Source organism: Nelumbo lutea, chromosome 3, assembly GCF_056320005.1.
Source record: "Nelumbo lutea isolate HS-2025 chromosome 3, American lotus-T2T, whole genome shotgun sequence".
Classification (NCBI taxonomy): Eukaryota; Viridiplantae; Streptophyta; class Magnoliopsida; order Proteales; family Nelumbonaceae; genus Nelumbo; species Nelumbo lutea.
In genome coordinates, this window is record NC_142686.1 from 15,569,282 (window position 1) to 15,688,919 (window position 119,638).

At 37.5% G+C, this 119,638-nt stretch overlaps 6 protein-coding genes, 3 long non-coding RNA genes and 1 pseudogene across 16 annotated transcripts; 5 read left to right on the plus strand and 5 right to left on the minus strand.

Annotated features, from left to right (window-relative positions):
• Positions 1–207: 207 nt before the first annotated feature.
• On the minus strand, positions 208–2,586 carry LOC148863154 (geranylgeranyl diphosphate reductase, chloroplastic). Its single transcript, XM_088977155.1, has one exon. The coding sequence runs from the start codon at positions 1,880–1,882 to the stop codon at positions 413–415; it is 1,470 nt and encodes a 489-aa protein (XP_088833281.1). The 5' UTR covers positions 1,883–2,586; the 3' UTR covers positions 208–412.
• Positions 2,587–6,528: 3,942 nt separating this feature from the next.
• On the plus strand, positions 6,529–9,263 carry LOC148863155 (GDSL esterase/lipase At1g74460-like). Its single transcript, XM_088978088.1, has 5 exons — positions 6,529–6,924; positions 7,046–7,176; positions 7,376–7,615; positions 7,785–8,034; positions 8,860–9,263. The coding sequence occupies exons 1-5, from the start codon at positions 6,687–6,689 to the stop codon at positions 9,090–9,092; spliced, it is 1,092 nt and encodes a 363-aa protein (XP_088834214.1). The 5' UTR covers positions 6,529–6,686; the 3' UTR covers positions 9,093–9,263.
• Positions 9,264–10,135: 872 nt separating this feature from the next.
• LOC148863156 (uncharacterized) lies at positions 10,136–11,280 on the plus strand. Its single transcript, XR_016109908.1, has 3 exons — positions 10,136–10,258; positions 10,394–10,818; positions 11,142–11,280. It is a non-coding gene; the product is annotated as an uncharacterized LOC148863156 (long non-coding RNA).
• A 6,280-nt stretch (positions 11,281–17,560) lies between these two features.
• LOC148863157 (granule-bound starch synthase 2, chloroplastic/amyloplastic-like) lies at positions 17,561–31,962 on the plus strand. The gene is made up of 7 exons (XM_088976255.1): positions 17,561–18,402; positions 20,571–21,208; positions 22,087–22,189; positions 22,811–22,921; positions 23,553–23,597; positions 27,491–27,664; positions 30,496–31,962. Exons 1-7 carry the CDS (start codon positions 18,040–18,042, stop codon positions 31,450–31,452), a joined length of 2,391 nt encoding a protein of 796 aa, XP_088832381.1. The 5' UTR covers positions 17,561–18,039; the 3' UTR covers positions 31,453–31,962.
• Positions 31,963–37,567: 5,605 nt separating this feature from the next.
• On the plus strand, positions 37,568–42,770 carry LOC148863158 (uncharacterized). Its single transcript, XM_088976257.1, has 3 exons — positions 37,568–37,690; positions 42,040–42,224; positions 42,326–42,770. The coding sequence occupies exons 1-3, from the start codon at positions 37,568–37,570 to the stop codon at positions 42,561–42,563; spliced, it is 546 nt and encodes a 181-aa protein (XP_088832383.1). The 3' UTR covers positions 42,564–42,770.
• A 2,468-nt stretch (positions 42,771–45,238) lies between these two features.
• AAR3 (defective in cullin neddylation protein (DUF298)) lies at positions 45,239–60,401 on the minus strand. 2 transcript variants are annotated; one of them, XM_088977484.1, is made up of 9 exons: positions 60,071–60,401; positions 55,786–55,873; positions 54,896–54,950; positions 54,637–54,712; positions 54,371–54,453; positions 49,500–49,596; positions 48,961–49,006; positions 45,900–45,994; positions 45,239–45,795 (listed from the first exon to the last, which is right to left on the minus strand). In XM_088977484.1, exons 1-9 carry the CDS (start codon positions 60,126–60,128, stop codon positions 45,449–45,451), a joined length of 945 nt encoding a protein of 314 aa, XP_088833610.1. In that variant the 5' UTR covers positions 60,129–60,401; the 3' UTR covers positions 45,239–45,448. The 2 variants fall into 2 exon arrangements, with proteins under 2 accessions (XP_088833610.1, XP_088833609.1); XM_088977483.1 differs by having other exon boundaries at positions 54,896–54,962; positions 60,071–60,392.
• A 3,265-nt stretch (positions 60,402–63,666) lies between these two features.
• On the minus strand, positions 63,667–72,073 carry LOC148863160 (uncharacterized). Its single transcript, XR_016109250.1, has 2 exons — positions 71,448–72,073; positions 63,667–64,277 (listed from the first exon to the last, which is right to left on the minus strand). It is a non-coding gene; the product is annotated as an uncharacterized LOC148863160 (long non-coding RNA).
• Positions 72,074–72,579: 506 nt separating this feature from the next.
• Positions 72,580–73,686, plus strand: LOC148863161 (E3 ubiquitin-protein ligase MPSR1 pseudogene; annotated as a pseudogene). The gene has a single exon (XR_016110330.1). The product of XR_016110330.1 is annotated as an E3 ubiquitin-protein ligase MPSR1 pseudogene (transcript).
• Positions 73,687–85,398: 11,712 nt separating this feature from the next.
• LOC148863162 (myb family transcription factor PHL8-like) lies at positions 85,399–87,625 on the minus strand. Of its 5 annotated transcripts, none has more exons than XM_088981222.1 (6): positions 87,114–87,625; positions 86,942–87,018; positions 86,797–86,854; positions 86,632–86,722; positions 86,469–86,538; positions 85,399–86,380 (listed from the first exon to the last, which is right to left on the minus strand). In XM_088981222.1, exons 1-6 carry the CDS (start codon positions 87,244–87,246, stop codon positions 85,715–85,717), a joined length of 1,095 nt encoding a protein of 364 aa, XP_088837348.1. In that variant the 5' UTR covers positions 87,247–87,625; the 3' UTR covers positions 85,399–85,714. The 5 variants fall into 5 exon arrangements, with proteins under 5 accessions (XP_088837348.1, XP_088837349.1, XP_088837350.1 ...); XM_088981223.1 differs by having other exon boundaries at positions 85,399–86,374; positions 87,114–87,568; XM_088981224.1 differs by having other exon boundaries at positions 86,632–86,707; positions 87,114–87,477.
• An 11,682-nt stretch (positions 87,626–99,307) lies between these two features.
• Positions 99,308–101,129, minus strand: LOC148863163 (uncharacterized). 2 transcript variants are annotated; one of them, XR_016109120.1, is made up of 4 exons: positions 100,763–101,129; positions 100,598–100,665; positions 100,208–100,357; positions 99,308–99,617 (listed from the first exon to the last, which is right to left on the minus strand). It is a non-coding gene; the product is annotated as an uncharacterized LOC148863163 (long non-coding RNA). The 2 variants fall into 2 exon arrangements; XR_016109119.1 differs by lacking the exon at positions 99,308–99,617 and having other exon boundaries at positions 99,906–100,357.
• Positions 101,130–119,638: the final 18,509 nt, after the last annotated feature.

The window sequence follows — 119,638 nt, forward strand, 5'->3', positions numbered from 1 at the left end:
CAAGCAAGACAAGAGGTGGCCTTGGACAAGTTTACATCAAATTCCACCAGAAAAAAACCAAGGAACAAATATTCTAGTTTACATCTCATATTCTCATTTTCAGAGGGATTACAAGGAAAACTAGTGTGTGTAGGTTCTTGAATCTGCTTTTGCATTGTGAAATAATTGAAAGGTAATGTTTGTTAGATTATCCAACAACAACAGATATCAGAAAATTTTCTACTGTTGTTAATTTAAAGATAAAATGTAAATTAATTCTACATACATGAACTCATAAGTAATAAGTACCACTATGCTTTAGACAATTCATGAAGTAGGCCATTTCTCTCCTCTTGATTGATTCCACAAGAAAATAAGATCGAAAGAACAGGAGAATTTATGCTCAGAAGTTGTTCAACCCAGAAAATGAGCTTCATAAGGTGATCTTCTCCATCTCTCTCCTCATTGCATTGGCCCTCACCAAACTCCCAATTGTATTAATGGCGAGCTTGATGTCTTCCAGGGGGTTCCCTGGCGCCACCGTCTTATACAGATAGCTGTCGAACGTCATCTTCTGGACATATTCATCGGCGCACATCTCCACAAACGCCTCCCTGGCCGGATTCGACCTGTAAAATACCTTCTGCAAAACATCCAACACCTTGTAAGTCGGCCAGTACGTCTTGTCCCACTTCTCGAGATAATTCCTCAAATCCGACTCGTCGATCATCCTCTTCCCATGCTCCGAACCCTCCACAATCGCCTCTGCGCACATCCGCCCACTCTTTGCCGCGAAGTAGATTCCCTCGCCCGAGCACTTCGTCACGTACCCAGCCGCGTCCCCTACGAGTGTCACCCTCCCCGCTACCCTGCGCGGCCGCGGGTGCTCCGGAATGGGATGCGCCTCCACCCGAATAATCTTACCGCCTAGTATCTTCTCCTTGGCTCTGTTCCTGGTTGCTGTCTGAAACTTCTTGATATCCCCTTTGTGTGTCACCGTCCCTGTTCCCACTGCGACGTGGTCGCATTTAGGGAAGACCCAACCGTAGAAATCGGGCGACACGTCATCTCCGACGTACATCTCGGCGAGGTTCTCATAGTATACCATTTTATCGTCCGGGATCTTGATCCTCTCCTGAAAAGCAATGGCATATTCGTACTCACCCGCGCCAATGGATTTGGCGACGCGAGAATTGGCGCCGTCTGCTCCGATAACAGCGTCGACCTCCAAGGTGCGACGCTCGCCGACTCCTCCTGTCTTCCCGTCGAAGGCAGTGTAGTAGAGGACATAAGGGGAGTTAGCGTCCTGAGGCATGTCCATCTTGAGGAAGAGGCCATTGATGATCGTTGCGCCCGACTTGGCAGCACGGTCGCGGAGGTATGCGTCGAGCACCTCCCGGCGTACCATACCAATGTACTCGTGGGGTTTTAGGGTTTGACCGATGTCGACGGCCACATTGGACGGGGAGATCATCTTCATCTTAGTGACCCGACGGTCGATAATGTCAAGCGGGAGGTCGAACTCTCCGATCATGCAGAGCGGAATAGCGCCGCCGCATGGCTTGCAGTTGTCCAGCTTCCGTTCGATTAGGAAAGTTTCAATGCCACCCTTCGCTAGCGTCTCAGCAGCCGAGCCGCCTGCCGGGCCTCCGCCGATAACGGCTACTCGGAGGTTTCGACCGGAGAGTTTGGGGCTGGATTTGCTAGCTAAGATACGGAATCTGCGGGGATTTGGTTGGGATGAGAGAGATTTAGTTAGGGAGAGGGAATGGTGATTCTCTAATGTGGTTTTCCGGAGGCCAACGAAGCTATTAAGGGTGGCGCGTCGGAAATGGGTGGTTTTCCGGTCACAATGGGCGGTGGTGGTGGAAAATGGGGAGTTGATGGCAGTAGAGGACGCCATCCTTGCTGGCCTCTGGTCTGGTATCTGAAGTCTGAACAGAGTAAGTTCAGTTCCACTGCATATTTCTAATTTCTTTCTTATGAATGATGATATTTTGGAAGTATGGATATGGTGTTCTGATATTTTGAGTTTTTTGCCGTTGGATTAAAGGAAATCGACGGGTTCTGTTGTTTGTGGATAATGCGATGGATTTCTTTTGTTCTACCCATTGTGCAGTTTACGTGCACGACCCATGAGCCACGAGGTAAGTGGTGACAGAATCACTGCTCGAAAAAACTTTGGCTGTTGGGGCCACATCTAAAATCCGGATCACCTGCGAACAAAAATATGTTTCAATCTTCTGCGAATATGATCTTACACCGCACATCTTATACATGGCGGATCCCAGTCTCTGTATAGTATTAGATCAAGTTGATAGAGAATTGACACTTGTTTTATTGGTAGAATATCTCAACTCGAACAACCAAAGTTTAACTCATTGATTTCCAACTTTCCATTATCAGCTTTTAGGTACCATACTTCCCGGTTATTGTTATCCTGTTTTGACTTTTAATAGAGTAAGTAATTTGGGTGGCTACTATGGAGCCACGTGGGATCTCCTTTTTGTGGTAGCAACTGCTTTGGCTCTGTTAGAGCTATGTCTATGGTCCCTGGGAGATGGGACAGAATGAAGGACTCTGATCAGATACTCATCAGCAGAAGCCAGTGATTTTAAGCTATGTGTCTTTGTCTAATCTTGAATGAAATCGATCTCTTACCATTCGTCCAATTGTCGTACAAAACTGATGGCCGGTGGGACGGACCTTATTCAATGGTGTTCACGGAACTCTTACGTTCATGTATTGTCAGTTTTTCTTGCCCGGTACGCAAGGCAAAACCGCTATAGCGCAGAGGTGTCAATTGGACTGCATTTAGTCCAATCCGATCCAATTCGATGTGAATTTATTATATAGGTTAGGTTCAATCTAATCTAATGAATATTTTGGATGGGTTTAATTCAATATCTGAATCATTTAATTTGTTCAAATTTGTTTTAATTTAGATTGGTTTCAATCCAAATCCAATCTATTGATATTTATATTGTATCTTATATCAATAGACCACGTATTAGTTTAATCTAACCCAATTCAATAGAAATTTATTACAAACAGGTCAGATTCAATTCAATTTAATAAATATTTCGAAGCGAACCGATCCAATCCAATATGTCTTGTTAGTCCGTCCATTTCATCTAAATTAATTTTGATTGGTTATAAACACCCTTAACCGCAGCCCAGATCTAGGTGTTCGATTTGGACAGTTTAGGATTTGAATTCAGAGGATCTTTTTTTCAAATTTGCGTTCTGTGCACCGGATGAGTGAATCACTTTCGTCCACAAAAACCAGGAAAAGGAAAGCGTAATGTTAACAGTCAAAGTCTCGTTAGGATGGGCTCAGCAGTTGAACCGAACACTAACAATTAAACTATTGTTCGAGCAATGTCAGAGCCATTCCTATTTGATTGTTATAAAAGAATGCGCCTTCACGATGAAAAACTATTTTTTTAATACTGATCCCTTTTACATCGAATTGTAAAAGCCAATTACGTGCCCCATAGCTGAATTAAAGTTGCAGGAAAAAGAAGGAAATGAAAAAAAGACTGGAAACTTTGAATTGTTTCCGCCGAAGTCTTGCTTGCGCCCTTAGCTTTTGCATTAGGAACGAAGGTCATGTGCCGGAGAAGGCGCTTCTCCGGCACCGAGTAAACAATCCAGGGCATACATGTTAATAAGATAACGCATTTGGCGAAGATATTGGTTCTAGTTTCGCATGATTTCATTTTCGTATCAATCGGTGACGGCGAGGACTTAGCTTCCAGAGCGAGGTCATAAAAGAAATAAAGGAATCTCCAATACAGTGTTCAATATGAGAGTTTAATATGAGAATAAATCAATGCGTACAAAGAAGTCGGATGTAAGATTGAATCCAATTTGGTAAGATTAAATCTATACTATTAAGATAATCGGTTATTGATATTAAATAAGTTGAAAAGAGGTAATTTTAAGATATTAAATGTATTTAATTCCTTCTCATTAAATCCAACATTTAAGTTATTAATTTGCATTTATGTTCATTAAATCATATATTTAAATCATTTTTGTTTCTTCTTAAATTCTCATCATTAAGTTCTATTAATTAAATCCATACTTAATAAATTAATAATTCCAATAACGTAAAAAATTTTTATTTTTAAAATCTACTTAGAAAAAATAGTATTTTCATCTAGGTGGTGGTAAGAAATTAAACCATTTTAGGCCAAATGGGTCAATCAATGTTGCACGATTAAATAATGAAATAAAAAAAATAGAAATTAAAAAAATTGGGAACATTTTTAACATACATATTAAACAATAATAAGTATGATTAATATGAATTTTTTTTATTAATGATGAAAATGAAATGTAAAATTTAATTGAAAATAAAAATGTTTTTCTATTCTCTCTCATTAAATCTTATATTTAAGATATATTTTTCTCACCATTAAATTCTTGTAATGAAATCCATAATATTAATTTTAATAATATAAAAATAAATATTTTGAAAACAAAACCATTTTCTTCCCTCTTGGTGGTGGACAAGCAATTCGACCATTTGAGGTCAAATGGATCAATAAACAATAGCATAATTAAATAATAAAATAAATAAAATAAATAAGTATAAAATGTAAGAAGTATTTTTATTAATGAAGAAAATGGAATACCAAATTTAAAATATACCTAAAAATGAAATGATGTCATTAGGGGTGAGCAAGAAAGCCCAAAAAACTGAACCGAATAAAAAACCTAGTTAGTTGAACCAATTGGTTCGGTTTTAGTTCGCTATTCTTAAAAAACCACAAATTTCAGTTTCAATTAACCTTTTAAAAAGGACGATGGTTAACCGAACTGACTGGTATATATATACAGTAATATATATTATATATTATATTATCTTATCTTATATTATATTATATATATATATATATATTTTTTTTAATCAAAATAAACCCACTGCCATTTGAATTTTTGAGTTTTCCCCCTTTCCCCTTCTTCGATACCTAAAGGCTAATACCAAAACTGAAAACCCTTGCTTTCCACTTGTTCGTCTTCCTCCCTAGTTCTCCTTGTTTTCCTCCAGCGCCAATCATCATCTTCCATCATTTGACACCGGTATCGATCGACGGTCATCCTCCTATGGCCTCCCCCCCTCCTTTCATTGTTACAGCCACACCATAAGGCCAAAAACTAAGAATTCTCTCTCTCTCTCTCTCCTATCATCTCCTCCGCTGCTCCGTGCCAACTACCAAGCGTCCGCCGGTCGCTAGTTAAGACAAAAGTATGGAATTTGCCAACAATTATGACATTACTCCTCTAACATTTGGAATAAGAAAACAGCCTCTGCTTTAAGATAATGCACACGCAATGGGAAAAAAAAAAAAGAAAAAGAAAGAAAGATTTCCTTTACTCTTATCGCAAATCGGTTATTTCTTTCTTGAGGGGCTAGAATGTAAGAATCGGTTAAATGGGCATCGAAAAATCATTCAGAAAATTTATTCCTTGCTAGAAAAATTCAGTTGTGTATCAAAAAAGATGTAGAAAAGCAAAAGTATATTACAATTTACTAGCGATTTTGAAGGTTGTAATTTGAACAAAGAACATGAAAAATACTCTTGCTTCAAAGAAAATTGAGCCAGATGCACGAGTATTAAGGCTCATTTGTAAGAAGACATGTACAGAACACCCCCCCCCCCAGGAAAAAAAAATAAAAACTGAAATTTTATTTCCGTGAGTTGTAAAATAAGAAAACTAGGTATAAATGACCAAAATGCCCATTCAGTTATTATAAAAATTGGTTTCTACGGTATAAATTATACAAGTTTTACAAAAAAAAGAGTTTAAAGTTGCAGTTTTGCCTTTGGGATTGAGATTGATATAAAGAGAAATTTTAAAAAATAAACAATTTGGTCAAAGTAATTACATGGATGTTTTGAACATTTTCATGCTTCCTATGAAGGATTATTACAAAAAGGGCCTATTTGAAAATGTGTCAAAATGTTCAGAGGAGGTGATTGAAATTACTAACCTTCAGGAGAAGTTTCAAAATGGTCCAAAACTTTAAGGGAGGGTTTAGAAATTTACCTTTTTTTTTATTTATTTTTCATGGGGTGACTAATCGGGATCTACCAACCACAACATATTATTGGTCATGCTCATCCAATTGTACATCTGAAACACTTAACATCACCAATATTCTCAACATGTGGCTGAATGAGCGTGGCCAGCAATGTATTGTGACATTTGATCCCAGGTCTTAGCTATAATATGTCAGAGATTCTACCAATTGAGTCATGATCAATTGATGTTTGAGTTGGAACTTGGGATCCATTGAGAAATCTGCATTGAGACTGTTCATACTTTTTCGTAAAATTAATCAGGTGTAGTACCACTGTTGTAGTAGAAACTCCAAACCTGAAATGCACCAATAATTTAGAATAGCGAAGCAGGAGGACATTTACTGTTGGATTTTAGTGAAAGGTCGTTGTGGGTAGGTTGAATTTGTAAGGGTTAGTTCATCCAACTCCCTCTACTTGATCCACTCCCTCCTATGACCTATCTCTGATTAACATGTAAATTCATAGTCCACCATGCCAACAGCCTATCTATCACTTTGAAGAATTCTTCTCTTTGCACGACTACAACCCTATGAACTTGCCAAGTTTTATAAGTTGCACTCGGTTTCTTCTGAAGCAACCATAAAATTGAGGAGCCTGCAGTAGCTTCTCTACATGATGAGGATGATGGTAGTGATCATGACCATTATAGTAGCCTTGGGGTTGGTTAGCAGGCAAGCTTCTTGCACAGTTGTCCAATTCATCTTTGGGGATTCCCTCTCTGATGTTGGAAATAATAACTACCTCTCCAAGAGTCTGGCTCGAGCAAGTCTGCCGTGGTATGGTATCGATTTTGGAAATGGAATGCCCAATGGAAGGTTTTGTAATGGTCGAACTGTTGCTGATATCATAGGTATTTTTCTTCTTTTAATTTTGTTTATAACATTTCCTATTTATGTGTTAATTTAAGTACTCTTTCCTCTTCAACTGATAATTAATTAAGCTTGTGAATTGTGATATGTGTCTTAAATTAGGTGACAGGATGGGTCTCCCAAGGCCACCAGCATTCTTGGATCCATCTTTGAATGAGGACATCATACTAAAGAATGGAGCCAATTATGCCTCTGGTGGTGGTGGGATATTGAATGAAACTGGTGGCCTTTTTGTAAGTTGTACTACTAGCTTGGAGCCTTGGACCATTTCTCTTTCTATTGATCCATCTACATGGAGTTCTTATAGCTTTTTCTTCTTTTTCGTTTAATTTGATCTAGATGCAACAAATTATATTAAGCAACAAAAGGCTTCTAATTAATTAGCTTAGGTAGCAATTAATTAAGTTAAAAAGTTTTCTCAATCGAACGCAGGTGCAAAAGTTTTCACTGTATAAGCAAATCGAGTTGTTTCAAGGAACACAAGAGCTAATAAGAAACAAAATCGGTGCTGAAGCGTCAGATAACTTCTTCAAAGAAGCAAGCTATGTGGTTGCTTTAGGCAGCAACGACTTCATTAACAACTTCTTGCTCCCAGTTTACAGAGATTCATGGACGTATTCCAATGATGGCTTCATTCAGTATCTAATCACAACTTTGGGAAATCAATTGACGGTAATAAAAGCAATGAGACCCACTGCAAATCCGCAATATTTATTTATTTTTGTTTTAAGCCAAGACACATATTCATGGGCATGATGATGAGCACAAATTAATTTGTTGAGATTTTTTTTTTTTTTATTGACTAAAAGAAACGGTGTGTTTGGATTTGATTAATGTACAGATATTGCACGGGTTAGGGGCTCGGCAGTTGATGGTGTTTGGGCTAGGGCCCATGGGTTGTATTCCTCTGCAACGTGTGCTAAGCTCATCAGGGAACTGCCAAGAAAAAACCAACAATCTGGCCATCAGCTTTAACAAAGCAACGGCCAAGCTCTTACAGGAACTGTCCAGCAATCTCCCCAACGCAAGCTTCAGATTCGGGGATGCTTATAATGTAGTTGATGATGTAATTAAAAATCCAGATAAATACGGTAGGTGTAAGTGTAACGAATTTGCTCTTCTCGACGTTGTCGTTGCGTGCCTACTGCCTAGACTAACACCTAACATTACATCCTTTACCAAAAACAGTTTAGTCAGGAATCTGGATGGAGTGAAAAGTGCCACATTGGGTTAGGTGGTCTACCATGTTCTTCAATATTATACGATATGGACCTTCTAACTTGAACTTAGAAGGTCTAAGGAAACACAACACAATTATTAGGGGGTGATCATGGGCAGGGCCTGGCCGGGCTTACCACCTGTCGTAAGGGTTATAGCCTGGGCCGCATCTTCCTGGGCCTGAACATAAAATCTGGGCACTAAGCCCACAATTTTCAGGTTGGGCTGGGTTGAAAATGATCACCCCTAAGCCCTAAACACAACTTCAGGGATTCAGTGGGATCCATACAATCATATGGGTTTTCATCAAAATTTACGGGGATTGTGATTAGTCAAAGCCTGTTTAGATTTCTGGCATCATAGATTTTTTCCTTCTACATATATTTGAAGGAAAAGTCCTATTGTTTTGTTGCTTCAATATGTACTGGCAATGCACAAGCACGAGCAAAGTAAAAAATCAAAGAAGAGTAGGAATAGAGATAGGAGAGAGAATTTTATGAAGGAAAACCAAATTGAAATGAAAGAAAGTGGGAGGAGCTTTGAGAATTGGAAGAAAGGTGGATGCCTGGATGGGAATATATTTATATTAGGTGGTGGCGAAAGTTGTAAATATTATCATGTCTTGCCTATGAATTAAACCTTTTTTCAGCATCTTTTCAATGATGGATGATCACATTCAATTCCATGTTAATTTTCAGGATTTGAAAATTCAGACTCTCCATGCTGCTCATTTGGACGGATCCGACCTGCTCTCACTTGTGTCCCTGCATCAAGGTTGTGCAAAGATAGAAGCAAATATGTGTTCTGGGATGAGTATCACCCCACTGATAAAGCAAATGAGATCATCGCCAACGAGATCATTAGAAAGCTCGGATTTGTGCACGTCAACACCACATCATCACAAGGGCCAGCTCTTGCTCCTTCCTCATAGGGATTGGTCATTGGTGATCGATATTTATATAGGATATGCATTTTCTTAAAAAAAATTATACAGGATATGTCTAGTTTTATTAATTATTAGCCGTCAACTTTATGACACAGCTTATGCAAAAACTTGCCTATGAAATCAACATATCCTTAGTGCCTAACATTTTAGAAGAAATGGATACGTACCCACAGGCCACACCCTGCACGAAAATTAGTGTTTAATTTGGTTCCAATCTATACTATGTATTTATTTATGGCTTCTGAAGCCTTGTTTTCTCGTTAATTATTGTTGTAATATATGTATATATATATATATATATATATATATATATGACATTATATCGAGGAGGAACAAATGAGGGTAGAACGTACGTAGGAGGAGAGCAGAGCAATTTAAAATGGGTGACCACGACGTCTAATACCCAGAATTTAGTTTGAAGGGCTGAGGTGGAGTGACAAATGCCAGTTTGCCACGTCGGATTAGGTGGTCTGTCATGTCCTTTTGTTCCATTAATTACTAATACATGTATTAAGTTTACGATAATAAATATAATATATATTATTATTAGATTTTTTAAAAGAGGGGGGTGATTCAATCGGTTCTATGGTTAGATGACACAGAGCTATCTAAGCCCCTCCTCTAAAGTCTTAACCAACTTGTCATCTGTTGTTTGTTCATGGGACATATTGAGACCCACTAACATGACAACATATGATCAAATGATCAGTTTAACCATTTACTGGGTATTTGCCAAAATTTATGATTGTGTAAATCAATATGATTTTTTTTTTTTTGGTGAAAACCCCTTTATCTTTCATTAAAATCCGAACTAACAACTAGATAGAACTTTTTCTTTGTTGAAATAATATAAGATAACAAGTTTTTAAGCTGGTCATTGGTCGATTAACCTCTTAAACGAGGCCGCCTCTTCTATAAAAATGAGAAGAATATATAATCAATTTGCATTTTGAACATTTTAAGCAATTAAATACATAAACTTGAATAATAATTTATCTAAGAAAAATTTGCAGAAATAGGATCGATTTTACCATTCTTATAATATTCAACACGACAACACGTACAGTTGAATATTATTGAGCAATTGTTGCAGTTTGCACAAGAAAAAAAGGGTGAAATTAATGTTGCAAAGTAGATGGATTCGCGAAATGGTACTCCTTGAGTTTCTTCATACTCCTCCTTTGTCAGATCTTCCTAGCTAGCTATGGGTCAAACTACTAGAAAGCTGGATATTAGCTCTGCTAGATCTCTAATCCTCTTAGAATCATTTGGTTTGTGGTTTTCAGGTTGTACGAATTACTAAGGAATTAGGCACTTCTTTTGTTTTCAGTTGCAAGATCAATGGATGATAAAGTGGAAGCTGAAGAGGAGGTCACAAGGAATGAAAATCTTGAAGCTTCTTATTCAGTTCAAAATTTTCCCTTATATGGTTATTTGGTAGTTCAACCTGTAGCTTAGTGTGTGGTTGAGAAGATGGAAAAGTTAGATGCTAGCTAGAGAGGGTGATGAACCAGATGTTAGTGTGTGGTTGAAGATATGGAAGACCCAGATTTTGGTGTAGGTGGAGATTGAAAGAGTCATCAGATGTCATTGTATCTGATGAAACAGACATCAATGAATCTTTGCCTTTTGTTTGTAGCTCCATTTCATCTCTTGTGGAAGGAACAGAGACTGGAAGAGAAGAGAAAGAACCTGACCGGATCTACAGAAGGTACAATGACAGTATGAAATGGTTCGATCTACGCAACTATATATGAGAGAGCATGTGGAATAAGTGGGGTATTCATTCATCTAATTGTGAACCTATTTTTTATAATTGGTTCACAGATCCTGCCAACTCCTACTTGAGCATTCATTGATTAAACACAGGAAACTGGACTTCCATTTAGTAAACAAATCCATTTCTGTTCATGTTAATTAATATATAAACCCTTAACTAGAATAATCTTATTTATTAGCCATGTTGGATTTCTTACGTACTAACAAAATATTGGACTTGCTCACTGGAAACTCCTACTTCATTTGAGAGTGCAGAGCAGAGCCGACGGATTTTTCTGTTCATTTGCGTCATGGAGCAAAGTTCCAGAGGTTTTATGCATGTGAGAGTCTTCTCCAAGTTCCAGAGGTTTCAGGTAGCCTTAGTCTTGACTTATCTTTTATTTTGATCTGTAACGCAGTCCGGATTTCATAGTAAGTCAATTCTACAATCCTCTCTACTAACCCAGCTAAACAATGGCACCCGTACCTTAACCTCTTTTGAGTCTAACTTTGCGAATAACACGAACGGTGTTATTACCCCTCCGTTAGACATGTATTCCTTAAAAAAATTATATGCATGATTCTGCCTCTCTCACTTCTCTGCAATGTTATCTTCGGCCCATGGTATGACTAAGGATAAAACTGAAGTAAAGATGGGTGTTCTTGACCTAATTATGAGCAATGGGATTTTCATACATCTTGAATAAGAGATTAATTTATATTTGAAAGGTTTTGAGGGGTTCAGAGGGCATCTGAGATGGGATCGTCCTTATCAATCTATATATATAATGAAATGATTGCAGTGAGAATTAAATTAATTATAAGGTTAGGTGAAAAAAATTTGTTGTCCGGTGAATATAGCAAATTCCCGCAACACCAAAAAGAAGAGGGTGAGACTAAATCACAAAGAAACCGTGTACAATTCAAAAAAAAGAATTTTTTAGGAAAAGATGTTCAACTGAAGGGCAACAACAGCAGTTAACTATTTGCACAAGTTAAGATTCTAAAACATGTTTAGAGACAGGTGGCATTGTTTTATTGGGTTAGTAGAGCGGATTGTAGAATTGAATTAGTAGGAAATCCCAACTGTCTTTAACGGGGGAAATTTCTGCAAAAGAAGAGGTGTTCTACAGCATCAATGTTTTAGTTTTCAAAATTGCCACATCAGCAAATATAAAAAATAAATAAATAAATACACGTTATTGAACCATGCCTTTGTTTGGAAATTAAAAAACAAATAGTTTTTTTTTGTTTAAAAAAAGGATACATGTTTTTGAAATTATCAAAATAAAGGTTCTTATAACAAAAGCAAAATTTACAGTAGAGAAATTATGTGATTTATGAAATATGATGCTAATAACTAACAAGATGAAAAGATGTTCTTTAAACCAAAAATTCAAGAACAATTTTTTTTTTTTTGTGCCGGTTTTGGAAAAAAAATACACATCTGAAACAAGAATATGTTCGTTGTGTTTTTGTTCTAAGGACCAATTTGTTTTAAACCGGTTAATTTTGTTTTACTTTAAAACAATTCACATTGGAGAGTACGTCCCGAAATTGTTGGGTGCCAAATGATTGTAAGCCATAGGATTGGAATAAACATATTGCCCTCTATTCCCAAGATTAGGGATTCGAACGGATCAGATCAGACTAAATTTGGGGTATATATCTGAATCCGATCTGATCCGATCTCACAAAGGTCAATTTGAATTCAAATCCATTAAGGATGTCAGATAAAAAATTACTATATTATAAAAAATTACAAAAACACAATATAAACATATCTATACTATATTATATAGCAATAGAGGTCACGTCAGCAGCCCTATCCTTGATCCATTACCCAATCCTGGCTTCTCCTTAACTCTCTCTCCTTCTTCCCTTACCAGTTACCCCTTCCCAACCCGTCCATGTAGACATGTGACAGCCCTCTCCTCTTTACTAGAGTTCCCACTCCTCTCTCTCATGTTCCTAATCACTTAATCAATCCCCTCCTAAAATTTCTCCCACCTAAAATTACTCCTAAAACACCTCTTAACCTATCTTACATGCCCAATCTAGCCACATGGCACCACTATCCCCTACTTTCTCCTTAATTATCTCTTATTATCTTTAATTCCTATTTATCCTCTTCCCCACTTTTCATCTATATCTATTTAAAGAAAGTTTGAATTAAAAATTTTAATAATTGTTTAAATATTGTAACAAAATAATGTATTAACTTTAAAATATTTATTAAAAACAAAAAATCTAATAGATTTAATAGTGTTCGGATTATTAATAGTTTTATACTTTTATGAAATTCATAATGAAATAAATTATAATTTTATGAATTATTAATAGTTTTCAGTAACAAAATTATTTAAATTTTATTTAAATAATAAAAATTAAAATATTTAAAATTCATAATGAAATAAATTATAATTTTATGAATTAAAATTTTCAGTAACAAAATTATTTAAATTTTATTTAAATAATAAAAATTAAAATATTTAAAATATTATTTAAATATTTCAATAACTAAATATTTTAAATAAAAATATTAAAAAATAGCTAATTAATTATATAAAAAAATTTAATATTATGTAATAACTTTAAAATAAATAAAATTTAAATAATGAAAATTTTTTAAATATTTTATTATATTTATTTTGTAATTATTGTATTTTTATTATTTATTTATTTATTAATTAATTTTTGTTATAAATTTATTTTCAATAATTGTGTATTTTTCTATAAATTATCAATAATTGTTCGAGATTAAAATATTATTATTTTTCTATAAATTTATTTTCAATAGTTGGGTTAGTTTGGTTGCAAATTAGCGAAAACCAACCAATTCTGGTTGTATCAATTTGGGTCAGTTTTTAGTTGGGTCAGTTTGTTCAAAAGATTTAAACATAAAAAATTAAATTTAAATTAAAAAAATTACCGTGGAATTATTGAAAAAATAAATTTTTTAGAATTATTGAAAAAATAAATTAAAAAAATAAAAAATAAATAAATTTACTAAGAAATATGGGATATTTTTCTACTTACCGTATTAAACAAATTATATTTAAAATATAAAATATTAATATATATCTATGGTCGGGTCAATTTGATTTTGGTCGGTTTACAAATGGCCAAACCAAAGTTGACCCAACTTGGTCGGTTTGGGAAATTGGTGAACCAAAGCTGATTGAAAATACTATAAAAACCGACCAACTCGGGTTGAATTGGGTTGGGTTGGTCGGTTCAATTGGTTTGATAAATAGTCCTAGCTGAAATTAATTATTATTTTTGTATTTTTAAAATTATTAAAAGTTGTATATAAAATATAAATAATTATTAATTATTTAAAAATTAAAATATAAAATAATTGTCTAATTTTATGTGCTTTTATTGTTTAACTTTTGCTTAACAAAGATTGTGCATCGCACGGGTTCCTACTAATTTATAAATAAAAATATAACTATAGGATAGGATTGTATCAAAATTTTTGGACTGGATAGGGGTTATCTGAATTCACTTCAATTTTTAATTAGGTCATATTATTCAATCCAAAAATCCAACATGGAGGGTATCATGATCTGGTTCATTTGCACCCCTATTCATAAGACAGAATTTTGGTAATAACTCTCTTCAGATTCCAATTTAATGGCCTAAAGCATTTTTGCACTTAAAAAAGGTGTTTTATGGAAGATTCCCTTCCCTTATGGCCCAACTACCACATTCACAAAAAAAGATGCAAAACTGTATCAATTCTTGATTAATTTGCATGTGAACCAGTCAAGCTCATCTCACAAAGTGGTTAATTTGACTTAGTCTAAATTGAGCTTAAAATTGTACTCGAGCCTAATATAAGTGAGATCATATAGTATGAAGCAGGATATGTATATCATTTCAGAAGTTTATTTATTTTGTTAAGACACAAGTATATGGTTCCTTGATTATGTGCAAGCCAACTTATAATTTTGGGAACCATATTGTTTTATTATTTTATGGAGCCTCCGCTCTGGATGCCTCTAGAAATGTATCAATTCTTTTGGCCTTTTTTTCTTGGATAGAGTATGACGGGTCCCCCCATATATGGGCACATTTGATTTTTACAAACAAAGTGAAAGATTCCTCTAATCTTGTCGTTTTAGAATATTTTTATTTTTATTTTTTATTTGCATTTGCAACTTGTATCTAGCCCAACACGTCAACATTTAGAGTTACTAGCGAGTTCTGATTTTTTTTGTCCCTTCTTTGTTTATTTCTTTTTGTACTTAAAAATTTGTATGGCTGTTGAAGTGTATTTGGAAGAAGAACAAATGGTTGGAAGGAGAGGCTGTGAGAGCAACAGAAGTATTAAGGGTCATAATAAGGAAGTCCATAGTGATATGTCATGGTGGAAATATAGAAAGTTCCTCTGGACTCAGCCCCTAGTAGAAGACCCTAAAGACCTCAAGTTGTTTGTCAAACTTACCAAGGAACTCCGAAAGATAAGTGATGTAATCGTTTTCGGCCACGTACCAATGTTTTGTGATGTAAATTTTTTTGGCAAAGTACCTCGTTATTCGACCCGATAGTGGCGTGCCTTAGTGACGAGCTACTTGGTGGCGAACTGTCTTGGTGGCGAACTGCCTTGGTGGCGAACTGCCTGGTGGCGAACTCCCTGGTGGCGAACTGCCTGGGGGCAAACTGTCTTGGTGGCGAACTGCCTGGGGGCGAACTGCCTTGGTGGCGAACTGCCTGGGGGCGAACTGCCTTGGTGGCGAACTGCCTGGGGGCGAACTGCCTTGGGGCGAATTGCCTGGGGGCGAACTGCCTTGGTGGTGAACTGCCTGGGGGCGAACTGCCTTAGTGGCAAACTGCCTGGAGGTGAACTGCCTTGGGGGCGAACTGCCTTGGGGGTGAACTGCCTGGGGGCGAACTGCCTTGGGGGCAAACTGCCTAGGGGTGAACTACCTGGGGGCGAACTGCCTGGCGAACTCCCTACTAGGCGGTCGATGCCTTAGAGAATGTTGGAGCTCCCTGGTGCGGTGCAATCCGACTGCCCTCAGCATGAGGTGGTCTTCTTTCCTTTGTAGGCTGCGGGAGATGAGGGACTTGCGAGAACTTTATCTTTTCCTCCTCTTTGTAGGTGGCAGGAGCTGAGAGACATGCGAGAACTCCATCTTTTCCTCCTCTTTGTAGGTGGCGGGAGCTAAGGGACCTCCGAGAACTCCATCTTTTCCTCCTCCTTGTAGGTGGCAGGAGTTGAGGGACCTCCGAGAACTCCATCTCTTCCTCCTCCTTGGAGGTGGGGGGAGCTGAGGGACTTCCGAAAACTGCATCTTTTCCTCCTCTTCGTAGGCGGCGGGAGCTGAAGGACCTGCGAGAACTGAATCAGAGGTCCCGGGGGTACTTTCCCGGTGGAGGCTCTCCGATGCTTAAGTTAGCACTCTTATTGTAGAGAGCTTTGAAGATAATATGAGAGAGCTAGAGAGTAGGGTTACTTCCCTTTCTTTTCCATCCCCTTCCCCTTTGGGGGGTGAGGTCGTTATATATCGGAGTCTTCGCAGGTTAGGTGGGTGAAAAGCCTCCAAACGGTAAGACTCGTTGCATCCTGTTAGAACCGGGGTACGGTGGTGAACTCCTCGAGGTCGTCAAGCTGGTGCTTGTGTCAGGCGGCCAGGTCGGCGCCTGGGCCGGGTTGTCAGAGGGGTGCTTTCGTTTGTCGACGGGTCAGTGTTTAGGCCAGGTCGTTAGGTCGGCGCCTGTGTCAGTCGGCGGGACAGTGTCTAGATCAGGTCGTCAAGCTGGCGCCTATGTCAATCGGCGGGTCAGTGTCTAGATCAGGTTGTCAAGCTGGCGCCTTGACCGGATCATGCACTAGGCTGGTCCAGGTTGGCCAGGTCGCGCAGGCCGTGCGCAGTTCGTGCAGGCCGCACGAAGTTCACGCAGGCCGCGCGTGTGCCGCGCAGTCCTGCTTATGGATTTTCATCCATACTGAAGTTGGATTAATTGACTAAAAAAATATATAGTCATTCATGTCATTGTGTCTAATTTGTTCATTTCTCACATTTTATTTTTTTTCTGATTGAGAAGAGTGACGGCTCTGTCTTCTTGATGGGCAAACCAACGGTGCAGGTAATAAAACGACAAAAGGTCAGTTCTTTAGTTTTCCGTGTGTGAATCTGATTGATGGAATTGCCAATCGAACTGGACCAAAATTTCTAATGGGCTTTTCCTGATGGGCTGTGCAATTCAATAATTCACATGAGCATTCGCCATCACTACACACTACTACTGCAACTTCACCAAATATGTTATCACTTCACTACTTACTAGTGACGATAACTATTCTTTCGAACGATCGGGATTTTAGGGTGCATTTGATATTTCTTATTTTAAGGATTTATCTTCTTTTTACAGTTAAAAATTCAATGTTCATATTTTAAAAGGAATATTTTAATAGTAAATAGGAGATAAGGCTGAGTTTGGCATTCCTTATTTAAGGACTTATCTACTTTTTACAGTTAAAAAAATCAATGAGATAAATCCTAAAAATAAGGAATGCCAAATTCAACCTAATAGCAATTCTTATATTCCCCTAATATTATTCATGGGCTTCCAAATTTATGGGCCAGGCCCAGTAATGACCACGGTGCCATGTAAGAGAAGACGGTGCTCTGGTCTCTGCTTCCTCTGTTTTTCCACGTGTTTCTTCTGGAGTTTTTACTATTGTTGGGGTTTGATGTCGGCCGCTCGTTCCGTATTCCGAAAATCTGGCATTAAGTTATTGTGCAATTCTCAATCAATCTCAACCTCAAAATCTCCATGATTTTCCAATCAGTGGGGTCCATTGTAACAGAATTCAACAGTGAATAATTCCTTTAACACCAACAACTGTTTTCGCCCGTCCTCCATGGTTTCTTGCTCCTCCATTGCCAGTTCCAACTCATACCTCCATTGCCAGTTCCAACTCACACCTCCATTGCCTCTGCTTATGTACTCTGCAATCGCCACATTTTCACTCAACTGTGTATCCTTCAAACTTGTTATCCCCAATTAGCTTCGTCGTAATTCTCAAAGCCCTCTACTGCTTTCTGTTTAACCTTCATTTCATCATCTGGGTTTCTTTCAGTCTCCATTTGGCTTCTTAGGTTTTCATCAAGTCCTCAAATCTTGTTAGGTTATCACAAACACTAAGGCAAACACAAGAATGACTTCTTTTCTCTCTCTTTCTTTACCGGTGGAGACTACGATGGAAAACTCTATTCTACCTCGGCTTCGCTTTGTTTCTTCCTCCCCTCGAGGAAGATATTCTCTTGATTCTGGTTTAAACAACTCAAAATTTGGGTTTCCCAATGCTGTCGAAGGAGAAGCTTTTCCCGGGTTAGCTTGCAATTGGAAGAAAATGCTAAATGTGTATGGTAGAGCGAAACCTCGGAGGAGTAACTGCACGAGAGCGGTGGGAAAGGACTCTGTAGAAGGAAAAGATAGTGATGATTCGGTGGATACTCTTCAGGCTACAATAGAGAAGAGCAAGAAAGTTCTTGCTATGCAAAAGGATCTACTTCAGCAGGTATTTCTTTATTTTTCTTTTATTTGATACAAAACAGGTATTTCTTTTCTTCTTTCTCTTATTTGTGGAAAGCACCTCTTTGAAGTGGAAATTTTCTTTTGTTTACATTCATTGCATATTCTTGTTGATGCTTTCGAGTATAATCAGCCTGTACTGTTTTCAGTTGAAATCTTTATTTAAAAGGGCAGCCCAGTGTACGAGGCTCCCGCCAATGCGGAGTCTTGGTAGGGATAGATGTACGCAGCTTTACCTCTGCACATACAGTACAGCGAGGCTGTTTCCAAGATTTGAACCTTGCTCACCCACTTGAAATCCTCATTTACTAAAACTTAAACCTCTCTTCTAGCCTCCTAGGTTCTTTTGTTCTTTTTTTCTTTCTTTTTGTCATTTCTTTACTTTTTCTCATGAACTGAGATCTCCTGCAAAGTCTTCAGGATAGAATAAATCAATGAGTTGAATGGTAGTCTGCCTTTTGCCTTGCCCATATAATTAGAACCACTTTAAAGATAACTAGCAAGGGGCGCCTGTGCTCAGCATGGGCGAATAATGCTGAGTAATTGGGAGAATAAAAAATAAAGAAAAAAATAATAAAAGTTCTGGGGATTCAAATCCCGGTCTCTGCTGGAATGAACAAACTAATATATAGAAGATATATATTACATAAAAAGAGAAGAAAATAAAATGAACAATTCCTCCCACACAGAAATGCAGTATTCATTACCGAAAGCATGGAACAAATTGAAGACAACAGGCTTCTAAACCTAGACATCTAATGTTATTGATCTAACCTACAGTTGATAGGAAAAGCAATAGCTAAAATCAGTGGTTCTCAATCTAGTGTATGCAGGGTTCACAATTGGCAAGATTTTATAAACTCCTGTTTCAGAAATTGGGCCTAATATAAAGTATGATTGAATTACAGTTACTGCATTGGATAGACCAAGTGAGTCATCATCAGTTACAGATTGTAGTGCATTTACAATAAATGAAAATGAATTCCTTTCATTAAATTGCACTTAACAAATAAATAATGAGAAAACAAAGTCAACCTCATCCATTCATGAGAAGGCATCAGCACAAAAGGAGAACATGCGACGCAACAGGTAGCTGAAGATTTATGGGTATAAAGATCAACAGGGATGAGTAGAGTACAAAATTCATAGGCCCATTCCAACAGCTTCCACCTCTTATTTATAAACAGCTCTTGAGTATGAGTATGAGTCAGCTACTTGAATCCAACAGCTATTGCAGATTCAAAATAGAACGAGAAGATGAGTATGGATCCACTACATGAATCCAACAACAATAAACCTTTTTCCTCAAATCACAAACTAAGAAACCTGAAATATTTAGTGTTAGGGTGCATTTGGTAAATATGTGGCCAAAGAACTTTGGTCTCTTGCAAGATCAAAAGACAAAAAGATGACATTTCACATTTGATAAGAAAATTTCAGCAGATTTTTGTGCTTCTAAAGCTAACAATATAGAAATCCTTTAAACATGAATTTCAAAGAGTTCAACAAATCCAAAATAACAATATAGAAAGAGTTAGCAATGATTCCTATAGAAATTACAAAGGTTGCATAACAAGAGTTTGACCAAGTTTTTGAATACTCAAAGAAAGAAGCACTATATTATATCTGCAATCCTCAGTATGCCTCCTAACAAAGTGGAAGACAACAGAAAAATTATTCTGAGTCCAAGAATAAGTGCATGCTATAAATAATTAAATCTCAAAAGGCAACAAAATAACAAAATATCTCAAAACAAAGAAATAAAGTACATGAAAATATTAACTGATGACGAACAAGAAATTAGCACATGGTTTGGGAAAACTAAGAAATTGCCTAAAAAAATAACATCAATTATTTATCACATACTACTTGCAGTGTAGACTACGAAATTAGCACATGTGTGTGTAAGGTGCGGGCATTTATTTCTGCATAGCCTGCTCTGTGTTTCTTTGTATCATATCATACGAAATCCTACTTTATTATGTAAATGGGTCGGGGCCAAGTAGATTCACTGCTCCAATCTATGGAAATGATGATAGAGATACTTCTATATTCTTTTTATAAGGTCAACTGATTATCCAGTTATGAAGGCCAAATGATACTTGTTTCTACTTCTATTGAATACCTGGTTTTAACTTCCTTATATGTATCCAGATTGCAGAAAGGAGGAAACTTGTTTCATCTATTAAAAATATCAAACTCAACATTGAAGAAGATTTAGACTCTTATAATGGGACTGATAATTCGTTTCCAGTACAAGATCTTGCTTCAACTGTTGCTGGCAGTACTAATGGAAAATATGCTAATGATATTCATTCCAAGAGCTACACCCAAGCAACTGCAGTTGGGATGTCAGAAACCCCAGATGTTGATGTCAATGGAAGTTTTAGTGAAGAAGAGCAAGGAAATGGAAGAAATTTATCTCCTGAAAAGGTTTCTTTAGATATAGATTCCTCCAAAGAGTTCAAAGAAACTAGTTTAACAACAGTTCAGTCTGATACAGTGCCATCGTTTCTATTGAAAACCTCTAAGTATGATCTAAAAGATGAAAGCACTGAGGAGTTGGTAGAATCAAGTTTAAAAGATGATGTAAGCAGTGAAGCTAATCTAGTTTCTGAGGATGAAACTGTAAATACACCTCCTTTGGCTGGGGCTAATGTCATGAATATCATATTGGTAGCTGCAGAATGCGCTCCTTGGTCAAAGACGGGTATGTTTCTAATAAGAACTCTGAAACAAATTCCACATATGAAAGCAACTTATTTTAAGGATAGTTTTGCTTCTCAGATCACGTTCTGTTGAGTCTGAATCTGGTCCCAACACAGGATCCCAACTCCCAACAGCCATTACAGCTGTAAATCAGGAGCATCTCACCATGAAGGACAAAGGAGATGTTCCCAATGCATGGCTGCATGGCTGTTGGGACAAGATCCAAACTCCATTCTGTCACCCTTGTACCAGAAAATAATAGTTTGACTTTTTTTGTTTTCAGATTTTATTTTGTTATACATAAAAGGAAAATTGTCTATACTTTCTGAGTGATTCTTTTATTCTGTACTTTCAAGTGCAATTCATTTCCCCAAGAGTGGGGAAATTGAATGTAGTCACTGGGTGAACAGTCAAATGTCTTTTGATTGTATGATTCAGGCACCTCAAATGCTCCCCCACCCTTCACTAGGGCTGTCAATGGACCAGATTTTGGTCCAACCCAAGCCGGTTCAATATAAGTCCATTAGGGATGGGCCAGGTCCAATCCAATCTGATGAATGCTTTGGACAGTTCTGGACTGGTCAAATTCAATGTCTGGACCGTCCAATCTGTTCAAGTTGGCTTTAATTTAGACCGGGTCCAACCCAAACCTGGTTCATTGACATCCGTACTCTTATCTTGTGTCAATGGACCAGATATTGGTTCATTACCAGGTCCAATCCAATCTGTTTGGGCCATTAAGTCTGGACTGGTCCGAATCTGACAGTTTCTTGTTTGTTCTCTCAACATACTGAAATTGTCAAGACTTGTAGCCTTTCTAATGGTTAATTTTTAGGATCTAACAACTAGTTCATAACTGTTGAGTTTCCTGTCTGATCACCTCAGTTCTTAGAAGCTCAAACAATTGAGAGCTAATTAGTTCCTTGTTAAGTTAAACCAAAAGAAAGTGCATTGATTAATTATTGTTCTTATTTTTCTTGCCTCAGGTTGTGGCACCACGGTATGGTAACTATGCTGAAGCCCAAGATATAGGAGTTCGCAAGAGGTATAAGGTGGATGGACAGGTGCGCTTCAGCATCACTCAGCTACAACTTGACTTTTATATGGTGTTGTAACTATTGTTTTCAAGGAACCAACGTGAATAGATATGGATTCATCAAATGTAATGAAAAAATGGTTGAATCCCTTGTTTTTCTCAATGTTGTAGAGATGCATAGAAGGGGAAAAAAAAGCAGCCTTGGCCTAGAGAGATATACATAGGGTTAAGCACCTGATCTGTTAATATGTGGGGTGGGGGGGCTCGTTTTTGAGTGGACAATCAAAGGCTATTTGCCACCCTAGACTGATTTTAGGGGTGGATTCGAGGCAAGTAAACCTGAATATCTAGCTATTTGAGCTCATCTTGCTAAAACAGATGAGCTCGATTTGAGCTAGAGACTTGAGCTCGAATTCGGCTTGGCTCGAGCTCGACTATGAGCCAAATTTCCTATAAAAATAAAAAAACTATACATATAAAAATTAAATGTTATATATATGTATGTATGTTTAATTATGTCAATCATGGAAAAGCACCTTATTTCCTCGTCATCACCTAGGACCCACCATAGCAACACCTTGACAACTACTTGTAGCTTTGTAATGACTTCAATTTTATTACAAGTGTGTTAAACCTTTCAACCATGCAGGATGTGGAGGTAAATTTCTTCCAAGCCTACATTGATGGTGTGGACTTTGTTTTCATGGACATCCCTATGTTTCGCAATATTGAGAACAATATATATGGGGGAAGCCGAGAGGTAACAAATGTGCATCCTATTGATTGCCTGATTCTAAGATAAAGTTCATTACCATTTTATTTTAACTTTAGTTAAATGTGTACTTTTAATTTCTTATGACTTCTAGTCATCAAGATGGAAAATGTTAGTTTAAATTCTTAGTGCAACAAAGTGCACAGATGTCAGTCATACATGTGGAATGGGTAGAGAGGGGAAGATCCAGAATTTGATACCTCTTTGTAAAGAATATCTGGACTAAAATATATCTAAATCCATGCCTCGATATATGACATCTAATCTCTCTCCCTGAACTATGCATGTAAGACATTCATGCCCTTCCAGGATTGTAATTGATTGCACAGTTATTGTCAACTGTCCATCTGATAGCAGTAAGAGATTTTATAGGTTGAACATGTCAACTGGTGGGTTTCTATTATCAACCACTTCATACAAATATGTACAGTGCAAAACCTTGAATGTGGTATTTCTAGACCTTGTATTTGCACTGTACATATTTGTATTTGCATTCCTCCTGAACTGAGGGTAAATATCAAAATGTATACTTGTCTATTATTATATTAATTGTGAATATTCTCATTGTTTGTTTTTAAGCTTTTTCATTTAACATATTTTAATTTCTTATAAAGCGCAGGATATTTTAAAACGCATGGTTTTGTTCTGCAAGGCTGCTGTGGAGGTATAATTTATGGACACATCACTTAAATCTTTACTGATAGATCCCTGTTGGCAGATGTCAGTCTTAATATCGTGTCACACTTGTAGAACAAATAATATATTACCAGAAGCCATAGCATATCCTAGGTATTAGGTCTCATTAAGCATGTGCTAGCAGACCATCTATATTATCTGGAATATAGGTTTTATGATTCCTTGCATATTAATTTTTGTTTCATTAGACAGTTGTTGCAAGAAGAGTTTTATTAATAAGATCAAATAGCAACTTATACAATGAGAGGCTTCCCATAGAGGGGCACGAGATGCAGCCTCAATTACATTACAAATGAGATTACAATTGAGCCCAAAACAAATGCTCCCTATGTACCCAAACGTAGCTAAGTAATCAGCTATCTCATTGGCCAATCTCCTTTGCCAAAGAACCCTTACAGTCATGTTTGCAATTAACCATTTAAACCTTTTCACAGATTCCCTGTAAGTCCAAAAATAGTTTCTGGATCTGTCAGTCATCCAACGCTTTGAGCCCCCTCCAATTATCAATCTGTCCATGTTCAGCTCTCTAGCAAACTGTGCTCCTTGCAATACGGTTTGCAACTCAGCATGTATGGAGTCTCCCACTCCTACAGAACCTGAATACAAAGAAATTATTTGCCTTTCTGCATTCTTAAACATGCCCCAATTCCTGAAGGCCCAGGATTTTCAAGGCTGCTTCCATCAAAATTTAGCTTTATGAACCATGCTTCAGGAGGGTACCCAAGTAGAACAAGGCCTAACCTTAATCTCTAAACTTTTTGCTACAGATTCCCAATTCTTCTAGATATCACCAAATAAGAACTGAGGAAATAAATCCACAGTTTTGGCCCAATGTATAGTCCTACTTAAGATGCATTCCCAAATAACCTCATCACTCCCTTCCTTGTCGTTAAAGATTCTGGTACTTCCCTCATTCCATACTATCCAAACCACTACTACAACCCTAGCACATCTCCTGATCTCCATAAAATCCTGCCCTTCCTTTTCAACCATCTGAATGTTGTAGGGTCAAAAAGGCTACTGACCTGCAAGTGCAAAGATCATCTGCAACCAAAAAGTACAAATAACCTTTTCCAAGGGCCTGCAACAAGTGGGTAGGAGATTAGAAAGTGGTAACGATTCTCACCGTTAGCTTTACATAGGATACACCCATTACAGGAGAGGCCTTGTTCAAAGAGGTTTTCTAAAAAAAAATTCCTTTTTCAAGGCATTTTCAGTAACTTATCTGCAGCACGGGTGTGAAAGTCACACCAGATCCATTTTAAGGAGACAGGAATACTAAAACCCAGATGCTAGCAAAGAACTCTTAATAATACCATAAAAGTAATTAAAACTTCAATAGAAAGATGCCTCCTCTTCAAACCAATGAGATTAGAGTCCATTCTTTCAATGGCCAGCTCCTGAGCTTGCTCTAAATCTTGCTTTATGCTTAGAGGAAAAGCCACTGTGCACCCCATGATTATCACATATAACTCAAGGAGATGGAGTTCATAATAACCAAATCTTAACGTTGTACCTTATCAGATGATGATAGTAAGGTCAGATACTGCATCAAGGCAGTGAAAAATGACCTAAGATTTCTGACTTTGGGAAGTAGAGTGACCAAGGAAAACCAAGGTGTCATAAGAATTTTGAAGGTGAGAAATTAGAAATAATGGGGGAACCCTCCTTAATGAAGAGATTAAACAAAACTCACTTTTCTTTCCATTATCATGCTAAAAGTTTCCACAAAAAGAAAAAAAAAATGAGGGAGAAGGGTCCCATTGCCAAAGGCCCTTTTAACTTGTAAAAAAATCCCTAGAGGAACCATTGATGAGAAAAGAAGATAACTATACTAACGCAAACCTCAACCCTTTTTTTTTTTTCATTTGGCTCCAAGGTCCATGAGGACCAAGACTGACAAGGAAACTCCAACCAATACAATCATAAACTTATTCTAAATCCACTTTGCACATGAGACCCACTGATCAAAAAAAAAAAAAGAAAAGCACATGAGACCTCAGAATTCTGCTTCAGATAATGAGAATTCGAAAACTAACCTAAGATGTGCTCATCATCTAGGATTTGCTCCCTTCTGCAAAATCTCCCTGGAAAGTTCTGACAAATTGTTAACTACACCTTTCACGTGACCTCTTCTTCTACCCATACTTTCTTAGGGATTAAAGAAATGAATGCAGCATTATGTACACTGTCCAAATGCCACTATCAGACTTAATTGTATCAGTTTTCAGAAATGTCCAACTGGCTATAAAGGATCATACGAAAGCTATTTGAACCTGGTGTTGTATCCCTTTCCATGTCATTAAGAGCCCTAGAACTTCCTTTTTTTTTTCTTTTTTTGAAATAAGGTAACTTTCATTCAAAACAAAAGGATGCATGAGGAGATGTCCAAATAGGGGTTTCCAAAAAAAAGCCCACTCAATATAGAGGATAAGAATTTGCACTATACAACATATCCCTTCCCAACCTATTTTTATCTAAAGCATCTGTCAGAAGATTTAAACACCTAGGGATCCATTTGAAGCTGCATTGGATTGAATCTGAAATGTCATAATTCATAAAATATAATGTGCTTAAGACTTAAGAGTTAAGACATTAATCCATCCACCTTCATACTTGTAGTTTGAAAAATATCAATCACTGAATTTGCTCCCAAATCATCTGGCACATCACGAAGGAGAGAAGATCCCATAGAATTCTTTCTTTCCCAGTGAAGCTATAAGCTGTCCCAGTAGGAATCAGTTCCATTGTGTTTTCTGGACTAACCCTTTAATGCCAAACTTCTATGACACCACACCTGAAGCACGAAAGGACAATGAAGAAGATGGGACACAAATCCTCCTCTCTTCGGTACATAGAGCACAACATTTTGGATTTCAGATTGCAGGAGATGAGATGATAAGTATGAGGGTTTTATCTAAGAAAGCTTCAGAACATGAAGAATGCAACTTCAGTTGGAATTTGGAAACTCCAAATGTATCTTGCAGGAAAGGCCCTTATGCCCAGTGAAAACATCACTGGGAATATACCACCAGTATCAAGACAACATTCCAAATTCCAAGTCATCCCGTTGGGAATAGAGAGGAAACTGCTTAGAATTTAATTTCCCAATTAACATTCCCTAACAATCATGAAATCACAGACTATCTCCACAGCAACCAATTCAATGAAACTTCATTGATTGAAAAAACAAAAACATTGATGGCATCCTTATCAGCCACCAACTTGACTCAAGTTTAGCTTAAGAAAATCTTAATGTAATTGTCTCCATGCTTATGCATCCTGCCCATCTTAATTCTTTGATCATTACTGTCATTGAAAAGAATAAGCTTCTTAAAGTCTTCAGCTACCTTTTGAATGTTATTTGCACCTGACCATAATTTCCACCTGATTTGAATCCCAATCAAGATGGGTAGCCTCATATTATCAATCAGTGACTCTTCTGTAAGCTACAAATTTCTTAACAAAGCATCAAAGCCATCTCCAAGAAATATCCTTCTTCATGATGCTAATAGGACATAGCCCAAGGCTCCCCTTCTTTCAGTTTGCAGACCAAATTCTACTATGCTAAAGGGAATTTCTTCTCATCTGCTTCTCCATTGGAATTCTCTCTTCACTTAATCTTGTCTTCCGAGCACATTTTCCAATACATTAATGTTATATGTAGAAAGTGATTTACAATAATAGGTAAAACTTGAAGTGTATTTCATGATGTTTAATAAAGATATTGCTGTATGTAATACACGCAATTTGGTTGGAATTCTATTTGTTGACAAGGGGATGATGCCACTTGACCACATTCAAGGTCACAACCCATGCCTGTGGGTATTTCATGAAATTGACATCTTAAGTTGTTTTCAGGTTCCTTGGCATGTCCCATGTGGTGGGGTTTGCTATGGAGATGGAAATTTGGTTTTCATTGCAAATGATTGGCACACTGCATTATTACCAGTCTATCTGAAGGCATACTACCGTGATCATGGTGTGATGAAATATACCCGCTCCATTCTTGTGATCCACAATATAGCACACCAGGTTTGTTCTTGTTTGCTTAGGATTTGGCTATATAAGCTATACCTGATCAATACTAACTGTTCATATTTTGTTAAATTGAAAAGGTTGATCAACCTGATTCTTTCACATAACTTATTCTCTTGTATTTTCTTGGTCCAACACCCAAAATGTGAAATCAGAGTCAAAGTCCTTTTAAACACGGATGAGCTTTGGGTTCATCCTGGGAATATATAACCTAAAAGCACTCCATTTTATAATCAGGTTCATTGACCTGGGAAAACGTTTAAACTTCAGACCATCCTTCTTGTTAGTTTTACTGGGTTAAGAGAATGTAAACCCAGAAGAAAGGGAGGTTAATATGAAAAGAAAGGTCAGTTTGGTCTTTGGGGCTGGTTGGTTGGTTCAAGAATGATTTCTCCTAGTTTTAACTTTGAAGAACTTCAAAAGGTAATTATATTTTACATAAAGTTAAGAAAAACATAATTTATTTACTCAAGAATTTCTTGGGAAAAGGGAGTTTTTTTGAGAGAAAGGTAATGTATGAAAAGAAAACAAAACAAAATATACAAGGCCCTGATCAAAAAGAATTTGAAACAGGGGAAAAACTGAGAAGCCGATTGCACTGCAGATATAGATAAAAAAAATCCTTGAATAAAAAAAAAGAGTTGAAAGGTAAATCCTTTAGCTGTCTGTGAACTGCAGCCCATGAGTATATTCTGCCCGATAAGCCTTTTAATATTGTAACTACTGTATTATGTTTATTTTAAAAAATTCTCCTATTTTTCTCCGTCCATAAAGACCGAATCACTGCTGTCGGAATTACTTTCCACAAGACTTTCCCTTTCTTGGACCCTTTAACTTCCAGCACCACAATAGAGATTTCAGGTCGTTTGGGAAACAAAAATTAACAATAGAGATTTCCCTTTCTTGGACCCTTTAATTTCCAGCACCCCAAAGCTTTCCCCCCAACCCATTCTTGCAAGCTTGCAGAGGATGCATAAATGCCTCTGCATCCTCTGAGGCTGTCCCACACGTGCAACATCTGCTTGGCTCCATACCTCCACTATCATTTCCCCATTTCCCCTTTTAGCAAGCAAAGGTTCAGTTTGGTCTTTAGGGTTGGTTGGTTAGTTGGTTCAAGAATTATTTCTCCTATTTTTATTTATTTATTTATTGAAGAGGCCCCAAAAAACACAGATGGACCACAGTACCACACAAAGCAAGGACCAAAGTCACTTGGCTTAACCACCCTACAACACCCACAGTATACTGTAAACAGAGCACAAACTAAAGCATAACACAGAAACAAAATAAACAAAACCATTTCTCCTGTTTTTTTTAATTTTTAAGAACTTAATAAGTAATTATATTTTCACATAAAGTTAAGAAAAGTATAATTTATTTATTCTGTGTTACTTTATTTTGATAAGTAAGATTATTAATTCATTCAACTACTTTAAAACAGAAAAATTTACAATCAACTCCTCCCCAAAAAAATAGTGCTATCTAATTTCTTGTAAGAAAAAATTGAGATCAAAATTGCTTGATTAATGCCTCAATGTGAGTAGGGTTATCAGTTTCAGATGTCAGTAACCAAATTCCTGATTAAAAGATCCTGGAGTGAGCTGAGTGATGCCCAGGACAATGAAGAGGTATTTGCTTGGTCCCTTCGCTCCTGTTGCAATTATTTGGACTCTGGCTTGGGAGGATTAGAAGGGTATTCTGTAATAAAAGAAAGAATGTGGATGAGCTGATTAAGCAATCTGAATCTCTAGGAAGAGTAGGGTCGTGGGTCTCTTTGTCTAAGGGGTTTCAGGGTCTATCTGTGAGGGGGTTGTTGCAAGATGTAGTCTTCTGGGGGTCTTGATCCTTTCCAGCAAGGATTTTCCTCTGCTGGCTTGTTGTACTTTATGTTTTTCTTTTTCTGGAATAAATTTCCTTGCCTTTTCTCAAAAAAAAAAAAAAAGAGATTGCCAGTTTATAAACTAAAAGCTTGATATAGATTTAATGAGGACCTCTGAAAATTTTGAATCTTGAATTTGGTTGAGGTTGAACACCAATCAAATAAAGTACGCCTGTGAAGATTTTCTGAGTATTTTATTGTAGTTTTTATGGCCTGATAAATGTGTATACATACATACATACACACACACATTTATTCGGTCATTTTGTCATTCAATTTCTTTCAACTGACAAAACAACCAAGTCACTTCACATTGACTAGGGGCTGTGAATGGTTATTAGCCTGATTCTATAGATGATCAAATTTGAGTAAAGGTTGTTGGGTGGAACTTAGGCTGCCTTTGGTTTGATAGAAAATAAGAGAAACAGAAAGTTGAGGTCATGTTCTTTGGAATTTTTGTGAAATTACTTGAGAAATTTCCCCCAACTTTCTATTCCTCTCTTATTTTTCTATCAAAACAAACACAGAATTGATGAATTCTGATGATTGGTACTTGAAGTGTTTGAATGGAAAAGGGAAGGTTCAATCTAGCATATTATACTCAAAGCTAGAGGTACATACAACTCTTGGGCTGTGTTTGGTTTGAAGGAAAAAGTAAGGAAAGGAAGGGAAAGGTAGGGAAACCTTTACAAAACATGTATCGGTTTCCCTTCCTTTCCCTGCTTTTTCCCTCAAACCAGACATAGCCTTAGTGTCAGACTCAATCCATTGCATTAGTGCTATGTTGCCCATATATAGCAAGGGCATGGCTGGACAAGGTGATGGATACGGAACCGTTGTATAGGTATCTAAGTATCATAGCATCACTATATCACGAGTAAGGTCAATAATTCCCTTGCATAAACAAAAGCCTCTCCCGGTCAAGTACTGATCTATATTTTTCATCCAGGGTCGTGGTCCAGTAGATGATTTTCATTATGTGGATCTTCCAGAAGACTACCTAAACCATTTCAAATTGGATGACCCTATTGGCGGTGAACACTTCAATATCTTTGCAGCTGGTTTGAAAGCAGCAGATCGTGTAGTTACTGTGAGCCATGGTTATTCCTGGGAGCTGAAAACTTCAGAAGGTGGTTGGGGTCTCCATCAAATCATAAATGAGAATGATTGGAAACTAAGGGGCATCGTGAATGGGATTGATATGAAAGAGTGGAGCCCACTGTTTGATGTTCACCTTACATCTGATGGCTACACTAATTACTCCTTGGAGACTCTACAGACTGGAAAGCCCCAGTGCAAGGCAGCTCTACAAAAGGAGTTTGGCCTTCCCGTTCATGAGAATGTCCCTCTGATTGGATTCATTGGAAGGCTGGACCATCAGAAAGGTGTTGATCTCATTGCCGAGGCTATTCCTTGGATGGTGGGCCAGGATGTGCAGCTAGTCATGTTGGGTACTGGGAGACCTGACCTGGAACAGATGCTCAGACAATTTGAGAGCCAACACCATGACAAAGTCCGGGGTTGGGTTGGTTTCTCTGTGAAAACAGCTCACCGGATAACTGCAGGTGCAGACATCCTGCTCATGCCTTCTAGATTTGAACCTTGTGGATTGAACCAGCTTTATGCAATGAACTATGGGACAGTTCCTGTAGTACATGCTGTTGGAGGACTGAGAGATACTGTGCAGCAGTTTGATCCATTCAATGAGACAGGGTTTGGCTGGACGTTTGACAGGGCAGAAGCACATAAACTGATAGACGCACTAGGAAACTGCTTGCTTACTTATCGGGAGTACAAGAAGAGCTGGGAAGGGATCCAAAGACGTGGAATGATGCAAGACCTAAGCTGGGACAATGCTGCTCAGAAGTACGAGGAAGTTCTTGTTGCTGCAAAGTATCAGTGGTGATTCTTTGAACATAAGAGCTGCAGTTTCAAGTTTATGGGGCTTCTATTTTTCTTTTAGGTCAATATATCTGGAGACAATATATGCTTGAAGCCTCATGCTTCTTCCAAGAGAGATGCAGATGATGGTTTCTTGGTGAATGCTGCACACTATTTCTTTCTCATGCTGTTCTAAAATAACACGAAGGCAAAGGCACCTCTATTGCAAGGACCACTCACTGAGTTAAAAATACCTGCAGAAAATCCAGTTGCTTTCCTAGTTCATTTGTGATGAGCAACAGCATGACAAGCCTCTATGCCCGGCTGTTAAACTCCTACAACTGTAATTTTTTGTTATTTTGTGAATGTATTATCTTTGGTCCATAGTTTGATACACGTTGCACAATTATTGTTTGTTGATTGTCAATGATACATATTTCAGTATTTTCTGTGGGTTAAGATGTTGATTTGCGTTGTGATCCAGTGTTTCTTATCACTTATAAACCAAGGAGAAGATAAGATGGCTTCTGTCTTACACTGATTGCTTGTTCCTTTATTGGTGATAAAGATATTTAATGAAAATAAAATTAAATGAATGCATTGCAAGTTCAGCCATATCAATAATGCATGGTTTATCCAGGGCGATCAATGAACAGCAAGATGGTATAAGTTGAATGCAAATAGTGAATGTAGCTAGCATGCACCTAGACGATGCCTAAACTGGTTTCTGTATCAGTAAGCCATGTAGCTCAAGTAATATGATTTAGGTTTTGACCATTTATTTATTGGACTCGCTAGAGTAAGAAGAATATCGGCTTAAGATTTGGGACTTTGAGTGTGTCAACACTCAACACCTGCTTCCAGCTGGCAAGATGGTGGGCATTTGCATTGCGAAGGGATCCTCAATGCTTATAATGTTCTCGGTTGCGATCTCATCAGGGTAGAGTTGTCGTGGGTCAGTCCGTCGGAGATCCTCTTAATTTTAGATATCTAGTTTATATGAAGTAGATCATAATAAACATGTATGGAATGTTGCCAAGTTTCTTATCATTGTTAGCTACTTGGGTCATAGTCAAGTTAGAATAGGCAAAACCAATGACAACCCTATTGTAATGGGTACTCAAAATGCAGACCCAGAACTGAGAACCGACCATATCAATAATTTAAACTTCGTCTGAGATAACAACAACACATATAGATAGGAAAGAGAGAGAGAGAGAGAGAGAGAGAGACGTTGTCTCTGGTGGTGGTGGATATCTCTTCCGTCCTTGGATCCATACAGAGAGAGATGCCATTTATACAAACACGGACCACACCACACCATATCACAAATATAAGCCAAAAACTATTTTGAGTGTTTGGAATTTGTGCTTTTGAGCTTTAAAAGCACGAGTCTTGGAACTAAAGACCAATAGCACTACAACTTTACTGGTCTACTACCATATATTGTGCATTGTTTAGAGTTATAAATTACCTTCTACCAAACAGAGTAATACCCGATTCACCCATGTTCAAGGGTATTCATGATGCAGTTACATATGGGGTTTGCTTTTCAAAGTTTTTCATATGATAAAAGTGATAAGGGAGAAATCTTAGCCTCTCACTCACTTGGGGTTGAATGGGATGCATGCCAATTCAAAAGGGGGGGGGTCACAGTTCATATCATATAATAGGTTTAATTAATAAATTTTAAGGTCCTTATTGGTAAAAAGACTAAGATTCCGATCTAAAGGATGGTAATTTAAGATTCAAATCTAATGACAAGTATCATTTTATTGCTGTCATGGTTTGAACTTTGAATTCTTTAACATAGATCTTTCAATTATCTAACGGTCTGTTCAATTAGAGATGTAAATTGGGCCATGCTAGGTCAGCATGACATGGCCCACGTGCAGCCTGTGCAAAGTATGGATTGTGCCATACCAGCCCATGGGTCAAGTCAGGCCATGCTTTTTTTTCCTGAGATACTTCGAGGGTTGGTCCAACATGATCCATGCCCCATTACCTGTGCAAAGTATCCCTCCCCTGAGATACTTTTAGCATCACAACGTCACTCAGTTCAAAATATCTGTTGCAGAACTGATACATGTGATGATGAATTTATTTTTCCACTAGGTTTTATTTCTCTCATTTTCTATATTTTTATGTGATTTGATATTATTATGGAATTTATAATATATTTTTATAATTTTTTAGATTTTTCATGTAATTTTAATGTTTCATTCAGTTTGGATCGAATTGAACCCAATCCAATTGGTTAATGGGTTAGTCGTGTTGATGGAGACTTTGAGGTGGGGACAGTATGTGAGGTTAAATAGGCAATGGCCCATTTGGCATAGTACATATTCAAACCTGTTTTATTATGCTACTGAGGTCGAGATTTTACATTGCATTAAAGTAATGGAGTTCATATCTTTTGCCGGCTATGACAATTGCAGCATTTGTTTGCTTGTGACGCTAAAGGGTGTCAATGGATCGATTTTGGATTGGACCCGTCCAGTCCAACGAAAACTTTTAATTGGGACAAAACCACTGGTAGCCCTACTATATATTAGAAGCAATGTGCTATCCGCTTTGAGGTGAGAGGACAGTACAGGGTTTATGTGAAGTTAAATAGGCAATGGCCCATTTTCCATACCACTGCTTGAAACCTGTTTTAATTATTATGCAAATGAGCTCGAGATTCTATATTGCACTAAAATAATGGAATTCATATCTCTGGCCTGGTACAGCTGCAGCATTTGCCCGTAACCCCTCCATGTGCACATGACATGATGCCCTTCTGTTTTAAATTCAAAATGCCATATCCATCTCTGATGGGCACTTTCTATACGTATTTCATTGGAAAAAGCATGATATCCTTTTGTGACCTCTAATGGACACTTTCTTGTGAACCCAATGGACACAGGATACCCTTTTGGCTTTTGTGACCCCTAATGGGCACTTTCTTGTGACCCCAATGGACGCAGGATACTCTTTAATTTGGCTTTTGTGACCCCAATGGATTCAGTTTTCACAAGACCACGGCCACTCCTATTTGTATGTTTTAATTCATAGAGTAGGTAAATCCAATTTCAAGAGTCATTTATCATGTGTGGGTCCCATCTATTTGAGATTTTGGAAAGAGTAAATTATTTTTGACAAGGCACAATCTACCATTAAAGACCCAGTTGGTGGTAATAAAAACTTTAAGGTGGGGGAGATTGATAAGAGAACTGTTAAATCTATTTTGGAAAAAAAAATAAAAGAAAAATTTGCAACCATGCCCTTTCACATTTTTCATTTGTTTTAAGAGGTCATTTGGCCATTCTCAAACAGAAATACAAAGTGTACCTGGTTGCTATAAATTATAGGAAGTGCTTTAGTAATAAGGCTCAGTTTAGAAAGAATATAAATATAAATACAAAATCATACAAAATACAAAATTTTGTATTCTATATATTTGTATTTGTACTCCTTCCATATTCTGAGCCTAAAAGAACGTAGGTTTGAGTAATTCTGTAAAATTAGAGGGTAGTCTAGGTAAATAGCCCAATAAAATTATTTAAAAAAAAAAAAAAACACCTGTCATTAGCGGGATAGTTTTGGTGTTAATAAACTTGCGTGGGAATAGTGGTGGAGACTGGAGAGTGAAGGGTGTGATGAGCGGTCCCAGGGGTCCTGTATTTGCCGGGTTGAACGGTCCACCTAGTGGTCCGTCATGAGCGGGCCTTTCGGTTCGCTCGGTAGGTTGCCGCGGGCGATCCTCGCGGTCCACCCAGCGTCGTTTAGCCTTCTGAGGGCATGCGCTAAGAGGTGCAGTGAAACTGGTTCGCAGGAGCGGGGGGCTCCCGCATTCGTTGGATCTGCGTCGATCTGACCTGTTGCTTTGGGCGTCATTTCGTCTCCCGAGGGCATGCGCTAGGAGATGGCGGTGGGACAGGTTCATAGGAGCGGGGGGCTCTCACATCCATTGGATTTGTGTCGATCTAAACTGTTGCTTTGGGTGTCGTTTTGTCTTCCGATGGCCGGCGCTAGGTGGCGCGTCATAGTTGGATGGTGGGAGTGGATTGGTTTCAGCCGTCGGATTTGGAGAAATCTAGGCCATTCATTTTCTTTTAAATAGGGGCCCTAACAATGATTTTCTTCTCCACTTGAACTTAAACGCCCTTGCTCTCGAGTGAATGCAGCTCCCCAACTCTCAATTATCCAGAACTTTTCTATTTCTTCCCTTCTTCGGGACATTTCGCCCTCTCTTAGGTAATCAAAACATGTCATTTTCAGATTCTGGTCCCAAGTGCCATGAACTCCCGAACATCTCAGGAGGGAGCTCTCCTACAACCCCTCTCCCATGTCTTCTCTCGGTTCTTTAATTGTAGCCCCGCTTCGACGGGAGGTGGCCGTTTTGAGGGAGAGGTTAACCTCGGCGGTGTTGAGGGAAGTCACCGGGGAAAGGACTCTCCCCATGAAAGCGCCGCCTCGGCATCGCCGAGGGAGCCTGAGGGATCTCCTCTCTCCGAGGATGATGCCATGGAACTCGTTGCTGGACCAGTGGGAGGGAGTGCTGCCCGAAGGGTGGCTGACGTTGGTGTCCCGCGTTCGGAGTTTGACAGCTCCTTAGACGTGTGCCAGGTCAAATCCTTGGCGAAGAGGTTCCACATATCCCGGTCTTATAACCTGAGGGTCCTCGATGAGGGCGATAGGCTGTAGACCTCCGAGGAGGGGGGAAATCTGTATCTACCAGCATTTTTTGGAGTCTGGCCTTAGGTTTTTCCTCCCAAACTTAATCTCCGAATTGCTAGAGTGGTACGGCATCACTATCAACCAGCTCATACCCAACGCCCTCAAGACCATCGTGGCAATAATGGTGTGGGCTCGGCTCAGGGACGTAGAGCTGACATTGAGACTATTCTGCGCCATGTTCATGCCGAGGAAGCATGCTTTCGAGGCCAACATGTATTACTTCCACCCGAGGAGGGGGAAGCCAATGCATAACCCCTCGTCCATTCACGAGTGGAAGGATAAGTTCTTCTAAATCTCCTGCCCCAAGGGCTGGCATTTCAGGTCCGATTGGGGGGAGGTCTGTGTCATCGTCGAGAGATGTCCCCCACCGCTCCAAGACAAAGAGGCTGCAGTTGTAGCTCATTTGCTTGTGATGAGAACATTCCAGGCGAAGCCATTAGTGGAGAAGGAGGTCCCCCTAGCCTTCGCTAGGATTAACCCAGCCCCCCTCGGTAGAAGTAGTTGATGGTGGCATCGAAGAGGACGGTTGAGGTGCCAAAGAAGCCCACCACCGGGGGAGGGGCACCAAAGAGGCCCACGGAGGGTCCCGAGGCGGGTAGAAAGATGCCTGTTGTAGACATGCCAAGAGAGGAGCCCCTACGGAAGCTTGCCAACACGGACAGGCAGGCCGAGGAGGTGGTGCTGAGGTCCATGCCTGGGGAGCGCCCATCCGAGCATTTGTCAGCCCCTCCATAAGTACAGGGTGTCTCCGAGAGGACCGAAGGGGCTGGTAAAACCTTTCGCTCACAATGGCAGCTCCGAGGATACTCTATTCATGACGAAGGGTTCAGCCAAGAGCTGGTTAGCGGATCCATCCTACCGAGGGATCGCTACCATCTTCTACATAGTGACCCCAAGTCCATTTACGACGAGGGCATGTACCATTTTGCCGAGTTAAGACGTTCTTCAACATTTCGTCATGCATATATTTTTATTTTTTATTTTTTGTTGATCGGTTTTGTGGTAGGCTAGTCTGCACTTCGTCGGTTTGGGGAACCGAACAAGACTGGCCATTGGGTCGTGTCGACAAGGCAGAGAAGGAGAAGAAGGCCACGAAGGAGAAGCTCCAGAAGCCAGCTATCGCAGCCGAGAACAAGCACTAGAAATTCCAAAAGGCGCTTCTGGACGAACAATCACTTCGGGAGCGCCTTGAGGCTCAGCTGAAGGAGGGGCGACAAAGGCTCTCCAAAGAGAAAATGGAGCGGGTGCAGCTGGAAAGCATCATCACGGAAGTGGAGAGACAAGCTGCCGAGGCCAAAAAGAAGACTCTCGAGGCGGAGGCAAAAGCTGCCGAAGCCCTAGCTTCGGTAGTAGAGTCAAAGAAGGCAGCGGCCGAGGCAATATAGGTGTATAAGAAGTCTTCTGACTACCTGGATGCAATGACAGAGTATGCTTCATCGTCCTACCTCGATGGCATTGAAGATACCAAGAATGCACTTCTACTGGTGTTGCCAGATTTTGATGTCGAGGGACTGCAAGTGATCCCTGACACTCCTATCGAGGTTCAACCAACCGAAGACACCGTTACCCCTCCTGCCAATGACGAGGCACAGGCGTAGACTTTTTTCCATTTTTTTATCGTTGTAATACTTTCCATTTATTTGTTTGTTTGTTTTTTTTATTTTTTATTTTTTTGTGAAGGCAATACAAAATTTTTGTAAAGGCTATACAAGACCAACACTGAATAGTGAATGAAGCCATTTTTTGTATATATTGTGTTTTGTGCATGTTGTCTCTTCCCCTTTCTCTTTCTCTCTCTTTCTTTTTTTTTTATGAGAGGTCTTTGCCCCTCCGAAAGGTTGAAACCACGATACACAAGGCACACACGATTCAGTCATAGTATTTGTTTATTTGCACACTTGTATCGACTTGTCAAGATATTGGGAGCTAAGGCGGAGTCATACGCCCGAGGCAGGGCTCACCTGGCTTCCAAATTCTGTGCTATCCCAGGCGAGGCCAAAGAGACCTGGCATCCTGGCCGAGGTCTAGGGCCGAAGTATTACCGCCAAGGTACTTGGGTGGATGAAGTGCCATGGTGGAGTAGCAACATCGGGGTGCAGCTCCCCTGACTCGTTCTTACCAAGTGTTTTCTTGGGGGAGGCCGAGGCATTCCACCAGTGAAGCCGAGGGCTCTGTCTTGTTATTTTCTTTGCGCTAAGTGCAGATTGCCAAGGGGGTCACCACGCTCTGAGGTGACGAGGTGACGGGGTGAGGTGAAGAGGAACTTTGCTTCATTCGTTCATTCATTACTTTCATAAAAAAATTACATTCATCTGTAATGCATCCGGGGGTTCTCCGAGTTCCATGTCTGAGGGACGAGTGTTCCATCTAAGTTTTCCAGCCGAAATGTGTCGGGGCCGAGAGCTTGCTTAATCCGGTAAGAGCCTTCCTAGTTGGGGCCCAGCTTTCCTACTCCAGGTTTGGAAACCATGACCTTCCTAAGGACAAGGTCTCTCTCCCTGTAGTGCCTTTCTTTCACTCTGGAGTTGTAGTAGCGAGACACTCGCTGCTGATAGACGGTCATCCTAATTTGTGTTTGTTCTTGGGTTTCTTCCATCTGGTCTAAGTTTGCTCTAAGCGCCTCGTCATTCTCGACCCCGCTATACCCTTGAATCCGAAGCGTTTGTTAGCTAATCTCCATTGGGATCACTGCTTTTGTACCGTAGCTAATCCCGTTGTTGCCCGAGGTGTGGTTCGATATGCTTAGAAGACGCTGTGTAGTTCATCGGCCCACAAGCCTTTAGCTCCATCCAACCTGGTCTTTAGTCTGTCCAAAATGATTCTGTTCGTGACCTCGGTCAGTCCGTTCTAAGAGTATCCCACCAAGGTGTACTATTGATAAAATTAATTTTATCAATAGCATGATGTTAAATTTTGAGAATGGTGCACCTGTCCATCAAACACAAAAGCATTGAATGGATATAAACAGTAACAAGTCGGTCACCATTCACGACAAACCATGGTATTAAAATTTTGTTTGGTCTCCATTTCTTGATATCTTTTTTCTTGATAAGGATCCCTATTTTTTTTATGGCAATCTCTGTTTTATTAACTATCCTCATGAAATTTTTTGAATTGTTTATGTGCGAAGGCCAATCACAAAAAAAATGACCTTTAATTTAGCAGCAACAGATATAGAGAGGAGTTGGGTTTATAAAAGCCTAATAAATCTTGCTAGGAAGAATTGGCACATGCAAATATAAAAGAGAGAGTATGATATGGTTCAATTTGTGTAATTAATTTGAACCATATGATCTAGAGTACTAAATACCCTCTAAACCTGTCACCAAACAGTAATATGGTGGTTTGGTATCTACATTTGTGGCATCATAGATATTGCCATATAAATAATTAATAGATATATAGGATTTTACTATGACATGGAAAAGATATAATATCTGAAAATTTTGTGATGAATCAATTGGAATTATAAAGGTAATAGCCAATCAGTTGTTATTTATCAAAATTTATGAGTGAATTTTGATTGATCAAAATTCTTTCCATACCATATCTTTTCCGTACCATAGATTTTTCCATATACCCAAGATCTAATATCATAATCTCCTATGCAATTAAAATGCCAAAGCGCCGGTGACTATTGTTGAAATTACGTCATTCGGTTAGGTGTTTGCAATATAAATGACTAAATGACTTGATAATATTATCAATCTCGTAAGTCGTAATTGATTGATTTCTAGGAATTATATTAATCAGATGATAATATTATCAATACTGTAATTGAGTTCTATGAATTCCACCCATGCATGTAACGTAAAAAATACATAGTAAGTTCTAGAGGCGTTTTACAAGATGAAAGCTTTCGTTTTCATTTGTTTTTTAAATCATCACATCAGCAAAAAAAAATCAAAATATGTTCTTCAACTCAGTTTTTGTTCTTAAAAAAATAATAAGTTGATTTTGTTTCAAAAATACAATACATGTTTTAATTTTGGAGCCATCAAAATAATAGTTTTTAAAATAAAAAACAAATTTGTTAATATATAAGTTAGGGAAAATCTATGATGCGGAAAAGATATGGTATGGGAAGAGTTTTGACCAATCAAAATCCACCCATGAATTTTGATAAATAACACCTGATTGGCTATCACATTTATGATTTCAGTCAGAAAATTTTCAGATATTATATATTTTCCATATCATAGTCGAACCCCATAAATTATATAGCATGATATCAAATAATCAGATTTTTTAGTATTTTTTTTAAACAATTTGTTTTCAAAGCAGATAGTTTTGATTTGTTTCTAAAAGCAGCAACAACAAAAGAAGTCATGTTGTATATATAAGACAACCCCCCCCCCCCCCTCAATGGTGGTGGAAAAGTTTTCATCCAATAAGGAACTTGTCATTTTATCCAGAATAAGAGAAGGGGTGCCCAAGCATTCTCTGATTTCATTCATATGTAGCATTGGCATTAAAAATGTCGGTAGAGTAGATAAGTCGTCCAATTCCAAGGGTCAGTATCATATGTTATTGGCCCCTAGTTCGGATTTCCTACCCACAAACTCTTCCCTAGTTCGGATTTCCTACCCACAACCCCTTTTATTAGAGGTGTAATTTTTTTTTTTCAAAAGAAAATATATTAAACATTCAGATCAGAAATACATGGAGTTTCCTGGCTGAGTGGCTGCCCTCGGTGGAGACATTATATGCTAGGTTGAGGAACAGAGATTGACATTCTATTAATATGATTAATACCTATATTATCAAAAGAACTCAAAAGAGACATAACATGATCTTTCAAGTAACTTGTCTCCCAGTGTTCTTCCATATTACCGTTGATAGCTTCCACGATGCCTAAATAGTCCTAAAAAACTTGAATAGATTTGATATTTAGACTGACTGCTTTCTTCAATCCCTCGATCAAAACTCATCACTCAGATTGGGCTGCAAAAACAGTTGTTAGATTACTTGATAAAATAACATATCCAATAGCAGATTTCCCTGTTTATGCAGTAAACATGATGTGAGTAACTTAAAAGGAATGGGCCATGCTGCCCGTGATCCATGTGCCAGCATGCCACATAGTTCATATATATAATTTTATTTTATTATTGAATATAAACAAGTATATACATCAAAATTCATATAATATAAAATTTTAATATATTTTTTGTCTATTTTATTAATTTATTGCAAAAAAATTATTATTTTTAATTTAAACAAAAAAAAAAACTCTCATGGATCAGCCTAATCCGGCCTCGAATAAGCCTGATTCGTGGCATGGCACGGCACAGCCCGGGCCTATTTGGCCTGTGCCATAGGTCGTTCCTCTTAAGTATCTGAATAGCAAATACGGCCCAGCTTAACCCGATTTACACCTAATTGAAAACATGAGTGACCGATTGCATCAAATTGGAACTCAAAATAATAGCATTTGATAAATTGAAATTCTCTCAGGGCACGCTGCACTTTGTTTCAGTGTGTAGTGTGTGGAACTACTTGACAAGTAGTCGAGTACAACACGACACAAGGATGAGACAAGATCATCATCGTCGGACAGGACCGACACTTATTTTTTTTATTTGCCAACGTACAGGGATAAGACAAGATTAATTGGTAAAGAAAAGAGCACGTGCTTTTCGTTCTTTATTTTTTTTTATTTGCCAAGGTGTTTTTCATCCACTGAACGTAGAGATTCCTCCCTTTATTGTGGATAAGATTTCTCCATTTCCTTTCTCCGCTTCGCCAGCCAAATAATCAAAATCTCTCTCAATCTGTGTATAGATGGGGACATGAGACAAATGGAAGGATGAACTTGCGTTGCTCCCTAGTCGATCTCCCACACACTTACTATTAGCTCCGTCGTCTATAAAAGCCCAACTAATGTAAGAAAGGTAGACATATATACTCACTTATTAGATACGAAGAGAGAGAGAGAGAGAGAGAGAGAGAGAGAGAGAGAGTGGGTGTGAAAGTTGTGGCAGTGGTTGTAATAGCAGCTGTTGTGGCAATATGTGCTGGTGGAGCAGATGGTAGGGTGGATATGTCATCCTTCCTCAGCTCGGTGGGCATTCAAGATGAGAAAATTAATTTATTGCGATAATGAATGGGCTTTAAAATTCGAGTGTTTGTTTTGCAATTAATCTCTAAAATGAAGTGGTTGTTTTGTGGAGGTTAGCAGTGGGAGATAAGACGTCGTCGGAGGCATGCTGTGATACATGCTACTGTACAAAATCCAATCCTCCAATTTGCAGGTGTGCAGACATTAAGGAGTACTGCCATTCAGCTTGCAAGCAGTGTATTTGTGCCCTTTCCTATCCTCCTCAATGCCGCTGTGTCGACACCAACAACTTCTGCTACGACCCTTGCACCACCACTAATAAGAACCAACACCTCCTCAATGTTCTATTCTAATTATTCACTAATAGCAGCTATCATGCACGCTGCATATGCCTACCTACCTACCTATAATAATGCATTAGCAATTACTCTTGTTGCTAATCCTCGCCCAACTATTAAATAAATTAAAACTCTCCTGTTGTACTCCTCCTACCTATGTAGCTACTTTAATTTCTAGTTTCTACTACTAATAATAATACCCTCCATCGCTCTTATTCTATATATGACTTCTGTGTTGTCACACTTAATTTGTTTAATTAGTTATTCCATTCTACTTCTACCTAATATGCATCATATCAGTAAATAAATAATCAAACTTCAACAACTACTACTAATAACCAACCTAATTAAATTTATGGAGAACAGAAAATTAAAGACCATGGGCAAGGTCTGAGGACTGAGAGGCGCTCTATGATATGATGCATGAGATTTAACAGCAAATCCAGATTCTCTAGCTACACGCTCTGAGCAAATCTCGATTCTCTAATCCGCTGGATTATCCTGTGACATCCAATTATTTTTGAGCACGGCACTCATGATAAACATTTCGTAGTCAACGATAACTACGACCATAATGGATGGAACTTGTTAAAAGGTATAATTTGGGTTACAAAAAGCAAAAAAAACCTAACCCTCTTCAATCTCCATAGTCTCTGTTCTGTCTTCGACAGACATCATAAGCTAGCTCAGAGCTAAAATCAGTAAAAGTTGCCCTTCCCGTTTTCGAACCTGCTTACTAGTCCCTCAAGACCTCGTCCACCATGATGATAATGCCTCAGAATGTTGTCGAGTGCAGACTGCAGACCTGCTTTGATCTCATTCGTTGCATTTGGTACATTATTGTACATTTCATTTCTACTGTCAATTTGCTGCTTCAACTATAAATGTCAATGACCAATCCAAGACATGCTTTTTTTTGTTTTTTTGTTTTGGTTGCAGTGACTCTCATATGTATCGGGACAACGCATATTTGTCATCAATTTGCATTGATCAACCTAAAAACGTTATAGGTAGAAACAGCAATGGTATCAAACACAGCCATTGATGTCAACTTTGTTTCAAAGATTACCATCACCAACCATGATGGAAATACTTAAGTGGTGGTTGAGTGTGGAGCGAATCTGTTCTTATTGTCATTCTCGTTGGCATCATCTTCATTTGGAAATCATAAGTATAACCAATTTGATGCATTCCATAACTGAAACCAGATAAAGGTTGAACCTACCAAATACCATATGGCAAGATTTAATGCACTTACAGATGCATGGCCCATTTTCAGTAACATTGTTATGTCATCTCACGTGAATGACTTTCAACTTCGTGGTCTTTTCTTGTTTTTCTCTTATTTATCAAAAAAAAAAAGCCCCAATTTGAAAGGAGCATGAGTGAAAACCCTTATATTTTATATCATTATATATATATATATATATATATATATATATATATATATATATATATATATATATATATATAGGCCCGGACTAGGCCCAATACCACATCAGAAACGGAAATTTTGCGGGCCAGATATTTCCCACGGGCTTGGACCTGAACCTGGTGGCAGGAGAGATGTTGAAACTAAAGACCAATAGCACTACAACTTTACTGGTCTACTACCATATATTGTGCATTGTTTAGAGTTATAAATTACCTTCTACCAAACAGAGTAATACCCGATTCACCCATGTTCAAGGGTATTCATGATGCAGTTACATATGGGGTTTGTTTTCCGAAGTGTTTCATATGATAAAAGTGATAAGGGAGAAATCTTAGTCTCTCACTTCACTCACTTGGGTTTGAAAGGGATGCATGCCATTCAAAAGGGGAGGGGGGGTCACAGTTCATATCATATAATAGTTTTAATTAATAAATTTTAAGGTCCTTGTTGGTAAAAAGACTAAGATTCCAATCTAAAGGATGGTAATTTAAGATTCAAATCTAATGACAAGTATCATTTTATTGCTGTCATGGTTTGAACTTTGAACTCTTCAACATAGATCTTTCAATTGTCCAATGGTCCGTTCAATTAGAGATGTAAACTGGGCCATGTTGGGTCAGCATGACATGGCCCATGTGCAGCCTGTGAAAAGCACGGGCTGTGCCGTACCAGCCCATGGGTCAAGTCAGGCCGTGCTTCCCTTTCCTGGGATACTTTGAGGGGTTGGCCCAACATGATCCACGCCCCACTGCCTGTGCAAAGTATCCCTCCCTTGGGATACTTTGAGCAGAGCATCACAACGTCACTCGGTTCAAAATATCTGTTGCAGAACTGATACATGTGATGATGAATTTATTTTTCCAATAGGTTTTATTTCTCTCCATTTTCTATATTTTTATGTGATTTGATATTATTATGGAATTTATAATATATTTTTATAATTTTTTAGATTTTTCATGTAATTTTAATGTTTCATTCAGTTTGGATCGAATTGAACCCAATCCAATTGGTTAATGGGTTAGTCGTGTTGATGGAGACTTTGAGGTGGGGACAGTATGTGAGGTAAAATAGGCAACGGCCCATTTGGCATAGCACATATTCAAACCTGTTCTATTATGCTACTGAGGTCAAGATTTTACATTGCATTAAAGTAATGGAGTTCATATCTTTTGCCGGCTATGACAATTGCAGCATTTGTTTGCTTGTGACGCCGAAGGGTGTCAATGGATCGGTTTTGGATTAGGCCTGTCCGTACTTTTACGCAAACAAATTAAACGATGTCATTGATTTATGATTTATAACAGTAGAGTACAAAAACAAGCATCGATGAATCAAAAATCAAAGAGCTTCCAATGACCAAAATAACACAAAATCAGGTAGTAAACTGGAGACTTTTCAATTAATTCCACTCGCAACAAGATATTCTTTTCTTCGGTTTTGAGTAGTCGTATTATGGTGGCCATTATTATGTAAGAGAGACCCTCCTTTTTTTATCAAACTGCAAGCAAGAACTGGTTGATAGGAGTCCTGCAAATCCCTTTGACAGACTACCTTCAACTGCACATGGCGAGTTGTTTGAAGATGCCAACGGGCTATTATTCTTAGCTATTTCCATGTAGTCATCTGTAGCATTACCAGGTGGATTATCCTCCCAGTACTCTGGTTTATCAGCTGGAGAAATTCTACTTCTCTTAGAATTCAATGAAAGCTCTGCATGTGAGGATTTCCAACAGGGAGATTTTGATGATTCAAATTCAGGCTGATCAAAGTCCATACGCAACTTCCTCTTCGAACCAGAGAAAACATTCAGTCCTGAAAAATATAGCAGCATTAAATCCTAGGACTAAGTTTACTTCTTACGCTCCATTGTAAAAGAATAAAGATAATTTGATAATTTTTAAGATTGTCAGGCATACCAGGAAGAGAGTCATCAGATATGCATGGTTCAGCTTCCGGGTCACCACAGTTACAGCCACAACTCAGAGTGCTGCAAGCATTGGAACGGGTGACACTGCAACATATGAACAACAAAGAAGAAAAAGGAAATAAATGCTGGGCATATGTTGAAGGAAAAGCAAAAGTGATCTGATGGAAATCTTCAGCATGCCAAGCGAGGCAAACCAGGATATTTTATTTGGAACGACCTCGGAGAAATTATGCACCCAGGTGACCTACTAGGACAAAGGGCCCACATCCCAGCACTTCCCCACACATTGGGGTTTTTCAAAATTGGAGTCATGCACCCTCCTCCCGCAACCCAAAAATAAAAAATAAAAAGAAAGAAAAAGTGCCTCCAGCACTATAATCAAGTTTCAGCATCTAACAGATCATCTTCAAGCAAGTACATGACATACCCAATTCATGTTGCTTGTATGATATTAAATCTCTTAGGAAAAACAAAGCAGATTCTAACATGGATGCTTATATCCTCCTAAAGTAAACCTTGGATTTGTAACCAGTATTCCTGTTTTCTAAGCCAGGTCAGGATCTACTAATCATTCCAATTTGAAAATAATGTGAACCTATAGCACCTAACAGAACAGTTATTTAATAAAATAATTACATAAAAATAAATAGCTTGTTTCATTTGATTTGTGTAACAGCCATGGCATGGAACTTGGGTCATATTCTTCTTCCTCTTCCCTGCTACCTCTCAAAGTCAAAACAAGAATACAATATCCAGACTGCAAACCATTCTCTCCAGTCAAATGGATCAAAGATCTTTCTTATAGTGATTGGCAAGGCAAGAAGGATTCAGTTCCATTGTACTTCCCATAAGCTACAGATTCCTTGGGAAAATCCCAATGCTGAAGGAATGGGAAACTGAGAAAAATACAACCCTCTAATTTGATTGTTAAAATGCTCTTATGACAGCGTAGATAAAGCATAGACAGTGCAACCAATCCACTCTTTTTTTTGTTATGCAATTCACCTGTATTAATCATTACTACATAATTATATCTGATTACGATAAAAATTTGCTAAATATTATTAATAATTATTTAAACTAAAAAAAAGGCATTCAAAATATAAAATCCAATTGGGAAAATGGGGATAGAGAGAGAAAAAAAACTAGAAAAGAATTGACCAAGGATCAAAATATCAATACGTCCAATACACCCAAAGTTGGGTATTGGTGTGTATCAATGACTGATGCTCTCCTTTTTTTACTTTTTTGATTCTATAACCATTAGGGGGTAGGGAAAGAGACCTTCAAACTTTTTAAACATAGTTGTCAAGGTGACGCCTAGGAAACAAGGCACCCTTGGAGGCTCACCTCGCCCAGTCGCCTAGCAGTTTTGTATACTGTCTTACAAACATTGCTAACTGCTGTATTGAACCCTCAAAGACTTCAGAATTTGAACCGATAAGGGAAAAACTTAATGTTTTGTCTAATCAACACATTTCTTCCTCCACATCTTCTTCTTCTCCTTCTCCTCCTTCCACCTTTTCTTTTCTTCTTTTCCTGTAACAAAAATAGGGGTTCAGTCCCCATATTTTTTGAATTTTCTTTTCTTTCTTCTTTTTCTTCTCATAAATATGTTGATTTTCTAGACATAAACATGAAGTTTATAATTTTCTCATGAAAATTATGGATAGTTATTAAGAAAATATGGTTATGGAACCTAGGGAACTACCTAGGATATGTATTTTTCACTTAAAAAAGTCCATCGCCTAGGCGACTAGGCGACAAGGCACCCCCTGTCACCTAGCCTTGCCTTGGCGCCTTGAAAACTATGTTTTTAAATATTTTAAAACATTTATCTATCAGTGGTATCCATGCTTATCTGGATGTGATGATATGGATATGATACACCCCATATCTGGAATATCGTATCGATATTTTATCCTTGATTATGACATGTGTTTGAAGCATTTATATGGGATAATATGGTAGCCTAACGTCTCTATTTATTTAAGTTTAAGAAATTTTAATTTTTGGTCCACTTGGAAGACTTCTTGACACATGCCAAAATGCCTATTCATGACCTGGAGCTCTTGATACCAGTATACCACTGTTGATTAACAGTGCTGATCACCTATGCTACCTAGATACTTATAAGGTGGTGCCATATCATTTCAGATACTTCAATTTTTAATGTAAACTTCATATACAACACCTTATCCAGTTGTGTTCTTGTCATATCTGGGCAACATGGTTTATCATTACAGAACAAAAGCTCATTTTAGAGGAACAAATTTTGTTTACTTTCAATGAATTTAACTATTGGAATTTTTCCAAATCATTCACATAATGACCTTGTCCAGCCAAGTATATTATAGATTTGAAATTTAACTATTGGAATGATCACAGTTTTTTTTTCTTCAACTTGTTCCAATACATTCCAAGTCCATAATAGACAATTTGATTTTTAGTGGGAAGAAAAAAGAACGCTCAACACTTTGTCCATGCCAAGATAATGTACACAGGGTTTTGGTAAGATGGTACTGTGTCAAGATCTTGACAGAAATGTTTCCTCAAAGGAAACTTCCCTTGGAGAGACATGCAAAAGTCATAGCAGCAATTCAAACTCAACGATGCAGGAATTGCAAATTTCCCTGTAAGATTTCCATAGTGCTTCCCTGGAACCATGTTAATGTTGTGTCAAAAAAAATGGATGACATCTCATGGTTTAAGCACGAATCATCAAGAACTGACTGGGCTGTAGTTTTTTTCTTTTTTTGTTTTTTTTAATCAGTTCTGACAGGCAGTAGTTATGATAATTGACAACCTGAAATGTAAGGCCAGCCAGCCAGGGAAATTCAAGGTAGATTCTCGTGGCCCAAATGTACAAACATCCACAATGGGGTATAACAAACCATTCCATTATTACTATTTTTTTTTTTTTTTTGAAAAGTGAATTTTCTGAATTGACATTCAAAGGGGTCAGATAGCTTGGGGCAGAACAAGCTTCAAATAATATTTGTTACTAAAAAGCATCAAGTACAAAGTTTATTATGGAAAAGAAATCAAACCTGTACATATGTTCAACAAAATCATCTATAAGTACAGGCCAGGCACCTGCAAAACAGTCAAGTACCAAAAAAAAAACCATATATAAACACACCCAAAACAAATGAACAAAAAACTTGTAATTATGCATAGACAAGTGAGGGTAATAACTGAAATGATATTCTAAGATTATGATTCATATTTATACAGGTCAAAATTTACTGGTCCAGATTGAAACCAACTTATGTCCACATGCAATTTAGACAAGAACAGAAGGGCCAGGCAAGGCATGCCCACCCAGTTCAAGTTAAAGTAGCTTAGCCAGGATTGCAGCAAACTGTGCTGCTGCATGTAAACATTAAATTGAATTCTGGAGGGTGCTTAATTCAGTTTCAGAGGTAAAGCCAATATAGTATATGCTAAAAGTTGTATTCATGAATTCTAACTTGCAATACAACTGACTCCCAAAGAAAGGGGGCAAAAATCAAAATATAAAGCAAAGGTGTAAAAACATCATTCAAGATTGTAGGTGCATACGATGGCTAAACTTTGAAAATAATACCTTTAGGATCATACCCTTCAAGATCTTCATGTACACACCGACTAAATGCTAGAACTTGTTGCCAGGTATCCTCTGAGATATTATGCCTTTGATTTTTCTAAATGCAATTCAATATATTAGTTACCTTGACAGGAATAGAATGAAAGAATAAATTCATCATATCATTCAGAACCTTTATTCATATGTCCAAACCAAAGTATTTCACAGACAAGCAGGAAGACCCCATTCAGAGTGGAAAATAAAGAAATTTTGCCATCACTAACCCAAACTACATACTCCAATTGCGATATGTAGAATGAAAATTTGACCAAGGTCGTTGCAGAAGATAGTACCCCTAGATGAAAGATTCCCATGAAGGTGAAAAATTAACTATGGGAATGGTGAAACACAACTTTGATAAGACTTTTAGGCTCCATTTGTTTTTCAGAAAGCTATTTACCTGGGTGAGTTCACTTACTTGGGTAAGTGTTACTTGTGAAACACTTACTCAAGTGAACTTACCTGTGTTCATTTGCTTCTCAGGTAAATTATGCAATGACTCTTTTATCCATAAAAATTCGTTATAATGGGCAAAATTATCCCAACACATCTTGTCAACTTATCCCCTAGGCATAGTTGTCAAGGCGACACCTAGGTGACTAGGCAATTTTTAGAAGTCGCCTCGCCCAACGCCCAGGTGTTTTAGTATTAGGCGCTCACCCATATATATGTTATACTATTTTTTTGAATGTGCATATGTATTATATCATTTTATTGGTTTGTTTTATCTTATTAGAATACACCCTGTTATATATTATCATTTTTTTATTAAAGTAATTCTCTTTTACATTAAAACTACGAAAGTTTCTTTGGGTTTGAGAATTTGAGTTTTGAACCGAGAGCTGAGAAGAGAAAACGATGACTGAGAAGTTTCCATTGCTCAGTCCAAGTAGTCCAACACCTCCAGGTACGTTTTTTCCTTCTTCTTCTTCTTGAAATATTTTTGGGATGAAATAGAGGCTCTGCTTCCTCCTCCTCCTCCTCCTCCTTCCTAAAATCACACTGGTACTCCTTCTTTCTTACTTTTAACAATCCTCCTCCATTTTTTTTAGCCTGAAACAGGGTCTCCACCCCCTTAAACACAGTCCACATCGTCCTCTTGGACAACTTATGTTGGGAACGAAACAGGGGCACTTCCCCCTTATTTTTCGCTCTTTTCTTGTCTGCAATCCCCCATTTTTGTTGGCCAGAATGCTAGCTATGGCATTTTATGTTTTATTCGAATGATTTTATTGCTAATAGCTAGCATACAGGTATGTTGGTTAGTATAAAAAACAAATAAAGTAGTTTAGGATATATATTTTATACTTTCAAATTCCATCGCCTAGGCGACTGAGCGCCCTGTGGTCGCCTAGGCGCCTTGACAACTATGCCCCTAGGTGGGTAAGTGATACCCATTTTTCCATGGGTCCTACATGAACGTGAAAACTAACATGGGAAAAACAGTCTAATGTAGCATGAATTTGTCATAACTTCGCAGCATAGAAGGATTTGACAAAGTTCACTGTGATATCCAATGAAACATTGTATTTCAGGCCCTTGCGATATTCACTGAACTAAGGGGGTTGACAAAGTTCTAAATGAAAATTTGAAAATAACTTCACAGTATATAATTCTACTTTGCATATTGGGAGATAAAAATGCAAAAGATTTAGAACTCCCATCAACTTGCAGGGACCTAAATCAAGAAAATTCATCTTTAAGATCAACACAAGGATAGCATGAAGTCGAACTTTAACAACCAAAAAGAAAAGTCAATTTTCAGTTTCCAAATAAATAACAACATAAACATAGGTTAGCTCCAATCTTTGTGGAATTGCTAAGAGTTAAAGTCCTTAAAGAATTGCCAACCCCCACTGGACCAGAATAACTCATTAAAACATTACCTTCATGATTTATGATCTCTAAGCATCCCCCCAACATCCAACTAGCATGGGTTCCCTACAGAACTACTATCACAGTTTAATTACCCCAGAGATGGCATGATTTGACAATACAGAAACTACATGTCTCAGAGGAGAGAAACTAGCCACCACAGTCACAACACTTTCAATACGAATTCAATTGGTACTCCTTGTCTTCACCCAGTGAACAACCCAGATCATGCATAGTTTAACAAAGTACTTGTGTCAGAACGTTTGTTCTAAAAAATGTATGCACTATTTTCACAATAAACACCCCATAATACTGCTGCCCTAGCACACTGCCAAAGTAATTTCACTCTTTTTGGTGGAAATGGAGCAGCAATGATGAGAGTTATTCTACTAGATCTGCAGAGGGCACCCAAGTAACTCCAAACAAATCAAGGAAAAAGTTCCACACTATTTTGGCAAAGGAGTACTCAAGAAATAGAGTTGCACTCTTGCCACTCCTGAAGCAGAGGATGCACATAAGAGGAGAAAGGCACCACTTAGACCTCCATTGAAGCATATCACACATGTTGATAATATTCAAGAAGGCTTCCCACCCAAAAGCTTCACTTTGGGGGGGGGGGGGACAGGTTCTGCCCAGATTTCTCTTGCTGAAAAGAAGGTGTTGAAAAATGGGACTCAGGATAAGAGATGAACATGGAAATCTGTTAGCTATGTTTTCAGGACCAATTGGGGAAGGGGATTCCTTGAGGGCTGAGATTCTTGCATCCATTGAAGGGGTTCAAAGAGCCAAGGAGATGCAAATTAGAAAACTGATTAGTGAAGGAGATTCTGAAGTGGTGGTGAACTGGTTAAAAGAAGATAACTCAAGGATATGGAAGTACAGCAATGAAAAACGAAAATTTAAGTGGCTGGCTAACGATGTAGAAATTCAGTACAAATGAGTTAAGAGAAGTGCAAACTCTCTGGCAGATGGTTTAGCCAGGCAAGGAGTTAATAGAAACTCTTTGTTTTGGGCTTTATTGTAATTGTATTTGCTGCTCATAGACTGTTTCAGGGAGCTAAGATTGTTTAGCCCCCCCCCTACTTTGTAATTCTTCTTATCTTTAATGAATACATTTCACAGTTATTGATCAAAAAAAAAAAATGGGACTCAGGATCAATTATCAAAAAAAAAAAAAATGGGACACAGGATGAAAAAGGAAAAAAATCAAATGACAAACCCAAGGTCACAGAGCATATGGAGAAGGGCTTGAACAGGTATATAGGCCCGTGGGCTTAACCTCGGGCCAAAAAGCCCGGCCCGCAATAAATTCGAGCCGGGCTCGGAATTTGCCAAAATAGCCCAGCCCGACCTATAAATAAACCTAGAAAACCTAGTTGAATACCCCTCTTTTTTTCACCTCTTTCCCTTCTTTTTCCAACCAAATTCTTCTTCTCCACATCCTCTTTCCCTTCTTTATATATTTTTTTAATATAAATAAATTTTGAATTTATATATTTTTTTAATGTAAATAATTTCTGATTTATATTGATTATTGAATAGGGAAAATTTCTAATTTTTTTATTAGGTCGGGCTTGGGGCTTTTTATTAGGGCCGGGCTCGAGCTCGGGCTCGGGCTCAGGCCTAACATATTTCTATTAATGAATAGTAAAAGCCCGGCCCGAGCCTGGCCCGGCCCGGCCCATGAATAGGTCTACAGGGCAGTGCTACAATGCACAGAGGGGATAATTTCATGGAAAAGGACTTATTTGAGAATAGAAAGGATAGCAAGTTGCAAGCAGACAATAAGGAGAAAAAAATGCAGTGATCTCTAAGTAAAGGGAAGCCTTCAGGAACTCTTAAGTGGGAGTAGGAGTTTTTATGCCTGTGCAGTTATCAACAAGTAGGGGTGCAAATCAGAACGGTTAGGTTGTTTTGAGGTCAACCCAAGATTCTGAACCCCCAACCCGCCCTAGTCAACATTTTTTTGAAAGGTAAGAATTTGTTGATTAAGAAAGAAAAGGGTACAACCAACCTAGTCAACATTAACCCTAACCAAACATAAAATGCCTCACCCTAAACTTTAGGTTGGGTTTTCAAACCAACCTTTCTCCATCTAAAAATCTCATCAGTGCTTCAAATTCTCTTAATCTTTGACTAAGAGACCTATACAGAACCTTTATGAACTTAGACTAACCATATTTTTTATTGGCATTCGCTTGTTTGGTGTTTTTATTGGTTTTTCAGTACAAAAATGAAAAAAAGGAATTTCAAATTATTAGTCTATTATGAATTTTTTTATCAATATTAGAGTCTATCATGAATTATAATAGATCTTCTATTGAAGATCTAAAATCATGAAATTAGTAATAATAGAGCGAAAATCACTAATAACAACTTGTCTTTAGGGTTAGGGCTTAAAAGTTGGGACAAACTGGTAAATGGACTAACAAAATAGAGTCAGGTTCAGGTTCAATCGGATTGCCCAAGAAATCAACCCTAACCCAACCAGAAGAGAAGTCAGGTTGGCAAAATTCAACCCTAACCCCAACCCAACCTTATTCAGGTTGAGTTCACGCTAACCCAGCGCATGTTGCAGCCCTATCAACAAGTTGTTGCATGAAAGATTTATTAGAAAAATAAATAAATAGGGCCACTATCCAATGTTGCTCCCAGCTATACAGGGCCTTGGTAAGGTGGACTGGATAAGGACCAAACTTTCTAGCATTATCTCGTGCAAAGTGGCCACTCTCAACTCAAACCCACATTCTCATGCTTGACAGCCCAGGATTTTACCATTGCACCAAGAAATGCCCCCTATGTTTAGAAAAACAAATAAATAGATAAAACAGCAACCTCTCACAAAAGGAAGACGAAGGAGTTGTAAGTGGTTTGGTTAATAGCCAATTTTGGGACCAAATAGGAAAAATAAAGAATAGCATGCAAGCATTGCAAATAATAGAACTTAGAATTTTTACCTCAACAAAGCCACACCATTGATTAAGCAAGCGAAATCTTCCTGCCAGAACTAATCGCCAAGCTGCTATAGCCCTGCTTACAGCTAAATTTTTCAAATTGAAAATTTTTTCAGTAATTTTCAAATTGAAATAGGTAAACAAGCACAAAAAGAGAGTGAAGAATGCATAATAAATTGAATTAGGAGAAATGTTCTGCACAGATATTTTCAGAGAGGCATCTTCTCAAAAAAAGGTTAGATTGAATTAGAGTTATGAAGATGACTTACTTATGTTTTTTTGACCATTTTCACGGCACATGAAAAACACAAAGTCATAGAAGCGTGCAAATTGACAAGAATCTACCTATAAAAGAAAAGGTAAGCCATAAAGTTCATCAATACCCACATATTCTCAATCCTAGTGAACAAAAACAACATGAAAAGAACAGAGAGGAAATGGCTAAAGCCCTTAAAGATTAAAAAGATAGCACTGCTTAATGAAATTCTACACATTTGTAAACTTCACATAACTTGAAACAAAACTCACCATCAAGTCTAAACGTGACATGAGCTTTGAAAGGTCCTCAAAAATTAGCCTGTCACTGGAAGAAAACCTAAACATTAACAGTGATATTATAGATTAATCCTCTAGGTTAATCTCATAAAGGGTTTTCAAATTACTTGCACAAAAAGATGAAAATGGTGGTGGAAGAGGCATAAAGATCAATTCTTTCCAGACAAATCCTTCTATTTATTTTCTTATATATAGATGGAAAGTAGAACTAAACAAAATGTACTGAATGTAATACTCCCATTTATTTGTATATGAGCTTTCAAACTCAAGGTTCAGTCCAAGCCGCTTAGTGCAGATGTGCCTTAAAGTTTTTCTTATTTTAAGAAACAGTAGACAAGCAAAGCATGGTGATCTATTCAACCATTCCCCAAAGCCCAAGGGCAAGGAAAATGATAAAGAAACCCAAGTGGCCACCTACTCAAGTGATTTTTCATTTAGTCATTTACACTTCTTGAATGGACAATAAAATAAAGAAGATGTTTAAAAAAGCCATTTTTTTTAATCTTGGAAACCATCCAACCCCAATTGTTTTCCCCCTCTATGATGACATCTATAGAGGAACAATCTCCATTAATGGCTATAGAAAATAGAGAAAAGAACCATAGAGAGAAAAATATATAAACTATATAGAAACATGGGGGATAGGAAATAAATTGGGAAAATACATACAACCATGAATAGAATGTTAAATAATTGGTTTGTTTTATTTAATTTTTAAATTTTGACTGAAGTAGTTAAGTTTCAATTAATTTCCAACTTGAACTAGAGTGCCAAGTTGAGTTTATTATCTTGGTATTCATAACAAAAGAACATACATTTTTATAAAGCATGTGCAGACTGCATATTTATTAATAGGCCCATACCTCTTTTGCACCCTTGACTCCTCCACTTGTTTCAAGAGTTTTGCTAATGCATCCCTCAAGCTGGCATATTTGTTTCCTGATCTATTGTCTGCATCAAAGTCAGGTAATCTACATTTATTACAATTGATAATAGAACCAAGAAACAGCATTTAAAGAGAAAACCAAGTAGCCTATCAAAAACACGACAAAAGCAGGTAGGATAGTAGCAGCACAAAATGAGTAATTTCCACATACACAACATTCGGATGGAAATGCTCACTTAAGATGCATATTATTTTTGTATACATATTTTATAAGTAATTGTAAAGATTGCATTGCTAAATGTGGGATAGCTTCCCTTAACAGTACAAAGTTACAATGTCACAAAAGAAGAAAATATAACTATTCTCGAAAAGCTTGTAACTAAAACCTTCGAATTGCCTTAACACCACCGCCCACCAGATCATTAAAAATGCTCCACTTTCCCAATGACGGCCACCTGATCCTTTTTCCTTTTTCCTTTTTCCCTTTCTTTGGTGGGTAAGGAAGCCCATCATCACAATACAATTGCATCAACCAATTTAGTTATAAGGCTCAAACACTATAAGTATAATCCATAAGAAGACAGTTCAGGCTACACCAATATAAACATGATGAAAAGGCACTTTTTGGAGAAGTGGCTTTGATAGATTATTTTTTTCTTTCTTTTGAAAAGGCTCTTCCCTGTTTTTTTAGGCCAAGCAAAGGTAGAAGAATCACATAGCATGCTAACCTCTAATCACAAAGTCCACCTGGACCGAAACAAGGAAAAAAGCCAATCCCATAATTCCGCAATAACTAAACAAGAAACAAGTAAATGATAGCAATCCTCACTGTTAGACTTACAAAGAACACACCAATTAGGTGAGATGCACAGGAAAGGTCTTCTCTTTTATAAGTTATCGTAGGTGTTTACTTTTCCAAAGAAAACTTCCCAGCAAAAAGCACTAGCTTTAGAGGGAACAGGCCAACACCAACATCCTTAACAAGGAAATGTTGTGGACAAGGGGATTGGCAGAAAAATTTAAAGAAAGAGACACAAGAAAAAGACCCTTTGGAAGTTAGAGATCAAACCCTTTTGTTTGGTTTTGAGGGATCCACACAAACCTTACTGAGGGTACTAAACAAACTGGACAAGAAACCAACCTCCTCATCCCTTAAACCTCTAGAAAACCCAAAGTCCTAGGATGGAACCAGTAACTTGAGTGGGGATGAATCTGGATGTTTTAAAAGCACAAGGCGCAAGGCGAGGCACGCCTCTTTAAGAAAAGCGCAAAATTACAAAAAAAACTAAAAAATAAAAAAAAAAGTCAGAAAATTCCAAAAAAAATTAAAAGAATGCAATAAAAAAATTAAAAATATTAAACATAATGTTAATAAAAATATAAACTTAAACTTTAAAGTAAATGATTTAAAAAACCTATTATCTAAAATTAAAATACATAAACATAACATGTAAAGTGTATTATGAAAATTTAAAAATAAAAGCAAACATATAAAGCATTTTCAAGCATGTAAAACCCACAATCTCTTTTTTTCCTTAATTGCATTGTTTCAAGTAGTTGATGTGATGTAAAACATATTGCATTCTTGATTCTGAGTCGTCTTTTGTAGCATTCCCCTTGAGGCAAGCCCCAACAAGTCCATGTTATGTTCTGAAATTCTTATTTCTCACATAAAAAAATAATGATTTTACAACTTTCATTGCCTTTTAAGAAGATGTTTTATTGCAATTAATGAATGAACAACATAAGCAAATAGGGGGTTCTCAGACCAGCCGTTTAGACTCAAAAAAAAGCAAAAAGCGCAAAATTTTAAAAAGGTGCACGCCTGGGCTGAGGCGCATCAAGCGCACGCCTAGAACCTGGGCGAGGCGCATACCCCAAAATGTGCCTCGCTTGTGCGCCTAGGAGGCATGCCATTTAAATCACTGACACAACCTCCCTTTTATACAAAGAGATAGAATATAGGGAAGGAAAAAAGACTTTTAAAGCACAGTTCCCAACCCAAACATCCTCACAAAAAACGAATAGAATTTCCAAAGCACACATCATACTTGACATACCTAAGAAATTTAGGAAAAATACTATGAATTTCCTTCCACGGTGTTGCCAACATAGCCCAACAAGATACACCAACATCCCAACCATTCTCTAGTCAATCATGAATACTACCCACCACTTCATGCCACAAACTCCATCTTTCCAAAAGCCACCTCCACAACCATTTTCCTAAAAGTGCTGCATTCTTTTGTGCCATATTTCCTATTCCTAGACCCCCTTCCTCTTTATTTTTTGCACACGATCTCCCACTTAATTAGATGGTCCTTCTTGCTTTCCCCCAACTCCCACAAAAAGTCTCATAAATTTCTATAACTTCTTGGCTTCTCTAGGTGGGACCCTAAAGGTAAAGCCAAAATAAGTTGGCAAATTGGCAAGAGTAGCCTTGACAACAGTAAAATGCCCTACCAATGAGATCCAGTTCTTCTTCCACAAGGCTAATCTCTTCTCAAACTTTTCTACCACTGGGTTCCAAAACCTACTCTCCCTAGGGTTTGCTCCTAAGTCCTAACAGAAGGCCTAGGAAATTCAAAGGCCAATTAGAGATAGAACACTCTAAGCAAGCCGCAGCAGCATTGATTTCCCTATCCTCCATATTAACCCCTACTATACAACTTTTGCCCAGGTTAATTTACAGATAAGAAAGCCTTTCAAACCTTCCCCTCATTTCAACCTCATTAAAACCACAAATGAACAATAGCTCCACCACAACAAAATGCATGTTCAAATAATGTCTGATTTTATTCATAAAAAAAATGTCTGATTTTGGGAAGGTGGCAAAGAAATTGTGAGTAGTTCAATTATGCTTGTAGAGAGCACCATTTGATTGATTCAACTTTGCATGCTTAAGGTGTCTTTTTTGTCACTTGGAAATTTCTGTTATTGTGAGGCAGCTTTTGTTGAAAGAATTGTAGGAGTTGAGGGTTTGGGGCATTTTCTTTTCTCTTCTTTTTTATTGAATTTTCTTCTCTCTTCTTCACTGTGGATCAATTCCTTAACACCCTTCCTTGCACTCCTTTATTTTTCTTTTAATAACTTTTAGTTAGTATAAATAAAATGCATCAATTATAGGTGGCACCCAATGAAAGATATGGATGCTAGCTTTGTTACAATGGACAATTGAATTAATAAAAGCTAACAACGATGCAACATTTAATCCTTAGTAGCTTTACCAAAGGACTAACTCCCATGCAGCACTCAGAAAAATTTTTAGTTCAGAACTCGAGATTCATGTAGATTACTAGAAGTTCTTTTTCACTTACATTTTTTTCATTTTCCCCTTCTGTACAGCTAAACTGAAAAACAAACCTCATCATTGCAATACAATTGCATCAACAAATTCAAGGTTTAGGCTATAGCGTTCCAAGTAGAAATTAATAAGAGACTTTAATGACAATAAAAAGGAGTGAAAATCGCCAATGTCCAAAGAAAGAAGTCAAAGGAGAAAAGCAGATCCAAGATCATCCTTTTTCTCTTGGGTAGCAAATTTATGACAGTCTTTGATATCGCCGGTATCCCACCAAAAAGAGTGTCACCACAAGAGAAATACAGCCGTCCCAGGTGGCACTCGGCCAGAGGAAAACATTACTTACAATGGTAGTGAATTAAAAGCAAACCAAGTTTCCAATCAAACCTTTGAGATGCGTTCCCGAATTTCTCCTTTTTAGGAAGACCATGGTTAGATAGCTTAATAACATCTTTCACGAACTCAAGCTAAGTCAACAAATTTTCGAGCATTACACAAACAAGAAAAGTTTGCAGTATTTGCTTGTGCATTTGCCTTAAATGTCTACCACAAAGATTCTAAGACAAACCAAAAAAAAAAAACCCTAATTATAAAACAAGCTATGCATGTCAACTTAAAATAACAGAGACAAGAATGGAAGCTCTTGACGGCAGAATTCTGTGACAATAACGTAAGACACTCGTCAAAAAATTGACAGCACAATTATCACCAGCGTGTTATCCACAAAATATCACCAAGCATCAAAGACATAATTCAAATTACTAGCTTGCTCACCATAAAGAAATTGAAAAGCTTGAAACCTTTCAAGGAAATACTTTTCTCGTCCAGTAGCGATTATAAATTAATCAAGAAAAAAGAAAAAAAAAAAAAAACAACAACAACAAGATAGCTACCAGAGTGCATAAGCAAATAAAGGAAACCCTAAATTCATGGATGAAAGAATCGACAAAATTTTGATTACCGCAATATCTCCTGTAAATCTCGAAGATATCGATACGATTGGGACCAGGAGATCCCATCGGCTAATGACAATTGCGGCTCGTGCGAGCTAGGGCTTCAAGAATTGAAGAAATTCTTCTTAGCTTTCATGCATGAAGGCCCTGAGCCAGGCCGAGGCAAGCTGAGCTTGATAACACTATCTCCCTCTCCCGCTATACCAGATTTTTGAGTTCCATCCGAGGGTCGATAAACAGAGATAAAAGGGAGACTGATCCCCCTGTCTATGACGGTGGTGAAATGAAACGAATCAACGATTCCGTATCTTTCTGACAACCCGTTTACGTATCCGGTCCGACCTGGACGTGTATTTCGCCGTGCAACACAGCAAATCTGCAACTGGAGTCTGGACCAGGACCAATGATCAACGGATCGGGCCAGGCCAGGCGCACCCGTGACCCGACCATCAAATCAATTATTATTTTTCCTTTTAGAATCCTAAACTTTTGTTAACAACTTTGTCTTAATTTCTATCAAAACCTTCCTTCACTTTTCTAACAATATCAAAACCTTCCCCTGACATATAAGATATTTTTGAATTAATCCAACCTCCACATAGGGGAAAAGGACCCATTTGAACCAACAAGATTGTAGGAAAGTTAGGGCAACTTGGTGCATTTGAATAGATGGCCCTGATCAACTCAATTAGACCGTAACCCAATTCAATATTTATATTTTGGCATAGAAATAGACCCGCCAAATCAATGTGCTTCCTTTCTTCCTTATTGCTATATAATGTTCAATCATCCATGACCATAAGAATTTAGCAAAGGCTTCAATGCCAATCAACAAACCTATCACAACCCTCATCCATTATCTTGGCTTAGAACCATCCATGCAAGAAAAAGCTCACATTGGAGGAATTATTGTATTATAATGTGGAATTTTGAATAATTTGATTGAACAATGCTACTTCCTTGACGTAGAGATAGAGGATCTTCCCACTTAGGGCCACAAATACATCATATGAAATCGTATATACGATGATCCAAATTAATTTGATTGTTAATACAATATTAGAATTTAATCTTTAAATTGATTTGGAAATTGAAAAGGATTTAGGGGTAGAAGTAGTAAGAAATGATTTAGAGTGCCTACAATTTGACGATAAATATGGCACTAAATAGAATGGAATGGCAAAACTAAATTCATATAGTCGATCCCATATAATTGAGACAAAGTTTAGATGATGATGATGATGATAATAATAATATATACACGTTTGCTAAAAGAGGAAAAAGTCCCAACGAACCATAAAAAAGAGCAAGAAAGGCTTTGAAGAGATTAGGAGGTTTCTAAGATGCTATATCATTTTGGTTTGCTTGTGCCTAGTTTGTTTGCAATGCAATTTCATTTGCATTGATGTAAAAATGGGAGTGCAAATGAGTTAAATGAAAGTTTTGGTTTGTATTCACTTTAAACTTTACTTTGTTCAGTTTGACTAAAATAAAACTCAAAGCAAAGTAAAACCTGAAGCAAAAGTGAAGAATTCACACTTTTCTAATCTTATTCCCATGTATTTGCACCCGCGTAAATGAAATTACAATGAAAACAAATGGAGCTACCAACAAATTTCATGCTAAATCTTATTTGTTTATTTCCAAAACTGGTTGTCAGAGAATTTGTAAATGATAGGTTTTTTATGCTTGCCAAACAAAAAAGAAAATCTCATGCATTTACAGTTTACTTAAGCAGCAGCATCTTTTCAAAATAAGGGTAAATTGCTAAAACCTCTCCTAAAGTGTTTGACCATTGTTGAAAACCCCCCTGAAGTTTGGTAATTGCAATCACCTCCCCTGAACTTTCTAACACAGTTGTAAGTAGGCCTTATCTGTTAGAATCCTCTAATAAGAGGCATGAAATGTCCAAAATACCCATATAGTTACTTGTAGCCAAAATGCAATTTTTCTCTTCATATCAATTCCTCAAAGGTAAAGCTGCAATTTTAAACTCTCTTTTTCTTGTGTTCCTTAAGTTTGTATTATTTTTTCTGTAAAAGCCAGCCTCAGTAGTAACCGCATGGGTATTTTAGACATTTTCATGACTCTTGTTAGAGGATTTTAATTGAGGGGATCTACTTGCAACCATGTAGAAAGTTTAAGGGAGGATTGTAATTACCAAACTTAAGGGGAGGTTTCAGAAATTTACCCTTTAAATAATTGATGTAAGCATTGTAAGGCCATTCTTTAAAACCGCTAAGCATTGGGCACGCCCTATTTTTATAAATGCATATCTATTGAAAACATAAGAGGGTAGAAATGACAAGTATTAAGGGTCCATTCGGTTTGCAGTCATAGTCGTAATTGGAATAGAAAATCTAATGGAATTGGAATCAAGATGATCTATTTTCCACAGTCTATTTAGTTTAGATAAGAATCAGAATTAGAATTGAAATCAAATGGAATGAGATTTCATTCACAAGGGAGGGGTAGGGAATCACCATTCCCTTAAAATGAGGGAATGCCATTCCACAAGGAATGGGAATGGGATTCCAAATCTGCCCAATCAAACAGTTAAAATCGGAATGGTCCATTCCAATTCCGATTCCAGATCTCTATTCCTGAATCAACCGGGCTGCTAATACTTTTTGACTAATTATCAGGAGTGTGTTCTTTATCAAAATGGGATGTTAGAACATAATCAGCAACATTACAATTGAATTTTCAGTCATTAATATAGGGATTGACATTCCAAAATATCCTTAATCACTCCAACTGTGCCTCCAAAACAAAATTCCCAAAAATATTTCTAAATATAAACTTAAAATTCAAACAAGGAGCATAAGAATTGAACTTTAGGCTGTTTTTGGTTGCATTGCAATTTTATTTTGTACTAGAACAAGTGTAAAAAAAATGCAAATTCTTGTTTAATTTTATTTTGGATTTTAATTTATTCCGTTTCATGCGTTAATTTACTTTATTTATACTGCAATCAAACAAAATAAACTAAAATTTGAAACAAAAATAAGTCAGAATTTGCATTCAAATCATTTTGCAGTGCCATGATTTTACACCAATGCAAATTTATTTGCATTGCAACCAAACACAGCCTTAGCTTTTAAGTCTTTATATTGATCTACTCTAAACACGGGGCCATGACAATTTTCTCTAAGAATGATATCCAAGCAATGATTAAAAATTTCACCCCCATATAAAATAGTTGTTTTTGCTTGTCCTTCATTTTGGAGTAAAGCAGAATAAGCTAAAAAATAGAAGGATGCAAATACAAATATGTTCAGTGCAATTTGTATTTGTAGTCCTCCCAAACTAAGACAATATAGCAGAAATGTGGAGGGTCTCATTTTCTCCAGAGCAAAGAAACTCGAAGGCTGATAATTCTTATTTATTACATTTATCTAGATTCTTCCAATAGAAGCAATCTATATAATTTTTTATATTTTTTTTCTGGGGGTGGGATTGGGGATGGAGACTCCAAAATTCTCCATATGAACCAGATGATACTTGTTAATTGGCCAACCATGAGACACCATGTAAGCCTGATACTGGGTCCAATGTGTAGGAAACTAACATGATATATATCATGATTGATTCAATCCCAATATAATGAATATAATCAAGGATCAAAATATTGATATTAGGCATATCATATTTATATCGGTAAACCCCAAAATGCATGAATACACCAATACAGAAAAGGTTTGGGGGTTTTAAAACTTTGGAGGGTTTAATAGCACCCCTCTAATACCTATAAAATAAAGAAAATGAACTGATACCCAATTGAGGGTATCGGTATAACAAAGAGAGGGGAAGCAAGAGACCCTCACCCAAATACCAAAAAAGTGTGCCTCTATAAATATGTACAGAGTATTATATACAACCAGCTCCTATACAAACTCAAAAGATGATAGACAACCAACTACAAGAAAATGCACTAGCCGGCAGTGGCACTCCTTCAAAAATATTAGAGCAACCAACCCACTGGTGTAACAGCCATTCCACTACTCTGCCAAGAATTGATTCAACTACCTCGATCTGATTTGGACTCAAATCAAAGATCCTATGGTTCATTTCCTTCTAAACTGTCCAACAAGGGGTAAATAAGCAATTTCATCGGATTGAAAACACACCACACATCCAAGAAGATAACAACTCAGCCACAGAGAGGGGAAGGACCCACTGGATATTAAAGAGCCCAGAAAAATGGCACCACACCTGAAAGGTAAACGAACAATGAATCAACAAAAATGATTTACAGATTCAGGAGTTTGTCCACATAAGCTGCAGGTGCCTTCCAAGTTCGGAAGTTTAAGCTTCGCTTGAGTAAATTAAAGCATCCACTACTATTTGGACCTTTCCTTTTGATGCAAGAAATAAAGAAGAAAACAGTCTTTAAAGGAACCTGCAGCTGGGTCTTCCAAATCCAAGACCAGGCCACTTTAACACCACTACCAGACATGATCGATCATGGCTGCATAACAAGATTTCATAGTGAACATCCCATTGTTTTTACAATTCCACACTCAAAAGTGGCAGTGGCACTCCTTCCAAACTGAGTCCAAATTTTACTCAAGGACCATACATTTCGGATTCCAATATTTTGGAACAACCATACTACCACAATACAAAATACCACCAAGGACATAATAAATTAAAAAATGCACAATTTTAAATACACCACCGTGAGGCCTGATAGTTTGGAACACATCACTCTTGGAAATGGAAGCCAATTTTTCCTTCAGATTGTTGTTCAATCAATTGTCCATGCCAACCCATGACAACATTAATAGGTAATAAATAATTAAATATATAAAACTAGGTAAAAACGATAAAGTAAAAAAAAAAATTATAGAAAATGTGAAAAACAAAAAGGTTGAATGTGCCTCTAATATTATACATTTATCATGGTGAATAAAATAAAGTATAAAAATGTTATAATTAATGATAAAAATGACTAAAAACAAAAAAAAAAAGAAAGGAAAATTAATTTCTAACTCATGACCCATTGATCTGGTTGAACGAATCAATGATTCAACCAGTTGAATCACCGTATCATTGACCAATTCACTTTTTTCTGTATGCCTCTAATATTATAGATTCATCCTATTGAACAAAATCAAGTGAGCATTGTACATAACTACAAACTACTATTAATGATTAAAATGACTAAAACTACCACCAAAAAGGAACAATTGTTTAACCCAGGACCCATTAACTGGGTCACACGAATCAACAATTCAATGGTCGGCCGGGTCATTCGACCATGTCCGTGCTTCTTTTTATTATTTTCTTCAAAAATATGGCTTGGTGGTGAGTCAACCAATTTAACTAGAAGTTTAAAAACATTGGAAATTTCATTGAACCACTTGAATGGTGATCGTGGCACTGGCATTACATAGATAGCATGACAAGTAGGGAAAGGGATAATCATTTCTGCCCCCGATCTGCATTACTTAGACAAGCCTGGACGCAAAATTTCTCATCATAAATCCCAAGTTTGCATCAAGCTTGCATATAATGCGGGCCGGGCCCAATATTAGGCCTGAAAAGCCTACTCCTTAATATGTATAATATACAATAAGGTAATATAATATAATACAGTATTAGAATTTATATGTATGTTTATTATAATATATTATGATTTTGGATATAAATTTAGATTTACATTTTTAAGTTTTTTATAGAAGTTGGTTTCGTTAGCTTATGCGGGCAAACCTAGATACTAGCATACCTGGCCTAGCCTGCATAGAACCAGGATCGGACTTGTATTATCAAGCTTGGGCCTGGGGTGCGGGCTGAGAGCTGGGCTCAGGCAGCTCTAATTCTCGAAAGCTCCTGCCGTCCTGTAAAAAACTCGGCCTAGCCCGATCATCCCCAGTGCCCCAGTGCGGACTGTGGAGTAGAAGAGGACACTCTGATTCAGGAATTCACTTCTGCGTCCCACAGTACATCACAACCGTGTATTGGGAAATGTACATGTGGGGCGCTCATGGGGTGTGTGATCTGTGACACACACAGAGATTCCTTGTTCTGGAGCTGGTCCCACCAATAGAAATCTGCCACGCCATCTTTCATATTTGAAACTAAATTTAAGGAGTGTTCAGACTTGACGAATGGACTTCAAAAATCACTTTAAGCTTTAAGGTTTAGCTAATTTACTAATTCTTCCCCTACTATTCCAAAAGTATTGGGGTGTGGTTGGGGAGGATATCACAAGGGCAGTTAATAATTTCTTTACCACAGGTAAAATCTTAAGAAGGTTTAATGAAACTCATATTGCTCTAATTCTAAAAGTTAAGAACCCTGAAACCCCTACTCGCTTCAGACCTATTAGCTTGTGTAATATAGTTTATAAGATTATAGCTATGGTTTTAGTGAACCGAGTCAAGCCTCTCTTGGGGAGTTTGATTAGTGAAAATCAAATTGCATTCACTCCTGGTAGATGCATTCAAGACAACATCCTTGTAGCCCATCAAAATAATTGATTTCATGACGAAAACTAAGGGCAAAACACCCTAGATGGCCCTCAAGTTGGACATGAATAAGGCTTATGATAGAATTGAGTGGCCTTTCTTAGAGAAAGTGCTTCTCAAATTTGGCTTTGGAGCTAAATGGATAAACTGGGTAATGCAGTGTGCGACCACAATCTCCTATAGAGTGATTGTCAATGGAAGGCCGGGGTCCAAGTTTTCCCCTGAAAGAGGGCTGAGGCAAGGGTACCCCTTATCACCTTACCTATTTTGGTTATGTTCAGAAGTTCTGTCTGCAAAGTTAACAGAGCTTGTACACCAAAAGAAAATTTCAGGTATTTCCATCACCAAGAATTGCCCAATTGTCTCTCATTTATTTTTTGCAAATGACAGTTACATTTTCACTAAGGCAGATCTAAGAGAAAGGGAGGCTTTATTGGACACTATCAAGATGTATGAGAAAAATTCTGGTTAGCAGGTAAATTTCTCAAAGTCTAAAATCTTCTTCAATAGAAATTTGCACCTCAAATTTCAAAAATCCTGGCTAGGTTTATGAAAATGAGGAGAGTGCAAACTCCCTCTATTTACTTGGGACTGTCTACCCAAGTGGGGAAGTCCAAAAAGGCTTTATTTAACTTCTTAATTGAAAGGGTAAGGAAATTATTGTCTAATTGACTTGAAACCATGCTCTCACAAGCAAGAAAAGAAGTGCTGCTCAAAGCCATAGCCATTACAATCCCAAATTATACCATGTCTTGTTTTTTACTCCCTAAGAGTGTCTGTAATGAGTTGAAAAGTATCCAAACTAAATTCTAGTGGAGAGGTTCTAAGGGAAATAGGAAAATTCATTGGGTGTGCTAGGAAAGACTGAGCAAGAACAAACTAAATGGTGGGTTGGGATTTAGGGATCCCTATTTTTTTAACTTGGCCCTATTAGCCAAGCTAGTGTGGAGAGTGTGCAAGGAAGAAGATAACTTATGGGTTAAACTGATCAGAGGCAGATACATAAAAAACAAAAATTTTCCAACTAATCACTTTTCCAAATAGGGGTCTTGGGGTTGGCAAAGTGTGTTAAAACATAGAGAGGTCATTCAAAAAGGTGTTTGCTGGACAATAAGTTCAGGCACCAAGGTTAGGGTGTGGGAAGATCCGTGGCTCCAAAATATTGAATCATTTAGAATCATAGGGCCTAGACCAAAGAACCCTGAAATAATTTGGGTGAAGGATCTAATAGAAAGTAAAGGAAGAAATTAGAAGGAAGGTCTAATATGGGCCATGTTTAGTGACCTAACTGCAAGAAGCATCCTTAATATAAATTTGTCAGAAGGACAGTGGAATGATAAACTTAAATGGACTCTCAACCCCAATGGGCACTACACAATCAAATCTGGATATTTTCTCTTAAAAGCTTTGAGAAGTGGAAATTTTCCCATGGGGGGAAAACGGGTAATGACGAGGAGTTAAGCAAAAGCCAATGGCTAGAGTTATGGAAGTCAAAAATTGATCAAAAAATTAAAAACTTTGTACGAAAATGATGTGCAAATGCAATTGCAATTAAAGAGAATCTAGTTAAAAGGAATCTTGTTGTTGATGCCACATGCCCTATTTGTTCAAATGGCCCTGAATCAATCATGCACTGTTTATTTGAATGTAATCATGCTAAAGCCTTGTGGTTTGCATGTCATTTGGGGTATATTTTGTTGAGGGGAAGCCGTCTAGACTCTTTCAAAAAATGGCTTTTGGCTTGGTTTAAAAAACGCTCTTTGGATAAAAATGATAAAAAGGATGTAATTGCTTTTTCTTTTCTAACTCTGTGGATAATATGGAAAAGCAGGAACTTGAAGGTTTTTGAAGATACTGATGTAGACCCGATTTCTAATTTATCTATGCTCTATAGGATGTGGAGAGAGAGGCTGAAGATTTCCTAAGCCGGATCACCAGGTTCTTCTCAGCACCATGGAAGTGAAGCAAGAGTGGATGTTTTTTTGGAAAACGCTAGAGCCAGAATTTCTTAAATTGAATGCGGATGGAAATTTTTTGGAGCCGTTCTCAGGGATAGTTCTAGAACAGTGCTAGCAGCTGTTTTTGGTAAATCTCGAGCTGCCACGCCCAAGCAGAAGCGATAGCAACGTTGAAAAGCCTGGAAATTCTGAATTGTTTTAAGGACAAGTTTATTTTGATGGAACTAGACAACTTATCTCTAGTCCAAGCTCTGAATGCAAGGAAAGCTAACCTAGCGTTGGATGCAAACTTTTTGTGTATATTCTCATTTGTACAGCTGATCGTTCTCTTCGTTTTGTGCATATTGGTAGATGTGGGAACTCGGTAGCCCATGAGTTGGCTAGAAGGGGACTAAAAGACTCTGGGTTGTTTCTTAAGGATCCGCCCAATTGGATCCAACTACTAACTAACCAAGACTTGGTTAGTTCTTAACTTTGTTATTTAGTTATGTCTACTAAACTACTTTGCTTGTTAATAAAAAAAAATGCCCCTACTGTTTTTGGCCATTGACTAGCTATACCCCATCGTTAACATCTGTTAATGTTCTGTCAAAATCTGTACGCATGTGACACCATGTGACATATAAATATTTTTAAAATCCAATACTACCCTCCATTCTTTTTCTCCTCACTTCCCCTATTCCTTCTCTTCAACCTTCTCTTCATTGGTGGCAATACCACCAGTAGAAACAACAACAATGACACCATGATTCGACAAATGGCACATTTGGTGGTGCTCTCGTAGGGAAGTAGACTGATCTAAAGAAGATAATGATACTCGGCGCTGGACCCATTGTCATTGAACAAGCTTGCGAGTTCGACTACTCGGGCACACAAATTGCAAGGCTCTCAAGGAGGAAGGTTATGAGGTGGTTCTCATAAACTCCAACCCAGCTACAATCATGACCAATCCTACTCACCATGGGAGGACAAACAGCTCTAAGGGTTCGCTTGGTTTGTGGTCGGAATTGGAATCGAAATCCTCCGGAATTGGAATTGGAATGGTCCATTCCCATAATCTCTTTGGTTCAAGCATGAATGAGAATATGAATTAAAATCGGTAAGAATGAGATTTCATTCACAAAGGAGGGGCAGGGAATGGCCATTTCCTCAAATGGGGGAATGAGAATGGGATTTCAATTCCGCCCAATCAAACAGTTGAAATTGGAATAGCCCATTTTGATTCCGATTCCAGACCCCTATTCCTGCAAACCAAACGAACCTTAAATCTTGTTGTAGCAATGGCAGAAAGCAAGGCGCTGGAGAAGTACGACATTGAGTTTATCAGAGCAAAGCTGGATGCGATCAAGAAAGAAAAAGATAGAGATTTGTTTAAACAGGCAATGATGAACATTGGGATGAAGACAGCTTAGAGGAGTGTTTCGAGATTGTCAATTCTATTGTGGAATTCCCTCTGATTATGCTGCCTGCATTCACATCGGGTGGCACCGGAAGTGGTATTGCTTACAATAGAGAGGAATTCGAATCAATGTGCAAGCCTGGAGTTGCAGCCAGTTTGACATCTCAAGTGCTGGTTGAGAAGTCCCTGTTGGGATGGAATCATAGAAGGAGGGAGTACAAGCTTGAGGTTATGAGAGACTTGGCAGACAATGTTGTCATTATATGCTTAAGAGAATCGTCTGCAGCAGTTTCTCGAAATCCAACATTCTCAAATCTCTGCTCTCTCTCCTTTGAGGTTGCGATGAGAATGTTGCTCTTGAGTTCTCTTCTCCCTGTTCATAGCGTGATTGCATCAGCATGCCTTGTTTCGAAGCTTCCGAGCGAAGCTAGTAAAGGGCTTCTTATTTGAGTGGAGAAAACAAAGGAAAAACCTAAAGGGCTTTCCACCAAAGGAACCAGACCTTGTCTATAACAAATATATACAGTAAAACAAAATGAAGCATGTAGTTTTAATGAGAAGATGATTGATCTTACCTGTAAATATGGCCTTCGAATAGGAAATTTCTATACTGTTGTAATAATTGAACAGAAAATGATGCCGATGGTGCTGTGTTATGCTCCTTTCTCGTTTTTTATTTTTTGCAACTAATGTATCAGATTTATAACATCAAATTGGAACTTAGCTAACATGGGAACAAACAATTATAAACAAATGTAATGATTCAATTCTTCCAACTTCAATAAATAATGTACTTTTGGGTATCAGATCCAACCATTGGGATCATGTCATTAATCTCGTCTCCTAGAAAACAACATTGATCAACTAGAAAATCGTCTCCTAGTCAACAACATTGATCAAACTAGAAATGCCATGTAAAGAACAAAGATGGCAACGACAGTGACAGTGAAAATTTTTCAGTAGTTGAGTTTTATTTTTTAAATTTGAAAAACAATTAAAGATTATGATTTTACGATGGTGATAATTATTAGGAACAGTAGAAATACTTTAAGACAATACTGAAATAGTAAAGATAATTAATTCCCTAAATGTTAGGATAGTTTAAAAATTTGGCCTTAATTTTATTTATTAACCCGCCCAACCCAGTTCCCTCTCTCGTTCATTCCTCTCTCTCCCTCTTACCCTTCAGCCCTTTCCGTCTTCCTCCATGCCTCCTCCTCCCCTCTCTTTCGTTAGATCGCCGCCACTGCAACCGTAGACCTAGTGTTGAGGGAATTCAAAAATGACTAAAACAAAACATGCTCTCTTCTCTTCTCCACCGCCCATACAACACCACGGTAGGAACCGTCTCTACAACCCTCGCCGTTGCAACCACCGCTGCCTTAGCCAACCGAACTACAGTTGTCGTGATGAGTGAAGGCCCCAGTTTTCACACAGGATACAGAGTAAACATGTATAGCAGCAGCATTAAGGACAAAAACAAGCAGAACAAGACCAAGTCCCGGTTCTTTCTCTTCTAGCGAGTTAATTTTAACCAGAGAAACTGAAAGCAAACCTTGAGGGCTTGTCGTTTGGAGCTTTAACTTGTTCCTTCATTCAGCTCTACAGTCACCTCACTACAGGATAGTGCAACAAACGAAAAACTTTGACAAGAGGATTCTAGATAACCAATCACTGAATATATAAAAATTAGAACAAACAAAGGTAGAAAAAACATCAATAGCTACCCACGAGTACCACGAGCATCACGAACAAAGGTAGAAATTGAGATTAACAAGACTAAGGAAAAAATGAAGCGTCAAATAAGAATCCTGCCATCACTTATTAACTCGTACAACAATAAACTTCCCTAGGCACATGAAAGCACACAAATCATCCTACCACGGACGGACTGCCCCGATTCCAAGCAGGTTCTCGCCTTCACCACCCTGTCTCCTCTCGAAACTCTTAGGCACCGATCTCCCTATTGTGCTTATTTTCACAGGTTATATTCCACTAGACGGCTTTTTTCTGAAGTTCGGGATCTCCACCCGGTAATCTCTCCAAGTTGTTTTCTTTCGGAATATTTTGTGTGGATCCTTTTTTTTTTGTTTTGTTTTTCTTTTTTCCTGTTCCGATGATTCTTAGATCATCAAATCACAGGGTTCGGGGCGGGTGGCTGAGACAGACGATCCTAGTAAACATAGCGTAACGGACATAGGCACACGTTTGGTATTTTAGGTTAGTGTCATTTTAGTGTTGGAATTTTAAAATACAATAATTTAGTATTCAAACTTTCAATACCTGTCAATTTATTATTTATTATTAATTAACTAATTGTTAAATAACATTTGAGATACAAATACTTCATTCAAACATTGATAAAAAATAAATAGTCCTAAATTTTTATATCTACACATTCTAGTGATTCTAACTTTTTTTAATAAAAAAAAGAATTTAATTGTCGGTGTTTGAAAAGTATTAGATGACATTAAAAAAGCATTTATGACTTTTCAAATTTCACTTAACCATAAATCGTAGGTAGTATTACAGCATTTTAAAATTTAAGGACCAAAATGACACTAGGGGATACTACAAGTAATAATCGGAAATTTTCTCTAATAAAAATAAAAGATATTGACAGTTGGATATCCCCATTGCCACAATTGAAGTTCTAGAGGACCCCAGCAGCTTCTACAGCCCCTCCCTCGGGAGTCGGCCTCGACTCAAAAATATCTGCTCTGCGTCACTGCGTGTGGCGTGTAGATAGGTAGATACACAATTAAACACGACATAACAATGCATTCTAGATCCTTCTACCACCTTCCTATGGGCGCTTCTCTTTCCCTCTTTCTCTTATGTTTGCCCGCCATTTCCCAATTAGCATCACCTATTCCTGGTTACTCTGATTCTCTCTCAACGCCTCACTTCCTCTTCCGCTTTCTGGTTTCTCTTTTCTTTCTACCACATGTCGTCAATGGTGTCCGAACCAGAGAGGTCAGAGGCATCGTTTCTGGAGCATCTCATTACTAGCAGGAACAGAGATTTGTCCATCTTTCTTCCTCTTATACTGGGCTTCACGACCTCGTCAAGAACAGAATCCGATGAACCTGATCGTGAAAGTGGGGGGCGGACCCACGAGCGGGTCATCCTCGTCAACCCCTTCACACAGGGGATGATCGTCATTGACGGGACTGGAAGCTTGGAGGCGCTGTTTCGTGAGGCAGCCAACAAAAATGGACCGCTGCCGGCGTCCAAGGCGTCGATCAAAGCCATGCCCAAAGTAGAAATAACTGAGGAGGAGGGAGACGGGGAGTGTGCCATTTGTTTGGAGGGGTGGGAGATTGGTGGGGAAGCCAGGGAGATGCCATGTAAACATAAATATCACTCAAGTTGCATAGAGAAGTGGCTGGGGCTTCATGGGTCTTGTCCTATTTGCAGGTTCAAGATGCCTGTTGACGAAGAAGAGTGTAGGAAGAGAAGTAGTGATGAAGAAGGCAGAGAAAGGAGGGTTGAGAGGGGAATTTGGGTCAGTTTCTCCTTCATTAATAACAGCAACAGTACCAGCGATAACAACAACAACATAACTGATTCAGCAATTTCAGCAAATGATTCTTCTGATTCCTCTTCTAGTCCAGGGTCTGATGATGCCCAGGGGAGCTAACAGATTTTTTATATGTTTTTTTTCTTTTTAATTCGACAAATTTGTACAAAGTTTACAGAGGCAAAGTTATTTTATGTTCAATAAATTGAATTTTTTCTCCCCGGAAATTTGCCTGGTGCTATAAGAATAATATTTTGTTCTTCAATCTTCACCGTCGTGCTTTCAAATTTCTTCCTCTTGCTTTTTTTTTTCTTCTTTTTTTTAAATTATTTGTAATATATGTCTGGGATGAAGGAGCAGAGAACGGTTAAAAGACGGAATATTCTGGCAGAGAACAGTGAAGTGTAGGGAATGGATTCAATTGATGAGGAATCGAGGAACGCAATTGTTTTCTTGCTCTTTGGATGAGACGCTGGGATACGTTCTGGCAGTCTGAATGCATCTAAAACCTTGCATTTAGATACTGACGTTGGGTTGGGATGATCATTCGGTTTCTCTGTTTCGACCTAGCGTATTTTCTCTGTCTAGACTAGTGTAAATCGAACCGTACCGCCCGCGGCCCGGCATGGCCCGGCCTCGGCATGATGGTCCCGCCATGTTGTCAGAGGTGAGTCCTTCGTCGTGCCATCAATCACCTACAGTGAGCCATCCGAGTGCCAATCACGTGCTTTCATGGTGTCAACATGTGTGTCATGGGTGGGCTTTGCTTGTATTTTGTAAGGGGGACTGTCAATGGCGTAATTGTAATTACTTAGTATGCTTTTCCATTATTTTGATGTTTCATATTGTCACTCCCCCAAAAGCTTAACGTACTCTTTGAGAGGAGGTAGGTAGTCGAGTGAGCTCATAAGCGTGTAAAGGTTAAGCACGAGATCCCCTCGACACTGTACTGTGTGCTTGTGCTTACCACTGATTAATGCAATACAAGTAGCCTTTTGCTAATCCGTGTGCCTTCTTGTTGCCTTTGTGTGTGTGTTTGCTTTGTTTCGTAGGCTTATTCGCCCATTTCGAGTGCCGCACGGGGCCCCAAAGATTACCCCCGTGACAGTTGGTATCAGAGCGGGTTGCTCCTCAACGCTCATGACCCTTGCATAGCAACACTGGTGGTGGCGCAATGAAGCACAACAAGGAATTCACCGACGAGATTGGGCATGGCCTTGCCCATGCGAGGGAGACTGATGAGTCTCTAGGCGATGAAGCCACTATGGAGAAGGCCCCAAGGGGTCGCACATCCAAGACAAGCAAGCCTGACAAGTCAGTTGACACGTTTGCTGCCTTCGACACACGCATCCTTCGCTGTGAAGTGACTGTTGGGGAGATGCATGACCGAGTAGAAGAAATCCATTTGAATGTGGAAACAATTGAGAGTTCCGTGGTGGAGCTAGAAGCCCGTTTAAATGGCATTATGAACGAGGTCCAAGACGTCCTGAATAGAACCCTCAAGGAAGTCATTGGAACAAAATCCCGACAAGAAGGGAGCTCATCTCGATCCGACATCCAAGACCAGGTGGATGAGATGAGAGCTGAATGGATGGCCATGAAAGTAGCCATGGCCTCTCCCTCCGAACTCCAGACTCAATTGGATGATCTAAGAGGAGACATGACGCTCCTCAAGAGACTAGTGGCCAGCACTCCAAGCCCCTCCACAACACTGGCCCCTGCTCGTGTGAAGATTCGGGAGCCCACACCTTATGCTGGCTCCCGAGATGCTAGAGAACTTGACAACTTCTTGTGGCAAATGGAACAATATTTCCATGCTGCTGGCATTGATGATGACCTAACGCAAATTCGTACAGTGATTATGTATTTGACTGACATTGCTATGCTATGGTGGCGCAGGCGATGCCAAGACATTGAACGGGGTACGTGCACCATCGAGACATGGGCTGATTTCAAGCAAGAACTAAAGCGGCAATTCTACCCAGAGAACGTGGAGTACCTGGCGCGGAAGAAGTTGAAATCACTCAAGCATGAGGACTCACTCCACGATTATGTTAAAGAGTTTTCAGCCCTTACCTTGGAGATCACGGACATGTCCGACAAGGATCTACTGTTCAACTTCATGGACGGACTGAAGCCATGGGCCGAACTAGAACTCCAACGCCGCAACGTACAGGACCTCGCCACGGCAATGGTAGTGGCGGAGCAACTCAATGAGACTAGCTTGTCAGATGAAGAAGCCCCTAAGCCAGAAAGCCCGCGTTCCCCTAATTTGAGTGGGGGAGCAGGTCCCTCACGCCTTTCGTATGACAACTCCAGCTTCAACAAGCCAGCAAGACAAGACTATGGGAAGAAGCCACAAGGAGAGCAAGGCCCTCAGCACCACTACAAGCCCAGAACCGCTGGGTCCCCAATTTCTTGCTTCATTTGTGGGGGAAATCACTTGGTTCGCAATTGCCCAACCAAGAAGAAGATCAATGCCCTTGTTGCCAAGCTCAGTGATGACGAGCAAAGTGATGATGAAAAGTCTGTGCAGGCGCCTAGAGTGGGCGCCCTTCAACTCTTCAACGCCATGGTGAAGAAAGAGGCCAATCATGGAAGGCCAAAGAAAGCCCAAAGGGGGCTGAAGTATGTAGACATCCTCCTCGGCGGGAAGCCGACTCAAGCCCTTGTTGATACAGGGGCCTCCCACAACTTCATTTCAGTTGCCGAGGCCAAGTGACTCAATCTGAACGTTGTGAAAGAGACAGGGTGGATCAAGGCCGTGAACTCCGGGGCAAAGGCGATTGAAGGCATGGCTCGTGGGGTTGACCTCCAAGTTGGGCCGTGGACAAGCAAGATTAATCTTTCAGTGGTACCCCTGGATGATTTCCGAGTTGTCTTGGGAATGGACTTCATGAGACAAGCAGAAGCAGCACTCTTGCCTCACATCAACTCTTTGTGCATCTTGGACGAGCGCTCCCCTTGCATGGTACCCGTTACGACTTCTACTAAGGTTCATGGGAAGCGAGTTTCTGCGCTACAACTTTTTCACGAAGAAGCCTTGTTCAACGCCAACAGGAAGGAAGCAAAGAAGTTTCCCACTCCACTGGCGGAAGAAGCCGCCCCTCAAGCCAACAACTACAACAGCAACAGGAAGCAGCAGGTCATCCAGCCGTCTGCACCTCTCCAACAACAGAGTTCGTGCGTGTCGACAACCGTCAAGCAAAGCAGAAGACCCAAGGCCGTGTCCAAGTTCGCCCCCACTTGCTACCACAACCACAGGGGAGAGCGAGTGCCACCCAAGCCATCTAGGGACCACATTCACATCATCCCTAAGGCTAGTTCCCGTAGGAGCCCGGTGAGATACCCTTGGGGAAAAATGCATGGGAATCCACACCTTAATAATCCAAAACACCATTTTGATCCTTACCTGGCCCAAACCTACCCCTTAGCCAAACAGGACCAGCCACTAACATACCTTGAGGCTGCCAGGAAAGGACTTAGCCATAGGAAACCCCAACAGAATGAGCCAACCCGACCATGCCACCAAAATATACACCTCGGCCTTGGACGACAGCAGGTTTGGGGAGCAGCAGAAGAACCCTCCTTCCGCAACAATGACTATAAGCGACCAGCTGAAGCCGATCTCCGAGGACGTAGATCGAATTGAGTGGGGGAGAATGTCACAGGTGACTCCTTCGTCGCGCCATCAAGCACCTACAGTGAGCCATCCGAGTGCCAACCACGTGCTTTCATGGTGTCAACATGTGTGTCATGGGTGGGCTTTGCTTGTATTTTGTAAGGGGGACTGCCAATGGCGTAATTGTAATTACTTAGTATGCTTTTCCATTATTTTGATGTTTCATATTGTCACTCCCCCAAAAGCTTAACGTACTCTTTGAGGGGAGGTAGGTAGTCGAGTGAGCTCATAAGCGTGTAAAGGTTAAGCACGAGATCCCCTCGACACTGTACTGTGTGCTTGTGCTTACCACTGATTAATGCAATACAAGTAGCCTTTTGCTAATCCGTGTGCCTTCTTGTTGCCTTTGTGTGTGTGTTTGCTTTGTTTCGTAGGCTTACTCGCCCATTTCGAGTGCCGCACGGGGCCCCAAAGATTACCCCCGTGACAATGTGGTGCCTGGGGTTCCAGGTCCACATTCTGTTTCGACACGATTGTGCGTGTTGTATCGTCCGTGACTCACATGTAGGCATGATGCATTCTTAACGGCTAGTTTAACTTTTTAGGGATTTTTTTACAAAAGTACCTCCGGTATTTATGTATTTTGGTGTTGGGAATGAGATAAAATGATAAAGTGATAAATAATTTTATAATGATAAAAAATAGTTAGTTTTTAGGGTATTTTGGACAATTGAATTATTTTCAATTCCTATAAATAATTCTATCTTCCATTATTCTCATCACATCAATTCAATAATTCTCTTAATCTCTTCCCAATTTTTCATACTCTCTAAAGTCCCTTCTCTCAATTTCTCATACATTATTTGATTCTTCAATTCTTAGCTTGATTGAAGTTTTAACAAGAAAAAGGCTTGTTCAATAGTTAAAATATCTAAAATTAACAATTTGGAATTTTTAGACTCTTGGAGTTGAAAAGCTTCAACTGTTGAAATCAAGTTAGGATTCTGAACCAATAATTTAGGTAAATGCGATTAAATTAATTTTTATTTTTTTAAAATTAAAAAAATGGCCAATTCCTCCTGAAACCAATTCCCTAACATGTTCAACGTCAACAATATTTAGTCATAGCATGATAGTGTTAGCAACAATATGGATGCTATTGATATTGATAGAACTTCCATCTCTATTACATATGTTAAGGGAAAGAAAAAGAAGGCCACTAAGTTGATTAGCCTAATTTGGAAAATATTTAAAATAGAAGAGGTTCAGAGGAAGGGAAAAAGAACTATTGTGGCAAGGGAAAATATTTAAAATAAACTTTAGCTATTGTAGCAAGGGTGGTATTAGTCATTTGGACTGACATTTGCTCACTCATGAGAAAGAAGAAGAAGAAGAAGGGAGAGAAACAACATAAACACAAATTGGGTGGGTTGGGGGGTGGGGGTAGGTACTTTCAAATATTCTAAAAAAATGCAAGAATTAACAAAATACATTACACATGCTGAACAACCATTTTTATTAGTTGAAAATACTAAACTTGAAAAATGCTTCTAGGAATACTATTAGATCAGATGCTTTAAAATTTTTTTATTCATATAAACAAAATTTAATTATATGTTATCAATTCTTAATTCTAAAGTTGTAATTACTTTTGATATTTGGACTTCTAAATTTAAATACTTTACATGCCTGTGGAAACTATTGATGCAAGTATTTTAAATACTTTACATGCTTGTGGAATTAACAATAAATTATTTTCTATTAGTTTTGATAATATTAGTAATAATGATTCAACAATTAATATTTTAAAATCACAATTAAAATCATGTTTAAATGGTAAATTATTTCATGTTAGATGTGCATCTCACGTCTTAAATTTATGTATTCAATATGCTTTAAATATTATTTCTACTCATGTTTCTAAAATTATAAATTTGTATTATATATATTAAAGTTCTAGTGCAAGAAAACAATAATTTAAATATTTATGTCAAAATTATGGTTTAAAATATAAACATTTTATATTAGATGTTAAACATAGATGGAATTCTACATATGCTATCTTTGAAAGTTGTATTTCTCACAAACAAATTCTTAATGATTTTTATAATGCAAAAATGCCTACTGATATTATGTTTGAGGAAGACTGGGAAATAACAATTTGTATAAGAGATTTTTTAAACATTTTCATGATGCAACTAATGAATTATTGGGTATATATTATCCAACTAGTTATAACTTAGCTTATCAATTAATGGTGATTAGTGATTGTTTAGATACAACATTAGATTGTAGGATTATGAAAGATAGTTTATATATTTTATTTGAAACATATTATGAAAATATGAATATTAAAATTGGAAATAAAAAAGAATAAATTAATAGTATATTATTTGAAATGTATAGTTTATATGAATTTGAAGTTATAAGGAATAATAAAAATTTTGCAACTTGTATAGTTGCATCTTCGATTTCTAAACTTGAGTTTTTATTTAATAAGTAAGAGGTAGAAATCCACTATCTCAACAAGTTCATTTACTGAACTTAATTTTTATTTACAAGCAAAATTTTTAACTTTAGGTAATTCATCCTTCACCTTGGAGGGAACAAATAGTTTTGATATTTTAGCCCGGTGGAGTGAACATGCAAAAAATTATCCAGCTCTTGCCGCCATAGCACGTGATCTACTAACCCCTCCGGTGTTTATAGTTCCACTAGAGTCTTGTTTTAATGTGGGTACTAGGGTGTTGGATGACAAAAAAAATTGTATGAATAATGAAAGTCTAGAAATGTGCATATGCTTTAAAGATTGCTTGAATGTTGAATATAAATTACAAGACAAAGAAAGGTATGACACAACACTTGATGTTTCACCTGAAGTAGATGACCAATGTCAAGAACAATTAGGGGTGAGCAAAAAAAAAAAAAAAAAAGAAAAAACAAACCGATTGAAACTAAACCAAAAAAAGTAGTTAATCGAACTGGTCGGTTTGTTGTTTTTAAAAAACTGAAGGTATTGGTTCAGTTTAAGTTAACTAATATAGAAAATCGATGATTAATTGAACCAACCAGTATACATATATTTCTATATATTTTATATATTTATGTATATTATGTATATTTTATATATTATAAATTAATAAATATGCATTATATATAAATATATATATAAAATATATTATTTATTATTTAAAATATAATATTATATATATTTATAAATTCTTATTATATTTACATATATTTTTATTATATATATTGTAAAAAATAAAAAACCAAAAAATTGACGAACCAAACTAGTCAATCGGTTAACCAATTGGTTTCGGTTCGGTTCCGATTACCGGTTTTCCAAAAACCAATAATACCAGTTCGGTTCCAAAAAATGCTCCACGGTTCACCGAACCGTGAACACCCTTAAGATCAATAAGAGAAAATGATGAAGTCAATATTTTTTGTATACTCAATAGTTGTATGGTATTTTTCCAAATTATTGTAAATTTTGTTTTAATTTTATTTAATTTATCTGATATTTTTTTAATAATGTAATTTTTTTATTTTCAATTTATAACTATATTTTAATTTTTATATTTTATTAATTTATTCCATTTTCCAAATTTCATATTTCATTCATCAAACCATTGTATGCTTTGTATCATTCAGATTTAAATGAAATAAAATTCCTATTTTTCTTCCAACTTGTTATTCACTTTGAGTCTTTGTCTCTTTGACTTCTTATTGGTTAAGTATTTTTTCATTTTTTGTTAGATTTCAAATTTTTTCAAATAATTCTCAAAGGAAAGTTACAATATTTTAGTTTTACTTAGTAATGAAATAAAATATCAAAAATCTCAAAAAAATAAAAAAAAACAAAAATAAACCAGTTTGGCTCGGTTTGGTCCACACTTAAGGCCCGGCCCAGCATGATCAAGCTCGCAGCACAGCTTCACGTCCACGTTGGCGCAGAAATTGGAACTTGTTAAAGGTGGAGTTTGATATTTGATGGGATCCAAAGGTTTTAGATCTCTACTGGTGCAATGCAATCAAGTTTTGGCATTCCTATAGATTACTCTTTGAGCGACTCCAAGATATGATATCTAAATACATTCCAATAAAGAGTTGCTATTTGATGCAAAGTAGATCCATCCAAAACCATCAATCCTTCGATACCATGTACTAATTAATTTATTAGGATTGAAGTTTAGAGTTTGATTTGGGCGTCATTTACCATACCTGTGAATGATTGGCTTTTTGGTGGTAGAGTTTGCCGACAATGCTAGCGTGCATCGAGAAAGAGGAGGAGAAAAATCTTGAAATGCTTGAATTGATTACCCATCATTGAGAGAGAAGAAAATAGTTTAGTTTTCAAATTATTTTCAAAATATTTATTTTTATAATATTAAAATTAATTTTGTGGATTTAATGAGAGAATATACCTTAATATGAGATTTTAATGAGAGAGAATAGAAAAATAGTTTTATTTCTAATTGGTTTTAAATTTTACATTCTATTTCCATCATTAATAAAATCATTTCTTATTTATCATACTTATTATTGTTTAATATGTCGAATATATGATGTTAAAAATGTTTCCATTTTTTTTTAATTTCTATTTTTGAATTTTATTATTTAATTGTGACAACATGGATTGACCCATTTGATTTGAAATGGTTTAATTTCTTACCACTGCCTAGATGAAAACACTAATTTTTTAGGTAGATTTTAAAATTATATTTTTATATTATTGGACTTATTAATTTATTATGTATGAATTTAATTAATAGAATTTAATGATGAGAAAAAATAAAGATGTTTTAAATATATGATTCAATGAAGGTGGATACAAATTAATACTTTAAGTATTAGATTTAATGAAATGAAATTGAATGCATTGAATATCTTGTAATCGTATCCTTTTAATTCATTTAATATTAATAATTGATTACCCTTTTGCCCTTATTTTTTTCAATAAATTTAAATATGAAAGGACAAATTTTGTACTAAAAAAATCCAAAAATACTAGCGAAACTATTCATGCTTTTTAAAATAGTATAAATAATGAATCAATTCACCACAATGAAATGATCTCCCATAATATATTTTTGAGTGGAGAATCTTGAGTCTGAGGGTAATAGGCCTACTGATACTTTGAAGGAGGGGATTTCATTTCGTTCACCATGACCATGAGGGAACTTTGGCAAAGGGTCAGTAAAAGAGAATGTTGAATTGTGACTTTGAATTCTTGCTTGGGCCTGTTCTATGACCCAATCCAACATTTTTGGAGAGAACTTGAAAGGAAAATGTCATTGAGATCCAACATTTAGGGTTTTCTCTGTATGTATGAGAGGCAACTCATTTTTTGCCATCTTTATTAGTGGATTTTTGCTCTTCCATCGTCCATGAACCTGGGCCAAAGGCCAAATCACGTAAATCATTGTGTGCCTTATTTCTTTCTCTTCTCTTGTTTCTCTTGATGTCTGTTCCTTTTCTTTTTTTTTTTTGGGTAAAACCGAAACTTATATATCAAAGCAGGAACGGGATCTGCTACTCACACTTGGGCGCCTCACATGCACATCCACCGTAGTAGGATGTGCGTGTGAGGCGTCCTATGTGAGAAGCAGATCCGGTCTCATCAAAGCAGAAAGGGTCAGTAAGAGTCTGCAAAAAAAAAAAAAAAAACATAGCTTGATGTCTGTTTGTGTTTCGTTTTCTTGTACCATTAGAATTTGTATTTCTGAGTTTTAGAGAACAAACAACCAAAGTGGAATTCAATGAAATCTAAATACGTTTTCTGATTTCAAAATCTCGAATGAATAGGTTTCTGAAGTTGGAAATATTCTGAATTTCGAATCTTTGGGCCCCATATTTTGAATTGGAATCATTGCTGGGTTGAAGAACATTTTCCTTTGGCTGATTTTGACCTATTATTCCAATCTGATAAATAGCTGAAATGTTGGGGAATACCCCTCAATGGCTATACTTTTATGATTGGGTATCTGAAGTCCTTTTGGTGGGATCCATCAATTGATGGACTCCAGGAACATTAAGTAAACCACAGATTCTCTCCTTTTTCTTTCTCTCTCTCTCTCTCTCTCTCTCTCTCTCTCTCAGAAAACAAAAAAAAAGTAACCACATATTCTACCAAGCTTAGCTTACAATCTAAGTTGCCAATAGAACTTTACTCAAGGAGGGACCATAGAGGGTTAGAAGGAAACTCAATCTATCTAAGTAGCATAGATTCTGCTGCCAGAGGCCAACCGTGGCTGGATCTTGACAAGGAATTGAGCCAAACCTTCAAGGTTAAAAAGCTCCAGAGAAAACTATGTAGGCTGAAGACATTTTGACTGTTGCAGTCAGAACAACTGTAATTGTGTTCAAAGTTCAAACCCCCAGCGCAAGAACGTCATCAGAGATGTACCTCCCATTTTCATCAAATATACTTCGACGGTTTGATCCACTTTTGTCCCCTCAACGTTCTCCAAACTATAACCATTGAAATGTAGAGTTCCTGCTTCAACAAACCTACTTTTCATAGTAGATAGCTGTGGGCTCAACTCTGTTTTGATGACCACCTCTGTTGCCACTGATCCCAACTTACTCCTTCTATATGGTCTTCACTAGCTTTTACTATGAAACCTGACATTGATTGCCTTCGATCCCTTTAAGATTCTTTATGATTCATCACTCCCTCTTCTGATATGAAGCTCTCTGCAACTGATGATATTCCATTTGTTTGGATCACAGGCAATTGATCACCATAAGGGGACCCATCTAGCATAATTAGAAGCAATGAGAAAATTTTGAACAGGGTGGTGGCTAGGGGCAATCTCTGGAACCCATTCCCCGCGATAAAGTGCAATTTTTTTTTCTATATCAACATGTTCTAAAAGAAAAGACCCAGCAAGAAATAATTCCCCTTAGAGAAGTGACGAAAATGAAGAGAAACTAATAATAGCTATGAAGAAGAAAATATACTTCAAAAACACCAAGGATTCAAGGATTACTGCGCTCTAAAACCTTTGTTGTTTGCTCCAACATCAATCCAATTTTTGCTTGAACTCATCGATGTTAGTAACAGAAAAAACAAGTTATTCATTTCAAATGTACTAGGGGCCATTTCTTGGTGGGATGGCAAAATCTCAGACTGACTCAGAGTCGAGTCTTAGAGGCCACTTTGTGCTAAAGACGCAGAGGTTAGGTCCATACAATTTTGTTTTTCCTTTTTATCTGAACAGGACACATTAGCATATAGTTAAAGTGATGAAATTGGACCTGTTAATACACGATTCCTACATCACTAGCCCAAAATACTGAAAAAGAAAGAGAAACTGGTGATAAAGTGAGATGTCATAATTGACATCTTTAACATTGTTAAAGTGTTTAATGTGATTTGTAAATATACTTTGTGGAGCTGAACCAATGAAAAAGTAAGTAGACATGTACGTCTTTAATATGATTGGTTGATTGGTTGTTGTCGAGATTTAATGTGTGGTATTATTTATTAATGCATCATAGTAGATTATTTTTTCACTCAATTGTTTGTGGTGCAAATGAGCAAATTCATTTCACTAGTATAGAAGTATGGGAGTGCAAATGAAAAGATAACAAATTCTGGTTAAATTTTGCTTAGGCTGAGTTTGGAAGGAGTACAAATACAAGGTTTTGCACTCTACATATTTGTATTTGAACTCCTTCCAAACTGAGCCTTGAGGTTTTACTTTAATTTTCTTCAGGCTTTTCTATACTCTATTTGTGATGCAAACAGAACAAGCTTTCATAACATACATGTTGATTAGGAAAAAAAAAAAAGAAGCCTGCATATCTTGAATAAATTCTGATCTTTCAATTGTCATTGCAGAACACTTGCTCTCCTATATGACTTCAGAAGGCCATGAAGTGGGAGAGATGCCAGAGGTTGCCCCAACCAAAGTGCCCCCATGGGAAATTTCCCCTTCAATTTTTTTTCCTATGGCTGAGTTTGGAAAGAGTACAAGTACAAATATGTATACTGCAAATACATACAAAATAATACAAAGTGCAAGGTTTTGCACTCTACATATTTGTATTTGTACTCCTTCCAAACTGAGCCTAATGTACATTAAATTAAATACAGCTATAATCCTTTTTATAGAAAATTAATTTCTTTTTTAATACCATTTTCCATCTTTTATTAAATTTCGGTATTTCTTTCTTGTTCACTTTTTATTAGTAGATAATTCTGAACTAGATGATAAAAAATTTTCAACCCAATGATTTTTTTTTTTGTTAGAAAATAGAAAGAAGGGGACAAAGGGAAAGAAAAAAAAAAGATAAATAATAAAGGTTATAAGGCTCTCCAAGGCTTTACTAGTAATTGATCAGAGAAGATATAGTAATAAAGTTCTTCAATAGAAATTAATGTGAACATGCCAGACAGTTTTGAACCTGGAGAAAGAGAGTATTCTAAGGTGACATGTGTCATCTCCATAGACTCAACATCCTTGTACATCTGGCCTCAATATATACACAGAATACTTTCATGAGTTTGATATACTTGCAGACCTTAAAGAGTTGCATAATTATATTTTAATTTACATAATTTATAAGCCAGAGATCAGTTTCTGTCAAAACTGACCAAGGTCTGTGGTGCATGATATAGAGTTCAAACTTCAAACCCATCCATTGTTCATCTTGAAACAAAACCTCAGGCCCCAAAAAGCTTGGACACATAGATTGGCTCCTCTACCCTGCTGTTCAAGTCAAATTCTTGGCAGCCTGATTCCAATTCTCCCTGATACTGGCTGTTAAGATCAATCTTGTCTGTAAATCCTAATTTTGTGCACTGGCCACCGAGTTTCTCTTTATGGGTTGGTGATCTTTTAGCTGTTGGTTGATCAACAGAATTGTCATCAGAAATGGTGCTCCAACTTCTCTTCTGTCCGTGAAGCCGGTCGCTTGGATCGCTCTTGCACAGATGACCTTCATTTGGATACATCTCCATTAGTCGAGCCGCATTGGAATGCCTGTTACAGTCATGGGGGTGTCCAGACTCCAGCTTTTGTGAATTTTCATCTTTTCTCCCTGAGCTATCAGAGGATGTTAAAGAGCTGTCCATGGAACAATCCATGCCTCTCATTGATCGTTTCCCTACCTCTTGTAAGCTAAATCCTCCAGCTTCTGTTAGCCCTGAGAATGAAGAACTCGGGCATCGGTTGTCCACCATGGAGGCCAGTTGTGAGAGTTCAGCTTTTGCAGCTTCAAGACCCAGGGATGAAGAATTATATCCGGCAAGAGTTTCTTGTGCTTTCTTTAAAACTGACTGCAAGTACTTCCCTTGAGCTTCAATCCGTAGCTGTAAGTGTCTCTGCACCTAGAGGAGAAAACTCGTCATCTATTTTCCTTGCTGAGATATTGATACAAATGATTTTAAAATGAAGCTGGGTTTATGAAGAGCCTACCTCAATCTGTTCATGAAGCTTCTTCTGCACTTCCATTTGCATTTGTAGAGCTTGAGCTATCTTCAAGCTCCTGAAACACAGATTTCCATAGTCAGACCAGGCCTTATTAAAATTTCCTGTCAGATTGATCCAACAGAAGAATGGAAGAATCTCCATCTCTTACTCATTGATAGGTGTGGGGGTTCTACCAATCAATTCTCCACTGAAATAACCACCTCGAATTTCCTCGTCTCCATAGTCTGCCTCCATGAGATCTGTCATAGAAATCAGAAACACTGAAATGATGGAACAATCATGGAAATGAGTGATTCTAACTCAGCGATCTCACCTTCTTGCCTGCTGTCACTGTAGCATTCTGACTGCTGGCTCTTCCCAAGCCTGTATTTCTGCATAAAAAAACACCAATATATTATATAATTTCTATATTTTACATGGTTTGAATTTTAATGACCAGTAAACAGAAAAGGGAATGCCTGTAGATGGCTCTTTAGGTGGTACAAAGTAAGGCCAGGGACATCCATCACCCTCATCAGAGCCTTTGGTGTTGCCTCTGCCCAAATGAAAACGAGAAAAGAGTTAAAAACCTCATCTAAGGTCAGAAGATTTTACAGAAAGAAAGTTGAAGATATCATTTCGTATACATACTGTCTGCCCCTCCAAGCTCAGTAACCGCTACAACGAATCTTTGATGAAGTTCAGGAGTCCATTTTAGCCTGGGTTTTGCATCTGTAGAAAGAACCAAACCAATCTGTTGGTTTTGCATTTTCTGCATACCCATTTTAGTTTTTTTTGAATCAAAACCACTTTGAAGAATGAGACGTGAACATAGACTTTGATTCTTAGGACACTTGAATGTGCCGCAGCTCTAGTTCTCTTTATAAATGAGGTTGTTGTCTTATCCCTCGTTCTCACTCCATATCCGGAAACAGTAAATGGGGCTAATCTGGAGAATATATGCAATTAGCTGTGGCTCTTCTTTTCTCCCATCTCCTCATTTCCTCCCCTCCCCTTCTTTTTTTTTTGGTTCTTTGACTTTAAAGGGGAAGAAAGAATCTTTGATCCAGCAAAAACAGAAAAAGCACCACGGTTTCTATTGAGTCTCAAAAGGAGAGAAAAGAAGAAAAGTGTATGTATTGTTTTCTTCTTGCTGTTTTCCCACTTCTCTCTTTACTTTCTTTATTTTTCTTTGATTCTCTGCTTCATTAGGTAGCCCCACCATGATGAATAATGGCTTCAACTTTTCTCACGCTAAGAAATTAATGAGAATGCTTTACATGATTTTTCTTTAACTGAAAGATAAAATCCAAGAAACATGTTTTCTTTTCCTTTTCCTATGGCAGATGTGGAGTGGGTGGCAGATTCTTTTTGTTCTTTCTATGGGGAAGGAATCAAAGAATCTAGTATTAGATCTTAAACTTTATCCAACCTATTTTAGTTAATAAATAGTGGATGAAGTCAGTTGGTTTCATGAAAATTATGGACAAATTGCACAAATGCAATTAGTCCCTTTTTGCTTTTTCCAATTTTCTCAGAAGTGGAACCAGAAAACAAATGTAGGGCTAACTAACATTCTTACTAGTCATGACAAGAGAAAACATAGGGTCCTGATTCTTATGGACTGTTGAAGCACATTCAGATGGACAGCTTACTTGTAATTGTAGTGAAGATTATTGACTTTATCAGGGAATAGACATAGACCCATCTGATCTACGAAATTTTGTGTAGTCTGAAGAAATACCCACAATCTAAGAAGGTATAAACTAGATGGTTAGGTTGACATGGGGCCGAGAAATTTCCTACATCGGAACCATCATGGTCGGCCTCTCCCCTTTCTTGTATTGCATACTGCTTCTGCTTATATAATCCATATCTGTAGTAGTGTATAAAAATCTGGATTTGAAGAATATCCTAGACAAGTAACAACCTCTTTGCACACTGGTAAAGCCTTCCCCATATCCTCTCTCTCCATCTCCATAATGAAAAGAACGGAAAGGGTAAACGAGAAGGGAAAAACATTGAGTGAAGGAACTGTAGTACATATTCCAAAAGAATGTGCATTTCTTTTTCGTTGTCAGGGGAAAATAAAAGAATCTGCGGAATTAAGAAAAATAGAAGAAAAGAAAAGCAAATCCATGTATACGTATTGGTGCAACGTTTCACATTTGTACAAGAAAAGAAAGCCCAAGTATCTGAATTGAACCCATGAAACTGAAAGTTATTTCACAAGAGCTTTCTTGGGGGCCGGATCCGCAGATCGTTACATATTAAAAAGTTCACCAATCAACCAAGACAATTAATTAATTACTGGGTAGGTACTCTGTGCCTGTTAGTTTGAGCTTGTGAGAAGGTTGGTGGGTGTCTGGAATACGTAGGGTCCTTGTGATGTTTATGGAAATGAATGGAGCTAAAAACTAACTGAACCAAAATCCGATTGAGGCTGTGACAGACATAGGATGCTGTCTGTGTCTGATGGACATGGCCAACACCCTAACACCCTAACCCATGTTTCCTCTGCAGGCATGCACACGCTTGGATACGGCAAAAGGGGTGGGCTCTGAGCTTCTGATCAAACACTTTATTTAACAGCAGGAAACCTACCGATACGAGTTGCTTTGTTATGAAGCTTCGAGATCAGGGAAAAAGTCAAAAATAAGAAACGTATTAATTCCAAGGCGGTCTTAGCCTCTTAGGTTCTTAGCTTTTGATCTGTAACCCATATTTAACTAAGAAGAAGAAGGGTTGATTAGATTAGATTAGATCGATCATCTTATTTTATCGGGTTGCGGTGCCGAGTTTGATGCCCAGAATCAGACCTCAATGATTGATCTCCAAAGTGCTGCCATCTTAGTGCCATACATTCAGTTGGTCTGCTGCATCGACAAACAATCAAACAACTTTCAGTGATTCAAAGTATTATCGTTGAAAAGCAAGCATAGGAATTAGGAACGAGGAAGCAAGTAATGAAGGATGGAGCCGAGAGGAGGATGTCAGTTTCCATGGTTAGTTTGGTAATTTGGTGAAAATATTCCGAACATAACGTGATCCAAAGTGTTACTGGCCAATTGTTGTGCTGGCCTTGCATCATTCCATTAACTGATCACAAGACAAATCAAATCAGGGAGATGCAGGTGGGTTGGGGGTTGGGACATAAACATTGGTGATTGGACAGGCCCACATCCACACACAGTATATCCCCCGGTCGGCCCAACACTTGGAACCACTACTCTAATTTCTTCCTTGCAGTTGTTTCTTCTTCTGATTGATTGATTGTGTAGTCTGTACAACAGTGGATCGATCATACTTGGTAGAAGATCAACTGAGTTGGGTTGGGTCACTAAAATGGTGGGCCCCATCATGTAGGATGTGTTGTGGTTGTTGTTCCTAATCCTATCCTCTTCCCCAAGCTGATGCAAATTCTTGCTTCATACCGGAAATTGTGAAGTGAGATACCAAGTTACCAGAACTGATTGATGGATGTGAATTACTTTGTTGGTACCCATTGTCCAAACAAACCTAATGGAATCTGATTACTGAGAAGCGTGTTGTTATCCATGGCCCAGAGGTTTGAAAATTGGAAAAAGGAGAGTGATTGAGATACCTTTCTCTTTAACCAGCTGTTGTACTTAGAGCTACTTTTCTCACTTTAATATATTCCAAAACAAGTAAAGGAGATTCTAGGATGATGCCAGACAAGCTCTTGCATGCTTAGGATGTATAGCAGCAGGAGAAGGTCCGGTGAATCAAAAGACCCATAAGCAATCCATTGAATTAAGAAAAAAAAAAAAAAAAGAGGAGAGAACACTAACAAAGGTACGTAGCCCATCAATTATTGTTGTCAAAAGGGCCCAATAAGAGAGATCATACAATCCAAAACCAAAAGCATGGAGAAAGAAGATGAAAAGAATATGGCTTCAGGAATCAGGAAAAGAGCAACAAAAGGAACGTGTCAGCGTCCCACCCCCCCTCACAAAAAAATTAAAATATATTTATAATACCATTACAATTTCATGGATGTCATAAAGCCACCTGCCACAAATGATGTGAGCAATATGTCACTCCGAATACTGCTTATTTATCATATTACTTAAATCAGAAATGCTAATAAAGCTGGAGTAGCTCTGCTGCCAGGGCTTAATTTCCTCGTGAATGCATGAAGAAGCATCTGTGCTTGTTCTGTGAGAAGGACTATACAATTATACAAGGGACAATGTGTTTATGTTGCGGGAACTGCTATCTTGTCCTTTTTTCCCTCCCTCCCTCCCTTATCGTTAAGAGTTTTTTTTTTTAACATATGCTATGGATCATGGTCTAAGCATCCTTCTTCTTTCTTGACTAATGATGGCTGCGGCAGATGTGAGCTCCACTACCCACTATAACCTTTGATTCTCTTTCTCTCCAATTCAATAAAAAGATCAGCTTGAATATTTGACAATACCCCTCAGCTGGTCTCAGACCATTTCCTTCAATTCCTGTGAGAAAGTGTGAGCACCTAAGTACCCAAGTGACTTAGAGGTTAAAAAAAGTAATAATTAAAATAAGATAAAAAAAAGTTAGGTCTTCGGTATATTTGAACCCATCCAATTGGTATGATGCATGGAATATTTCAAACGTAATGTGGGGCCTATACATTGAGTGAATTTATCCAAATGGCGATTATACTTTTAAGCCTCGTAGGAAGATGGCCCACCAACTTAATTACTTATTGATAGAGAGTGAGTTAAACTCTTTAGAACCATCAAGTTGGTTAAGCTTTGGCATATCCCCAACGGTGTCTGATCATCTGGGTCAACGGCGGTTTGATAATGCATACATATTCCCTCAAACCATGCAAGAGGGCAAGACCTACTGATTTCTATTATAAAAAGAAATCACAAGACTTGATGCCTCTATTAACAAGACCCAAACCTAGGATAAATCCATTCCTAACAAAGCCTTAGACATTAAGCTAGGCAAAGGCCTCACTAGTCACTAGAAAAATGCAAAAAGTTCAAGGTAAAATTTTTTTTTCCATATAATCCAAAACGACAACTATTTGTTCATATAATTTAATTTATACAAATTCAAATTTCTAATATTAGTTAATATATAGAAACCATAATATCAAGAGTATAAGGGTTCTTTTCTGATCTGCATTCAAGAGTTATAAATATTGAGTAGAAAAGGACTGATTAATTACATAAGATGGAACCTATATATGCCTCTCTATGGCTGGTGGGAAAAGCAGAAAGAGGTCTCGAATGGCGGCTAAACCTACAAAACCCAAATAATTAGACATGCTTAGCATACCATAAGGGTGACCATTCTTAGCCTGGTCCAGGCTCAGCCTGGAATTATAATATAGATTTGTAGGCGTGGTCCAGCCAATGAACACCCCATACCCCGGTTGATGTGATATATGATAACATTAGAGAGAGCAAATTGGTTAGGTTTCCTAATTTGAGGAATTTCAAAATTTCAACATCTAGATACCACCCATGCTAATTGCACAGACTTCAAGACTGTAGTACTTCACTGCACAATACATGTAAATTATACTGTAGGAGAATCACTAAATTTGGAAAGATATTAGTAAAAAATAGTTAAAAACTAGAGACGATATCATGAAATCTGCATATTGGGTGGGATTACAAGTATCTGTATCTATGCCCTTGATGCCAATAAATCAGAAGAAATATCTCACTTCTAGTACCTGGGCCTGAATTTCTTACAGTATTGAGTCCCCTCATGCTGGAACTTGGGGCTTAGGTGAAAGGAACCTGCAACAACGAATCACTGATTATCTGGGAGTGGATTCTCCCACACAAGAAAAGATGATGTTTGCAAGTTTCACCCAATTCCTACATGGTCTCACTTTTGCAGTGAAGGAACTGTTAAGGATACCAATCTTGAATGCTCAGTGCCAAAGGATTTTATTTTTTATGAGTTCAGTTCCAACTGCCAAGAAAACTTTGATTTCAAGACTGCTATTTGCTGTAAGTTATCAGCAATGAAGACCCCAAGAAGGAAATTCTTTCATACAATAGATTTCAATCAACTTCACATGATAGAAGAAATGCTTAATTCTCAATGACAATGGCTTGACAAACTATCTTTTCTCCCAAGGCCTTATTTTCTCTTTATTCATTGTAAGAACATGAGTTGCTCAAATATAATTTAGTTTGACTTTGGAAAGGTTTTGGTTACACTAAGAGAAAGCACTGTAGTGTAAGCGTCGAAGGGAATAAAAATAGCAAAAAATATGAAGAATGATCAATAAATCCATCAGAATGAGCAAGAGTCATTTTCATCCCATACAAGAAATAATAGATATTTCTGGACATCAGGCCTCAAAGTTCACAAACAACAATTTCCCAGCTTCTACTCTCATAATTCAACTGTAATCTCCACTCACACAGACTCTGGAACTTTTTACTAGGTACAACATCATATGTAGAAGATTATTCAACAGAAGTTTTTACAGAGTGCTCCACATCTTTGTACATATTGCTGGATATTTAATGGAGACACAAGAGAAGTTAAAAATGTACTGATCTAACAGGAGAGGTTTTAGGATAGACTAAGCCGCGGCACCATTCAAAAGGCCAGCATTTCATTGCTGGATATTTAATTTGAGGGGGCTACACCCATACTACATTCTTTATTTTATGACGGGGAAGTAAAAGGATTAGAGGAATAAACTTTATTATGATGCCCTAACATCATTCTAAGAATGATGGGAAGTGATGAGGGGTGATTTGGTCCTCCGCTGGCCTGGTGGCACGTGGTGTCCATTTTTGTCGTTTGACATTTTGGGTCATACGGATAAATGCGTATCTCATCGAGTCAAGGAGATATACCCTGGAATGCGTATCTCATACATAGCTCGGGCACTTCGGCAAGGCAGCTAGCAGCACTTCATTTAGAGTCGACCTGTGGTATCTTGTCGTTATTGGTCCAAGGGACCTTGGCGTGAGGATCGACCTCCATGAAGACTTGTCGACTTGTGGTACCTCGTCAGTACTGGTCGAAGTGACTTTGGCGTGGGAAGCGACCTCCTTCAAGAACTTTTTGACCTGACTGAGGTCCGAGTGGCGACTTGCGAGACATGTTCACCGTATGTTAGCTCCAATGTCGAATGTTCCGAAAGAAGGCACAAAAGCCTAGTCTGCATGCAAAACTATCTTTGAGGATTTTAGACCGGTCAGCCACATCTTCCTAGAGATCTTGGACGCGGTGCGTGGAGCTCATGCCAAACATTACATATATAAATGTCTCATTTCCAACTTCAGGAGGTATGCACAACTTAGCTCTCATAGCTCTCTAGCTCTTTCCAAAATCTCCAGTTCACTGACTTAAACATCAAATTGCCCACCTCAGGTAAAATAACCCGGACACTCAGATATTGTCTTTTTGCAGATCGACCCGACGAACTTGCTAGCTTAACATCCAAACTGTCAAATCGCATACCATCAAGAAACACCTCTTCTTAATTGTTTCTTTAGTTCTCTCTTCATGCTCTCGTCTTTCACATATATCATAAATATGACAAAAAAAGTCAATAACAAATTTAAAACCATTTTAGTTAAGGTGGGCCTTGATCAAATTCATAACCTATGACCAAAAATTGAATAATTGTGAACATATTTTAAAAATCTAAAGAGACAGAAAGAAATGATGCTTATAATATATTCCTTTTTATAGATAACAATCCTTACAACTTTACAAGGTTATTAGTTATTGCCATCAACTTATTTAAACAACTTAGTGAATCAAACGGAGCTTGAGCTTACAAGCAATTTTCTTGATCAAATTGAAGCCATCATCCACCCCTCTATCGAATTCCTGCTTGCCCATTTACCAACCACGGTTACCTATTTCTTGGTCTTCCCAAACTTCTTTTGCCCCATAACTTTCATTCTACCAACAGAATACCCACATCGTTCCCGGAACACGAGGACAATCGGCCGTTCGGAGGCGCCATCTTCTTGAGCTCTGATTCCAATTCTCTGTGGTGATCTTGAGTCAATTCAAAAAGTTTTTTACTGTTGCGATGACCGACTAGGGGTGCAACTTGGGCAGGCCCAACTTGAGCCTGAACTGGCACAGCCTGAAATTTTATATGGATTGGGTTTGAATCCAAGAAATTAGATTTTTCTATTTTTTGGGTTAGGCCCAATTATATATATATAGGCGCGCACACACACACATATATATATATATATTAATTTTGCATTCATATTTATATATATATATATATATATATATATATATATATATACATACATATTTGTATATATATACATTTGTATACATATTTATCTATTTACATACATATTTTGCATACATACACACACACATATATATATATATATATATATATATATATATATATATATATATATATATATATATATATATATATATATATATATATATATATAATTTTAACATGGGTTCATTGACCAACTCGAATCCAACCTGGGCCTGAGCCCAACCCGAATTCATTAAATTACAGTGTGGGTTAGGCTTGAATTAAAAAAATTGAGCTTGACCTTGGACTCAAATTTTAAATCCAAATTTTAGGATAAAAAACCAAACCCAAATTAATTATAAACCCAACCCAATCCGCCCGATTTGCACCCCTATGACCGATAGAGTGTCCTTATAAATCAAAATGTTCTACAAGATGCATGGACCGTAGAGGTATTGAAAAGTTAAGGTAAGTTCAAAAGGATCTCAAAAAAGTAATGGAGGGTTTCAAATAAAAACTCTTTGGCTGAGTTTGGAAAGAGTACAAAATGCAAATGTGTACGGCATATAATACAAAATATAAGGTTTTGCACTCTACATATTTGCATTTGTACTCTTTCCAAATTCAGCCTTAGGCGTACAAATATGTTTGGTGCAAATAGAAATGCAGTCATGAACCTTAAATATTTGCATTTACACTATGATCTATGGTTTTCAAAACCGGATTGGACCGGATGGTCAGACCGGTTCTGTTTTTCCTCAAAACCGTTTTCTTTCCTAAAACTGTTGATTTTGGTCAGCAAATCTCTGAACCGGCCGGTCAACTATTCAAATGGTTTTGACTGTTTTCCAATTTTTTTTTTAATTTCTTTATTTTTTTGTCAGAACGGACCGTTCATTTGGGTCAAACGGTAGACCCCTGACCGATTCGTTTTTAAAAACCATGCTATGGTCTCCACCATACCGCTCTTCTAAGAAGTCTTAATGGTTGACCCGGAACTACACTTTTGAATGGAACCGTAAAGGCATTTACAAGGCGGCCAATTAAATTGGGACAACCTTCCTACGGACCACTTATCAGAAAACTTTCCTACCAACCGGATGTCTTGTTCTTGTCGATGATGATCTTCCCTCCAGTCTCCACTCTGGGCTTTGAAATGCCGCAATAATTGACCTAGTGATCGATCTACAACATTTTTAATTTCAACTATCAAGCGGTGTGTCATTAGTATAAGATAATGACTGATATTGAGAATATCTAGTTGTAACTTCATCAACCGTTTTATGCCTCCTTTGTGTTAACATTTTTGTCTTACAGCAACTCAACTTTCTCTTGACCCAAATTGGTTCATTGATGAATAAAGGGAAGGAGTGAGAATCTCCATTGTCTCTTTATAATAACGAAAGGGAGAGAGAGAGATAGGGGGAGGGGTTCATGCACCATACTCCATTATTCTTTAACTAAAAAAAATTAAAACAAAAGGGAAGAGGAGGGAGAAGGTGTAGGTGGTGGTTGGAAAGTCAGTGACAACCACATCAGACCCACTTACCCCACTAAGGATAAAGTAAGTTTCTTGACGTAGATGGCTGATCCTTCAAGGATTCAGGTGATTTGCTTTGCATATATTTATTGGAAAAATAAAATAATTACAAATAAATTTTAATAACCTGAAAATTCCAAAGTTAATATTAGCAGTAGTAATTCCAATAACAGCAACACAATAATTCTGGACTGAAGAGATAAAAGTGAACTTATTGAGGTAAGTTGTAGCAATGCTGTCTTATAATGCCTTAAAAAACTGATAATCAATCAACTGGTATTCATCATAATTCACTTTCCAGGGTATCGATTGGTCAAACACTAAAAAGTCTTCCGAGATCGAACATGCCCTTACCGGCATCATATATAAAAATTAATCCACTACTTTTCAGATGGAATACATAGGTTGTTGACCTAGGCTCCACTACTTTTAGATGGAATACATAGGTTGTTGAAGGATGTTGTCTAGGCTAGTGGAACCTATAATATCAACCAATCTCAGAGGTAAAAATAAAAATGAAGAAAATGAGAGGCTAAGAGAGAAAAGGTGGTTGACTTACATGTCAAATTCATTCAACAACAAAAGGTTGGATTTGTTTTGAGAAGTGAAAAAAATAAGATGATTTTATTTAAAAAAATATATGTTTTTGAAACCAACAGAATTATATTTTTCTAAAAAAAATAAATTTTCACTTTTCAATACAAAAACAAAACACATACACAATCAAGAACATGTTTTCAAAATAATGCATTCAAATCTGATGATCTTATTTTTGGGAGGGGGTGGGAGATCTTCAAATCAGATGAATTTGCCAACTGATGGTGGATTAGTTGATAGGTTTTCTGACTCGTCCGAATAGAGTGTTGCTCCTTCTCTTCTCTTTGTCTTTGGTGGTCTCCCTTAACGTCAAGTGAAAATGCTTCTCACCAGGAGTTGCAAATCGGTCTTGTTGCCGTCAAATCCGCTTATCATCATTGCGGCAAAATTGGGTTTTGACGAAGAGGAATAAGGAGGGAGAGGGAAATGGATGAAGGGTAAAATTGGGTTTAAAAATATGGGCCACGTAGTATCACATGTGCATGGATTTTGACAGAATGTTAATGAATACTAATGAAAGAGATAGAACTAGTCAATTATCAGAAAAAATTTGCCCAATGGTTTGAGTGGTGCAGTACATTCACGAATGGAAGTACTGTCCCAAGCCTGAATTGGAACAGATTAGGAGCCCCATCCGTATCCAACATATCATAGTGGGAGAATGAATCAGTTGTAGCACACAAATTAAATAGGCCAATGGGAAGAAATGATAGTTAGCAGGGCAGAAGGTCTAGACCTGGAGATAGAAGGCTTCAGAAAGTTAAATGTTGATTGGGATATAGTTGAGCCAGTGCAAGAAACAGTGGTGGCATGCAGCAGAATTAATGGCAGAAACCACAAGGACATGTTTCTTTCATTTAGCAAGCTGTCTCTGGGTAGAATAGAATCCAGGTGATCAAGCATACTAGGAAGTGTTTCAATGACCATACCCGACATCATCTCAGGCATAGGCAAGCTGCTGCGTTCCCCCCCTTTAGAACGCCTTTCTCTTTGGAAGGAAAGTGTGCTTTACTGAAGTCTGAAATTCATCTCAGAATCAACAATACTCATCGAGAGAGAAGTGCTTCTACTTCCTAGAATTAATTGAATAGTTAAGCTGAGCACTTGGGATGGAAATATCCCAAATAGAGATGTGTGACTGTAATTCAGATGGATAGAAATTGGGTAGGAAATATGAGTTGGAAATATCCCGCGTAGATATCATTTGATTGAAATATTAATGAAAGTAACAGGGATATTAGGCTTTTGTTTATGGCTCCCTCTCCTTTCATTTAAGTGATGGGTGTACTGTGCAGTAGTGAGTCAATTTTCATTGGTTCTTACCATGAATTTAAATGTACACTAAAATATAAGGACACATTGAGTGTTTGAAACTTAATAATAGGTTTATTTTATCTTATATGTTTTTTTAAATTCCAAACAAATTTATTAGAGGTTTCATGATTATGTTAAATATGACATATACGTAGATGATTCTTCCTATTTTTGCCACATGGACAAATCCTATGGCCCATTTGAACCATCCATTTATAATTTTTCCCTGATTCTCACCCTACTCTTTTAGGCTTCCTTATCCTTGGATGATAATCTCACTTTCTAGAAGTTGGAAAATCATAGTTTTTGAATGGATATATATATATATATTTGATTTTTTCCACTTTTGGGGATTTGTTAAAGCCACGTGAAGGGAAAGCATATTCTTTTTGGCTTTCGGTTGCATCTTGGCCTTAAATGTGCTCTTCCAAATTAGGTATATTCCTTTTGCTAGTGAAAAGCTTGAATATTCCCTCCTTTAAAAAAGACAGAAAATGCAAGCCCCTGTTTGGGAGTGAGTGCTCTTCCAAATTAGATACTTTTTTAACTTTTTTTGTTCATTTTATTTAAACTCAGAACCAGATCCATTTAAATATGGGTTGATATGATCCATAGGACTTGTAAAGCAACACTTGTGAAAAGGTTTAAGCCCCCTGTATGCGACTGCTTATTGGATAAATAAGTGCTTATAGATAATTACTTATTTATAATGCTTACCCTAATAAGCATTTATGAGTTTTTGGTGAAAAAGCACTTCTTTCAAATGGGTAGAACAGGTACTTTGAAAATAGAAAAAAAAAAGCCTTGTGATTATTGGTGTGGGCTTATTCTGACTTATTTCAAAATCACTTTGAAAATTTTGAACTTATTTGAAATCGGTTTATTTTCAGAAAAAAAATAAATGATTATTGGTGTGATTCTGGCCTAAAATACGCACTTTTTTGCCATAAATGCTTAAAAATATTTACTCCCAAACAGGGGCTACGAAGATCTTGACGCACGTGTGACATGTAGTAGAGAAAATCAGCCTTGTGAGAATGGAAACCTGTTTTGTTTTCCAGAAACATCTTTAATTTTGCTGGTTTCGGGAACAAGGTAGATTGTTCAATCTATTTTGAGAAAACACAGCAGCCAAAAAGAGAATCATCTCATATTCAATTGATCCCCAAACACCTTATTTTTCTTTTATTCAAAACTTCGACCTCTTACATTTGAATCGTGCTAGCATATCCTTACCCAGAAGTATGAACAATACAAATTCGTTTTATATTTTACATTTCTTTGTTTTTTTTTTTTTTGTATTTACAAAAATGTCTTCCAACAGTCAACAGGGGGAATTTTGGGTTCAGGGACACAAGACATCTTGTATCTAGTCTGGGAGTGGGCACCCAATAACATGACACAGTTTATACATGTTAATTTAAAGGATCAGGATACACCACTAAACCAGTCCCGTCCAACAGGTTAGCTGCACCAAAAATCAATGCGATTAGATAATGAATTTGGAAATTTTTGTAGTGTTTTTGGGCAACAACCTGATTGCTTTATCCATTATCATCATGGTTTGTTTGGGTGATGATTAGGATTATAACCTAATAAAATTTCTGATCTGGTTATAATTAAGTTGCAACTGTGCTGAACTCGTATGGGTTAGAGAGAAAAAGAATGCCCAAATATGGTAAATCATGTGATTGGCTTCAGACATCAAACTTCAATGATTTCTTCAAAGTTTGATCACAGTTCAACGACTGCCATATTGAAAAATCATCTCCATTATTCTTAATGTAGACAACAAGTACAGAGATTATTAGACAATTCATGTCATTTAATTACCAAGTATATAACTCTCTCTCTCTCTCTCTCTCTCTCTCTCTCTCTCATTTAATTACAAATTGAGCATGATTAAATCCTTCCCTCTTTAGATAGCACCGAGAGCCACCTTCTTGTTTCAGTACTACCCTGTAACTATATTCCTAATTAACTAGCTAGTTTGAGCCAAATTAAGAGGTGAATCATGTCCAGAAGCTATCTTACAAAATAAAAAGTTATGAAGATTACCAGTTAGAGAAACTAGGTCTGAACTCTTTCTTTCCCTAGTGGTGGCTTTGGAGTATGGCGGTTATTAGCTCCTGATCCCGGATAATCATTCAGTTCCAAACCCATCCTGCCGTTGGTAAGTTCTTCTTCCCATACTTCTTCTGTGCTTACCTGTTTTCATTGAAATTAAACGACAAAACTTTAATCAGTTAAACCTGACCAGCAAAATTTGTTGATATCTTTGATTTTAGTTCAAGAAAACACAAATTAAAGGAACGTAGAAAGGAATTTGATCTTTATCACTTTGGCAGCATATATCTCAGATTTAATACTTAATTTTGCTTAAACATGGTTGAAGAGAGTATGTTTTAATTTGAAACATTTGAACAATTAATCCAAATTGTAAGCTACCTGCAGATGGGTGTTCTCAGAATCTGCTGGAAGCAGTACTCTAGTATCAGATAATAGACTTCTAGTCCCTGCAGTAACCACAAGATGAAATGATTAGTTAACAAAGAAGGAAAAACAAGAATGTATATATTTTCCCCAATAAATAACAGGCTAAAGGAGACTAACTTGTTATTGGGACAGCATTCAAGGAGATGAGGTGAGAAAAACTCAATAGAATAGCTAGCAGATGAAGGGGGCTTCCTGCCATTTCTACCAAACTGTAAACACAATGACAGCGATGACTTTTATGACAGCTAGAGCCTGAATTTGTTTCTCACCAACTGCTGCAGCTACTTCCCGGCCCTTTTATATATATATATATGCATTCCTGAGACAAAATAAAGAGTCACTTTTGATGTATAATATATGTGATGTTACGCACATGCATCATTTCACCAAAGTCAAAAAGATGAACAGCTTGGTGCATGGGTTACATCTTATGGAGCTCTACCTAACTTGATAATTTCCTCGCTCTTCCTCTCATTATGTGCATAAAAAGGAACATTAATTGTTAACACTTTAATAAGGGAATCAAATGTCGGGATGAAATAAATAATCAAGTTAAAAAGATGGCACAGATACATTGTTCCGTGTTTAATTAGTGTTTGTTATGATGCCAGGGATACTTGGAAGATGATGGATATTTTCTTGGAAAGGTGGCCAATGTATGTGAGCCCTTAGGGTTTGTTAAGTGCGGGGCATCATAAAAAGAAATGTATTAATTAAGAAAAAAAAAAAAACAGTATAGAAAGATGCACCCACCATGGTGGGTTGATGACAAAAAGGATACACCACCTTTGCAGCAGCACTGTTCTTACTCTAACTTTAATCCAGGTCCTAGTGGAGAGAGAGAGATAGAAAGAGATCGATCTTCCATCTTCTCCATTAATGGGTGAGTGGGTTTGTTAATGGAGGACTTTTGGTGGGAAGTTTGCTTCAAGTTACTTGAGATGAGATAACCCATATATCCATCTTAATTTGTGACCATTCTTCGAGCACCTGACACTTGTATGGGGATCAAAATAACTTGATTGACTTTTGGGTCCAAGTGATAACCTGAAATCAGGTATTAGACTTAGGGGTGGATTCGAGTCGAGCTGAGCCAAATAGTACAAGGCTCGAGCTCGGTTTGAGACTGTTCTATAAGGCTTGAGCTTGATTCAAGTAAAAAATTTATAACTTTGAGCTCGATTCGGCTCGAACTCGATTTTAAGAAAAAATATTTTATAAAAATAAAAAATTATATATAAAAATATGTTTTATTTGATATTTAAAAAAATAAGAATTATAATAATAATTAATAATCATGATATTTTTATTATATATATTATTTTCTATAATTTTATTATATATATTCAAACCAGTTCGCAAACCTCACGAACCGAGCTCTAATAGGCTCAAATTTGACTCGTTTTCTAATCAAACCAATAAATTGGATTCAAGCTCGATTTGACTCGGCTTCAACCGAGTCGTTGCCACCCCTAATTAACCATTGGGAGAAGGTATATTATTATTATTGCAATCAGCAAACATACAGCATGGACCTCCATTTCAGGTCATTTTCTTCATCTCTGACGACTGCTTGCTACGTGTGTATAGTTGAGGCTTACCATAAAAAAAAGGGAGTCAGTAGACATGATAACATCAGCAAAAGAAACAGCACAGTATGAAGATGAAGACGAGCTTACTTAGGATATAATTCACTAAAAGCATTGGAGACTCATCAACTTCATTCAATTCGGCTTTTCTGTAAAGTAGAATTCCAGAAAACTGTTAACCCATAATGAAATTAACTAAAGTATGCAAATTATGACCAAGTTGGAAATAAACAAATTATTGTGTTTCTTCAAACAAGTTTATCCCTTTGGACTAGATGCCAGCAGGCCACCTCACTAAATTGAACTATAGGGGAGCTTGTACCAGTCACCATCTATTAACAAAATTAACGTGGATCGACTATATATATATATATATATATATATATTTATTATAGTATAAGATCAAGGAGAAATTAATATGCCTGCAACTTAGTCTAATTTAATCTTAAGAGATATCTGAAATCTTTCTTCATCCATTTAAATTTCAAGTTGAGATAAATTAGCAATGATAACATCCTATCTTCTTCTCTTTGATTTCTTTCTTTACTTTTATACTCTTTCTTCTAACGTCGTCGCGTGACCTGTAGATTATTATGTACTACCATATCTGATGATACGTGCAATAACTACTCCCCCATGTTTGTCCTAATTGCAAATTTTCTACTAATTAAACAGGATTTGCATTTCCACTCCATCATTTCGTTTCGGATTTCCTTTTTTAATTAACTTCTCTAAATTCATTAACAATATTCAATTTGATGGGCAAATTGTTGACCGTGGAAGTTATAGGGGAGTCAACAGTCGGTTGGAGCCATGGGTGACTCAAGCTTTCAGCCAGTTGAGATCCTATTTACTTATCTAGCTAGGTCCTAAGTTGTGCCAAGTTTATGTATTGTATGATAATGCAACAGACCATCAACTTTAATTAATTAATGGGAAAAAGTTTGATTCCTACCAGGACGTGTATCCAACCAAGTGCTTTTTTCGGTTAATTTTAGGGTTTAGGGGTTCAAAGTTTTAGGATTTAAATTTTGGGTTCAAGGATTTAGATGTGAAAAAAATAATTTATTTATTTATTTATTTGCAAATCAAGAGGTGGTCGGATTTAGAGTTTCCGCAAGAAAGAATTTGGCTCCTATTAGGGTACAATCACTTTTTCAATTCGTTGTGCATTCAAAAATTTCATAGAAACAAGGAGGCATGGACTTATCATCCACTGTTAAAAGCGATTCTACTTACAATTTAAAAGGACCCATAGTTTTTTCATGGGATAAGTGGATTGCAATCCACCTCAGAATCCTGAAATTGTGGCCCCCTTCTAGTCTACTAGTAGTCCTCCCTATAAACCGCATCCTGCCCATGAGTTTGGCATCAATCCACGGGTAGGATTCATCTGACCTGTACGGTGGGGGTCAGATTTCTGAGGTGGATTGAACTATAAAAACCCCTTTTTTCATTTGTCCAACCATGGTAAGAGCAAAATAAAACTCACAGCTTCAAGCAAAACTTCAACTTAAAGTCTTAAATCATATCAATAGGAGATTCTCCTAAATATAGGTTCCACGGTGGTATGAAATCATTTTTCCCTTTTGTTTTTACCCTTTTCCCTCCAGAAATAATTCTAAGATAAAAAAGTTAATTTCATTGAAAAATTGAATTACATATAGATTATATAAAGAAGATACTTGACTTGTAGGTTATAAAAGTTAAATTTGATAAACTCACGGGCATTTTTTGACTTGTAGGTTATCTATTTTCTCATTTCGTTTGAATTTTTTTTTTATTTTTTTAATTCCATGTCATTTTTAAACAACCAATGAGATGCACTTTCTCAATAACCTAAATAATCGCTTCTCCTAAAATTACTCATAAACTACTTCCCCCACTATTTCCAAAATTATCTCTAATTCCTATTTATCTTCTAAATTATCTCTAATTCCTATTTATCTTATAAATTATCTCTAATTCCTATTTATCTCCAAAATTATCTCTAATTCAGTAGAGAGTTTATCTCCTAAATTATCTCTAATTCTTATATATCATCTCTCATACTTTTTATCTATATCTATCTAAAGAAACTATGGATTAAAAAATTTAAGAATTATTTAAATATTCTAACAAAATTATAAAATAACTAAAATATTTATTAAAAACACAAAAAATAATTTTATATTTTTATAAAATATATCACAAAATTATGTACTAACAATTTAAATTATGTTTTTCTGGATTATCAATTTAAATATTTTTTAAATATTTAATAATATGTAATAGTTTTAAATAAATAAAATTCAAATAACAAAAAAATTTAAATATTTTATAAATTATTTAAATATTTAAATAACTAAATATTTATCATAACTAGATTTTAAATAGTTAAAATAACGAAATTATATAATAAGTTAAAAAAAATCTTCAAAGTAGAAAAATAATTATAACATAATATTTAAATGAATAATAATTTAATATATTAAAAATTTAATAATGAAATTATATAATCATAGTATAAATTGTGATTTTGTAGTATGTTCAACCATCTTTGGAGCAAGGTTTGTTGTTTGGAGGTCGCTCTATAGAGGTAGCAGCGGCAAGATCTATGGAGTCAGTTGCTTGGAGGGCAACGGTGCCAGTCGTATTGGATTGGGCATTAATGAATTTGTGGACCTCATCTTGAAGGACAAGAGAGTAAGCCTTGCCAACGCTAGGCAGAGGATCCATTAACAGGATTTGAGAGCGCACATGGGGGCATAGGATTGATTGAGACCCATGAAGAATGGCATGAGATGTAACTGTTGTTGGTAAATGCTCAAGTCCTTGGAGGATGTACAAGAATAGGTCAGGGGTTGTGCGAGAGTGGTGGCAATAGGTAGAAGATGTTGGTAATGAGTGCCGATGGCATGCTGGAGCTAATAGATTCGGGGTCTGTTGTTGATGGAGAAGCATTCTCAAAGATGTTTCCAAAATCCAAATGGTGGATGTAGATTCAACATTGAGAACACTTGGTGCAAGGCCTTTGTGTAGTGAATTTAAGATCCATGACAGCACCATGTTGTTCACTTGAACCCGAGATGGAAGGAGAGGATCTATCGATGCTGGTTTACTTATGGAACCATCAAGGCATCAAAAAATCCCATACATCTTGTTCTTGGCTGATAAAGCCATGTTCAACAGCCCGCTGAAGAGCCATGCATGGTGTTGACGTTTGGTGTGGCTAAGTAATTCAACAACCTCAATTACACCATCAAAAACTGCTACATTTATCTTTTGAGATGAATGTTGTAACAGTCACAATTACACAACTAAAAACTGCTACACTTATTGTGACTTCTCCACTTCCCTATTTTCTTCTATAAAAGGGATGCCTCCTAGGGGTAGTATGTGTATGGAGAGAGAGCATTAGAAGGCTTAAAAGATTGGGAGAATTTCATCACCATCTTCTGACAAGATCTACTCCTACTCTATTTGGATCATTCTTCTTCTTCTCTGCTACCATTAAGGGTTTCTCTCACACCAGCTCAAAGCAGTCATCTATGCCCTTTTGAGTGCTTCAAGGCTTTGTTAAAGGCATTTCGCACTAGTAAGGTGATTAGTTTGTAGTTCTCTCATCAAGGACATGAATAAACATATTTTTCTTTCTTCTTCCATGGATGTAGGTCTCTTTGACCGAACCACGTAAATCTGGTGCCATCTGTACCTTTCTTTTGCTCTTATTATTTGCTTTATAATTCACATATTCCTCAATTATTTTTTCTTGTTTGCCATACTAATTAATCGATAATTCAGAGTTTAATCCTAACAAACTGGTATTGGAACATTGTTTTGGGATTATTTACCGATTAATTTTGTTACTAATGGCATCAATGAAGTTTGACATTGAGAAATTTGATAGATTTGTGAATTTTGGTCTATGGAAGCTCAAGATGAGAGCAATTCTGATTCGGAACGGCTTGGAGAAAGCCTTGGTAGGGCAAAAGAAAAAGCATGAATCCATGTTCGATGAAAAGTGGGAGGAGATTGATATAAAAGCCATGTCAGCTATGAAGGGTTGAGAGATCCATCACATGGACGCCCAAAGATTGCGGAATAAGGGGCGAATTTCAAAAATTTTTCTCTCCCTTCAACTGGGAATCACATTCCCTATTTAGAAAATCATATTTTCAAGGATAAATCTTGAACCTTTAAACTGAACCAGATCTGAACCAAAAGGAATGGGAGAGAAAGATACCCGATACGGAGAAGCAATATCTCCCAACGAAGGTGTTCACGCCCAAGGAAGGATCCAAAGACTGCTCCCACTAAAGATGGCGCAGTGCGGGATGGAGCAGAATCAGCAGTGTTCTTCCCCAAGAACTCTGTCCTTCGCAAGAAACAACAGGATGGAACGTGAGCACAGCTCCCTTTTCAATCCTTTCTCAAAGAATTGATGTCAAGATCCAATCTTGACTTCTCCCACAGCTGGAGATCGAATTGGCAAATAGGGCGGCAAGAGCAGGGAGGCGGCAAGAGAGTATTTGTAGGGTGCAGAATTCTCTCTTCTTGATTTCAACACTAAAGAGGATCTGATGTGTTTATTGGTCTCTCTCAAGGCTACCGCCCCCTCCTTCCTTTTGTTAACTTGAAAAGATCAGCTCCTAACTGCTGCCCAGTTGGGCTTCCTTGTATGGCGTGGGACCCAAGCATTGATCTACACATCAGCCACATGGGTTCGGCCTAGCCTTTGTTACAAGGCCTGGTCGAATACACTGTTAAAGACAGTGCACCCCCTGAAACCCATCAAATGGGCTCTATGGGCCCAACACTTACCCTAAGTGGTCCCTGGGCCAAGCCACCTTAAAACACCCAGGGACTGTGGGCAGATGCAAGATTAGCCCATTAGGTATTATCCTCAATGGTTTTACACTTAACCTCTCAGCCCATAATGATCATACACTGCCCGACAAGAGAGGACCTCTCTCTCGGTTGCAAGGAACAGTGTTGCACTCTCCACTTATATGGATCCTGGGAATTAAAACCCTTTTGCAAACATTTTAGAAACCACAATATATATACTTTTATATCTCATATAAAATATATTTTGCAAAACAAGTTTCAACGGTTGAAATCGGCTGCCGGCAGTCTTGGTTTCCAACAGTGAGAGTGCATCCCCGATCATTACCTTTGTCCGACAAAGGGGCTGATCCTGTCACTATGATCACCCACTCAGATGAATTCTCGGATTGTCCCAACATACCCAGGTTTTGACCCCCGCTAAGGATCTCACTGATTGGTACATCAAAGACAGCCCGATCCGACACCTAGTGCAGTATCATAATCGAGTCTAGGAGTTGGGTGTAACTTTCCAGTTTTGCCCATCAATCTCCAAGGTCCAGGGCAATACTGGAAATCTGGTCCAGTTCAAAGATTCAATTAATCCCACACTGTATGTGCCTAGGGTCTCACCTCGGTAGCTGAGACAAGCCACCCCAACCGACTTGGTGGCACCACAGTGTCAGCCTTGTCAAGATAGGTCTCCCCAGACTGACCCACTAGCTGTGAACATTCAAAATTAACACGAGTCTCAATAAGTGTCCAGTTTAAGGGTAATACACAGAAACATACCAAGGGAACATGAATCAAATATGTACTTTTATTCATTTACAATAAGCTCATAAAGTACATTAATTTTGATTGAAGTTAAGGGCATACAAAACTGTCTAACAAGCTATTCATTTGTGCTTATCGAACGAGGTTCTTTGTGAAGTTGCTAAAGAAACCTCTACAGCAGAATTGTGGCTCAAGTTGGAGTCACTCTATATGACAAAGAGCGTGACCAATCGGCTTCCGCTGAAAAGCAGACTTAAGGACCTTCGTCTTTGGGAAGGTAACTCGATTAAAACCCACCTTGATGAGTTCTTCTTGATTGTCATGGATCTACAAAATATTGATGTTGTAATTGATGATGAAGATCTAGCTATCACTCTTTTATTTTCTTTACCTGCATCATATAAGCATTTTAGAGAGACCTTATTGTATGGGCATGAGGAGATTACAGTTGAAGATGTAAAGAATGCATTGTTACAATGCGAACTGATTGATAATCAACTGACCAATAACCCAAGTAACTCTACAGCCGAGGGTCTCATTGTTCGTGGCAGGCCACCTGAAAGAAGTGGCAGCAATAAGTCAAAGGGTCGATCTAAGTCAAAGCATCGTAATTTGACTTGCAACTATTGCAAAATGAAAGGTCATGTTAAGGCTGAATGTTTCAAGTTGCAAAATAAGCAGAAACATCAGGCAAGTGGTGACACAAAGAAAGATCCTCATGCCGAAGCAAGTGTTGCAGCGGATGAGTCAGAGAATGATCTTCTGCTAATTGCAAATGCAGTTGCAAGGAAGGATTCAAAATGGATTATGGACTCAGGATGTTCTTACCACATGTGTCCCGACAAAAGTGCATTCTCCACATATGAAAATTTTGATGGTGGAGTTGTTTTGATGGGCAACAACGCAGCTTGCAAGGTTGTCAGTAAAGGGACCGTCCGGGTGCATATGCATGATGGTATTGTGAGGACATTAAATGAAGTCCACCATGTTCCTGATCTAAAGAAGAACTTGATTTCTTTGGGTACACTCGACTCCAGGGGTTGCAAATATTCAACTGAATGTGGAGTTCTTAAGGTAACCAAAAGTTCTTTGGTAGTTATGAAAGCTAACAAGGTTAGTAGATTATATGTATTGCAGGGAAGTACTATGATAGAATCTTCTGCTTTGGTCTCGTCATCTATGTTCGAGGAAGATCTTACAAAGATGTGGCATATGAGGCTCGGACATATGAGCGAGAAAGGGATGACTTCTTTGAGTAAGCGAGGCTTACTTTGTGGGCATGTCATAGGTACTCTTGAATTTTGTGAACATTGTGTGTTTGGTAAACACAAAAAGGTTAGCTTTGCCAAAGGGATACATAGGACCAAAGGTACACTTGATTACATCCATTCAGATTTATGGGGCCCTTCTTGTGTTTCTTCAAAGGGTGGAGCAAATTATCTTCTGTCATTCATCGATGATTTCTCCAGAAAGGTATGGATGTATTTCCTCAAAAGTAAAAATGATGTGTTTGAAGTCTTCTTGCAGTGGAAAACTATGATCGAGAAGCAGACAGGAAGGCAGATTAAAAGGTTGAGGACTAATAATGGGTTCGAGTTTTGTGAGTCTGACTTTACGAATTATTGTTTGAAGGAAGGTATCATTAGACACCGCACCTATGTTGGTCGACCACAACAGAACGGTGTGGCAGAGCGGATGAACCGCACACTCTTGAAAAGGGCTTGTTGCATGTTGTCCAATGCAAGTTTGGATAAGTTCTTTTGGGCCGAGGCAGTTTCCATGGCAGCCTGTTTGGTGAACCGATCTCTGCATTCAGCTCTCGAGGCTAAGACTCCATTTGATATTTGGTTAGGTACTCCTGCTGACCATTCATCTTTAAGAATATTTGGTTGTCCTGCTTATACTCATGTTAACGATGGAAAGTTAGAACCTAGAGCCAAGAAATGTATTTTCGTGGGCTATGGCTCCGATGTAAAGGGTTGCAAGTTGTATTGCCCTTCGAGCAAGAAAATTATTATTAGTCGTGATGTTATATTTGATGAATCGCACATGTTATCTCCAAGGAAGGAGGATTCTGTTGCTGGTGATTCAAGTACATCACAGGATGACTGGATGCAGGTGGAGGTGGAGCCCAGTCCATCTTCACAGCATTCTCAGTCTATTTCAGATGAGCCAATCACATCGGATGATGTTCAGCCCAGTCAGGAGTCGCATACTATTGCCAAAGATAGACCGAGGCGACAGATAAGACCACCAAGTAGATTTGATGATTGTGTGTCTTATGCATTGACCATCGCTTATGAGGTAGATAGCACTACCAATCCGACCACTTACGATGAAGCCATATCCAGTCCAGACAGTGGTAAGTGGTTAATTGCCATGGAAGAGGAGATTGCATCCCTCGAAAAGAATGGCACATGGGAGCTTGTATCACCACCACCAAAGAAGAAAATTGTTGGGTGCACGTGGGTCTACAAGACTAAGGAGGGTATTCCAGGTGTTGAGGATGCTCGACACAAAGCAAGGTTAGTGGCACAGGGTTTCAGTCAAGTTGCAAGTATTGACTATACCGAAGTCTTCTCCCCTGTTGTTAAACATTATTCTATTCGTACCTTGCTTGCTTTAGTAGCTATGCATGACATAGAATTAGAGCAGTTAGATGTTAAAACTGCATTCTTGCATGGTGATTTGAAAGAGAATATTTATATGAAACAACCAGATGGTTTTGTTGTAGAAGGAAAGGAAGACCATGTTTACTTGTTGAAGAAGTTTCTGTATGGCCTTAAGCAGTCTCCAAGGCAGTGGTATAAGCGCTTTGATGCTTTTATGACTTCTAGCGGTTATCCCAGGAGTGCCTTTGACAGTTATGTTTATTTCAGGAAGCTCTCTAATGATTCCTCCATTTATCTGTTATTATATGTTAACGACATGCTCATTGCTTCTAAGAATAAGTCTGAAATTGTGAAGTTGAAGTCTCTCTTGAACAGTGAATTCGAGATGAAGAATCTGGTTCCAGCAAAGAAAATTCTAGGTGTGGAGATTATTCGTGATCGTGAGAACGGGAAACTGTTTCTTAGTCAGCAGAACTATATTGAGAAAGTTCTTGATCATTTTGGCATGTCAGATGCCAAACCTGTCTCCACTCCTCTAGTAGCTCACTTCAAATTATCGGCGAAATAGTCATCGAAGTCTAATGAGGAGAAGGTCTATATGGCTCGTGTGCCTTACTCTAGTGTTGTTGGTAGCATCATGTATGCTATGGTATGCTCGCGTCCAGATATTGCTCAGGCAGTCAGTGTTGTGAGCCGTTATATGTCCTGTCCGGGGAAGGCTCATTGGGAAGCCGTGAAGTGGATCCTTAGGTATTTGAGAGGTACATCTAATTTCTGCATTGAGTTTGGAAGATCCACAGAGAAGCTTGTCGGTTATTGTGATTCTGATTATGCTGGATATCTTGATCGGAGGAGATCTCTCACTGGCTATTGTTTCACTTTGGGGAGTACCTCTATTAGCTGGAAAGCTTCACTTTAGTCGACTGTTGCTTTGTCTATGACTGAAGCTGAGTATATGGCTGTGGCTGATGCCGCTAAGGAAGCTTTATGGTTATGAAATCTGGTTGGTGAACTCAGGTAGACAGGAGGCTACGGTGATCTATTGTGACAATCAGAGTGCCATACATTTGACTCATGACCAGATGTTTCATGAGAGGACCAAGCACATTGATGTGCGTTATCACTTTGTTCGTGATATTGTTGAGGATGGTCGTGTTTTGCTTAACAAAATAGCTTCCGCTGAGAATCCTGCTGATATGTTGACAAAGCCATTATCATCATCCAAGTTCAATGCTTGCATCGACTTGGTGGATTTTGTCTTGTTTGATGCTTGATGCCCTTGGGGCATTTGGAGAGGGAGATTTGTTGTTTGAATTAATGCCAAGGTGGAGACTGTTGACGTTTGGTGTGGCTAAGTAATTCAACAACCTCAATTACACCACCAAAAACTGCTACATTTATCTTTTGAGATGAATGTTGTAACAGTCACAATTACACAACAAAAAACTACTACACTTGTTGTACTTCTCCACTTCCCTATTTTTTTCTATAAAAGGGGTGCCTCCTAGGGGTAGTATGTGTATGGAGAGAGAGCATTAGAAGGCTGAAAAGATTGGGAGAACTTCATCACCATCTTCTGACAAGACCTGCTCCTACTCTGTTTGGATCGTTCTTCTTCTTCTCTGTTGCCATTAAGGGTTTCTCTCACACCAGCTCAAAGCAGTCATCTATGCCCTTTTTGAGTGCTTCAAGTCTTTGTTAAAGGCATTTCGACACTAGTAAGGTGGTCAATTTGTAATTCTCTCATCAAGGACATGAATAAACATGTTTTTCTTTCTTCTCCTGTGGATGTAGGTCTCTTTGACTGAACCACGTAAATCTGGTGCCATCTTTATCTTTCTTTTGCTCTTATTATTTGTTTTATAATTCTCATATTCCTCAATTATTTTTTCTTGTTTATCATACTAATTAATCGGTAATTCAGAGTTTAATCCTAACACATGGCATTTAGCTAATCCAAATTACAACTCAACTGCCTACAATTGAAAGAGAACGACCTGAATGAAATCCAATGTTTACAAGCATGCAGCTAGTGGCCTCATAAGCTTTTATTTTAATGCTTTTTGACAAACATAGTGAGCCCTCCAACCTACCATCACCATCTAGTCTTGTTTAAGCAAGAAAAGCATTTTGAGAAGGAGAATATCCAAAGATATACTACTTATCAAGTAAGTAAATCATGAGTTTTCCCTTCTATGTTGGGTGGAAAGCTGAGACAAACAAAACAAAAAAAATTGCAACATTATTTTGTATTTGGAATATATGGAATAAATGAAGAACACGGCAGGGTGTGGTGAGTATGCAGACAGTGAATCACCACTCTTTTAACCAGTGCTTTTGGTTTTGGGGGCCCTTGAGTGAATTAATAATGGGTGCTTTAATTAGACATATATAGTTAGTTGGGTGCAAATCCAAACTTTCATAGAATGTGGGATTCTCCACCAGATTGGTTTAAAAGAAGGCGAATGGATATGGAGTAGTCCTATACCTAAAACAAACATGCATTCATGCATGCTGTTTATGGTTTGATACACAAATTTCCCACAACCTTAATTCTCTTTTTGTCTTTTGTTTTCTTTTTAACCCCCAATCATACAAGACCCTCCAGTTCTGCATGTCATTGCGCATTGCAGCATGTAAATGCAACAAAACCAGCTAGCTAGTTGGCCCCGGGTCATCATGCATGTTCTTGATCGATCGAGAGTCAACAGTCTTTAATTTATTGAATGGCTTGGGGAGAAATAGACCCAATAATCTGAATGATCAACCAATCTGTTTGCCGAATTGGTAATTTGGATAGGGCTGATCAGAAGAAAATTAAAATAAAAACAAAGCCTGAATGCATGTGTTTGCAAGAGGTAACAGTGGTATATATGTCCAAGGATTCACAAGTGGCTCAACTCATCAGAGCAATATGGGCATGTTTTCTTAGACTTTGGTCTTGCAAAATTAATTAAGAAAACCAGTGGAAATCGATGTTAATTTTTATTTTTCTGTTAAAAGTTTTTAATTTTTTAAAGCTGTTAGTTTTAAATACGTTTAAAGGGGTTTAACATGGCTGCTAAAACGTTTGTAGAATACTGTACTGGGTGGGGCAAACCTCTTGGATGTATTGAACCTTTTGTCTCCTCTTTTTGTTGGTTAATTTTTAGATTATGATATTTTACGGAAAAAAAAAACTCACGAGGGATTGACTTGAATTTTGTTAGTATCACAAAAGGAGTTGATTAATTTCGAGCAAATTTCTTGAACTATCTTTATGGTTTAGCTAATTGATCAACTCTACCTTAGTGTTTATATATTATCTTATAGTATCCCTAAATTTTCTAATAATTGTCTAAAACAACCTCTCTCATCGTTAACTTTCTGTCATACTCCGTCACATGTGATATCACATAATCGATACTTTTCTCAAAAATTCTGATAGTACCCATTTGGCCTTTTTACCGTTTATTTAGTGATTTTTGGGAGAGTCTTCCTACCCAGAGTTAATGACGCTCTTCATCTCTCCCTCTATTTCTATCCCTATCTGCAATTGTTTTTGAGTTTGTTTTCCATTCCCAAATCATTGGAAACTCTAATCTTTTTGGTGAGAAAGATTTCAAGGAAAGACGACATCCTCAGCTCTGAATGCCAAAATGGACAAGAAGAAAGTAAGAAACCTGTCTCTTGCTCTTCTAGAACAGGCTTGCAGTTCCCTATTGGCCATATCCATCGTCTCCTGAAGTATAGGATTTCAGCTAATGGAAGAGTATGGGCAACGGTCCATATCGCATTGTATTGACCAATACATATCGATATAGACCGGTATGCTACTTGCAAATGCACATGCGCATACTCGTATACTGAAAAAACAAAATTGCAAGACTCGAACCCATGTCCAAAACTACAAGCCATTACGCCACTCTATCTTTTGTATTTATAAGTAAATGATTACAAAACTTATTTCTTTATTGCTTAAACGCAATTCAAATAAATACGAGTTGTACCTCCCAATCAGAAACAAACACATCAAGCATCCTTTGTACACGGGGTCAGAGCTTATAATCACAATAGCTCCATACATTAGCTATGACACCACCTTTTCAGCCTCGTCCGATGATTAGAATCAGACACTATGATCTGCAGCTGAGCTAATGATTCTGTATACCTCCCAATCAGCATTGCAGCTGATGATTCGGAAGTTTTATAAGCGGATGAGAAACAAGATTGGTTGACATGGCAGCAAAGGAGGAAGAGGACGAGGAGGCAGCGGAGGATTTCTAACACCGGTCTTGGTGGAGGAAACTTGTTCCTAGCTCCTTGAGGCAAAGATTCTAGAGTCACTGACCCAAAATCAATAGCCCTCTTCAGCTCCTTCAAACTCTCTACATCTCTCCAATACATTCAGGATAATTGTAAGTAAGAAGAAAAACAAGGCCAACAAAGGGAAACAAAGGCCACCCATTTCCTTTTTTCTATGAATACCTGTATCTCATCTCACTACAGTTTTATTCATGGGGTATAAGATTGCCTGTGAAGATGACTTCCTGCCTGATAAGCCTTGTGGTGGTATATGACTTTGGGAATCAACTCTCTGGGAATTCTCTATCTCAGAGAAGGATATTGAGTTGCCACAGTACGAGCTGTCCCCCCAGTCGGGAATAGAGTTTAATCAATGGCAGTGATTCCATTCAGACTCAGGGACGTGATTCCATTCTCTGCTTGGACGAATGTAGCCCGTGGCAGCTTCAGCAATGATTTCGTCAATTGATGTTGTCTAACTACAGTAAACGGAGGCATGAAAATTTGAACGAGAATAATGGGTAAAATAGCATTTTTCATCTTTCCATTAACGTTTGTTAATGGTAATGAGGATTTAGTCAATTGTCAGGAAACTAAGGAATACCCTAAGGCAATATGTAAACAGTAAGGGTGGAGTTAGTCAATTAAATAAATCATAAGGATAATTTATGAAATTTGCCCAATTTTAAATTTACTGGGTGCTTTAATTGGGCAATGGTCATACGTTACCATGTCTTCTCGTTATCATAGATATTCCCTCTATTAATTCATCTATAAGAAATCTAGAAAACAGAGAGAAATATAAAGTTAAGGCAAAATTCTTATTAACAAATTTTATGAAATTCCATAAGAAATTTACTTTGACTTTCTATTTATCTCTTGTTTTCAATCAAATCAAACATAACTAAGGCCCCATTTGTTTACCGGTAAATAGGGGCAGGGGAAGTTGGTCAATGGATATATCTTTTCTATTGACCAACTTTGCAACATTCTTTTTGCATTAATTATTAGGGAGTTTCATTTACATAGATAAAATTGACCTATCTCCTAGGTACATAATTATTTACCCATTTGAGAGAAAAATTATAGAACATAGTGAGAGAAGTTTGTTCATTTTAATATTAGCATTTTATAAGAAAAAAAAAGTAATTTTATAATAACTTACCTAAGAATAAAAAGAATATGGATAAAAACTTATTCGGATAAATATTTTACCTCGACAAATATAATAAGTTAAAAAATTGTAAAGAAACAAGGGCAAAAGGGAAAGACGATAGATACATGTCGATGGTCATCACACATTGCAATGGGGTCATCTAAGTTGCTTCATATATAGGTGATGCAAAAGAATACTTAGCTCCTTTTTTCGAAAACACTAACTTATTGTGATAGACGTGGTGTTGAAAGGAGAATTACTCCTTCCTGCGAGCGAGAGTAAACTCATAATTAAGGCAACACTCAGGCCAACAAAAGAATTCAAACACGATGGGCATACAACTGACACAAATAGGACAAGGATTGAGTAGCCAATTTATTAATTGGCTGAGGTGATGGATACTCTCAAAATTGGACAAATATATAAAGTTGGTCATTAAAAAAAAGTATATAAAGTTAGTTCTTCCACAAATTATATATAATACTTGTTATTTCTTCTACTCCTTTATGTCTACTTTGTAGCTATTGGACATCTGCGAGGGAAAACATCAATTAGGGTAATACCTTTATCATTCATTGGAAAAAAGACGGAGGTAGATAAAATTGTTGACCATTGTCTATAATTTCTTCCATTTTATATACATACCAGGTATAATTTTCATGTGCCACATATTTACTTATGTCTTATATATAATATATATATATATATATATTGCTGTTTTCTATTAATTAATTATAAAGCGAAAAGACAAGAGATATATTTAATTAACATCTCACGTATGTTGTCGTTGATGGGGGAGATGTTCTCTATGCACGGCTCTGGTGTCTTGTGGGTAGAGTTATTGTGAATAGATCTATATAATATTATTTAGAAAGTGGTTGTAAATATGTATAGATTTGTATACATTTTTTTTTTTTTTTTGAAATACCATAACATGTAAAGCCTCAGTTTGCTTGCCTAGCATCTTCGTGGATAGGGATAGCACATCCATAACATGTAAAGCCTCACCTGCCAACAAAATGCATTCCAATCCCTATCAATATAATCAGACATCTCATGCACATCTTATTATAAGATTGGGATCCATCATAAAATTGGAATCTTCTATGTATGAGATGTGTGGTGGAAGACTATGTTAATAGGGTGTTGGAGGAAGGTGATTTGGACTCTTTTACTGTTTTGGACCTGAAATACAGATGTTATTGTCAAAGACACAAAGTATACTAACTTAATTGTTGTTGCATGTTTTATGACCTATATATATTTTAGTAACTTATAGATTGACTAGCTCGTAGGTAAGGGTGTCAATGGACCAGTTTTGGATTGGACTCCATGCAGTCCAAAATCAATTTGGATGGATTGGACTGTCTGACAAGACATATTAGATTGGACTAATCTAGTCCAAAATATTTATTACATTGTAACAAATTTATAATGGATTAGGTTGGATTAAGTCAATATCCAGTCCATTGATATAAAATAAGAATATATATGTCAATGGACCAGGTTTGAATTGAAACCAATCTAAATCAAAATGAATTTGAACAAATTGGACGGTTCAGACATTGAATTGAACTGGTCCAAATTAATGCAAAACATTCATTGGATTGGATTGGACCTAGTCCATTTATAATGGACTCACATTGGACTGGATCGGATTGGACCAAATCCAGTCCAATTGACACCCCTACTCGTAGGTGTGTGTAAGGATGGTCGTCATTGCATGGGACCAAAGCAACAAGTTGGTTGGCCAGACTTATTTTATCTATGAAATAATTTTAGAATGAATACACTGTTATCATTATAGAAAGAGTTATTTATTTGGACACTACCTATAATTTCACATATTTATTAATTAAAAATCTCCCTTCTAATTTATATATTACTAAAACACCCTTATAATTTATAACTGATTTACTTAATTAATATTTTCATAGGAATGGTCACGTGATCTCTTAAAATAAGTGGACATTATCAGAATATGGATCCAAGGTTCTTTATATTAAAAATACTCATTGTATAGTTCTTATCTCATATCAACCTTTTAGGCTCCCCCCAAATTATAACTTAGTTTGAAGAAGCCGAGGAATGCATGTGATATAAGAACTTTTGGAGGTAGTGTTTCATCAGGGGTGCAATTTGGGTGGGATCGAATTAAGTTTTTGTCAAAATTTAAAAGGGCCCAGTTCGAAGCAGTGTAAAATGTTAAGTCGGACCAACCCGAGTTTCACACCTGCACCTCTAAGCTCTAATATACAAGATTTAAAAAGAGCCCATTAAAGGAAAGATGGGCGATATAGCTTATGGGCTTTAGGCCCATCGCGCTTTTATGCCTGGGACTAGCTTGATATTATAAGCTCTGCCACTGAACCTCGGCTGTTTAATTGAGTATTATTTCAATGTATCATTTGAATGCATATGGTTACTACTTGCTCATATCTCTGGCTGTTTAATTGACAGTGAAACCAAGTAAAAGTGATGCTTTGCTGTTCTTCAGTCTCCATCCGGATGCAAATACAGATAGGAGTTTTTATGGTAGTTGCCCTGTTATTGAGGGTGAGAAGTGGTCAGCGACCAAGCGGATTCATGTGAGATCATTTGACAAACAAGGGCTGCAGCTAGTGGAGAATGTATTGATGAGGATGCAAACTGCCTAATTTTCGGTTAAACTAAAATTTTAAAATTATATATATATATATATATATATATAATATAGATAATAAAGTTCGGTTAATTTGATTTTTTTGATTAACCAAATTTCTAAACCTGAAAACTGAAATTTTACAAAACCAAAAAAAAAAAACAGAATCAAAAAAGCCGAAACTGAAATTTTTAGTTCGGTTTTTTGGTTTTAGCTGAACAATGCTCACCCCTACCCAAAAACGTTTTACTTTAACTTTGAGCCTTTGTGTGTAAGTGGGGCCATCCCACAGTTTATATTAAAGTAGTTTTAAAGACGATAGGGTATATTTAATTAGTTTAATGAAATTGCAGTCTGCACAAGGTATATTTAAATAATTAACCCTAAGGTTGTGTTTGGTTTGAAGAAAAAAGTAGGAAAAGGTAGGGGAATACCTTTTTCTTTAAATCAAACATAGCCTATTTAAATGCCTATATGTGTATTTGTTCAAACGGTCTTGGACTACCATCTAAGGTCTCGGACTGTGTCCAACTTAAATTTTAGTCAATTCCGAGTTTTCTGATTTAAGCCCGTCTGAAACCCAAAAAGTCAGGCCCAATCCATGTAAAAACTTAGGTTGGGTTCAAATTGAGTTGGTCCAAGTCGCAGTCTTATTTCTCTAAGAAGCAAGCAACCAGATTCACAAAAGTTTTCCTTTTCATTCTCCTAATCTTGTTTTGTTAATGAGATTGATAACCTGTGAGTGTTGGGCGACTTCTCATAGTTACCTTGTAGCTTGAGCGCCTCTCCAACCCCGAATGTAAAAAGGAAAATCACACCTTCTTCCATGTCAGCGTCTACCTAACTCGTAGTTGACATTGTGGTTGCTTTGCCTCCGATATCAATCTGTTTTGATGATTAAAATTGATGGAGTTCCGAATTTGATTTCGGACGGTCCAGGGTAGGATCAAAGCGGGATCTGTTGATGTATGTGTGCAAAGATCGGATTCAGTTCTAACAAGGCCATGGTCACACTGTATTCATAGTCACTCGCATTCGTGTATAGAGAATGTTTTTGTATACTAGTATGTTTTTATTTATGGGGAGATATTCCCAATGCACAGTTACAATTGGCTGTAAAGACGGTGC

Coding starts and splice junctions, on each gene's coding strand:
- LOC148863157 (XM_088976255.1), top strand. CDS start 18,040: ATGACTTCTTTTCTCTCTCTTTCTTTACCGGTGGAGACTACGATGGAA. Junction 21,209..22,086: donor AGTTTTGCTTCTCAGATCAC/GTTCTGTTGAGT, acceptor CATTGATTAATT/ATTGTTCTTATTTTTCTTGC. Junction 22,190..22,810: donor GGTATAAGGTGGATGGACAG/GTGCGCTTCAGC, acceptor TCAACCATGCAG/GATGTGGAGGTAAATTTCTT.
- LOC148863158 (XM_088976257.1), top strand. CDS start 37,568: ATGACAGAGTATGCTTCATCGTCCTACCTCGATGGCATTGAAGATACC. Junction 37,691..42,039: donor TCCCTGACACTCCTATCGAG/GTTCAACCAACC, acceptor AACTAATGTAAG/AAAGGTAGACATATATACTC. Junction 42,225..42,325: donor CTCAGCTCGGTGGGCATTCA/AGATGAGAAAAT, acceptor TTTGTGGAGGTT/AGCAGTGGGAGATAAGACGT.
- AAR3 (XM_088977483.1), bottom strand. CDS start 60,128: ATGGGATCTCCTGGTCCCAATCGTATCGATATCTTCGAGATTTACAGG. Junction 45,995..48,960: donor TTTGTTGAACATATGTACAG/GTTTGATTTCTT, acceptor CATATGTTGCAG/TGTCACCCGTTCCAATGCTT. Junction 45,796..45,899: donor ATCTGATGACTCTCTTCCTG/GTATGCCTGACA, acceptor TATATTTTTCAG/GACTGAATGTTTTCTCTGGT.
- LOC148863155 (XM_088978088.1), top strand. CDS start 6,687: ATGATGAGGATGATGGTAGTGATCATGACCATTATAGTAGCCTTGGGG. Junction 7,177..7,375: donor ATGAAACTGGTGGCCTTTTT/GTAAGTTGTACT, acceptor AATCGAACGCAG/GTGCAAAAGTTTTCACTGTA. Junction 8,035..8,859: donor TAAAAATCCAGATAAATACG/GTAGGTGTAAGT, acceptor GTTAATTTTCAG/GATTTGAAAATTCAGACTCT.
- LOC148863154 (XM_088977155.1), bottom strand. CDS start 1,882: ATGGCGTCCTCTACTGCCATCAACTCCCCATTTTCCACCACCACCGCC.
- LOC148863162 (XM_088981219.1), bottom strand. CDS start 87,246: ATGGGTATGCAGAAAATGCAAAACCAACAGATTGGTTTGGTTCTTTCT. Junction 86,855..86,941: donor ACCTAAAGAGCCATCTACAG/GCATTCCCTTTT, acceptor TTTTTTATGCAG/AAATACAGGCTTGGGAAGAG. Junction 86,381..86,468: donor AGCTTCATGAACAGATTGAG/GTAGGCTCTTCA, acceptor TTTCTCCTCTAG/GTGCAGAGACACTTACAGCT.